At 56.3% G+C, this 104992-nt stretch overlaps 2 protein-coding genes across 7 annotated transcripts; both read left to right on the top strand.

The window, feature by feature from the left end:
* The first annotated feature begins 11194 nt into the window (after nucleotides 1–11194).
* On the top strand, nucleotides 11195–20694 carry KIF3C (kinesin family member 3C). The gene is made up of 8 exons (XM_062489569.1): nucleotides 11195–12607; nucleotides 16662–16763; nucleotides 16883–17005; nucleotides 17106–17224; nucleotides 18337–18453; nucleotides 18993–19101; nucleotides 19555–19730; nucleotides 20569–20694. The coding sequence occupies exons 1-8, from the start codon at nucleotides 11195–11197 to the stop codon at nucleotides 20660–20662; spliced, it is 2253 nt and encodes a 750-aa protein (XP_062345553.1). The 3' UTR covers nucleotides 20663–20694.
* A 13235-nt stretch (nucleotides 20695–33929) lies between these two features.
* On the top strand, nucleotides 33930–104626 carry ASXL2 (ASXL transcriptional regulator 2). 6 transcript variants are annotated; one of them, XM_062489564.1, is made up of 12 exons: nucleotides 33930–34041; nucleotides 53862–53944; nucleotides 68119–68227; nucleotides 69224–69371; nucleotides 80016–80128; nucleotides 85308–85449; nucleotides 87750–87890; nucleotides 90059–90222; nucleotides 93635–93731; nucleotides 94523–94628; nucleotides 95938–96592; nucleotides 98130–104626. In XM_062489564.1, exons 1-12 carry the CDS (start codon nucleotides 33985–33987, stop codon nucleotides 100332–100334), a joined length of 4020 nt encoding a protein of 1339 aa, XP_062345548.1. In that variant the 5' UTR covers nucleotides 33930–33984; the 3' UTR covers nucleotides 100335–104626. The 6 variants fall into 6 exon arrangements, with proteins under 6 accessions (XP_062345548.1, XP_062345547.1, XP_062345549.1 ...); XM_062489563.1 differs by having other exon boundaries at nucleotides 69221–69371; XM_062489565.1 differs by lacking the exon at nucleotides 33930–34041 and adding an exon at nucleotides 52063–52441 and having other exon boundaries at nucleotides 69221–69371.
* Nucleotides 104627–104992: the final 366 nt, after the last annotated feature.

Below are 104992 nucleotides of genomic sequence, written 5' to 3'. Positions count from 1 at the left end.
AAGGCATGGAGGGACAGGACACAGGGAATGGCTTCCACTGCCACAGGGCAGCGCTGGATGGGATACCGGGAACCAATCCTAGGCCTTTCTCCCGCTCTGCCCTGTTCAGGTGCGGTCCCCCGCAGACCCCCGCGTGATGACGTCACCGGGGTGCCGGCCCCGCCCTTGCGCCGGTGAAAGCCACGCCCCGCGCCGCGCTTTCTGCGCTCCCATTGGCTGCGCTCTCCTCCACCCCCAGGCTCGGGTGTGACGTCATTGCGGGGAGAGCCGAGCGCGGCCGCGGGTGGGGCAGGAGGCGCCCCCTGGCGGCGCAGGCGTGAGGGGGGCAGAGGGCCGTGAGGGGATTCCGCCCGGAGCGCCGGGAAAGCAGAGACGGCCGGCATCGTGAAAAGGCCTGGGTGGAAATGGACATCAAAGCCCATCTCATTCCACCCCGTACCACGGCCATGGCACGGACACCTCCCACTGTCCCAGGCAGCTCCAACCCCAATGTCCAACCTGGCCTTGGGCACTGCCAGGGATCCAGGGGCAGCCACAGCTGCTCTGGGAATTCCACCCTGTGGAATTCCAGGGCCTGCCCACCCTGCCAGGGAACAATTCCTAATTCCCAGTATCCCATCCAGCCCTGCCCTGTGGCAGTGGGAGCCATTCCCTGTGTCCTGTCCCTCCATGCCTTGTCCCCAGTCCCTCTCCAGCTCTCCTGGAGCCCCTTCAGGCCCTGCCAGGGGCTCGGAGCTCTCCCTGGATCCTTCTCCTCTCCAGGTGAGCACCCCCAGCTTTCCCAGCCTGGCTCCAGAGCAGAGGGGCTCCAGCCCTGCAGCAGCTCCGGGGCCTCCTCTGGGCTCTCTCCAGCAGCTCCTGCTGCTGTTGGAATCCCCAGGGCTGGGGCAGCTCTGCAGGTGAGGTCTCACCTGAGCATAGGGGCACAATCTCCCCTTTCCTGCTGCCCACACTGGGGGATCAGCCCAGGACTGGGGGATTTCAGGTGTCAGCACACACAGCCAGGCCTTGTCCAGCCTCTCATCCTCCAGCATTCTCACGATGAGCTGGAGGGGATGGCTCTGGTGCTGACCCAAAATGAGGAGCCCAAGGACCTGAACCCGGTGTGTTTGCAGTGGAGCCTGTGGCAACCTGGACATGGGGAATTCCCTCACAGCCCCTGCTCTTCCCACACAGGGGAGCAAATCTTGCTTGAGCCAGGCTGTGGAACCACCACTCAAGGCCCTGGAAGTGCTGGAGATGCCCCATCACAGGTTTTGCACAGACCCAATGCTCTTCTTGCATTCAATCCTGAGATGTTCCATGGTATGATCCACCACACTGCCAACCGCATTTTGCAGTCATAATTAAATATCCTGCTGTCAGTAATTTCCTACCGTTTGTAGGAAGAGTTATCTGAACTCATGTGGGGATAGAGGGCCTGGAAGCCTGGAAAAGGCCCTTGGGGTGTTGGTGCCAGCAGCTGGACTCAAGCCCAGGTGTGCCCAGGTGGGCAAGAAGCCAGTGACCCCTGGGCTGTGCCAGCTCTGGGGTGGCAGCAGGGCCAGGGCAGTGCCTGTCCCCTGTGCTGGCACTGCTGGGACACCTCCAGTGCTGGGGACAGCTCTGGGCCCCTCCTGACAGGAGAGCCCTGGAGGGGCTGGAGCGTGTCCAGGGAAGGGAACGGAGCTGGGGAAGGGGCTGGAGCCCCAGGAGAGGCTGAGGGAGCTGGGAAAGGGGCTGAGCCTGGGGAAAAGGAGGCTCAGGGGGGACCTTGTGGCTCTGCACAACTCCCTGACAGGAGGGGACAGCCAGGAGGGGTCGGGCTCTGCTCCAGGGAACAGGGACAGGACAAGGGGAAATGGCCTCAGGCTGGGCCAGGGCAGGCTCAGCTTGGACAGCAGCAGGAATTTCTCCATGGAAAGAGTGCTCAGGCCTTGGCAGGGGCTGCCCAGGGAGCTTTGCAGTGCCCACCCCTGGAGGTGTGCAAGGAATTCCTAGATGTGGCACTGAGTGCTCTGGGCTGGGGACAAGGAGGCGATCAGCCACAGCTGGGACTGGATGGGCTGGGAGGGATTTCCCAACTTCAGCAATTCTGTGAAATCTTTCCTACAGATTGTGTCTCTCCCGAGGCCCAGCTTTGAGCACAGAGCAGGGTGTATTCAGTGTTTTGGTTTCCCAGCCCTGCCGGGTGTGCTGGCAGTGGTGTCCCAGCTCTGTCCCTGCACCCTGAGCGCTGGCAGTGGCTCTGCTCGGTGCTGACACAGCACACACAGCAGTCTGCAGCCTCCCAGCCTCGCAGCACGGAGTTATTTTTAGCTCTTTGCTGGAGCACTGTAAGGGCGCCGCACAAACACTTCCTCTGTGATGGAGCAGATCGAAGGGGAAAGCTCCAGTGCCCAAGGAGAGCTCCGTGGCACAGGCACTGCCACTGAGACCGCCCGGGAACCACGGCACGGTGGCTCCAGTCACTCCTGGGAGCTTTGTCAGCTCTGCATGTTCACACCTCTGTTTACAAGATCCTTTTGTCCTCGACAGCTTGTTAATGGTCTTCAACACTTCGAGGAAGGTTATCTTTAGGATCCTGGAGAGGAAGTGATACAACACACAATCCCAGAATCCCTGAAGTTGGAAAAGCCCTTCCAGACCTTCCAATCCAAGCTGTGCCTGATCCCCAGCTTGTCCCCAGCCCAGAGCACTCAGCGCCACATCCAGGAATTCCTTGCACACCTCCAGGGATGGGCACTGCAAACATCCCTGGGCAGCTCTTTCCAAGGCCTGAGCACCCTTTCCATGGGGAAATTCCTCCTGAGAATCTCACATATCCCTCTGCAAGTAAGACAAAGTGTTTTCTGTCCATTGTGTAAGGCTGGCCCTTGTGTCAAATTGTTAAATGTTATCCTATGAGGGAAGCAATCCCTCAGGAGAAGCCTGACCAAGGACAAGGACCCCTTTGGTCTTGGTGGCTCAGTCTGGAGACCATTGCTGCAGGACTGGGAGGTTTGGAGATGTCCAGACAGAGGTGGAACAGCTCCCACAGCTCTCCCTCCCACATCCTTCCCAGGATCTTCTGTCCTGATCCCCAGAGGACATCAATCCGTGAGGAGAAGAAATTACCAAATTAGGAGGAATGAGGTGTAAAGGGAGAGCCAGCAGGACCTGGCAGCCTGTTCCTGGGCTTTGCAGGGACAGCTGAGAGAGCAGGAATTACAATCTCCGCCCCCGGAGAGGTGCCCTCGGGCTGTCTGTGGGACAGAGCTGTGAATCAGCAGCCAGTTGTGCAACAGAGCAGTGACACACTGGGCTTGCTGGTTACTCACTCACAGCCTCACAAAGCAGGGTCCAGCCCGTGTGCTGCTGGGATGGAAGAGCCTTTGTCATCCCCGAGCTGCTGGGAACAAGCTGCTCTGTGCTCTCCTGCTCCCCCCCTCCCGCCAAGGCAGGGCTGGGGGCTCTGCTCCCGGGCATGGGCACAGGCCAGGCCATCTGAAGAGGTTCTGGGACCACCATTCCTGGTTGCTCACCTTGAAGGATGAGCTCCCACAGAGCACAGACCCTTCCAGCTCCTGGACACCTCCAGTTCCTTCCACTTCAGGAGTGTCTGGAACCCAAACTTGTGAAAGGGCAGGAGCCCCAAGGGAGCTGTTAAACAGCCCCAGATACTCAGGAGGAACAGAAAAAGTTGAATTTGCTCCACCTGCTGCCATACAACGTTGTCCTCTTAGCAGGAGTGTCCACAGCATGTTCTGTGCTCCAAGCACCCCAGACACCCTGGACACCAGAGCAGGATCAGGGCAGGAGACCTCAAATAAATGCACAGAATCACAGAATCCTTCAGGTTGGAAAAGACCTCCAGAATCTGTGCTTGATCCCCTCCTTGTCCCCAGCCCAGAGCACTCAGTGCCACATGCAGGAATTCCTTGCACACCTCCAGGGATGGGCACTGCAAAGCTCCCTGGGCAGCCCCTGCCAAGGCCTGAGCACCCTTTCCATGGAGAAATTCCTGCTGCTGTCCAAGCTGAGCCTGCCCTGGCCCAGCCTGAGGCCATTTCCCCTTGTCCTGTCCCTGTTCCCTGGAGCAGAGCCCGACCCCCCCTGGCTGTCCCCTCCTGTCAGGGAGTTGTGCAGAGCCACAAGGTCCCCCCTGAGCCTCCTTTTCTCCATGCTCAGCCCCTTTCCCAGCTCTGGTAAATTTTTTGAGATGCCCTAAGAAAGCCCACTGTAAGAAATAAGCTTTGTCAGAATGTTGAATTCCTCAGCAGAGGAAATGACAGCATAGCAAGAAGGGTCCCCCACACAGATTTTCTCCTTTGCAAACATGGTGCTGGGTCTCACCAGGCCTCCAGCCACCTTTCCTGCCTCCAGCTGTCCCACACAGCCACACTGAGTGGCTCCTGCAAAGGCTGTTTAGGCAATGTCAGCACAGGCTGGTGATTGGAGCAGCTCCTAGCACTTCTGCCAGCAGGGTCAGGCTGTCACCACCTTGGATTTCACCTCCTTCCCTCACCCATCTCCCAGGCAGGTGGACAGAGAGCACATGAGGGGACAAGAAAGGCAGCTCTGTGTTCCTGAAATGGGGATTTCCCCCCAGTTTCTGTTCCAGCCAGCCTCTGTTGGGAGGAGGAGGACTCACTCAGCACTTGCAGTGACAGGGAGGACACAAAGGGCACACGGAGGGAGCCCAGTGCCTTTGGCAGCAGCTCTGTGGACCAGGCACATCTCTGATTTCTGCACAGTCACCTCTGCTTGGCCTCGGGTGTGGCAGTGTCAGCACGGGGCACTCAGCCGGGCTCTGCCACTGTGCCTGGACACATCCAGGAGCTCCCTGCCCAGTGCACTCACAGGGGCTCCTTCCCAGCTGCCTGAGGAGCTCGGTCTTCTCGTGCCTCTGCCCCTCCAGGACAGCTTTCCTCTCTCCAGAGCTTCAGCCCTTGTGTCTGCAGCCAAAAATCCCTGCCCTGTGGCCGTGGCATCGCGTGCTGGGTCCTGGTCCCGTGCTGCCCAGCAGGGGAAGAAGCCCAGCATTGTTGTCAGTGCTTTGCAGAGCCAGTCACAGCCTTGTTTCTGCAGTAGGGAATCGGAGAGTGAAGCAGGGGTGGAACAAGGGACTGAGGAGCGGTGACGGATGGATCCCCACTGCTGCTGGGTGAGGCTTTGACCTCCAGCAAGGGCAGCTCTGCTCCCCTCAGTGCCCAGAGACACACCACGAGCCTGGAGTCACGGGATCATGGAATCTTTGATGTTGGAAAAACCCTTGAGACATCAAATCCAACAGCTCGAGGTACAGAGTGAAAAGCTCCCTGGCAGCTCCTTACTGATGAATCAACAGTTACCTACGAAGGAAGATGAAGTTTAGTCCCTGGATCTGTGGAGAATTGTGCCTCCCCACACACCCTGGGATTTACTGTGCTTGCCGGGAGGTTTGGAGGGATCTCTGGAGCATGGGAGTGCCCTGGTGCATCAGCTGAGTGCTGCACAGGCAGAGCTCTGCCTTTTTCAATTACTTCTTGCCAGCAGATTATTAAATCCTTTAATCTCGGCGCAGCGATGCTGAGCTGCTGCCTTACAGACGTTGCTCACTCCACATCTGTTGGAAACCACGATCCAAGATAAAAGCCTGGAGCCTCCCACACGACTGCCAGCTGTCCCTTTTCCCCCTCTCTCAGGTCCCGTGTGAGATGATGGCAGAGGTAGGAACAGGGATGGTGGGGCACAGCCTGGACCTTGGCAAGAGGACACGGAGTTCCCCAGGTCACACAGGAGCCAGGATGCGGCTGGGGACCACAGAGCAGGGGCACCGGGCACGTGTGGGCTGCCAGCCTGCAGAGGCTGAAGCCAGGCAGGGCTGCAGCTCCTTCCAGCCCCTGGAGTGTGGCTGGTGAGTGGGAACGTGGGCCAAGATGCTGCTGAGCCATCCCAGAGGGATTTAATCCCGCTGGGATTATCTTCTCCTCCTTGGGGACAGCCCTGTAGGAGAGGCAGCACTGTGCACAGCTTCCATTCCTAGTGTCCCCGTTGGAAAGGAGACACAGCTCATCCCTCCTATGGCTGTTTACACAGCCAGGGTCATGTGGAATGCCTGTGGATGGGGAGATGTTGGAGCTCTGCGCCCCGAGCTGGCTCCTGTTCCACTGCTGCCATCTAATTATAGAGGAGTCAGCTGCTTGCAAACTGATCCATCCTAAATCCAGGCTTAGTGTGAGCTGTACTGGCCCCTCCAGCTCCCCCACTTTGGATATGGGGTGAATCTTGCACTGGAGTGATTCCCTTCCTGCCTTCCCATGTGGCTGTGGGAGCTCCCCTTTCCCAGCCCTCCTGTGCTGCACCTGGGCAGTCCCCGCTCAGTTCACAGTCTGAAAAACCACAAAACCTCTGATCTCAGCCCAAAAGGGTGGCTGGAGCCTGAGGCCCTGCTGCTTTCCAAGCTTCCCCACCAGCAATCTGGCACATGGAGATGGGGACAGCAGGAGGGAAGCCAGGAGCATGGGGAGGATGAGGAGTGCCACAAGCAAAATGCCTGCTGGACCCTCAGCATCCCTTCCCCTCTGTAGAAGCCAAGAGAGTGAGAGGGTGAAGGGCCATTGGCAGGGGAAAAAGCGAGGATCCACCCTCTGAGCTGCTGCCTGAGCTGGGAACATCACACTGGGATGTGTCCTTTTCCCACCGCGGACAGGGGTGCCTCCTGTGACCGTGGCAACAGAGGCAGCACTCTGACCAGAGGATGATCATGAACTCCAGCACAATTTCCTGGCGACAGCAAAGGTGAGAAGGTTTTGGCAGCCATGGAGTGCTCCTGTAACGACCTTGGTGTAGACAAAGAGAAAATGCTCCAGGGCGAGCTGGGAATGGCACCAGGATCTGGGAATGAGGGACTGCACCTGGCTCTGAGCGGACGCTGCAGTGAGAACAGCTCAGAGACAATCTCAGAGCAGGCTTTGGGAGGGGGTAGCTGGTCACCAGTCCCACAGTCCCACACCAGGTGCAGCCCAAGGGGAACAGGGCTGTCTGTGGCTCAGGGGGAGCTGCTGCACTGGGACATGTGGGGTAGGTCCTGGCATGTCCCTTTCCCCTTGATCAGTGTCCCCTTTATCAGCCTTTCCCCTGGAATGCCGTAGGGATGGTGGTGCTGAAGGAGATGGGAGAGGGTCCCCTGGGTGGGAGAGCATCAGCCCAGCACTGGGCACCCCTTCCCTCCCACATCTGCCTTCCTCTGGCTCATGCTGCTGCCCGGCCCAGGCAGCCAGGGAGTGCCAAGAGGCCGGGGCAGACCCTGGGAAGGAGGTCCCAAGGTCTCATGCCACCCTCACTGCCAGCCAAGGGTGTCGAGTGTCCCAGTAACTATGGGGTACATGGGGCCACAGCCCCCCCAGATTCCCCCAGTCACCCACAGGAGCTGGGAATTGGGGTGGCTGCAGTGTCACAGAGGTGACTGCGCTGTGCAGGGATACCCTTGGTGGCCCAGGTCTGGCAGTAGTGTCTCAAAAGTGGCCATGGTGTCCCAGTGTTGGCTGTGGTGTCCCAGGGATGGCTGCAGTACCCAAAGCTTAGCAAATTTCCAGGGGCTGGATACTCTCAGGGGTATCTGTGTTATCCTGGCAGCAGCCACAATGCTCAAGGGACAGCTGGGATGTCCCAGGATGGCTGTAGGGTGTGGAAACCTGGCATGGGGAGGAACAGGAAAACCAAGGTCACAGGAACTGAGACCCCCAGCACAGATGCAGGCCCTGAATGTCACCCCACCCTGTGTGTGGAACCCAGACCATGTCCCCTGCCCCAGCCATCTCAGTGTCACTCCTGGCTCAGGATCTAGCAATCCATCCCACCAGGACTCAGTTCCCACGCTCCGTCCCATGCCAACAGCTGCACTGGGATGTCACCAGCTGTGCCACCAGCACCCTCCATACACACCTTGTCCCCATACACACCGTGTCACCATACACACCGTGTCACCCCATACACACCATGTCCCCATACACACCATGTCCCCATACACACCATGTCCCCCCATACACACCATGTCCCCATACACACCATGTCACCCCACACACACCATGTCACCCCATACACACCATGTCACCCCATACACACCATAAACACACCATACACACCATGTCACCCCATACACACCGTGTCCCCATACACACCATGTCACCCCATACACACCATGTCCCCATACACACCATGTCACCCCACACACACCATGTCACCCCATACACACCATGTCCCCATACACACCATGTCACCCCATACACACCGTGTCCCCATACACACCATGTCACCCCATACACACCATGTCACCCCATACACACCATGTCCCCATACACACCATGTCCCCCCATACACACCATGTCACCCCATACACCATAAACACACCATACACACCATGCCACCCCATACACACCATGTCCCCATACACACCATGTCACCCCACACACACCATGTCACCCCATACACACCATGTCACCCCATACACACCATGTCCCCATACACACCATGTCATCCCATACACACCATGTCCCCACACACACCATGTCCCCACACACACCATGTCCCCATACACACCATAAACACACCATACCCCTCCCATGCACCGAGGGGCTCAGGGCTCTACCCTGGCTGCTCTGGGGGTGTCTGTGTGGTGGTTGCTCTGTAGTCTCCCTACCCAGGCATGCCAGGCCTGGCCCAGAATGGCCACAACGAGGGTTCACTGTCCCCTCAGCCCCACCACCCCAGGAACAGTCCTGAGGGTCAGCCCCAAAGCCAGAGGCCACTGGCCACCACCAGCACACTCTGGTCCTGTGCTGACACCTGTGGGCAAGGGACTGTCCTTGTGTGTCACCCTGCCCTGTCTGGCACCCTGCCCCACTGGCACTGTCCCTGCGTGTCATCCTGCCCATGCATGTCACCTTACCCTCCCTATGTCACCGTGTCCCAACAGGTTACCCCACCTGACATGTCACTCTGTCCTTACCCATCCTGCTGTCCCTGCATGTCCCTGCCCCTGAATGTCCCCTCTGTCTCTTTGCCATGTCTCATGCCCTGCTAAATACCCTGCTGTTCCTGTGCCACCCACCTGCCTGTCCCCGGAGCCTGGTCCTGTGGGGGATTTGGGGCTGGGCCACCACCCTGGCCACCGGGGGCTGCCAGGGGAGCGGTGCCATGGTGCCCCTGAACTCATCCCTGGGGACACAGGGACTGCCCCTATTGTCCCCCCATGCCATTCTCTACCTCCTCCATCTTCTCATCACTGCCCTCATCCCTCTCCGTAGCACCTTCCACCCTTTCCATTGTCCCTCCATCCCCTCCATTGTCCCTCCATCTCACCTCCATCCTCCTCTATTGCCCTCTCCATTTGTCACCCTCCCCATCACTCCATCTGTCCATTCTCCTGCATCATCCTTGTCATCCTCCCTCCATCCCCCTCCATCCCTCCTGCCATCACTGCTGCATCCCCCCTCCCATCCTACTTCCCCTGAAGCTTCCATCCCCCTTCATCCTCCCCATCATCTTCTCCACCCTCCACTGGCCTCCTCTATTGTTCCTCCATCCCAGTTCCATCTCCCCTCCATCCATGCTGCATCTCCCTCCCACTTTCCTCCCTCACACCGTCCTTTGTGCCCTGGTCCCCCTCCATGGCTGGGGCTGTGCCTTTGGGGAAGGGACTGTCCCTGCCTGCAAGCTCCTCCTGTAGCCGGAGCACTCAGATAACACCAGGCAGGCCTGTATATGGCAGCAAATACTCTAATTAATTGATTACGGGATAATCTGGTTCCAGGAAAGGAGCGGGTGGCTGCTCAGACTTGATTAACCACAAGAATGTTTAATCTGCCCCCACAGCCCCGTAAAGCGCTGGGATCGTTCCCACTGGGCTGTGTGGGGATGCAGCAGCCATGCCTGGCTGCAAGGGGACACAGAGCCTGGGACAGCCCAGAGACCCCCGAACACCACAGGGGACGGGATGGGATGGGATGGGATGGGATGGGATGGGATGGGATGGGATGGGATGGGATGGGATGGGATGGGATGGGATGGGTTGGGTTATCCCTGTGCTGATTGCCAGGTCTGAGGAAAGAGCTCTGTCCCTGTCAGAGTGCTGGGACTGGGCATCCCCTGCTTGTCCTGCCTCTGTCCTGAAGCCTAATCCCACATCCCTGATCCCCCATCACGGACCCTGCACCACCCTGCTTCTCACATCCCACATCCTGCATTCCACAAAAGTACTCTGCATCGCTCACACACATGCTGCATCCTGCATTCTGCAACCCACATCCCATATCCCACATCCCAGACCTGCATCCTTCATCCTCCAGCATTCATCTGGAATCCTTCATCCTGCATTCCACTCCTGCATTCTAATGCAGCATCCCAGCCCAGAATCTCAGTCCTGCATTTCAGTGCTGCATCTTTCATGCCACATCCCAATCCTGCATTCCAGTGCAGCATCCCAGTCCTACATTCCAGTCCTTTGTCCTACATCCCAATCCTGTATCCTTCATGGCATATCCCAGTCCTGCACCCCATATCCCATTCCTGCATTTGTGATCCCGTATCCCAATCCTGCATTCTGTATCCTGTATCCTACTCCTGCGTCCCAGCATTCTGTATGCTGTATCCAAATCCTACACCCCAGCCTTGCCCGGCAGACCTGTATCCTTCATCCTACATCCTAATCCCGCATCCCAGCGCCGCATCCTTCATCCCACGTCCCGATCCCACATGCCGGTTCCGCATTCCAACGCAGCATCCCAGCCCCGCATCCACCCATCCTCCATCGCACACCCCGGATCTCCGCATCCCAATCCCGTGCGCAGCACAAAGGCCGCACTACAGCTCCCGGCGTGCCCGGGGCTTGGGGGCCGGCGGCGCTCCCGCCCGCGGCTGCGGGTGCGCGACCGCGGGAGCGCGCTCGGGGATGGGGGGGGGGGGGAGCGCGGGAGCGCGCACCAATCGCGGCGCGGCCGCGCCCCGGCCCGGCCCGCCCCGCCCGCCCCATCCCCGCACCGGGCGGGGCGCAGCGGCCGCGCTGCCATGAGCGAGCGCCCGGCGGGGCCGCCCCGCCGCGCCCCGGCCGCCCGCGCCCCCCGCCCCGGCCCCGCCCGCTCCGCCCCGGCCCCGGCCCCGGCCCCGGCCTCGGCCCCGGCCCCGGGGATGCCGCGGGGGCGGCGCGGCTGAGCCCCCCAGCCCCGCTGCGCCGCCGGCCCCGCCCGCCGCCGCCATGGCCGGTAAGCCCCGCCGCGGCTGCGAGGCGCTCCGGGTGGTGGCCCGGTGCCGGCCCATGAGCCGGAGGGAGGAGGCGGCGGGATACGAGCGCGTCCTGGAGCTGGACGTGAAGCTGGGCCAGGTGAGCATCCGCAACCCCCGCGCCGCTCCCGGGGAGCTGCCCAAGACCTTCACCTTCGACGCCGTGTACGACGCTAGCTCCAAGCAGGCCGACCTCTACGATGAGACGGTGCGGCCGCTCATCGACTCGGTGCTGCAGGGCTTCAACGGCACCGTCTTCGCCTACGGCCAGACCGGCACCGGCAAGACCTACACCATGCAGGGCGCCTGGGCGGAGCCGGAGAAGCGCGGCATCATCCCCAGCGCCTTCGAACACATCTTCACCCACATCTCCCGCTCGCAGAACCAGCAGTACCTGGTGAGGGCCTCGTACCTGGAGATCTACCAGGAGGAGATCAGGGACCTCCTCGCCAAGGACCAGAGCAAGAAGCTGGAGCTGAAGGAGAACCCCGAGACCGGGGTGTACATCAAGGACCTCTCCTCCTTCGTGACCAAGAACGTCAAGGAGATCGAGCACGTGATGAACCTGGGCAGCCAGACCCGCTCCGTGGGCAGCACCAACATGAACGAGCACAGCTCGCGCTCCCACGCCATCTTCCTGATCACCATCGAGTGCAGCGAGACGGGGCCGGACGGCGAGGAGCACATCCGCGTGGGCAAGCTCAACCTCGTGGACCTGGCCGGCAGCGAGCGCCAGAACAAGATGGGGGCCCACGGAGAGCGCCCCAAAGAAGCCTCCAAGATCAACCTCTCCCTCTCGGCCCTGGGCAACGTCATCTCGGCGCTGGTGGACGGCCGGAGCACGCACATCCCCTACCGGGACTCCAAGCTCACCCGCCTGCTGCAAGACTCCCTCGGGGGCAACGCCAAGACAATCATGGTGGCCACCTTGGGGCCGGCCTCGCACAGCTACGATGAGAGCCTGTCCACCCTCAGGTTCGCCAACAGGGCCAAGAACATCAAGAACAAGCCCCGGGTGAACGAGGACCCCAAGGACACCTTGCTGCGGGAATTTCAGGAGGAGATCATCCGGCTGAAAGCCCAGCTGGAGAGACGTGGGATGCTGGGGAAGAAGAGGAGAAGGAGCAGCCGGAGGAAGAAAGCAGTGGATGGAGAGGGCACCGTGGACAATGAAGGGGAGGACGAGAATGAGGATGGCCTGGAGAAGAACATGGAGTATTACTTGAAGGAGCAGAAGGAGAAGCTGGAAGAGGAGAAAGCCGCTATCCAGGATGACCACAGCCTGGTGAGTGAGGAGAAGCAGAAGCTGCTCCGGGAGAAGGAGAAGATGATCGAGGACCTGCGGAAGGAGCAGGAGGCCACAGAGCTGCTGGCCATCAAGTACAAGGTTCGTGTTGGCACACGTGGTGACAAATGGGGCCGGGGTAGCTGCTGTGCCCACAGCCCCTGCTGTGGAGTGGGAATGGATCCCGAGCAGGGAGCCTCGGAGAGGTGCCCACCGCGGTGCACAGCAAGGGGGCCTCCCAAAAAAGGCAGGGTCCCCGAAGGCAGCCCTTGGCTCCGACGTGGGGCTGGGGTGGCCTGGGGACACGGCACGGGAGCTGCAGGAGTGGGAGGGAAGGGCTATAGGGGAGTGGGTCACTGGTGGCACGAGTGCGCTGTGCTCAGTTCTTGTCCCTGTCAGCACAACAAAGCAGCTCGTGTGGGAAGGAGGAGTGGTGAGAGTGATGCTGCAGATTGCTCCCTGGCGGCCTCGGGAGTGAGCCCAGGGCTGGGGCTGGGGACACGGTGCACCTGCCCCCAATTCTGTCCAGCCCCTGGCTTCCAGTGGGCTCTGTGGGCACGGACAGGGCTGTGAACCCATGGCAGGGACTGGCAGCTCTGCAGGGATCCCCATCCCAATCCCCTTTTCCCACCCCAAATCCTTCCTGGCACCCCAAGCCAGGGCAGGTGGATGGGGGCACCACCGCTGGCTCAGGCATGCTCAGGGATTTGGTGCTGAGGGTGAGAGGGACCACGGCAGCCCCAGCTGTGCCGAGTTCTGGGGCTGCACCTCCCCCTGCCCCAGCCCTGCTCCTGCCCCCACTGAGCTGGGGGGGTCCTGACCCCTCTCCCCTGCCCATGGTGGCCATGGGGCCGGGACCACACGGGTGCCGGGGCTGGGCAGGGGTCCGGACCCTCTTCCGTAGCCAGGGTCGTGTTTGTTGCAGCCCTAGGGACACGTGGCCGTGCCCAGGAATGTGTGATCATGCCCAGGGATGCGTGGCCGTGCCTGGATGCCTGCACAGAGACCACGGGATCCCACTGGGATGTGCCACTGGGGCAGAGCCGGGGGCTGCTGGCTGGCGCAGCGGCTGTCCCGTGATGGGTATCCCGTGATGGGTGTCCTGGCACAGCAGGATGCCTGGCACGGGGGGCCCTGCAGCCATCCCCCCGTGGCAGTGGGGTGCAGGCTGTGGGGTGCAGGCTGGGCTGGCAGCTGCCCAGCACAGTCTCCCTGTCTGGAACAGCAGGGCTGGCTCAGGGCCACTGTGTGTCCTGGAAGTGCTGAGTAACAAGGCAGGGCCGGAGGCGAGATGACACCGTGTCCCTTTTGGTGGCTTTCAGAGCTGCTCCATACGCAGGGCCCCTCTGGTTGTGGGAGTACAGCACAGTGACAGCAGAGAGGTGTCACCTCAGAAAATGCCCCCTGTGCCAGAGGGGCACAGCCTGCTGTGACACTCACCCTGGTGGCACTGCCCGTGGGACACTGCGGGGACACTGGGTGGCCTCACGGTGTTCAGGGGCAGCTTTGTCACACAGCGGGGCCAGGCAAGGAGCCACAGGCTCCACAGTGACCGTGGCAAAGGCAGCCGAGGTGACAGGGGGCTCGGGGTGCCCCCCACACCCGCGGGTGACACGCTGCACCCCGTCCTGCTGTCACACTCGTGGAGTGTGCACCCTGCCCCAGCAGATGTGCATTTGGGCACCCAGATGTGCTCCTGGGGACCCAGATATGTGCCCAGGCAGAGGGGCTGTGCCACAGGGGAGCTGGGTATGGGGTGCGGGTGCTTCCCCATGCCAGGGGCTGAGGCTGAGGTCAGCAGGAGGAGAAGTGCTGGGAAGTTCTCTGGCTGCCGGAAATTCGTTCCTGGGAGAGGCTGAGTGCTAAAGGAGCTTGGGAGTCTCGTCCTTGGAGGGAATAAATGCCCTGGCAGGGAGAAAACAGCACTGAGAAACCTCTTAGTCTGAGGATGGTGTCTGCAGGGGGGGCTCTGTGGGAGGGGTGGCAGCAGGACCATCGTCCCAGCACCCACCCGGTCCCCTCCCTGCACCCCAGTGGGGTCCCCAGGGGACACTCGGCATCAAGGGGAGCAACCGGGACCAAGAACTGGGTTTGGAGGAGAAGGAGTGAGGAGCCTGTGGCACCCCAGTGCCCCCAGCGCTGGCAGGGGATGGCACAGGATCCGGTGGGGGGCTGCCCTTTGGGGGTCTCAGTCCCCAGCAGAACACCCAGCCTGGAACACCCATCCAAAGGGAGGAATCCCCAGGATCAGGGGAGCTGGATGGGGCACCCATGATGGGAGCTGTGTCCCCATAACACTGAGTGGCTGCAGGGGTCTCACTGCGTGGGAGAGGTAGGAAGGCACAGTTGTGGGGTGTCCCCTGGGTGATGGGGGTGCTGGCACAGTTGTGGGGTGTCCCCTGGAGTCCCCCAGGACCCACAGTGTGCGCCCTGCAGCTGAAAGGTGGAGAATCATGGAAGTAGAGCCTTGCCCTCTGAAGCTGTCAGTGGGTATGGGGGCCATGGTTTGCACTTTGCACAGCACCCCCATGGAGACCCCTGCCCAGGGACATGTGACAGCAGCTCCATGTGTGCCCCCACAGTGCTGGCACCACCCTTGGGGTGGCCTGGTGGCCCCCCTGCCCCTCAGGGCCGTGGCCATGGCAGTGGGGTGGGGGGATGGCAGGGCAGGAGCAGGGCCCCTGGATCTGGTGGGGCCAGAGGGACCTCAAGGGCAGATGCCCAGTGGGTGAGGGTGGCCACGTGCTGGTGGCAGAGGGGACATTTCAGAGATGGAGGCCCAGCTGTGTCGGTGTTTGGGAAATTGATTTTTCAAGCTGTGTGTGCTGTTTTGGGGACATACAGGTCTGTCCCTGGGTGGGCACAGGGTGTCCCCCATGGACACCCTGACATGGGAGCAGGGCTGTAGGCCACAAATACACACAGACAGACACACACAGACAGACACACACAGACAGACACACACACAGACAACAGACAGACACACACAGACACCCGGAGCTCCTGCCCATACCCACGTGGGTGTGAACGTGCTCAGCCTGGCACAGGATGTGCTCCCTGTGTGGGTTTGTGTGTGCACACACCCTCCACACCTGTGTGTCTGTGCACAACCTGTGTGTGTTTGTGAGTGTGTGTTTGTGAGTGTATTTGTGTGTTTCTGTATCTCTGCATTTCTTTGTGCAAAGCCTCTGTGTATTTGTGTGTATATTTGTGTAAGTATTTGTGTGTGTATTTGTACATCTCTCTGTGCACAGCCCTGATGTGAGCTGGGCCAGGAAGGCAGGAATGGAGGCTGGGCTGGCAGCTGCTGCCCATCCCATCCCTCCCTGCACATCCCATCCATCCCTCCATCCCTCCCTGCACATCCCATCCCTGCATCCCCTGCTGCTGTGCCTGTGATGCTGACCCTGCCCCGGGCTGCTCTGCTGGGTGTCCATGGAATCTTTGAACTGTGGGAAAAGCCCTTCAAGGGTCACTGAGCCCAACCATCCCCAGCACTGCTATGGCCACCACTGTCCCCTGTCCCCTGTCCCCAAGTGCCACATCCACAGGGCTTTGAAATCCCTCCAGGGATGGGAACTCCACCCCTGCCTGGGCAGCTGTGCCAGGGCTGGATAGCCCTTTCCAGGCAGGAACTGTTCCAATATCCAGCCTAATTGTGCACAGCCTCCTCCCCATCAGCAGGGCTCTGGGCACTGAATGGTCCCACCTCCCTGAGCATAGGGATGGGCACAGGGATTGGGGATGGGCACAGGGATGGGCTCAGGGGTCAGGAATGGGCACAGGGATGGGCACAGGGATCGGGGATGGGCTCAGGGATCAGGAATGGGCACAGGGATGGGCACAGGGATCGGGGATGGGCTCAGGGATCAGGAATGGGCACAGGGATGGGCACAGGGATCGGGGATGGGCTCAGGGATCAGGAATGGGCACAGGGATGGGCACAGGGATCAGGGATGAGCGCTGGGTTTGAGGATGGGCACAGGGATCAAGAATGAGCACAGGGATGGGCACAGGATCTGGGATGGGCACAGGGATCTGGGATTAGGGATCAGAAATGGACTCAGGGATCGGGGATGGGCACAGGGATCAGAGTGCCCACCCAGTGAGGTGCCACGGGGCTGGCAGCCCTGCCCTGACCCCCTGTGCCCTGCAGGCCATGGAGAGCAAGCTGCTCATCGGGGGCAGGACCATCGTGGACCACACCAACGAGCAGCAGAAGATGCTGGAGCTGAAGAGACAGGAGATCGCTGAGCAGGTGGGTGACTCAGGGGGTGACAGGGGAGGTGACACGGGGGGTGACACGAGAGGTGACAGGGGTGTCCCTCTGTCCATCCCTGTGCCCACCCTGGCTCCAACTATGCCCCTGCACTGCAGAAACGCCGGGAGCGAGAGATGCAGCAGGAGATGCTGCTGAGGGACGAGGAGACCATGGAGCTGCGGGACACCTACACCTCCCTGCAGCAGGAGGTGGAGATCAAAACCAAGAAGCTCAAGAAGGTGAGAGCATGACCCGTGGGGACAGGGACAGGGATGGGGACGTCCCTCCCCTGGGTGCCCAGCCCCGGGGCAGGGCTGAGGTGCCGCTCTCCCCTCCCAGCTCTATGCCAAGCTCCAGGCTGTGAAGGCTGAGATCCAGGACCAGCACGACGAGTACATCCGTGTGCGCCAGGACCTGGAGGAGGCCCAGAACGAGCAGACACGGGAGCTGAAGCTCAAGTAGGTGTTTGGAAGGTGCTTGGGGGGCCCCTGGGCCAGGGGGCCCTGAAGAACTGGGTGTGCAGAGCAGAGGTGAGGTGTTAGAGCAGGGCTGGGGCACTCAGCAGGATTGGGGCGCTCAGAGCATGGCTGGGGTGTGGGTGTTAGAGCAGGGTTGGGGGGCTCAGTCTCACAGTGGGTGCTGAACTGGAGGGATTGACCCCACCCAGAGACAGGGAAAGCCGAGCCCTGCCCAGCTGTCAGTGGTGGCACAAGGTGCGGCCACCGGGAGCTGAGCAGCACAGGGGGTGTCCAGGAGCTGCTGAGAAGGGAAAAGCCAGAAACTGTCCCAGCAGAAACCCTGTCTGTGGCTGAACCTGGGGGTGGCAGTGGTAGCTGGGGACACCTGGTGACCTGCTCTGGCCCCCACAGCACCCTCAGAGGACAGCAGCTTGGGGGACTTGGGGTGACCCCAGCTCCCTGGTGCTCCCAGCTCCCCTGGGCAAGGGCAGAGTTTTCTCTCCGGGAGCCTCCCACAGCTGCAGCTGCTGCTCCACCGCCCCCGGGGGTTTGTTCTCACTTCAAACACTCCTCTCTTTCAGTGTCTGTAACCCCCGCAGATATTTACAAGCGCTTCAGCATTTTCAGGGTGAAACGGTTCCGCTACAAACAGAATTCCACCTCCAGCTTTGCCCCTTCTCTCCTCTGACATGATTCTGGCTGGAAGCCACAGCTCACTGATACATCTCCTTGCCTCAAAACAGTTTTTGACAGCTGTTCGACTTGCCCTCAAAACACACAGGAAAAAAGATTCCCTCTGGGATCCACTTGGCATCGTTGAGCTTTCCTTGGTTTTCAGGTCGGGCAGGGGGGAGCAGGCATGGGAGGAGAGCAGGGCAGGGGTCCTGGTCCTGCCTGGAGCCCCAGAGCTGCCAGGCTCCTCTCTGGTGCCTGTCCCCTCCTGCCTGTCCCCTCTCTGTGGCTGCTTCGGCCCCTCCCTTTCCATCAGATTTTCATCCTCTGGATGTCTCCTTCTCTTCCTGCCTTTCCTCTCCCTTTGAGACCTGTTTTCTGTCTCCTGTCACATTAACCCCTTCCTCTCCTGCTCCTTCCCATCCTGCTCCATCCCTCAGGTACTTGATCATTGAGAACTTCATCCCTCCTGAGGAGAAGAACAAGATCATGAATCGCCTGTACTTCGACAGCGACGAGGACCAGTGGAAATTCCAGCCACTGGTTCCCACTGGAGGGTATGTCCCTGTCCCTGCATCCCTGTCCCCAGGGTGTGTCCCCATGTCCCCATCCTTGTCCCTGTGTCCCCATCCCTGTACCCAGGGTACAGTCCCCGTCCCTGTGTCCCCATCCCTGTCCCTGTGTCCCCATCCCTGTCCCTGTGTCCCCATCCCTATCCCCAGCGTGTGTCCCCGTGTCCCCATCCTTGTCCCTGTGTCCCCACCCCTGTCCCCAGGGTACTGTCTCAGTCCCTGTGTCCCCCTTCCTGTCCCTGTGTCCCCACCCCTATCCCCTGTGTCCCCATCCCTGTGTCCCCAGGGTACAGTCCCTGTCCCTGTGTCCCCATGCCTGTCCCCAGGGTACTGTCCCTGTCCCTGCCAATGAGCATGAACGGCCCCAGGGCTGGGGGAACCAGGGACTCTGGGAAGTGCCCATGGGTGGGAATCTCCTCCAAGCCCAGCCCCATGGGGAGAGCCTCCCTTCCCTGGCTGATGCAGCTCCCTCTGTCCCCTCAGTCCCCCATTGTCGGTTCACGTTCCCTCTCCGTGTGCTCCAGGAACAGCCTCCAGATGAAGAGGCGCCCGACCTCTGCCGTGGGCTACAAGAGACCCATCAGTCAATACGCCCGGGTGGCCATGGCCAGGAGATCCCACCCCCGCTTCCGGGTACGCCAGGGGTGTGGGATGAGTGGGATAAATGGGGTGGGTGGGGGATGGATGGATGCATGGATGCATGGATGGATGGATGGAGAGTAGAGGTGGATGGCTGAAGGCAGACAGTGAGTGGATGGGTGGAGGGATGGATAACACTGGGAGAGAAGTTGGAGTAAACAAGCTCACGAGGATCTGGGATACACCAGTTTGAGCTGCCATCTCCAGTCCAGGAGCTCCCGGCTCTGGCCCTGGCAGCCTCTGCCATTGGAAAGGACAGGGCCGCTCAGCCGTGGGAGAGGGTGGAGAGCTGGAGCAGAGCCTTGAGCCCACGGCCCAGTATGGCTGTGCCAGGGGGGAGAATCCCCCTCCCCAGCAGCTCCCCTGGCAGCGTGGGTTGCCAGAGCTGGGGCCGTGCGCTCCCCACGGTGGCTCCCCACGGAGCTGGCTGTCCTGTGCCCCGGGCAGGCTGAGAACATCATGTTCCTGGAGCTGGACCTGTCCCCCCCGGCCATCTTCGAGTTTGAACGCAGCAGGGACCCAGCGGAGCAGGACCCGCGGGCGCTGCACCTGGAGAGGCTGCTGCACCTGGACAGCCTCCTGGAGCGGCCAGCAGCCTCCCGTGTGCGCAAGTCCCGCTCCTGGTGAGTGACAGCAGCCTGGGGACACGGCCGGGACCTTCCGTGGGGGACAACTGGGGCTTTGGGGCAGGCGGAGCTGGAAAGGCCCCGTCCCACCAGGGCTGATCCTGCCCGTGAGTTGCTGGCTGTGGTCAGAGTTTGAAATGTGAAATGCTGCTGAGGTTGTGCTGTGGAACAGCATCATGGGGAGCTCTGTGCAGGAGGGACCTGGAGCTGCTGGAAAGAGCCAAGAGGAGGCCCCGGAGCTGCTGCAGGGCTGGAGCCCCTCTGCTCTGGAGCCAGGCTGGGAAAGCTGGGGGTGCTCACCTGGAGAGGAGAAGGATCCAGGGAGAGCTCCGAGCCCCTGGCAGGGCCTGAAGGGGCTCCAGGAGAGCTGGAGAGGGACTGGGGACAAGGCATGGAGGGACAGGACACAGGGAATGGCTCCCACTGCCACAGGGCAGGGCTGGATGGGATACTGGGAATTAGGAATTGTTCCCTGGCAGGGTGGGCAGGCCCTGGAATTCCACAGGGTGGAATTCCCAGAGCAGCTGTGGCTGCCCCTGCATCCCTGGCAGTGCCCAAGGCCAGGCTGGACATTGGGGCTGGGGCAGCCTGGAACAGTGGGAGGTGTCCCTGCCGTGGCAGGGGTGGCACTGGATGAGTTGTAAGATGTCCCCAGCGCAAACCCTTCCATGACTCCACGATACTCCCAAATCCCAGACCCAAGGTATCCTCCCACCCAGCAAGAGGTGCCCTTTGGTGCTGCCTGCACAGCAAGTGACCTGGAAAAGGGCTGGATTTTGGGGAGGGTGGGAAGGCAGGGCAGAGCAGCAGACCCAGAGTGTCTCTGTGTCCCCAGGTGCCAGACGCCGCGGTCGCTGTCATCCTCCACCACCCACGTGTGTCTCGCCTCCAGCTCCCCGTGTGCCGCCCCACTGCCGGCCCAGGAGTGACGGCCTGGACACCTGGTCCCGGACTGAGCCCCCGAGGGGCCGAGGAGGGGCCCGGCCCAGCGGCCCCAGCTCATGCTCAGCTACTTTGTGTGTGTTTGTGCGAGACACGAACGGCCCCGGGCCAGGGCGGCTGCCCCTCCCTCCCTCCTGCCCTTCCTCCACCCGCTCCCCTGATCCGGATCTGTCACTTTATTTATTTAACCTATTTATTTATGGAGTGAGTGACGCGGGGAGGCAGGATTTGTGCTCGGACTGATGGACGCGCAGGCTGGCAGTGGGCACCGTGCTGACCACCCCAGGTTTGCCCAGCTCCCAGCCCTCCCCGCACGGCCTGGCACAGGGCTGGGCACGGGGACACCACCAGGACGCTGCTCCATCCAGGCAAGAAGAGCGTGGGTCCCTCTCCGGGGGCTTTGGCAGAAGCTGAGGCTGCCCTGGCCCCTGGTGCTGGCTTTGCTTTGCTGGATCCCAGGGAGTTTGGAGATTTCTGCATGGATTGGGAGACTTTGTGGTGTCATAGTCCCCCAGCAGGACTGCCCAGCCTGCAGCAGCAGTGGTGGCAGCAGGGACACCTCACCGGCTGTCACTCCAGGAGCACCAGCTCCGTCTGCAGGGCTTGCAGAGTCACCAGACCAAGTCACCCAAAGCGCAGGGCTTTGTCCCCCTGTGCCACGCTCTGGAGACACTCTGCAGACAGCTCCACCGAGGTTCTCCACGCCCGGCTCGCTCCCATCCCTGACCATGGGTGTGGTGGCAACAGCAAGAGGTGGAAATCTCCCCTGCAGCAACCCTGCAAAGCCTCGGAGCAGCCCTGCCTGTGGAACTCCAGGCTGAGAGAGGCTCCATCCTGCAGCTGCAGGCAACAGAAATATGGGACAAGGAGGGGACACCCAGGGCAGCGGTGGTATCGCTGTCACCTGGACGATGGCACACAGAGGTCACCTCTGTCACCTCCTGGTTGGGACAGACTTCTGGTGGGTTGTGGAGGACTGGGTGTGTAATGGTGATGGGTAAGAGAGGGAAGCCACGAGGACTCTGGGGATTGAATTCTGCCCCAGCAGCTGCAGGCACAGGGACAGCGCTCGGTGTTCCTGCGGGACACGGATTTTTGGATGGAGGGAAGGTGGTGAAGACTCGTCCTGGCAGTGCCAGGCCAGCAGCTGTGGCGTCCCTGGGATGGTGGAGGTGGGATCCCTGTGTCTGACGAGATCCTTGGGGATGAGGGTGTGACCCCTGGCTCCCCTGGCAGGAGCTGGGTCAGCAAAGGGTGGGACAGGGAGGGCAGCTCCTGGGAGGGCAGGGCGGAGAGGTCTACAGGTAGGGAAAGTCCTCTGGCACAGAGAATTCCTTCACAGAACGGGTGGGGTTGGAAGGGACCCTGGAGCTCATGCAGTCCCCTGGAGCACGTTACTCAGGGTTGTGTCCAGAGGGGTCTGGGATGTCCCCAGGGAAGGAGGCTCCAGGCTTGTTCTGGGCTCTTGGACCGGTCCCTGCTCCTCTCGCCAGCTCCTGCACTCAGCACAGGGGTGAGGGAGGCAGGGGAGCAGGGCACAGGCATGGAATGGGAACATCCAGAGGGAAGCAGGAGCTATGCCAAGCTCAGTCCCATCCACAGGTGCCTGTGCTGGGCCATCCCTTGCCAGCTGTCCCCAATACATCCTGCACTGCCACAGGGATCTTCTCCCCTTCCCATCTAACACTGTCCTGCCTCCAGCTCTCCATCACTGTCCTCTGCCCCCCCCCCCCCCCCCTTCCCTTTCCCATCTGTGTCCCCTAACACCCTGGGTCCCTCCAAAATCTCTGTCCCCTTCTCCCCAGCCCGGCCCCTGGCTCGGGGGCACCTTGGGAAGCTGTGGCTGGCTGTGACTGAGCTGCCTCCCTGTGTGCTCAGCCTGGCCAGGAGGGAGCAGAGGAAGGTGTTTGAGGAGTGACAAGGGGTCCCTGCCATGCTGTGGGGTCAGGTGTGTCCACAGGTACCCCCACAGCCAGGGGGGTGTGAGGGCATCTTCCAGAGAGAGCTGGCCCTGCAGAACCATCCCATCCCTGGCCAGGCTGGACACTGGGGCTGGAGCAGCCTCGGACAGTGGGAGGGGTCCCTGCCATGGCAGGGCTGGCACTGGGTGGGCTCTGAGGTCACTTCCAGCCCAAACCACTCTGGGATTCCCTGATTCCATGAAACACAGTGGTTGGGCGAGCCGGTTCTTTATTTAATTTCCATGAAAGCCTCTGGGAGTTGGGGTCAGGAAGCACAGGCTCGCAATCAGGAGAAGCGTGGGGGGCCTGCAGGAATAGAATTCCCTCCTTCCCTTGTTTTCCAGCAGTCCCAGTTCTCCTTCAGTGGATCAGCAGCTCGTGGAGCCCCAGAGTGATGAACCAGTAACCTTCTCTTGCCTCCCTTCTCGCCCAGGGTGTGGGAAACAACTGAGGAGCTCAGGGTGTCCCCAACCCCGCTTGACCAGGGCCACAGAGTGCCCCAGGGAAGGGTGGCCGTGCCCCAGGGTGGCTGTGCCCAGGGAAGGGTGGCTGTGCCCAAGGGTGGCTGTGCCCTGGGAAGGGTGGCTGTCCCCCGGCCCTTTCCCACAATATCCATTGGTTGTCTTTGTGCCATGGCAAGGGCCAGGCCCTGGCACAGCTCCAGCAGGACTCTGGTCAGGGAGGGATCCTCTGTGATCCCTTCCAGCAGAGCACAGGGGATGGGATGAGGCACTTCCAGCATCCGAGGGCCGCCGGTACCACCGGGGTCTGGAGCCTCCCGCGCCCTCCCCGGTCCCGGCGCAGACTGGGAGCGCCGGGAGCTGTCCCGGCACAGACTGGGAGCACTCGGGGTGTCGCTGGTGCCCGCTGTGTGTCGGTGGCGTTCGGTGTCCGTGTGTCCCAGCGGGGCTGTTCCCCGGGGACAGGGGCGGGGCTGGGCTGGGCTGGGCTGGGGTTTCCTTTCGTTGTTGTTGAGCTGTTCTTTTGGGGTTCAGGTTTGGCCGTTTTTCCGCGGGGAGGGGGGTGCGGGTCTGTTCCGGGGTCATGGACAAGGTGAGGGCTTCGATTAGGACCAAATTTTCGTGCCTGTTGCTCTGGTGACTTATTTAGAAATCAAAAGTTTACTGTGTGGTGGCCCATCCTTGTCACTCTATACATAGGAATATACAGGACATATTATAAATATATATATATAATACATAGTGCGTGGGGAGAGGCCGTTCCTGGCGGCACGGACGCTCCTCACTGTGCTGTAATGTAGCTCCGACCCCGCGCTGGGAGCGCCCTCCAGGATGGCAACGACACAATAAAGGAATGAGCATCACTGCCAGGGCCTCCGAACCTCCTTAGCCCGGCCCTGCCAGCGGGGAGCAGCCGGGACAGGGACAGGAATCCCGAGAAAAGCCGGGAATTCTGCCCAGGTTTGTATTCTGTGAGGTGGAGAGCTGGGACAAACCCGGGCACTGCCAGCTCAGAGACACGGACACCGGGAAGGGATACGGCTGTGCTGGGGGGAAAGGGGAATTGGAAACTGGAAAAGGAGAGATGGAAATTGGAAATGGGGAGCTGGAAAAAGGGGGGCTGGAAATGGGGAGCTGGAAAAGGAATTGTAAAAGGGGAACTGGAAAAAGCGAAATTAGAAAACAGGAGCTGGAAAAGGGGAGCTAGAAAAGGAATTGGAAAAGGAAACTGGGAAAGGGGAGCTGGAAAAGGAATTAGAAAAAGGGGAACTGGAAAAGGGAAATTAGAAAACAGGAGCTGGAAAAGGGAACTGGGAAATAGGAGCTGGAAAAGGGGAGCTGGAAACTGGAAAAGGGGGGCTGGAAATGGGGAGCTAGAAAAAGGGGGATTGGAAAAGGGGAGCTGGAAAAGGGGAATTGGAAAAGGGGAGCTGGAAAAGGAATTGGAAAAGGGGATCTGGGAAAAGGGAACTGGGAAATAGGAGCTAGAAAAGGGGAGCTGGAAACTGGAAAAGGGGGTCTGGAAAAGCAGGGCTGGAAGAAGGGAATGGGAAAAGGTGAACTGGAAACTGGAAAGGGAAACTGGAAAAGGGCAACTGGAAACTGGAAATGGGAAACTGGAAAGGGTAACTGGAAACAGGGAAAGGGGAATTGGAAAATGGGAGCTGGAAAAGGGGAACTAGAAAATGGGAGCTGGCCAGGAGCCCCCCGAGTCCCCAGTTGCTGCACAGGAGGAGAGAAGAGCGTGGGGGTAAAAGCAGAAGTGACATTGGACAGGGACGTGTACAGCCCACAGGGACACCCAGGGCCATGCAGGCTGCTCTGGGACAGGAGCTGCACTTTGGGGTGGGGAAGGACCAGCTCATCTCCCAAGGGCTGCTGCACTTTCCCCCTGCCATTGCAAATGGGGACGTTCCCATGACTTGGGCATTAAAGCAGCTCTAAGGAAACATTGGAAGGGCATGGGTTGGGTTGGGTTGGGTTGGGTTGGGAGGGACCCCAAATCCCACCCAGTGCCAGCCCTGCCATGGCAGGGACACCTCCCACTGTCCCAGGCTGCTCCAACCCCAATGTCCAGCCTGGCCTTGGGCACTGCCAGGGATGCAGGGGCAGCCACAGCTGCTCTGGGAATTCCACCCTGTGGAATTCCAGGGCCTGCCCACCCTGCCAGGGAACAATTCCTAATTCCCAGTATCCCATCCAGCCCTGCCCTGTGGCAGTGGAATTCCCATGTCTGTGGTTGCCCACAGCAGAGGGAGTTAAAAGCTGTGTGGATGTGGCACTCGGGGACATGGTGGCCTTGGCAGTGAGTGGTTGGGCTCTGGTCTCCCAGGGCTTTTCCAGGACACAGCACTCAGTGATTCCAGGCACGCAGAGATTTGTTCTGTTTCGGTTGTCATGGAAAAGGTCACCTGTGATCAGGTGAGTCACAATAAATGCCACTGGAAAGGGACTGAGGCTGGAGTAAGAAAAGCGAAGATGAAAGGTCTCTCAAAGGCGCTGGATGTCCCCAAATCAGCCAGGTCAGGTTTAACTCCTGCACAGAGAATTTGGTAGAGTGGCCTCGGAGCTGCCAGTGAGGAATTTGAGATCTCACAGAGAAGAGGAACAGGATAAACATGAGGAATATCTTTAAAATGGGGAAAGGGGAACTTGAGGGGTACTCTGCTCAATTTAACTTCACTTTCTGGAAGGACTGAATGGATCAACAAAATCCACCTGCAAATCCTGGCAGGGGAACATGTGAAGGTAACAACCAACATGGGCTGGTCCAAAGCAATTCCCAGCAAATCCCAGCAAAGCAGCTTCATGCTCTGTTGGAATAGTAGACCCTGCAGGTGTGAGGGGCAGATTCTGGGATGGAATGAGGGATTTTGATGAAACTCTGACACCCTGCCTGAGGAGAGGCCCAAGGGGAGACAACAGTGGGACATTTCCCAAGAGAAACAGGTCCTAGGGAGGCAGAGACAAATGGGATTTGTTCTCCTTCAGCTCAACACCCCTGTGGATTTTCCTGCTGGGGAAAGCTCTGCTCTCCAACCAGGAATGGGACCATTTGGGATGGTTTTGTGAAAATAACAGGAATGGTGTGCATCCATGAAAGAAACAGGGTGATCTCCACCTGGGAAGACTGTGGAGAGCAGTAGTTGTGGCCTGTCAATACCAGAAAGGCAGCTGCAAGAGGAAGGATTATCCCATTGCTGCTACCACAAGACAGGACAAGAACTCCTGAAACATGGCAGGGAAAATTTCAATGAGAATGTGGGACACCAAATTCCCCAAGGCTGGCACTGGAAGAGTTCCCCCTGTAGGACAGCAGGGGAGGTTTTTAAAGGCAGATAGGACTGATGGCACCAAGGCACATCAATGACACCAGAGGGCACAGGATGGTGGGACAACACCTGGGCATCCCTCCCAGTCCTACTGTGCATGGGTCTGTGATTGGAAATGACAGCCTGTGAGCACAGGGTCCCTGAGGGACAGTGACACATCACAAGCGTGGCCACAGGCAGGAGCTCTGTGCAGACAAAGGGCTCCAGAGGTCAGGCATGGAAAGCCAAGAGAGGATTCTTTTTACCACACCAAGCGTAAGTGCCAAAGGAATTCTGAAATGCTGACTTTGGCAAAGATCACGGTATGTCCTGTGGGGATAGAGGGTGAGATTGGGCACGAAAAAGTGCTCCACTCCCCAAAAATGCTCTTGTCGTGCAAATTCTGCAGTGGAGCTGCAGGGCTGGGATCATGGCCAGCAGTGGTTCCTCAGTCCCTGCTCAGATCATGGCCAGCAGTGGTTCCTCAGTCCCTGCTGGGATCATGGCCAGCAGTGGTTCCTCAGTCCCTGCTCAGTTCATGACCAGCAGTGGTTCCTCAGTCCCTGCTCAGATCATGACCAGCAGTGGTTCCTCAGTCCCTGCTGGGATCATGGCCAGCAGTGGTTCCTCAGTCCCTGCTCAGTTCATGACCAGCAGTGGTTCCTCAGTCCCTGCTCAGATCATGGCCAGCAGTGGTTCCTCAGTCCCTGCTCAGATCATGACCAGCAGTGGTTCCTCAGTCCCTGCTGGGATCATGGCCAGCAGTGGTTCCTCAGTCCCTGCTGGGATCATGGCCAGCAGTGGTTCCTCAGTCCCTGCTCAGTTCATGACCAGCAGTGGTTCCTCAGTCCCTGCTCAGATCATGACCAGCAGTGGTTCCTCAGTCCCTGCTGGGATCATGGCCAGCAGTGGTTCCTCAGTCCCTGCTCAGTTCATGACCAGCAGTGGTTCCTCAGTCCCTGCTCAGATCATGGCCAGCAGTGGTTCCTCAGTCCCTGCTCAGATCATGACCAGCAGTGGTTCCTCAGTCCCTGCTGGGATCATGGCCAGCAGTGGTTCCTCAGTCCCTGCTGGGATCATGGCCAGCAGTGGTTCCTCAGTCCCTGCTCAGTTCATGACCAGTAGTGGTTCCTCAGTCCCTGCTGGGATCATGGCCAGCAGTGGTTCCTCAGTCCCTGCTGGGATCATGGCCAGCAGTGGTTCCTCAGTCCCTGCTCAGATCATGACCAGCAGTGGTTCCTCAGTCCCTGCTCAGTTCATGACCAGCAGTGGTTCCTCAGTCCCTGCTGGGATCATGGCCAGCAGTGGTTCCTCAGTCCCTGCTCAGATCATGGCCAGCAGTGGTTCCTCAGTCCCTGCTGGGATCATGGCCAGCAGTGGTTCCTCAGTCCCTGCTCAGATCATGGCCAGCAGTGGTTCCTCAGTCCCTGCTCAGATCATGGCCAGCAGTGGTTCCTCAGTCCCTGCTGGGATCATGGCCAGCAGTGGTTCCTCAGTCCCTGCTCAGTTCATGACCAGCAGTGGTTCCTCAGTCCCTGCTGGGATCATGGCCAGCAGTGGTTCCTCAGTCCCTGCTCAGATCATGACCAGCAGTGGTTCCTCAGTCCCTGCTGGGATCATGGCCAGCAGTGGTTCCTCAGTCCCTGCTGTCCCTCAGCTCCTGGCAGGGCCTCCTGGAGTGTGCCTGCATGGCCGTGGTTCCTGCAGCCATGAATATTGATGGCCCAAACTCACAAAACTTGCAAGGCAGGGAATGCCCAGGGGGATCTGGGCCTGCAGCCCTGTGTGAGTTTGTTTGTGGTATTTGCTCCTTCTTGGGGCCACATTGGCTTATCCCAAACATCTGCTGTGATCCCAATGCTGGGGACGTTCCCTGGGTGCAGCAGGGAGTGGAATCTCACCTCAGATCCAAGAGCTCTTTGTTTCACTGGAAGAACCCCCCTTGTAGTCCTACAGAGCACCACAGTTTTTATGAGAATATTGACCCAGGTTATAGGATTAGGATTTGAAGAGTTATGTCCCATCTACTGACAGTTCAGAAAAAAGTTGTTGTTTTTTATTGAAATCTAGAATGTTCAGGATAAATTCACTACAGCAATTTTTGTTCCTTTCTTAGTACAATTCATAGTACTTTTTCTGTCATGAATCTCAAATTTACACCTTATTTTGCCCAGAAAAGCTGTGCCTGGAAGTGTCCAAGGCCTGCCTGGATGAAGCTTGGTTTAGGTTGGGTATCAGGGAAGGGTTCTTTCCCCACTCAGAGGGTGCTGGGCACTGCCCAGGCTCCCCAGGGAACAGGCACAGCCCCAGAGCTCCAGGGGAGTTTGGATAATGCTGCCAGGGATGCACAGGGTGGAACTGTTGGGGGTCTGTGTGTTGGACTGGATGATCCCTGTGGGTCCCTTCCAGTTCAGGATATTCCATGACTCCTGTTGCTAAAGCAGTGCTAAAGCTTATTATCACCTTTGCAAAGATGGGATTTATTGGTAATAAAGAATTCCTAAAGGAACAAATGTTTTCACTGCTGAGTACATTTCAAGGCACGAAGGGAGCCACAGCCACAGGAATGTTCTGTGTGCATTTCCCAAGAGACAAGTTGTGTGGGAAGCCTTTGGTGAAGAGAGAATTTGGGGAAGATTTTGGGGATTTTTGTTGTTCCCTGATGCTCTAATGACACCCTGTGGGCTTTTTCCTGTACTGCTGTAGCTGCACAAACAGCCAAGAATTCCACTTTTTTCCTCCCCAGTGGCTCTTCACTTCTGTCCCTACGTTTTTCTCAGTGGCTTTTCCTTCAGGGTGTACCTCAGTCTTTAATTCAGCAAGGGAACCCTGTCACTGATGTGGCTGCCCCTGGATCCCTGGCAGTGCCCAAGGCCAGGTTGGACATTGGGGCTGGAGCAGCCTGGGACAGTGGGAGGTGTCCCTGCCATGGCAGGGGTAGGATGGGGTGGGATTTGAGGTCCCTTCCCACCCAAACCATTCCAGGATCCTGTGCTTCTATGAGAACAGCAGTCAGTGCTCTGCCAAGCTGAGATCACACTGAACCTCGGATGAAAACAGGTTGAAATTTATTGGGAATATTTTCCCAAATGACAGCAGCGGCATCAGCAGCAGAGTGAATCCTAGAGATCTGATCATTCCTCCAGCTCAGCAGGGCTGCCAGACCCAGCAGAGCTTCAGGGGAAGGTGAGGCAGTGCAGAAGCACAGCCTGACAGCTCCACTGGGAAACGAGGCTCATGTGCTGCCAGGGAACTGTGTGTGCAATGAGGGGAAGCTTTGAAGGAATAGCAAACTCACAAGGGTGGGAAAAAGAGAGCAGTGTCCTTCCCAGGAACAGCCCCAGGACTGCCAGGGGCTGCTCAAGGCCTCTGAGTGCTCCAGACCCAGCAGTGCTTCAAGTGCTGGGGAAAGAAATTCAACTGAATGGAGGCCTCCAGGGTGGGTATTTCTCAGGGAATCATAGAGACATGGAATGACACAGAACCATGGAATAGTTGGGGTGGGAAGGGACCTTAAATCCCACCCAGTGCCAGCCCTGCCATGGCAGGGACACCTCCCACTGTCCCAGGTTGCTCCAGCCCCAATGTCCAGCCTGGCCTTGGGCACTGCCAGGGATGCAGGGGCAGCCACAGCTGCTCTGGGAATTCCACCCTGTGGAATTCCAGGGCCTGCCCACCCTGCCAGGGAACCATTTCCTCGTATCTGGATTATTTACTACCTGAGTAATTGCAGCCTCTCTGCTTGGGTGTCCACTGGAATGTTTTCTGCTGGGAAGAGCACGTGGCAGCCTCCTGTGAGCTGGCAGGAGAGGGAGCTGGGCCAGAAGCAATGAACTGAGCTGAGCTGGGCTGGGAAGGATGAACTGAGCTGAGCTGATCTGGGTTGGGAGTGATGAACTTAACTGAGCTGAACTGGGAATGATGAACTGAGCTGAACTGAGCCTGGAGTGATGAGCTGAGCTGAACTGAGCTGAGCTGGGAGTGATGAACTGAGCTGAGCTGAACTGAGCTGAGCTGGGCCTGGAGTGATGAGCTGAGCTGAACTGAGCCTGGAGCCATGAACTGAGCTGAACTGAGCTGAGCTGGGAGTGATGAACTGAGCTGAGCTGAACTGAGCTGGGCTGGGAGCGATGAACTGAGCTGAGCTGAACTGAGCTGAGCTGGGCCTGGAGTGATGAGCTGAGCTGAACTGAGCTGGGCTGGGAGCGATGAACTGAGCTGAGCTGAACTGAGCTGAGCTGAGCCTGGAGTGATGAGCTGAGCTGAACTGAGCTGAACTGGGAGCGATGAACTGAGCTGAGCTGAGCTGAACTGAGCTGAGCTGGGCCTGGAGTGATGAGCTGAGCTGAACTGAGCTGAACCGAGCTGGGAGTGATGAACTGAGCTGAGCAGCCTGGCAGCTCTGGTGATCCCAGCCCACCCCAGCCCCAAGGGACTGGGCACAATTTGCAGTGTAGGAAAAGCCATCCATGGACTTCCTGTTCCCCTGGGAAACCCGTGGAGCCTGGCCTTGAATGCTGCCCTTGCTCTCACTGTGCACAGTGAGGGTGGACAGGAAAACTCCTGAAATCCAGCTGCAAGGAATGACCCACCCACCAGCACGTCCTGGTCTCCGGTTGCAGAAATCCCCAGCTGGTGCTCCGTGCATCACTTCCCAGCAAAAGGGAAGTGGAGTCTGCCTTCCTCTGTGGCAGGAGCAGGGTGATCTCACTGTTGTCGTGTCTGCCACCTCAGGGCAGGAGGGAAAGGCCACACCCGATCGCGGGGCTCCGGGAGCTCCAGGGGCTACTGCACTTCCCAGGACAGGTGAGACCAGCAGCTCTGGGATGTGTCACACCTGAGTGCTGGAACCCAGCCAGGCAGTGCGAGCTGTGGGAGCTCACCGGGGCCATCCCATTCCCCTACTGGGATCACCTTTGGGTGCAGTTCTTTCCCTTTCCCTTCCCTTTCCTTTTCCCTTCCCTTCCCGGCATTCCGAGCCATTCTCCCATCCCCCCCGTGCTCCTCCCTGAGCCTTTTCCCATCACTGGGGTGTTTGATTGCTCCCATCCCTGAGTGCACTGAGTCATGATTTCATCGTGGAGCCACGTCTGCAGCAGCACAACCCCAGCGTGAATACAGAACAGCAGCTGGAAAGATTGATTTGAGGGCAGAAATTGGGATTTCTGTGTATGTCACACTGAGGGGGAGTCCCCACACATCTGCTGGGGGAAGGACACTGTGTTCATCTGCTGCCCTTCCCGATGGGAATCATCAATGCCCGACTCTTAATTAGGTCACAGTCAATCCCATGACTTTTGCGAAGACCCTGGACGCTGGGAACAGACAAAAGCACGGGAAGCTGGACCACCCCCACTGAAGGGAAGACAAATCCCCTCGGAGGGAGCAGATGTCCTCGGGTTGTCATTGGCACAACAGCCTGGACTTGGGGAATTTCCCTTTTCCCATTCATTGCTGTTTGTTGTTGTTCCACACTGCCGAATTTATCTTCAATTATTTATGTATGGCTTTATCCCCACAGCACTGACCTGGCAGAGGCACCTCCTTTGGCAGCAAGTGCCACCTTCCAGTGCTCTCCTGCTGTCCCTGGAACTGTGGCCTTCCTTCCCTGTGTTTTCCTGGCTTCACATTCCACTCCTCCTGTGCCCCAGGCTGTGTCACCAGAAAACCTGGAAGCACAGAATTGATCAGGCATTAAATATGTCATTTATTAAATATGTCATTTATGCTTTAACAACACATCTGGCCGGGAGCACGAGCAGATTCTGGGCTGAGTCTGTGCTTGGAGCACCTTGGGACAGTGAAAAGTGTCCCTGGTGCTTGGCAAGCTGTCAGAAGCACACATTTAACTACAACAACTCTCCCTGTATTTTTTAATTGCATTGGTCAAATGCATATTAATGAATATTATATATATTTAAATAATATTTTGCAAAAGCCTAAACTATAATATATATTTTTCACACAAAGATAAATAATTTGTATAGGGCTTAGGGTATTAATTATGAAAGGCTGACAAATTATATCAAAGGTAGTTAAAAAGAGATTATAAACTGTACTGTATCAAAATAATTTACAAAATTATGAAAAAGCCAATAATAGCAAAAGACAGTAACTACATAGTTTTTAATAACAGAAATGAGACATTGAATTGCTCCACACAGGGTGCAACACAGAGGTTTCCACAACCCCAGCAGAGCAAGGAGCAAAAATTGCAACATTTATGCAGTAGTGTTTTCATAATGTTTTCACCTTTGTAATGCAGGGGCGCTGCCTAATGCTTATTTATGTAGCAATACTTATTTCTGTGCCTGCTAGCTTCTTTTGGGGGGCTCTGGGGAGGTGCCCCCGATCCATTTTAAACAAATTTCACCACGGTGGGGTTTATTGCCAAGCAAGACGTGGGTGCTGCCCTGGGCCATAGGTTGTGAACAAGTCATACCCACGTTTATATTTACACCGTGTGGGTCCAGGCAGGTGACAAGAGACACGGCCGGTGACACAGCAGGAGCTCTGATAATTGATCAAAGACTCAAGTTCATTGTAAAAGTATTGGGGTTTGTATAAACCAGAATACTAAGGTCTCAAGTGAAGCATGGACATTAGATAGAGGAAAATCTATGATCTAACAATTCTGTTTTAAATCTCCCCGTTATGAATATTCTGTTTTCTAAATAAATTGTATTTACTACCAGTTTGCAAAAGCAGACTTTCCGATACATTTTGCAAAATCAGATTTCCTGCCTTCCTTTGGTCAATGCTGCCTATCTACAAAGACCAGATTTCCTGACTTTTGCCGGTTTTCTACGGGACTGACTATTGCATAGCGACTTGACAGATGTTTGTTTATTCGAGCACCACCGCTTACCTGGCAAAGTTAAAGATTACAATGAGAGACCACGCTATAAGGGGCTGCAAACCAAGGTTTGATGGAGCGTGGAGTGGGCGGTGACCCCTCACATTCCCCAGCGCTGCTTGCTCCGTCTATATCAAATAAAGCAATCTAAATTTTGCTTAATATCGAGACTTTTTGTTTCTTATTTGTAACACCTTCGGTGTCACCGCGGAGCTGGCGGGCACCGGGCAGTCAGAGGGCGGCTGAGGCTGTGAGGGAGCTGCCGCCATCTTTCCCCCTCCGCCGGCCGAGGCAACCGCCAGCGAACGCGGAGGAGCGAGCGGAGGCTGCCAGCGGGAGAGGGAAGCTGCCGGCAGCGGGACACATCGCCCCCACGGCACTGCGGCATCCGCCGCCCGCACCCGCCCTCGCCGCCATCTTCGCTTCCCCTCAGGCGCCGCCGCCATCTTTGTTTGTCGCTCCGAGAGGCGGGAACGCGGCCTGGGGGAAGGTGGGCGTGGCTCCTCAGACCCCGCCCCCCCGCGCGCGGTGGGCGGGCCCGGCGGGCGGGGTCACATGACCGCGGCCCGTGCGCAGCCGGAGCCAACATGGCGGCGGCGGCGGGCGCAGGGGCCGCCGCTCTCGGCGCTGCCCGCCTTTAGGGGCCGCCGCCCCGGCCCCGCCGCCCCCGCGCCCGCCGGACACTCCCCCCAGAGCGCCCCGAGCCCCGCCGCGTCCGACATGAGGGAGAAGGGCCGCAGGAAGAAGGGCAGGACCTGGGCAGAGGCCGCCCGGACGGTGCGCGGGGGGGCCGCGGGGCGGGTCGGAGGCCGTGGGGCGGGTCGGGTCGGCTCGGGGCGCTCCCGGCCGGGCTCGGCTCAGCTCGGCTCGGCGGGGCGGGGGAACGGGACCTGCGGCGGGGCCCGCGCCCGCACAGCCCGGTGGGGGGGTGTTTTGACCTGTTCTCCCGTTGCTTTAATGCTTCCCGGCAGGAATTTCCCTGGGAAGCGGCGCGGGGGGAGGGACCGCCGTTTGGATTTGCTCTGGCGAGCGAGGGTGGGAGTCACATCCGCGAGCGAGTGACGGGCACGGGGCGGTTTCGGTGTTCGCGGTGCCTTCCGTGCGGCTCAGCTCGTTCGGGTGGGAGCTGCTGAGCTGCCCCCAGGTCAGGGCGAGCTGTAAATCCCAAGAAGTGAATTTTTATCGCTCGCTTTCCCAGCGTGGCGGGGTTTGTTGCCGTCCTGTCTCCCGGCTGGCCTCGGTGCTGTCCCTGCGTGCGGAGGGTGGAGAAAAAGGGAAGTTCGGAAATGGGACGGGAATGAGAGAGGGAGCTCCACAAGTGCGACCTGCGGGAGCTGAAACGCTGAGTTGTGAAAACTCAGCTCGCGCTTCCCAGATCGGGATAAATCCCCCTCACGGAGAGGGGGAGGAGCTGGGGCTCTGAGAGCCCTCCTGGAAGAGGGATCTGTTCGAACAAGACTTGAAAAGTCTGGCTGGGAAGCAAATGTAAATAGAAACCTGCGGCTGAGACTTGCAAGGGGTATTTTAATAAAGAAATTCACTTGGACCTTGTGTTTACAGCTTGGAAGGCATCAGAATAGCTGCTGTGTTCAGGAGATGCAGTGCAGTTGGAGATTTTGCTGGCTTGCAGGCAGACACTTTGGTGTTGCTCTATGTGTGTTTTTGAGTGTGATTTTTAACAGTTTCTTTTGAAAGAGCAGTGGCAGGATCTCCAGTGGAGGGTAGAGGTGGGATCAGCTCTTTTCCAGCCTCTGTGCACTGCTGTCCATCCACTGATCCCTTCCAGAATCCACTTAAGGGCTAAACCATGAATTCAGCAAAGCTGCACTGAGACCTCTCAGCACTGCGGGTTGCACCTTGCCCAGACCAGGGCACAGGCAGGCAGAAGGAGGAGAGGATGAGTAAACCCCTGCCAAAAGCCCAGCTCTGGCAAACCTGTGTGCTCAGCAGGAATGTTGAAGGACTCTGGGCAAACTCCATCTCCAATCTCCCTGAGGTTTCTCTGTGTTTTGGGGTTGAAATCGTGGCTCTGTTTCTTGTCCCAGGTCGTGTGCTGGGCTTGGCTCTCAGCTGCTTCTTGGGAAAATTGTGAAACTGTGCTGAGGAACATAAAAGCTATGAGGTGCCTTGTTCTGCTGCTTTTGGGAGGTGGCATGAAGCTGTCCCCAAGCACAGGAATCTCCCCTTTTGTCTCCAGGTGTCCCCTCCAGGTGTGGAGGTTCCCTCACTGAGCTCTGAGCTGGCCCTGGGGTGACCCCAAGAGTCACTGGGATGCAGGGGATGGGTCTGGGGCTCTGCTTGTCACAGGATCAGACTCCTCCAGCTTGGAAAAGCCCTCCCAGCCCATGGAATCCAAGCTGTGGCTGATCCCAGCTTGTCCCCAGCCCAGAGCACTCAGTGCCACATCCAGGAATTCCTTGCACACCTCCAGGGATGGGCACTGCAAAGCTCCCTGGGCAGCCCCTGCCAAGGCCTGAGCACCCTTTCCATGGAGAAATTCCTGCTGCTGTCCAAGCTGAGCCTGCCCTGGCCCAGCCTGAGGCCATTTCCCCTTGTCCTGTCCCTGTTCCCTGGAGCAGAGCCCGACCCCCCCTGGCTGTCCCCTCCTGTCAGGGAGTTGTGCAGAGCCACAAGATCCCCCCTGAGCCTCCTTTTCCCCAGGCTCAGCCCCTTTCCCAGCTCCCTCAGCCTCTCCTCACAAAACTGACTCTCCAGGCAGGCTTGTCCTGGGAACCTCCTTAGCTCCTAGCAGAGCAGCCTTGGGTCATCCCAGCTGGCTTTTCTGGGGCAAGTCTTTTCCCCCTCTGTCACCTCTGCAGTGGTGCTCACAGGTGGCTGAGGCAGCTAAACCAGAAAAAAAACATTGTTTTTTATAATTGATTTCTGTTGCTCATTTGTTCTTGTTCCACTTTAGTCCCCCTGGCCATGAGTTTGGGTTTGGGATTCCAGTTCTGGGAGGTGGTGGGCATGCAGGGAGGTGATTTATTCTTGACTTAACTGAGTCCGTTGGGGCAGCTCAGAGGTGAGAGATGGGAATGAGGCCATGCTGGCAGGACCTGGGGGAGCTGTAGAGATGAGGGAGTTCCAGCTTGGAGAGGTGTGGGGCTAGCAGCTGGGGCAGCAGAGCAGTGTGAGGTGAGGGAAGGGTCCCTGTGAGGGCAGGAAGTTGCTGTTGATAAACAACCTTTTCTCATTTCCTGTGCAGCTGCACAGAGCTGGGAGCCGCTGCCTGTGCTGGGAACAAGCATTGGGGTCCCTGCAGCTCCAAACCCACCTGCTGCAGGGGGGAAGCTGCTGCTGGGAGTGCAGGGGGTGAGCAGCACACAGGGTGTGTTCAGGCTGGCCCTGGCCTGTGCCACTGCTTGAGCTGCACTGGGAGCTGGTGCCAGGCTGGGGATGTGATCCTGCTTCCAGAGCTGTGCCAGGGGTGTGTGCACAGCCAGGGAGGGTAGCCCAGGGTTATCAGAGATCTGGAGCTGCTGCCTCTTCACCCAGTGCTGGCAGGGAGAGCAGGTCTGGGCTAGGACTGAGTCTGGGCTAGGACTGAGTGCAACAGCACTGTGTTGTGCTGTTGCATCCCACACCCCCAGTGTGGGCATCAGGAAAGGGGGGATTGTGCCCCGTGCTCAGGTGAGACCTCACCTGCAGAGCTGCCATGGATGCAACAGCAGCAGGAGCTGGAGCTGCTGGAGAGAGCCCAGAGGAGGCCCCGGAGCTGCTGCAGGGCTGGAGCCCCTCTGCTCTGGAGCCAGGCTGGGAGAGCTGGGGGTGCTCACCTGGAGAGGAGAAGGATCCAGGGAGAGCTCCGAGCCCCTGGCAGGGCCTGAAGGGGCTCCAGGAGAGCTGGAGAGGGACTGGGGACAAGGCATGGAGGGACAGGACACAGGGAATGGCTCCCACTGCCACAGGGCAGGGCTGGATGGGATACTGGGAATTAGGAATTGTTCCCTGGCAGGGTGGGCAGGCCCTGGAATTCCACAGGGTGGAATTCCCAGAGCGGCTGTGGCTGCCCCTGCATCCCTGGCAGTGCCCAAGGCCAGGCTGGACATTGGGGCTGGAGCAGCCTGGGACAGTGGGAGGTGTCCCTGCCATGGAACTGGAGGAACTGTAATGTTTTCCCCCCAGAGCATTCCATGATTCCTTGGTCACCACTGCAGTTTCCAGTGTCCCTGGTGTCCAGTGTCCAGTCCAGCTCTCCCAGGCCTGTGGTTGAACGTGCCCTGGCTTTCCACTGCTGACAGGAGCCAGAGAAACCAGAACTTCTGTGGGGTGTTCTGACTGCCCAGGTCCTGGTTGCTGCTTTTCCTCTCTCCCTGTTCATCTCAGTCCTCAGGATGCAGCTCAGAGGAGGGTGGGGCAGAGCCGAGTGTCCCTGCTCTGGTCTGGGGGCTCTTTGCTGGTGCCACAGGGTCCTGGCCCCATCCCATTCCTGTCTGGAAGCCCCAGCCAGGCTCTTGTGGAGGGAGGTGTAAGCTGTAATGGGCTGAGGCCGGAGGGATTTGGTGTTGGTTTTTCAGGGGAAGTCCCTGTGGGTGTCCTGAGGAAAGGGTTTCCTGCCGCAGCACCTGGCAGTGCCCAGGAGCTGGGGGTGTATGGGAGCTGGGCTTTGGAATTGCTCCTTGGCTGGGTCACTCAGGGACAAGGACTGAGGTGACCTGTTTGTGAGAGCAGTGTGCTTGGGAATGCCAGGATGGGCTGGGGAAAGGGACCCTAAACCTCACCCAGTGCCAGCCCTGCCATGGCAGGGACACCTCCCACTGTCCCAGGCTGCTCCAACCCCAATGTCCAGCCTGGCCTTGGGCACTGCCAGGGATGCAGGGGCAGCCACAGCTGCTCTGGGAATTCCACCCTGTGGAATTCCAGGGCCTGCCCACCCTGCCAGGGAACAATTCCTAATTCCCAGTATCCCATCCAGCCCTGCCCTGTGGCAGTGGGAGCCATTCCCTGTGTCCTGTCCCTCCATGCCTTGTCCCCAGTCTCTCTCCATCTTTCCTGTCAGCTCCTTCAGGCACTGGGAGGTCACAGTGAGGTCACCCAGAGCCTTCTCCAGGCTGAACAACCCCAATTCTCTCAGCCTTTCCTCACAGCAGAGCTGCTCCATCCCTCTGATCACCTGGTGCCTCCTCTGGGCTCTCTCCAGCACCTCACTCTCCTCCTTTTCCCATGGGCAAAGTCTGGAGGCTGCTGTGGAGCACAGCACGCTCTTCCTGGAGAACCTGGAATGGCTTTTTCGCTTCTCACTGAGGTGTTGAACAAAGTGGTGCTGCAGAAGATTCAGGGATTAATGCCAGCTTGTGGAATGAGGTGGTAGCTGGAGCTGGTAAAGGCTTCCTGGATTTTTTTTTTTTTTTTTTTTTTTTTTTGTGTAGGGGATTATTTGTTGCTCCGTTGGGCTTTTTGGTGGTGCTTTGTTTTGTTTTGAAGGCCCTGGGGATTATCACAGCTCCTTCCCTGATCTCAGGCCAAGACCAGGGACGAATTTCCAGGGCAGATGCAGAGCTGTGGTGAGGGTTGGTGTGTCACAAGTGTAATATGCCTTTGCAGAGGTTTCTGAAGGACAGAGACAGGGCAGGTGGTGGCCACAGCTCTGGGGACTGAGGCACTGTCTGGTGTCCTCCCAGCTCTGTGTCTGCTGGCTGGGAATTACCTTGGCACTGCTTCCAGGGAAACAGAGCAGGGCTTGGCAGAGCCTCTGTCACACAGTCATGGAGAAAGGCACTTTGCTTCACTCCTCACTCACACTGATCCCTGAGCAGCTGCAGCTCTTGGGTGTATTTATTTCTCAGGATATTTTTTTTTTCAAGTTTTTCCACAACAATTTCTGTTCTTGGGCACCTCCAGTGCTGGGGACAGCTCTGGGCCCCTCCTGACAGGAGAGCCCTGGAGGGGCTGGAGCGTGTCCAGGGAAGGGAACGGAGCTGGGGAAGGGGCTGGAGCCCCAGGAGAGGCTGAGGGAGCTGGGAAAGGGGCTGAGCCTGGGGAAAAGGAGGCTCAGGGGGGACCTTGTGGCTCTGCACAACTCCCTGACAGGAGGGGACAACCAGGGGGGGTCGGGCTCTGCTCCAGGGAACAGGGACAGGACAAGGGGAAATGGCCTCAGGCTGGGCCAGGGCAGGCTCAGCTTGGACAGCAGCAGGAATTTCTCCATGGAAAGGGTGCTCAGGCCTTGGCAGGGGCTGCCCAGGGAGCTTTGCAGTGCCCATCCCTGGAGGTGTCCCAGGAATTCCTGGATGTGGCACGGAGTGCTCTGGGCTGGGGACAAGGAGGGGATCAGGCACAGGTAGGGCTCCATGGACTTGGAAGGATTTTCCAGTCTCTGTGATCCTGGGATTCTGTGACTTCCCAGTAAAGCCAGGGGTTGTAGGTGCAAGCTCAGTTTGATCCTCTGGCACCTGCACTTCTGGTCCTTGAAGTCGTAGTGAGCTGAAATGTGCTTTAAGCTCATCCTGGGCATCTCTAACAGACAAATGAAGCCTTAGAAAAGGTTCCTGTGTGGAAGCAGAGCCTGTGAAGAATGAGGTGGAAGTGTAATCCCCTGTAATGGCTGGAGCAAACCAGCAGACTACAAAATCCTCCTTCCAGTCACAATAATCCAATTATTGGTCTGCCCTTTTAAACACTTAATTTCCAAGTTCCTTTGCTCCTGCTGGGAATTTTAACCTTTTGAAGGGCTCTTGAGTTGCTGCAGATGATGTCCCTGCAGCTGTGGGTTGCTCTGGCTGGAAGTCAGTGAAGTTCATTTCCTATCTTTGGGGCTGGCAGTGCAGTGCTGGCTCAGGTGGGGCTCATTTGATTGCCATTACAATTAGAATTACAATTAGCAGTACACCTCCTTTAAAAGGCACCCCGGTGCAGCCCCCATCCCGGAGCGTGGGTGCAGTTGGAAAAGCCTGGAATGTTGTTTGCTGGGCATAGCAGGGTGTGTGGGAGCCCAGGAGGAGGGAGCAGTGGCTGTGCCAGGTGGGCAAGCCCCAGACCTGCCCCCAGTGCCTCTCCCAGCACATCCCAGGTGGGAATGTGGGCACCTCTTCAGCACTGCTGTGTTCCAGGAGAAAATTCAGTGCTGATGGAGGATGCCAGATGCATTCTCTGAATTTCATGGGGTCGCACAACAGTTTGGGTTGGGAAGGACCTTACATCTGATCCCATCCCACCCCTGCCATGGCAGGGACACCTCCCACTGTCCCAGGTGCTCCAACCCCAATGTCCAGCCTGGCCTTGGGCACTGCCAGGGATGCAGGGGCAGCCACAGCTGCTCTGGGAATTCCATCCCAGCCCCTCCTCACCCTTACAGGGAGCAATTTCTGTCCTTGTTTAAAGCCATAAATGTGCTGTAGTGTGGATTTTACCACAGCTCAGCCACCCTTTTGCTTGTTGTGTCTCACTCATTTAATTTTAGCAGGAGGGGTTCCTGCAGACCTGGGGAGCTCCTCCCTGCCCAGGCTGTGCTCTCCTCGCACAGCTCAGAGCTGCACCTCTGCAAGGCTGGCTGAGCAGTTCAGGGCAAGGCTTTTGCAAGTGGGATGTTTGAGACCCAAAGCTGGATGTGAAATCCCTGGGTTGGTTTGGGTTGGGAGGGACTTTGGGATCACCCCCCTGCCCTGGCCTTTGCAGCACCTGGTCACTGCAGTGGCAGCACTTTGGTGTCTGAGAGAAATGGATCAGCTTCTAGGAAATGTCCTTAGATGTGCCCTCAGGAGAGGTTTTTTTTGCTTGGAAAAGAGGTAAATTCCAATTCCAGTGCGGCACAGGCTGAGATGTTGTGGATCACCCAGTGGGATTTGCTTGAGTGCAGATACAATAATGTAGGTGTGAGTTCATGGCCAGGCTCACCAGGACTGGCTGAGCACCATCCTGTGCTTCTGGGGTTCACTCACTGCTCCTCAGCACGTGGCAAACACACCAGAACCAGATGCTTGAGATTTACATTTGCTTTTTCTGTCACTGTCAGGTTTTCTGCTTCTCTGGGTCCGTTTGGGGGAGTAAGAATAGAGGCCCAGGAGCAGCTGGGACATTGAGTCCCATTCCTAAAACATGTCTCTAAAACATCTCTGCTGTCACCAGTGGGATGTTCTTGGGTGTGTGACCCAAATGCACGTCCCTGGGAGCAGCCTCAGTGGGACACAGTGACACATTCATCTCCAGGGGAATGGGAGGCTTGGAAAATTGTGCCCTTTGCTCACATTCTGTGGGTGCTCCAAAACTCTGCTTTGCAGGGGAGCAGAGCAGTGGTGCTGCTGTGGAGCTGAGGAGGGACGAAACTGGGGAGGAATAATAAGATCCCAGAATGGTTTGTGTTGGAAGGGACCTTAAAGCTCATCCTGCCATGGGCAGGGACATTTTCCACCAGACCAGGCTGGTTCAAACCTCTGCTGCAGGGAACAGGGACAGGACAAGGGGAAATGGCCTCAGGCTGGGCCAGGGCAGGCTCAGCTTGGACAGCAGCAGGAATTTCTCCATGGAAAGGGTGCTCAGGCCTTGGCAGGGGCTGCCCAGGGAGCTTTGCAGTGCCCACCCCTGGAGGTGTCCCAGGAATTCCTGGATGTGGCACGGAGTGCTCTGGGCTGGGGACAAGCTGGGGATCAGCCACAGCTGGGACTCATTTTGGAGATCTTTTCCATCCTCAGTGATCCTGGGATTGTCCAGGCACATGGGTTACACACTCTATACGAGTTTTGTTTTAATTACAGTAATTTGGTTTTTAACTGAGGTCGATCAGACAATTAATTGGGTGGCAGCAGAGCTGGGGCTCCTGGCCAGCACTGGGGTGTCCCTGTGCTCTTTGGACAGGTGGATTTAAATCCCCAGGTGGATTTGTCCGGGAGGGCCAGGGAGCAAACCCAGGGCAGCAGCTGGAGCTGTTCCTGCCCCTTTGGGTGAGCAGGAGCTGCATTCACAGGGACACTCTGATGGTTCCTGGCTCTCTGAAAGAACATCCAAAGCTGCCCTGGGTTAAAAGCACTTCTGTTCCTTCTGAGCCAGGTTGCTGTGGCTGCTGCTCACGGCAATCCCTGGTATCATTGTAGGGATCTGACCTTGTGAACTTCTCTCTTTGGGGCACATGAAAACTTTATTTTCAGGAGCACAGCTGTGTGTTCTCCTGAAGCTGTTCTCAGGGGCTTCATGGATATTTGGCATAATATTTATGTTATTGATAGTCTGATAACTGCATGTCCGTGTCAGGAGTGTTCTGGTGATGGTGCTGTCCCTGCAGGAGCCTTGCACTGCATCCTGAATTCCAAATTCATTTCAGAAGATTGCTTGGTAAAAATCATCCTATTCCTTCTTCTGACCAATCCTGCAGTTTGTCTTCTCTGTTTCCTCTTTTCCATGAGGAGAAGTTGGAATTTGCTCTCCAACCTCTTGCAAGAAGCAACAATAAATATTATCCCTCCCAGCTCTTCCTGAGCTCAGTCTGTACTGTCCCAGTGGAGCATCCCCTGGGATAACAGAGCCCAGTTTTATTTTTTCCCTGTGCTTGGTGGCACAGGATGCAGTAACATGGTTTGTGTTGAGTTGTGATCAGTTCTGGGAGCTACTGGAGAGGGTCCAAGGGAAGCCCCTGTGCTCAGGTGAGACTTCACCTGCAGAGCTGCCATTGATCCAACAGCAGCAGAAGCTGGAGCTGCTGGAGAGAGCCCAGAGGAGGCCCCGGAGCTGCTGCAGGGCTGGAGCCCCTCTGCTCTGGAGCCAGGCTGGGAGAGCTGGGGGTGCTCACCTGGAGAGGAGAAGGATCCAGGGAGAGCTCCGAGCCCCTGGCAGGGCCTGAAGGGGCTCCAGGAGAGCTGGAGAGGGACTGGGGACAAGGCATGGAGGGACAGGACACAGGGAATGGCTCCCACTGCCACAGGGCAGGGCTGGATGGGATACTGGGAATTAGAAATTGTTCCCTGGCAGGGTGGGCAGGCCCTGGAATTCCACAGGGTGGAATTCCCAGAGCAGCTGTGGCTGCCCCTGCATCCCTGGCAGTGCCCAAGGCCAGGTTGGACACTGGGGCGTGCAGCCTTTGACCATAAAGCTGATCCCATTCCATGCCCTGCTATGGGACACCTTCCAGAATCTCAGGCTGCTCCAAGGAACTGCCATCAGGACAGGGTGGAGTGAAGGATTCACTGAGGATTAAAAAATTTCAGTTTTATTGCGTGAACTCACCCCATCCCTGACAAAGCCTGCTTCCCTCTCATGTGGAATCTTTCAAGGGCAGGGACAGGAGTTCAGATTCTCTCTGCTCCCCTCCTGCAGCTTTTCCCATCTGAACCTGCACACCCCAGCTCTTGCTGGACCCCAGACTTGTTCAGAATGCAGCCAGGAAAGCTCAGCTCAGCAGTGTTGGGTTCATCCTTCAAGCAGGGACATTTTCCTTCACATGTGACCTGGGATTGTTTTTCCTCTGCTAAATAAACTCTGAAGAGGAGCTGAGGTACCCCTATGGGTGTGTGTGTGTGACCTCCTGCTTTGGGACACTCATTCACATCTCACAGGGGAGGCACAGCAGTGCCCTGGCTATTCCAGTGCCTGGCTCAAGGCTTCAGGTGTTAGTTGTCCTTATTTCCTTGTGCTGGGAGGATTTGAGGGGCTTCCCTTCCCTTGTGCCAATTGCTGCTCTTGCTGTCAAACTGAAGTTCTGCAAGGAAGATTTTTTTTTTCCCACTCAGTTTTGGGTTGTAGATGAGCACTTCAGTAACAAACTGGTTTTATTTACGGTCTCCAAAGCGTACTTCCTTTAATCAGGCAGCACAGTGCTTCAAATGCCATTTATTGTGGCAGTTCAGCTCTGAGGCTGCTGTCCATCTTTGAGCTGTTTTCCTCTAGGCTGTGTGTTTTCCAGCCTTAAAAAGAAGGGATGGGTGCTGAGGTTCTTCCTCTGCCCCAGAGGGGAAGGAACGTGGGAGAGCAGTGTCCTCCAAAAGAGCTGCCCTGGCTCAGGTCGGCTCCTCCGTGGGCACCTGAGCCTGGGAATCTGGTGCTTTATCTTCAGGGAAGGGCTGGGGTGGCACCCAGGGCTGGGGACAAGGTGGGGATCAGGCACAGGCTGATGATCCCAGAGGGCTTTTCCAGCCGTGGTGATCCCGGGATTGTGCCAGCCCGGCCTGGCAGTGCTCACAGGGGTGTGAAGCTGCTTGGCAAACTCCATCAAGAAGCTTTTCTTTCCTTAATTAAATAGGAGGTGATGCTGTTTTTAGCTGGGATCAGGTCCCTGATCCCCTTCCCACTCAGGAGAGGTGTGGGAGCCCCTTCCAGCCCCATCAGGCCGCGTTCAGACATTTGGGACAAACCTTCCTGGCTGGGAGTTAAGGGAAGCAACGTGTCTGAGTTCAGCAGTGCTGGCTCTGCCGTGGCCAAGCTTTCCTGCAGAAATCCTGGAAGCTGCTCCTGGGCCCTGCTGGGCTGGGCTGGCTCTCTGCCCGGGCAGGAGGGATGAGCAGGGCTGCTTTTGGGGATTTCTTGTGGTGCTGCCGTGCAGCTTTGGGACTCTGACCTCTGCCCTGTCTGCTCTCCAGCTGCATTCCCAGGAATTTGTCATTTGGGAAATGGTGATGTGCTCCAGCCCTGTGCTAGCTCCCCTGGATAAAGGCAGGTGCTGCTGCAGGGCTTCAACTCAAACATGAATTTAATTCCAAAAATACCTATTGGGAGCTGAAGGCTTGACAAAAAACATGCTGCCACTTGCTGTGTTCTGTGTGTGGATCCTGAATTCTTACGCTGTGTGGGGGAGCCTGAATGGACAGCCAGGAGTGGTGCAGCAAGTCTGTCTTAGGAATTAATAATTATAATTAATGATTCTCTTGCTGATAACTAGGACCTTTTGGATCTCCTGTACAACCCTCAGGAATAACACAGAGGGGTTTCTTTTGGAAAAGGTCCCCACCTGCAATGTGTCCCTCTCCCATCTCATCCCATTATTCCTGAAGGGATGTTGGACTCAAACCCCAGCTCAGAGCTTCAATCCCACTTTATCTGCTGGTCTAAATTCAGGGATGCACCTCCAAGACCAGAAGTTTGAGTTATTTTGTAGAGGATCACTCCTGATTTTCCCCACAAAATCCATCCTGGACAGCGAAGCTCTCCTGGCCTGTGGGGTTGGTGTAATTCAAACTGAGGAGTTGGGCTGGATTCCTGTGGGTCTCTTCCAGCTCAGGATATCCTGTGATTCTCTGGAACTGTTTATTCTCCACTTAGAGCTGGCCTTGTGGAGTGACTGGCTGGGAGTTCCAAGCTGGGTGTTTGGAGCCTGGGGGGAGCTCAGGGCACTTTCAGAATGGTCATGGTGTCCTTGGGTTGGACAGGTTTTCCACTGAGCCAGAAACTTTCTGTTTGAAGAAGCACCTCAGTGTCCTTCTGGACAGATACTTGAAATGAAACATCACAAATGCAATGTAGAGGGCAGGGATAGATGTGATACAAGGGAAGGAGTTTTATCCTGGGGTGGTGCAGTGGTTTTGGTTTGTTCATTTGAGATTTTTTGCTAGTGCATTAATTTAATGTAGTGGGTCTAGTTTTGGTTGGATCAGTAATGCATCTGCTAGAATTCTTTATTTCTTTCTGTGTTGTGAGATAGGATTAGGAGGAAGGCAAGGTAGGCTTCAATTTTGAAGTGTGTAAAGAAAACTTCCTTAACAGAATTAAAAGAAAACTAATAAGAAAATTAGAATAAACCTTTAAAACACTTCTCCTCCCCCCTACCTTATTTTCTTACAGGGTGCCCGGAGCAGCTGTGGCTGTCCCTGGATCCCTGGCAGTGTCCAAGGCCAGGTTGGGGCACCCTGGGACAGTGAGAGGTGACCCTGCCACAGTAGGGGTGGCACTGGATGAGCTTTAAAGTCCCTTCCCAGCACTGTGCCAGCTCAGTGTGAAGTGTGGCCTTTAGTGGCACCTGGCTTCTGCTGACAGGGGATTGTCCATCCCTCCCTGACCTCGTTTCTCCCTAAATCCTCATTTGGCAGCATTTGGCTGATGGGATGAGTGGAGCAGATCCTGCAATCTGGGTCAGGTCCTTCCTCCCCTCTGGGGCTCCCGTGGTGTTTTCTGGCTGCCCCAGGGTGACTGAGCAGGAATTTCACATCCACTCAGGGCTTTTTATAGCTGACCCACTTCTTTGCCAGGTTGGTGTTGCAGGGGATGATTCCCTGCTGGCAGGAACGTGCAGCTTTTGCTGGTGTCTGGAGCTGCAGCTGGAATTCTGCTCCTGGAAGGAATGGCTGGAGCTGAGGGCTCTGTGCTGGGTGTGAGGCTCAGCTGGAACCAGATGATCAGGTTTTGCTGCCTGTCTCTCCAGAGCATGTGCTGATCCAGGTGGAAACTCCCCAGCTGCTGTGGATTTGTGGATTTAGGAAGTTTAAGTTCTGTTTCCAAGACTGGAAGTGCTGACTGTGTTTATAGCAGGGTCCAGTTTTAAATCCCTCTGTGCATAAGGGAATAACCAATGGGAGGAATTCCAAAGTGCATTTTTGCCAAAGCTTGCTGAAAGCATTCATGGTCTGAGGTGCTCCTTCCTACCCAGTCTTGGAATATCTCTGGATTAAACCTTGATGGGCTGATTGCTGGCAAAAACAGCCCCAACCACTTCAAACACACCTTTTAATTCTGAGCACTGGCATGATCCACTGCCAGGTTGACGTGGGCAGAACTTGGATCACTCAGAGCTTTCCCAGATGCAGTAGTGAGTGGGCAGCTCTTCCTGCTGCTGGGGCAGAGCCTGGAGCTGCCCAGTGCTGCCCAGTACAGGGGTTGGTGCTGGACTGGTCTGGGTGAGGGCAGAGCTGGATGGAAATCCCACACTGAGGGTTTCAGCTCCCATTCCATGACCGAGTCCTTGCCCTGGTGTCACATCCCTGTGGTGTCCTGAGCCTGCCCAGCCATGAACCTCGGTGTGTGTGAGTGGGGAGCTGGATTCCTGCCCTATGGGAAATGCAAAAGATTCCCTGTCCTAACATTGCATCCTCCTAGCCCAGAGCTGAGCCCTGAACGTTGGGGTTTTGTTCAGCTGTTGAGGGATTTCCTGCACTGGAAGTTCCTTCCCTGGACACCCTCCAGCCCCTTCCCCAGCTCCGTTCCCTTCCCTGGACACGCTCCAGCCCCTCCAGGGCTCTCCTGTCAGGAGGGGCCCAGAGCTGCCCCCAGCACTGGAGGTGTCCCAGCAGTGCCAGCACAGGGGACAGGCACTGCCCTGGCCCTGCTGCCACCCCAGAGCTGGCACAGCCCAGGGCTGTCTTGGCCATTTCCCTGTGCCTTGTGCTGAGCAGTGGCTGGGATTGGGAGCAGAACCTGGCAGCTTTGGCAGCTGTGTCCCTTCGGAGCAGGAGTGTTTGTGTCACACTGAGCTGCCACCAGCACGTCACACACCAGTGCTGGCACCAGCTCCATGCAAATCCTGTGTGCAGTGGGACTTGTCATAAGTGCTCTCCCTGATGCCTTAAGTTTTAGCTTTCATATTTTCCAGTTTCTGAACTCCATATCAAGTGTTACAAGCTCTCCTCACAGCTCAGTCACACAAGACAATCCTTTTCCAGCCCCATAACCAAGGACACCACTGAAGCTGCAGCCCCAAAAAGTGCAAAGAGCAGAGAACTGAGGAGAGAATCTGGGAGGATGGGACTGCAGAACCTGGAGCTGGAATTGGACAATTAACCCCAATGTGGAAATGGACCAAAACTTACAAAAGTGTGAAAATTTGTGACCCGGGGTCTGTCTTTGGTGTAACCCTGGCCAGGCTCTTGCACTGCCCAAGGTGAATCCTTAGAAGGCTTTTAATAAATCCTAACTTTATTCCTTTATTCTGCCCAGGCTCTCTTCCGGGGAGCCCCCACAGTGCTGGGGTTTGTCAGTCATTCCAAAGGCATCCCACAGCTTCCAGCACCTTCCTGTCCCGTTCTCCTCCCCACCCCAGTCCTTCCTGCTGCCTGGGACGTGCTTGTCCCCCTCTGCCTCCAGCAGCAAGCTCAGACTCGTGCTGGAAATATTTTCCTTCAAGGCTGAGAGAACACTCACAGTCCTTGTCCCACAGGGAGTTGCTGGAAGTGCAGCTTTTTCCATTGGGAATTCTCGAGTCCTTACGTTCTGTTCCAAAATTTGGGAATGGCAGTGGGCAGCAGGGCCAGAGCAGGAGGCTGCAATAGGTTGATCTGGAAGCAGAAAGTCGACTTTGAGTTGAGTTCAACAAAACCATAATTAAAAGAGGTGGGAAGAATGATTGAGTTTGGGAAAGCTCTCCAAGCCCATTAGCAGGATGTAAAGTGAGGAGATGGATTTTCTCCTGAGGATCCTGGGTTTTTGGAACCAGCAAACAGGGTCAGCAGGGCTTGGAATGAGATGATTTTAAGGTCCCTTCCAGCCCCAGCCATTCTGTGGTTGCTGGATCGGGACAATGTTCAGGATGCACAGTGGTGAGTGCTGTCAAACAGGTAACTCTGGGAGGGAGAGCTCCCCTGGCACAGGTGCTCAGAGCAGCTGTGGCTGCCCCTGCATCCCTGGAAATGTCCCAGGCCAGGCTGGACGTCGGGGTTGGAGCAGCCTGGGACAGTGGGAGGTGTCTCTGCCATGGCAGGGCTGGCACTGGGTGGGATTTGAGGTCCCTTCAACCCAAACCGTTCCAGGATCCTATGATCCCAGAATGCTGCTGCCTGGGATGGCTCCAAGCTGGGGCTCGGATTCTCAGCAGCCAAATCCTGTGGGATGAAGATCCAGGGCATTGAAGGAAAAAAACTGAGCTATGGGGAGAGCTCCGAGCCCCTGGCAGGGCCTGAAGGGGCTCCAGGAGAGCTGGAGAGGGACTGGGGACAAGGCATGGAGGGACAGGACACAGGGAATGGCTCCCACTGCCACAGGGCAGGGCTGGATGGGATACTGGGAATTAGGAATTGTTCCCTGGCAGGGTGGGCAGGCCCTGGAATTCCACAGGGTGGAATTCCCAGAGCAGCTGTGGCTGCCCCTGCATCCCTGGCAGTGCCCAAGGCCAGGCTGGACATTGGGGCTGGAGCAGCCTGGGACAGTGGGAGGTGTCCCTGCCGTGGCAGGGATGGGATTTAGGGTCTCTCCCCACCCAAACCATTCCAGGATTAATGTTGTTGTTTTTTTTTTGTTTTGTTTTGTTTTTTGGTTTGTTTTTTTTTTTTTTTGTTGACCGTTAGCTTGGCTCAGTTGGTCAGGGCTGAGTTACCTCTCAGACTCTGTCCTGTGGCACAGTAGGATTTTATTTATTTACACACGGTGACTAAAACTGACTCAGGTGAAAGATCTGATATGGGATTAAAATGGCAGAGGAGGGGTGAGGAGGTACTTAAGGTGTATCTGTTCTTTAAAGGTCTCTTTCGTTCAGACTCTCTTTAATCATTCCTGGTTCTTCTGGATCAGCTTGTCTGGCAGCAGAATTTCCTGCAGCTGGAGGTGTGAACTGCTTTGTTTATCTAAGAGCTAATAATAAACATTTCCTGAAGAGCTCAGATGAGGCTGTTATCAGGGGAGTGCACACTGATCTGGGCTGCTCCTCTCCTGGGTGTCCCCAGGGCTGGGCCTGCTCAGCACAAGGAGCTTTGATCCTGGCTTAGCAAAGCCCCAGTGAGCCCAGGACACAACAGCCGGGGTCCCACAGGTCTGTTTAGGGTGGGAAAGACCTTCAAGGTCAGGGAGTGCAGCCTAATGCTGGGGTCTGGGCCTTGTTCTTTGAGATTTGGGTGTTTTGGGGATTCTGGGACTTTTGGAAATGTGCCCTGTGTTCCAGCATAGGGGCACTTAGGGCAAGAGAGCCCTGGAGGGGCTGGAGCGTGTCCAGGGAAGGGAACGGAGCTGGGGAAGGGGCTGGAGCCCCAGGAGAGGCTGAGGGAGCTGGGAAAGGGGCTGAGCCTGGGGAAAAGGAGGCTCAGGGGGGACCTTGTGGCTCTGCACAACTCCCTGACAGGAGGGGACAGCCAGGGGGGGATTTGGGATCTGCTCCCAGGGAACAGGGACAGGACAAGGGGAAATGGCCTCAGGCTGGATATTGGGTACAATTCCATCATGGAAAGGGATCTCCAGGGGCACAGCTGCCCAGGGCAGGGGTGGGTTCCCCATCCCTGGAGGGATTTCAAAGCCCTCTGGATGTGGCACTTGGGGACAGGGGACAGTGGTGGCCTGGACAGTGCAGGGGATGGGTTGGACTTTGTGATCTCCAAGGGCTTTTCCAGTCTAAACGATTCTGTGGTTCCTGGAGAACAGACACACCTGGCAGGGCTGGTTGATGTTCCCCAGTGACCCTCCCAGTGCAGTCCAGCAGGGTTTGCAGGAGGCCAGAGCTGTCCAGCCTCACCCTGCTGGGCTCAGGGAGGATGTGGGAAGGGTTACCTGGGACAGGAGGAGATGGGAAAGGTTACCTGGGTCAGGTGGGCATGGGAAGGGTTACCTTGGACAGGAGGAGATGGGGGGGATTACTGGGACAGGGACAGGAGGACATGGGAAAGGTTACTGTGACAGGTGAAGGGACGGGAGGGACAGAAGTGGAGCAGCTTTTCTCTGCTCTGCCCTGCTTGCTGGGGTTCCCCAAAAATAATGACAAATAATGAATTGTGCTGCTGCTGCTCCAGTGTGAGCCACAGGGGGCTGGTCAGGAGCACCTGCAGGGAGGGAAGGTCAGGGGATGACACACGTGACAAAAGGCACAGGTAGAGTTTGGTGTGCTAGCCGTGGCAGTGCCCCGAGTTCCCTGTGAGTGCACTTCTCTCCTCATTTTGACTCCTGCAGTGAGAAGGTTGAAAGAACGGATGGAAATGGAGAATTTCTGAATTTTTGGCCTTCCCTGGGCTCCCAGCTCTGGGGTGCAGCTCCAAGCTGGTGGTACGGAGTGAGCTGTGTCCTGGGCAGAGCTGTGGGAATGAACACAAGTTAGGGAGGGATGGAAACCAAAACCTGCCCTGACCTAGCTGAGATCACTCTGTGAGCACCTCAGCTCTGGATCCTCTGCTGCGGTGTCTGAAGTTCCAGCAGAGCTGGGAGTGAGGTGGGATGAGCCCCTGAGGCTGTAGCAGTGCAAATAAATCCCATTTAGATCTTACAGAGCAGCTGTGGCTGCCCCTGGATCCCTGGGAACGTCCAAGGCCAGATTGGATGGGGCTTGGATTCACATGGGACAGTGGGAGGTGTCCCTGCCATGGCAGGGTGGCACTGGATGGACGTCAGGGCCCCTTCCCACCCAAACCATTCTGGGATTCTGTGGAAGTTAGACTTTAACATCACTTAGCAAGAGATTTTCCAGGATGGGGCCATCAGATGGAGTTTCCAGAGCTGCAGATGGGGCTGAACGTAGGGATTTGTTCTGGGAGCAGGGAGATGCTGCAGCTCAGCAGGGCCTTGCAAATCCAGGATAGCTGTTCTGGGATATTCCTGGTGTTCCTGGAGTGAGGAATGTGGGTTCTGCCCAGAGCTGTTCTGGGATATTCCTGGTGTTCCTGGAGTGAGGAATGTGGGTTCTGCCCAGAGCTGTTCTGGGATATTCCTGGTGTTCCTGGAGTGAGGAATGTGGGTTCTGCCCAGAGCTGTTCTGGGATATTCCTGGTGTTCCTGGAGTGAAGGAATGTGGGTTCTGCCCAGAGCTGTTCTGGGATATTCCTGGTGTTCCTGGAGTGAAGGAATGTGGGTTCTGCCCAGAGCTGTTCTGGGATATTCCTGGTGTTCCTGGAGTGAAGGAATGTGGGTTCTGCCCAGAGCTGTTCTGGGATATTCCTGGTGTTCCTGGAGTGAAGGAATGTGGGTTCTGCCCAGAGCTGTTCTGGGATATTCCTGGTGTTCCTGGAGTGAGGAATGTGGGTTCTGCCCAGAGCTGTTCTGGGATATTCCTGGTGTTCCTGGAGTGAGGAATGTGGGTTCTGCCCAGAGCTGTTCTGGGATATTCCTGGTGTTCCTGGAGTGAGGAATGTGGGTTCTGCCCAGAGCTGTTCTGGGATATTCCTGGTGTTCCTGGAAGGGCTCTGGGTCCTGCCCAGCTGCTCCAGGCAGGGATGGGAGCTGCTGCTCTCCCTGTGCAGTCACCCTGGGCTTTGTGCCCAGCACTCTGGGTGGTTCTGAGCCGAGCCTAAGTCAGGCCTGGCCTTTGATGTGCTGGGCTCGGGTCAAAAGCTGATGATTAAGACAGGAAAGGAGACATTTCCTGCCCATCCCCCCCTCCCCAGCACAAGCATGAACATGGCCTGAAATATCCCAGTGACGTGTGGTGAGTGCCATCTGCACTGCTGCAGCTCCCTGCACTTCTGTGGCTGCACTGCTGCAGCTCCCTGCACTGCTGCAGCTCCCTGCACTGCTGTGGCTGCACTGCTGCAGCTCCCTGCACTGCTGCAGCTCCCTGCACTGCTGTGGCTGCACTGCTGCAGCTCCCTGCACTGCTGTGGCTGCACTGCTGCAGCTCCCTGCACTGCTGTAGCTCCCTGCACTGCTGCAGCTCCCTGCACTGCTGCAGCTCCCTGCACTGCTGTGGCTGCACTGCTGCAGCTCCCTGCACTGCTGCAGCTCCCTGCACTGCTGCAGCTCCCTGTACTGCTGCAGCTCCCTGCACTGCTGTGGCTGCACTGCTGCAGCTCCCTGCACTGCTGTAGCTCCCTGCACTGCTGTAGCTCCCTGCACTGCTGCAGCTCCCTGCACTGCTGCAGCTCCCTGCACTGCTGTGGCTGCACTGCTGCAGCTCCCTGCACTGCTGTAGCTCCCTGCACTGCTGTAGCTCCCTGCACTGCTGCAGCTCCCTGCACTGCTGTGGCTGCACTGCTGCAGCTCCCTGCACTGCTGTAGCTCCCTGCACTGCTGTAGCTCCCTGCACTGCTGCAGCTCCCTGCACTGCTGTGGCTGCACTGCTGCAGCTCCCTGCACTGCTGTAGCTCCCTGCACTGCTGTGGCTGCACTGCTGCAGCTCCCTGCACTGCTGTAGCTCCCTGCACTGCTGCAGCTCCCTGTACTGCTGCAGCTCCCTGCACTGCTGCAGCTCCCTGTACTGCTGTGGCTGCACTGCTGCAGCTCCCTGCACTGCTCTGGCTGCATTGCTGCAGCTGGCTGCACTGCTGCAGCTCCCTGCACTGCTGCAGCTCCCTGCACTGCTGTGGCTGCACTGCTGCCTGTCAGCCCCCCTGGAAAGGAACACAGGCATCCAGGGGGCTGGGAAAGGGCTGGCACTGTGCCACTTGTACAAAAAAAAAATATTTTCACGGGCCAGAGTTAGGGGTTTTGTGTGTGCACAGAGTTTCAGGCAGCTCCAGCAGTGTCAAACCCCATTTCCTTCAGCTTTAATTTGGGCCACACTGCTCAGTAGTTGTGTTAACCTAAAGGATTTGGGGGTTTGGAAATGTGCCTGAGGTACTGGGCAGGTCCTACAGCATTCCCAGTGCAGTTCCTGCCTGGGGAGCATCTCATTTTCCAGGGAATGTCTGGGGGCAGCACACTGGAAATAAAATTGGGAATTGCACTGGGAGAATCCTTTAGCCAGTCTCTCTGTTCCAGAGGTGCTGGGGAGGGGTGGAGGGTCTCTGGTTCTCCCTGGGTCGTGTCCTTGGAGAAGTCCAAGCCATTAAATGGAGGTTTTGGTGCAGCTGAATGTAAATTCAGAATGCAAAGGAGTAACTTCCTCTCCATATGCTCTTGCTTGCCAGGTCCTGGAGAAATATCCCAATACACCCATGAGCCATAAAGAGATCCTTCAAGTTATCCAGAAAGAAGGGCTGAAGGAAATCAGGTGAGTTGAGTAAACCAGGAAAAACCCCCTGAGGCTCTCAGTGGTTTAGTTTGCTATTGGACCCCAGCTCCTGAGGAGTTTTGGGACTGAAATGTTGCAGGTTTGGAGTCTGAGTCCTGTTTGTAAGCAGCTCCCAGTGAGCTGGGGAAGGCTCTTCCCTGATTCCCAGGTGTGCAGGACTTGGCTGCAGCTCTTTTTTAGGCTAACCCAGCCCTGGTCAGGGGTTTCAGGCTCCAGGGATGGAAGAAAACATTAAAAAAAATCATTTTTTCTTAAAAATTGAATGGTCAGTTTGACCTAAGTAAAACTCAGAGTTACCCAGGGAGCAACAGAGCAGGCTCAGTTAAAGATTCTCACATAGAAAATTTGATTCCTGGTGCTGTTCTCCTCTGTGTGATCATTCCTTAGGGACATTCCTGATCCTAGCCAGGGCAGGGCCAGCTCCATGAGATCCATCTGATGTGGGCATGGAACTGCAGTGCAGCTCCTGAGCTGCTCAGCTGAATTGCAGCATTCATCTCTGGAGCTCCTGAATTGCAGAATTCATATATGGGGTTCCTGAATTTCTGGAACTCTCTGAATTCCTGAATTTCTCTCATCCTGGGATAAGAGGTGGGAACCAGTTCTGCCAAGGATGAGTGAGGAGCAATAATCCATGTGAAATACAAAGTATTCTGTTTTCCAAGAGCAAAGGAAAAGAGAGGGGCATGGAGAGCAGGCTGGGCCTGCTTATCTGTTTTGGAATTATCTATTATCTGTTTTGGAATTATGCAGCCATCCTGAATTTGACTTTAGTTGTTAATTTATCCCGTTGGCAGCTGGACCCAGCCCTCCATGTGCTTTGCAGGGAATATCCAGGACCAAGAGCAGGGGTTGTGGTGGCCCAGCAGCACCTCCCAGCTGAGCTGAGGATGGCACAGGGCTGCTTTTTCTGGGAAATGGAGGATTGATCCATAACCTCACAGGGATCCCAGTGAGCTCACCCAGCTTCTGTTCAGCTTTGCCAGCCTGGGGCAGCTGCAGCTCTGTGCTAAATATTGGTAAATTAAATATTCCTAATTCAAAGTTACAAATACTAGCTCAGAGTCAGGACTAGAGGGGCACTGGTCAGTGCAGGCACTCACTGGTCAGTGCTGGCACTCACTGATCAGTGCAGGCACTCACTGGTCAGTGCTGGAGCTCACTGGTCAGTGCTGGAGCTCACTGGTCAGTGCTGGCACCCACTGGTCAGTGCTGGCACACACTGGTCAGTGCTGGAGCTCACTGGTCAGTGCTGGCACTCACTGGTCAGTGCAGGCACTCACTGGTCAGTGCAGGCACTCACTGGTCAGTGCTGGGACACACTGGTCAGTGCAGGCACTCACTGGTCAGTGCTGGAGCTCACTGGTCAGTGCAGGCACTCACAGGTCAGTGCAGGCACTCACTGGTCAGTGCAGGCACTCACTGGTCAGTGCTGGAGCTCACTGGTCAGTGCAGGCACTCACTGGTCAGTGCTGGAGCTCACTGGTCAGTGCTGGAGCTCACTGGTCAGTGCTGGCACTCACTGGTCAGTGCAGGCACTCACTGGTCAGTGCAGGCACTCACTGGTCAGTGCTGGAGCTCACTGGTCAGTGCAGGCACTCACTGGTCAGTGCTGGCACTCACTGGTCAGTGCAGGCACTCACTGGTCAGTGCTGGAGCTCACTGGTCAGTGCTGGAGCTCACTGGTCAGTGCAGGCACTCACTGGTCAGTGCCGGCACTCACTGGTCAGTGCAGGCACTCACTGGTCAGTGCTGGGACACACTGGTCAGTGCAGGCACTCACTGGTCAGTGCTGGCGCTCACTGGTCAGTGCAGGCACTCACTGGTCAGTGCAGGCACACACTGGTCAGTGCAGGCACTCACTGGTCAGTGCTGGAGCTCACTGGTCAGTGCAGGCACTCACAGGTCAGTGCAGGCACTCACTGGTCAGTGCTGGCGCTCACTGGTCAGTGCTGGAGCTCACTGGTCAGTGCAGGCACTCACTGGTCAGTACTGGAGCTCACTGGTCAGTGCAGGCACTCACTGGTCAGTGCTGGAGCTCACTGGTCAGTGCAGGCACTCACTGGTCAGTGCTGACACTCACTGGTCAGTGCTGGAGCTCACTGGTCAGTGCTGGAGCTCACTGGTCAGTGCAGGCACTCACTGGTCAGTGCAGGCACTCACTGGTCAGTGCTGGAGCTCACTGGTCAGTGCAGGCGCTCACTGGTCAGTGCTGGCACTCACTGGTCAGTGCTGGAGCTCACTGGTCAGTGCTGGCACTCACTGGTCAGTGCTGGCGCTCACTGGTCAGTGCAGGCACTCACTGGTCAGTGCTGGAGCTCACTGGTCAGTGCTGGAGCTCACTGGTCAGTGCTGGCACTCACTGGTCAGTGCAGGCACTCACTGGTCAGTGCTGGCACTCACTGGTCAGTGCTGGCACACACTGGTCAGTGCTGGAGCTCACTGGTCAGTGCAGGCACACACTGGTCAGTGCAGGCACACACTGGTCAGTGCAGGCACTCACTGGTCAGTACTGGAGCTCACTGGTCAGTGCAGGCACTCACTGGTCAGTGCTGGAGCTCACTGGTCAGTGCAGGCACTCACTGGTCAGTGCTGACACTCACTGGTCAGTGCTGGAGCTCACTGGTCAGTGCAGGCACTCACTGGTCAGTGCTGGAGCTCACTGGTCAGTGCAGGCACTCACTGGTCAGTACTGGAGCTCACTGGTCAGTGCTGGCGCTCACTGGTCAGTGCAGGCACTCACTGGTCAGTGCTGGCACTCACTGGTCAGTGCAGGCACTCACTGGTCAGTGCTGGAGCTCACTGGTCAGTGCAGGCACTCACTGGTCAGTGCTGGAGCTCACTGGTCAGTGCAGGCACTCACTGGTCAGTGCAGGCACTCACTGGTCAGTGCTGGAGCTCACTGGTCAGTGCAGGCACTCACTGGTCAGTGCTGGCACACACTGGTCAGTCCAGGCACTCACTGGTCAGTGCTGGCACTCACTGGTCAGTGCAGGCACTCACTGGTCAGTGCAGGCACTCACTGGTCAGTGCTGGCACACACTGGTCAGTGCAGGCACTCACTGGTCAGTGCTGGAGCTCACTGGTCAGTGCAGGCACTCACTGGTCAGTGCAGGCACTCACTGGTCAGTGCTGGAGCTCACTGGTCAGTGCTGGCACTCACTGGTCAGTGCTGGCACACACTGGTCAGTGCAGGCACTCACTGGTCAGTACTGGCACTCACTGGTCAGTGCAGGCACTCACTGGTCAGTGCAGGCACTCACTGGTCAGTGCTGGAGCTCACTGGTCAGTGCTGGAGCTCACTGGTCAGTGCTGGAGCTCACTGGTCAGTGCTGGCACTCACTGGTCAGTACAGGCACTCACTGGTCAGTGCTGGCGCTCACTGGTCAGTGCTGGAGCTCACTGGTCAGTGCAGGCACTCACTGGTCAGTGCAGGCACTCACTGGTCAGTGCTGGAGCTCACTGGTCAGTGCTGGAGCTCACTGGTCAGTGCTGGAGCTCACTGGTCAGTGCTGGCACTCACTGGTCACTGCAGGCGCTCACTGGTCAGTGCTGGCACTCACTGGTCAGTGCAGGCACTCACTGGTCAGTACTGGAGCTCACTGGTCAGTGCAGGCACTCACTGGTCAGTGCTGGCACTCACTGGTCAGTGCAGGCACTCACTGGTCAGTGCAAGCACTCACTGGTCAGTGCTGGAGCTCACTGGTCAGTGCTGGAGCTCACTGGTCAGTGCAGGCACTCACTGGTCAGTGCTGGAGCTCACTGGTCAGTGCTGGAGCTCACTGGTCAGTGCTGGCACTCACTGGTCAGTGCTGGTACACACTGGTCAGTGCTGGAGCTCACTGGTCAGTGCTGGCACTCACAGGTCAGTGCAGGCACTCACTGGTCAGTACTGGAGCTCACTGGTCAGTGCTGGAGCTCACTGGTCAGTGCTGGCACTCACTGGTCAGTGCTGGCACACACTGGTCAGTGCTGGCACTCACTGGTCAGTGCTGGAGCTCACTGGTCAGTGCTGGCACTCACTGGTCAGTGCTGGGACACACTGGTCAGTGCTGGTGGCAGAGCACAGGACAGCACACTCCCAGGTCTGACACTGATGAACGTTTTTAACACAATTCTGTGGGTTTTGGGCAGAGCCTCAGGCAGGAGCCCAGCTGGAACCCAGATCTTTGCCTGGTCAGTGCAGATTTTGGACAAAACAGCCAAAAAAAAAGCAGAGCAGAAATGCAGCCCTGCTTTTCATCCTCGTGAAGCTCCTCCTTTTAGAGCTGCTCTGGGCTGAGCCTGAGCTCTGGGACTTGTTTTCTTCTCCAAAGGAGCTGCCTTGCGCTCCAGCATCTCCAGGATGTCCAGTCCCAAAGGTGTTTGTGGGAGCAGTCAGGTGGGTAATTAAAATTTCAGCCCTTCCCCTTGGCCACGCTGGGATACTGGGCAGGGATCTTTGCTTTTAAATATTACTTTAATGTAGTAAAGGTTTATTTAGGTGTAACAAAGCTTTCTTTTGGTGAGAAGCTGAAGGGTTGTCACATTTGAAGCAGTTAAATTGCACTCAGTGCCAGGATTTGGGCTGGGCTGGGCCCGTGACAAGATGGGTTTAACACAAACCAGGCTTTATTAAAGGAAAAATCTTGCCAGGGAGGGAATAAAAGCTGCCAGGTGAGTGTGTGGGGCTCTCCAGGGTTTGAATGCTCCCACTGGGAGTTCTGGGAGAGCCTCTGGCAGTGGCTCAGGGGGTGTGAGCCTGTTCTCATTTGGCTTTTAAATAAACCAAAGTGTCAAAACCAAAGATACCTCTGCTGGTTTTTCCTCTCAATAGCCAATATACTCATTTTTTTCCTTGGATTTTATGGAGAGCACTGTCCTGGGAGCCTCTGGCCAAACACAGGAGCTGGTTTTACCCAAATAATGGTTAAACAAGGAAATATTTTGGGATTATTAAATATTTGGGATAAATAAAGGATTCCCACAAAGCACCTCCTCCTTGAACCCTGCCAGCTGTGGTTTTGGGGTGTGTTTGTTGTGGGTTTTAACTCCCTCAGATGCTGGGAGGTGATGAGTTAAACATCACCTTTCCCATCAGGATTTGGAAATCCTGGATCCAGTGAGCTGGGAACAGGTTTGGAGGGGACAAGAGGCTGGGAATGAGGCTGGGGTGGGGTCACCAGGGATGTGGTGGGGACCCCATCCCTATCCCTGGGATGATCCCTGGGATCAGCTTGGGCAGGAGCAGCTCCAGGCCATGGGGGGAAAGCCCCAAGTCTGGTGTGGAGGGTTTGGAATTACACTGGGATTTCTGATTTTGGGGGATTTCTGCCATGTGCAGAACAATTTGGGGATTTTTGGACAAGAGCTGGGCTTTGATAAGATTGTTTTGTGGCAGTCCAGAACCCAGGGGGATCCTGGCTGTATTTGGGATTTTACTCAAGGGATTGTAGTGGTGATATTTGTCAAGGTGAGCCCAGCACTTGGAGGAGTTGAGCCTGGATTCCTGAGACATCCCAGAAGCTAAAATCCCCTTTCTTGTGTGAGCTGTTCCCTGCTCTGGAATGCCTGGGATTGATGGGACAGTTCAGTCAGCAGCAAGGAATCACTTCTAAATCAAATCAAAATCACTTCACTTTTAGATTAATTTGTTTCCCTTGTTGTTGGATTTCCTTGGTCTCCCTGGGCGTGTTAAGGTCAGTGTAAGAGCATCGAATCAAAATGAGCTTTTTGGAAGATACCTCTGCTGGCTTTTCCTCTCAGTAGCCAATAATATTCAGTTTTTTCCTTGGATTTTTATGGAGAGCACCATCCTGGGAGCCTCTGGCCAAACCAGGAGCTGGTTTTACCCGAATACTGCTTAAAGAAGGAAATAATTAAAGCACTGAGTCCATCTCTGAAATGAGAGCAGACAGGATGCTCTGGATACTGAATTTTAAATATCCACTTCAAATATCCACTTCACATGGCCATGGGATTTCTGACATAAAAAATCAGGCTCTTGAACCATTTTTTGAGGGGGGAAAAAAGGCACAGAAGCTAAATTTCCTTTTTCACTGTCCCAGGTGCTCCAGCCCCAATGTCCAGCCTGGCCTTGGGCACTGCCAGGGATGCAGGGGCAGCCACAGCTGCTCTGGGAATTCCACCCTGTGGAATTCCAGGGCCTGCCCACCCTGCCAGGGAACAATTCCTAATTCCCAGTATCCCATCCAGCCCTGCCCTGTGGCAGTGGGAGCCATTCCCTGTGTCCTGGCACACCCTGGGATCTTGTCCCAGGAGTTGGGTATTGCTTACCTTGAGTGTCTGGGGTAGGACAGGGACACCCAGATGTTCCTTCCTGAGGAATCACCAGCCTGGGTGACCTCAGATCCCCCTGAGGGAGGTTTTTTTGGAGTGTGGGTCTGGTAAAATGTCCATAAAAACACTTCCACCCTCTTGGGGTTGTCCTGTGCAGGATTTCCCACTCCCAGCTGGGATCCTGTGGCTCTTTCACGACGTTTTACCAATGGGAAAGGGGGAATTTGTTGGAAGCATTTTCCTTGTGGGATGGTTCAGTGTTTGGCTCTGGGTTCCTTGGGATTGGGGCTGCAGCAGGGAGGTCCCCAGGGAATCCCTGCAGCTCACAGTGGGGTTTGGCTTTTCTGGAGCACCTGGAGAGAGCCCAGAGGAGGGCACGGAGCTGCTCCAGGGCTGCAGCCACAATCCCAAGGAACCCAGAGCCAAACACTGAAACATCCCACAAGGAAAATACTTCCAACAAATTCCCCTTTCCCTGGAGAGAAGAAGGATGCAGGGAGAGCTCGGAGCCCCTGGCAGGGCCTGAAGGGGCTCCAGGAGAGCTGGAGAGGGACTGGGAACAAGGGCTTGGTGCTGAACCACTCAGGGTCTGTGCAGAGACAGAGATGAGTTGGTAGAATCCATAATAATAAATAAATATAGGGCAAAATGTTGGTTTGAAATTGAATAGTTCAGCAAGACAATTGCTACAGGAAAGTTGGGTGCTGCCCCTGGCAGGGAGGATTAAATACAATTATTGCTGGAGGAGCTCCTCAGGTGACTCTGCACATCCCTGGTACAAAGTGTGAAATCCAGAACTGGCAGAATATTCCTTCCCCTTCTCTCAGCCCAGCCCAGCATGCTTGTAGCACTTTTTGCTGTTTTTCCAGGATAAAACTGCAGAGAAGTTTTCCTGCTGTGCAGGAGGATATGCAGTGTTGCAAGAGGAGTATGTGGTTTTAATTTCTTCTTTAAAAATGAAGTGAATGGTCAGTTTGACTTAAGCAAAACTCAGAGACCAGCTTCAGTTAAAGATTCTCACATGGAAAACTTGATTCTTGGTGCTTCCTCTGCTGGTGAGGAGCCTCAGAGCTTGGCTCTCCCTCCTGGAGAACACCAGAGCTGAAACATAATGAAGAAATAATAAAAAAGAAAAATTTTAAACAATTAAATAATTAATAAAATAAATATAAAATAAAATATGAATAAATATTAAAATAATTATTAAAAATAATAAAAATAAATAATAAAATAATACCTGGATTTGGGGTTTCTCTTCAGTACAGGCTGCCTTGTGTTTTGTAGCAGAAATATAGAGAGGATCCCAAAACCACTTAAATTTTACTTCTGGGCCCCAAAAGCCCGGGAGGAAGGAGCTTCTCTTCTGCTTGCTGGTTCCCATTCCCTGGGGCTGAGGAGGGACCTGGGCAGGACCTGTGGACACCAGAGCTGTGGTCCTGGGGCTGCTCAAAGCCAGCCTGTGCACCTGGAACCCACTGATGGGAAGGCTGGGATGGGATTCTGTTCCTGGCCAGGACTCCCCATATCCCAGTCTCTGATGCTCCTGCAGCTCAGACCTGGTTGTGGTGACAGAGCTTTAATTAAAGCTCTTAATGAGTCCAACTTCAGTGTGTTCTGAGAGCTTTGTGGTGTCCTCCAGACTGATCCCCATCCCAGGTATTTCCTTGGACACTGTGCTCCAAGTGTGGCTCCTGAACTCCCATTCCTGCTCTGGGGGCACCCAGCAGCTCCAGGAACCCCCAAAATCCTGGTGTGCACCCAATCCCCCCCTGGTGCTGCTGTGGCAGGGTGGGTGCAGAGTGTCAGGCACTGCAGCTGCCCTGGGGCTGTGGGGAGCACTCCAGGTGTGCAGTAATGGACATTTTTGGGGAGCCCGTGGGGTAAGGAAACCCCTGGAGTTTGGGGTGCAGGACTGCTGTGTTCCCTGCAGTGGGGGATAAGGAGTGAGTAAATTCCTGCTCCGAGGTGTATCCACATGGGGGGCCACTCCAGGTGTGCAGTAATGGACATTTTTGGGGAGCCCGTGGGGTAAGGAAGCTCCTGCTCCGTGAATCGCTGGAGTTTGGGGTGTGGGGCTGCTGTGTTGCAATGGAGGATAAGGAGTGAGTAAATTCCTACTCCAAGGTGTTTCCACATCCCCAGGGCTCACCTGGCTTTCCCAAAGTTCATTCCCAGGTGAAGATGGCCATGAAGCTTCCACATGGAAGCAGGTTCTCCTCCCTCCCCTGGGTCCCTGCAGCTGCCCCAAACTTTGGGATGTGTTTGTGGTGGAGGGGGGAGGTTTGGGCTGGGCTGCTTACGAGTCCATTGTTTTGCTGAAGTTGTTAAAGGGGTGTTTCTCTCCTTTTTTTGGGCCGCACTCCACCTGCAGAAGGTAAGACCAGACCCAGCTGCTCGTTCCCATAACACCCCTGCCATTCCCTAATCCCGAGCCTGCTCCTGGGAGTAACCCTGGAGTAACCCCCGAGTAACCAACGCTGTGCTCCCCCAGCTGGGAACCCCCTGGGCTTGGGAGCTCCTGGCTGGCTGTGCCCCTGTCCCTGCTGCCTGTTTGGGGTTTGCATGTGGGGTTTGTGCTGCTCCTGTGGGGTGCTGCATGTTGGGAAAATGGAACCTGGCAAAGGAGCTGCTGCTGCTGCTGCTTCCCTAACCCTGCCCCGTGTCCTGCTCCTGGCATTGCCAGCCCTGGGAATGGGGGGTGGCTGCACCCTGGGGGGAGCCCTGACTCACACAACAGGGGAACAGGGGGATGCTCCAAGGGGAACAGTGGGAAATTCTCCCCTGAGTCACAGAACAGGGGGATGCTCCAAGGGGAACAGTGGGAAATTCTCCCGAGTCACAGAACAGGGGGATGCTCCAAGGGGAACAGTGGGAAATTCTCCCGAGTCACAGAACAGGGGGATGCTCCAAGGGGAACAGTGGGAAATTCTCCCCTGAGTCACAGAACAGGGGGATGCTCCAAGGGGAACAGTGGGAAATTCTCCCCCGAGTCACAGAACAGGGGGATGCTCCAAGGGGAACAGTGGGAAATTCTCCCCTGAGTCACAGAACAGGGGGATGCTCCAAGGGGAACAGTGGGAAATTCTCCCCTGAGTCACAGAACAGGGGGATGCTCCAAGGGGAACAGTGGGAAATTCTCCCCTGAGTCACAGAACAGGGGGATGCTCCAAGGGGAACAGTGGGAAATTCTCCCCTGAGTCACAGAACAGGGGGATGCTCCAAGGGGAACAGTGGGAAATTCTGACTCACAGAACAGGTGGAGTGCTTTGAATGAAAAAGTGGGAAATTCTGACTCATAGAACAGGTGGATGCTCCAAAGGGAAAAGTGGGAAATTCTGCCCTGAGCAGAGTCTTGACCGAGGCAGGAAAATGATTCCTGGGGGATTCTTTGTCGGGAGCTTCCCTTGGCACTGCTGAACCTTCCCTGGGGCTGGGTGACCTCTCTGGGGTAAACCAGGGCATTCCCAGGGGCTTGTGCCTGCCCTGCAGGATCTGTGCCTGCAGGATCCCCCAGCAGAGTCACTCCAGGGTCTGCTGGGCTGGGAAAATGGAGCTGGAGAGCAAAGTCACCTTGGGAGAGAGAGAAATCCCTGTGGGATGGACTGGGAGAGGGCTGGGAAATCCAAATACATCCCGAGGGGAAGCAGGAGGGAAGGGTTTGGTCCCACTTCTGTTTGAGAATTGGAGAAGTCACCTCAGTCCTGAGGCTTTGGAGGAGGACTGGTGGGGAAAGGGAATCCAGGGGGATTGGAATGGGTAAAGGGATTCCAGAGGGGTTGGAATAGGAAAAGGAATTGCAGAGGGATTAGAATGGGAAAAGGGATTGCAGGGGGATTGGAATGGGAAAGGGGATTGCAGAGGGATTGCAGGAGGAAAAGCGTTGATCCAGTGAGATTGGAAGGGGGAAGAGATTGCAGTGGGAAAAGGGATTGCATAGGGATTGGAATGGGAAAAGGGATTCCTGGGAGATTGGAATGGGAAAAGGGATTGCATAGGGATTGGAATGGGAAAAGGGATTCCTGGGAGATTGGAATGGGAAAAGGGATGATCCAGAGGGATTCCAGAGGAGAAGGGATGCTCCAGGGGATTACACAGTGGGAAATGGGATCCTGCAGCTCCTTCCTCCCGCTCCCCTGCAGCTCCCAGAGCAGACTCCTCACCACATCCCTCATTTCCCACTCAAACCCCTTTTCCCTGCTTCGGATTTAACATGGAGTTTCACATGTCCTGTAGAAGGAGTGGCTGAAATTTGGGAATTCTCGGGGGGAAGCCACGGTTTATGTGGGTCAGAGGTGTTGGGCAGTTCAGGGACATCGTGGGCAGGGCAGAGCCCAGAACAATTCCTTGTGCCCAACTGCAAACACCTCCAAAGTGTGCTTTAGCCCTTCCAGCAGGCACAGGAAAGCAGGAATGTGCCTGTGCTGCTGGCACGGGGACTGTCACCTGCTGGAGCTGCCCTTGGGAGCACTGTGCCCTCTCACCAGGCAAAGGATGTGGGAAAGGGTCCTTTCCAGAAGAGAATAAATATTCACAGCTTATCAAAACCCCTTGGTCAGGCAAAAATGTAAAAAATATTACAATTGACGTGGAATTCACCGGTCTGTAAATTCCAGAGATCTCTTAAATTGGGGATTTTTAGCTGCATGACAGGGAAATCTTCACTGATCCAACACTCTCTGTGGCAGGCAGCAGCAGATGATCCAAACCCAATGGCCAGCCTGGCCTTGGGCACTGCCAGGGCTCCAGGGGCAGATTCCTGTGCCCACTTTGGGGTTCTTGTGCCCACTTTGGGGTTCCTGTTCCCAGTCTGAGGTTCCTGTTCCCAGTTTGGAGGTTCCTGTGCCCAGTTTGGAGGTTCCTGTGCCCAGTTTGGGGTTCCTGTGCCCAGTCTGAGGTTCCTGTTCCCAGTTTGGAGGTTCCTGTTCCCAGTCTGAGGTTCCTGTGCCCAGTTTGGGGTTCCTGGTTCTGTTTTGGAGGTTCCTGTTCCCAGTTTGGAGGTTCCTGTTCCCAGTTTGGGGTTCCTGATTCTATTTTGGAGGTTCCTGTGCCCAGTCTGAGGTTCCTGTTCCCAGTCTGAGGTTCCTGTGCCCAGTTTGGGGTTCCTGATTCTATTTTGGAGGTTCCTGTGCCCAGTCTGAGGTTCCTGTTCCCAGTTTGGAGGTTCCTGTGCCCAGTTTGGGGTTCCTGATTCTGTTTTGGAGGTTCCTGTGCCCAGTCTGAGGTTCCTGTTCCCAGTTTGGAGGTCTCTAAGTGCTGGATGTCATGAGAACAGGATGGTTGCTCCTGGAATGGTTCCATGGGATGCAGAGGTCTCACCAGGCAGGAGGATGAGCTGTGACAGTACAAGTTCTCCCCCATCAGCCCAGTTCCATTTCTGACTTCCCTGGGATTTGTTGCCTAGTTTTAACCACAGAGATTTCCTGCCAGGCTCTGCCAGGCTGGAGCAGTGCCAGCCTTGGGGCAGCTTTCAGGGGACAGAGACAGGCACAGGACATGGGCAAACCTGGGCAAACAAAATAAAAAACTGGGAGAAGCTGTTAAACAGGGAATCAGTGGGGTAGGAGCAGTGCAGATGGCAGGGGAGGAAAGCTTTAGCAAAGCTTGAGTAAAGCTGTTCCTGCCAAGGCTTCATCCTGGGGGAGCTCCCAAATTGGCTCTGGGCTCCTTGAGGTGCTTGGATTGCTGCTGCCACCCTGCCCTGGGAATGGGAATGGGAAGGATTCCTGGGATCCACAGGCTGGGAGGGGTTGGGAGCAGCAGCAGATCATCAAATCATTAAATCATCAAATCAGTCATCCAAACATCAAATCCCAGACAGGTTTGGGTGGGAAGGGACCTCAAATCCCACCCAGAGCCACCCCTGCCATGGCAGGGACACCTCCCACTGTCCCAGGCTGCTCCAGCCCCAATGTCCAACCTGGCCTTGGGCACTGCCAGGGATGCAGGGGCAGCCACAGCTGCTCTGGGAATTCCACCCTGTGGAATTCCAGGGCCTGCCCACCCTGCCAGGGAACAATTCCTAATTCCCAGTATCCCATCCAGCCCTGCCCTGTGGCAGTGGAAGCCATTCCCTGTGTCCTGTCCCTCCATGCCTTGTCCCCAGTCCCTCTCCAGCTCTCCTGGAGCCCCTTCAGGCCCTGCCAGGGGCTCTGAGGTCCCCCCTGAGCCTCCTTTTGTCCAGGCTCAGCCCCTTTCCCAGCTCCCTCAGCCTCTCCTGGGGCTCCAGCCCCTTCCCCAGCTCCGTTCCCTTCCCTGGACACGCTCCAGCCCCTCCAGGGCTCTCCTGTCAGGAGGGGCCCAGAGCTGCCCCCAGCACTGGAGGTGTCCCAGCAGTGCCAGCACATGGGACAGGCACTGCCCTGGCCCTGCTGCCACCCCAGAGCTGGCACAGCCCAGGGGTCACTGGCCTCTTGCCCACCTGGGCTTTGGGAGGTGAGGAATTCCCCGAGCTCTGTGCAGGGTCCCCATGTGGTTGCCAGCAGGGCCCCCAGGCTGGCAGAGGCTGTGACCCTCCTGTCCCTGCTCATGTCCCTGCCTTGGGGACACAGCTGGGCCTGCTCCTGTCTGCAGCAGGATGGCTTCAAACCCCAACAAAAACCAAACAAAACCCCCTCGAACCTGGTGAGAAGATGGATCTGTCTCCTCTCTCCTGTCTGGGACTGCAGAGCTGCCCCTTCCCAGGGGGAATTGCACAATTGGTTCCCATCTGTTGCCCCACAACCCTTGTTCCAGTACAGAACGGGTTCTTTTGGGGAAAAAACACCCTCAACACAGCCTGGAATCCTTCTGGAGCCCATCCCCAGCTCAACCCAGAGCTTGGAAGGTTCCTGTGCCCAGTTTTGATGTTTGGCAGAGAAGTCTTGGAGAGCCTGAACATGGAGGGAGTTTTTGTTTGCTTTTTCCTGGGATTGCAGCATCCATGGGCTGATTTCCCTGGTGCTTCTTGTGGCAGCTTCAGCTTTATTGCCCTTAGGGATGGGATGTGGATGTGGGGTCCCTGTGGCTCTGTATTCCCTTTAGGAATGGGATGTGGGGTCCCTGTGGGCTCTGTGGCTCTGTGGCTCTCTATTCCCTTTAGGAATGGGATGTGGGGTCCCTTTGGGCTCTGTGGCTCTGTGGCTCTGTATTCCCTTTAGGAATGGGATGTGGGGTCCCTGTGGCTCTGTATTCCCTTTAGGAATGGGATGTGAGGTCCCTGGGGTCCCTGTGGCTCTGTATTCCCTTTAGGAATGGGATGTGGAGTCCCTGTGGGCTCTGTGGCTCTGTATTCCCTTTAGGAATGGGATGTGAGGTCCCTGGGGGCTCTGTGGCTCTGTATTCCCTTTAGGAATGGGATGTGGGGTCCCTGGGGGCTCTGTGGCTCTGTATTCCCTTTAGGAATGGGATGTGGAGTCCCTGTGGGCTCTGTGGCTCTGTATTCCCTTTAGGAATGGGATGTGAGGTCCCTGGGGGCTCTGTGGCTCTGTATTCCCTTTAGGAATGGGATGTGGAGTCCCTGTGGGCTCTGTGGCTCTGTATTCCCTTTAGGAATGGGATGTGGGGTCCCTGTGGGCTCTGTGGCTCTGTATTCCCTTTAGGAATGGGATGTGGGGTCCCTGTGGCTCTGTGGCTCTGTATTCCCTTTAGGAATGGGATGTGGGGTCCCTGTGGCTCTGTATTCCCTTTAGGAATGGGATGTGGGGTCCCTGTGGCTCTGTGGCTCTGTATTCCCTTTAGGAATGGGATGTGGGGTCCCTGTGGCTCTGTATTCCTTTTAGGAATGGGATGTGGAGACCCTGGGGGCTCTGTGGCTCTGTATTCCCTTTAGGAATGGGATGTAGGGGGGCTGGGGGGCTCCCCAGCAGCACGGGGACACTCCTGGGGTCTCTCTGCAGTGGGACATCCCCCCTGGCCTGCCTGAATGCCATGCTGCACACCAACTCCCGGGGTGAGGAGGGCATCTTCTACAAGGTCCCGGGACGTATGGGAGTCTACACCCTCAAGGTGAGTGCCAGGGCTCAGGGCATTGCTGGAAAAAAGGTTTGGGTCGGGATCCCAGAGTCCCTGAGGTTGGGAAGACCCAAAGGGATCGTGGAGTCCAAGCTTGTCCTCAGCCTCCACATCCAGGAATTCCTTGGGCACCTCCAGGGATGGGCACTGCAAAGCTCCCTGGGCAGCCCCTGCCCACCCTTTCCCTGGGGAAATTCCTGCTGATGTCCAAATTATCCAGGGTAATCCCAAAAGGGAACTGATCCCTCCCTTCTCAGTTGCAGATGCTCCTCTTTATCCACAGTGCAGTTTGCTGATGGTAATTAACTGTCCCAGAAGTGAAAGAGTAATTAAAATGTTAATGAAGTTTGTATCTAGAGATGAAAAATCACCTTGTCCTCGGAGCCAGTCAGAGAGGGAATAATGGGGAATTGTCTGGATGGCATCTTTAAAAATGAGCTGTATTTTAAATGCTAGAAGGAAGCTGGCTCACACCATTCCTGATTTGGTCTCTGCAGGCCACCCAGTGCCAGCCCTGCCATGGCAGGGACACCTGCCACTGTCCCAGGCTGCTCCAGCCCCAGTGTCCAACCTGGCCTTGGGCACTGCCAGGGATGCAGGGGCAGCCACAGCTGCTCTGGGAATTCCACCCTGTGCCAGGAAACAATTCCTAATTCCCAGTATCCCATTCTCTGGCAGTGGAAGCCATTCCCTGTGTCCTGTCCCTCCATTTTTGAGGGAGGTGTTTGAGTCGGTGATCAGGGAATTCGGGAAGGGCAGCTGAGGAATCACCTGGGAGGTGACAGTGGGGACAGAGCTCAGGACGTGTCACCTTCATTCAGCATTCCCAGGGACTCCCAGGAGGGTTTGGGGCCAGCACTGAAGCAGCTGTGGGGCATTAAAGGGTCCCAGCTGGTGCTTGGTGAACAAAAGCCGTGTGGTTTTAGGGGATTTGTTGTCCCTGTGCCCTGCCTGACGGCGCTGTGGCTCTGTCGTGTCCCCTGGCAGAAGGACATCCCCGATGGGCTGAAGGAGCTGTCAGAGGGCTCTGAGGAGAGCAGTGATGGCCACTCAGACTCGCAGAGCTCGGAGCACAGCAGCTCCAGCAGCGACGGCTGCGCCACCAAGGACGGCAAGAGGAGCAGGTGGAAAAGGAAAGGTGAGTTCCTGTCCTGGGAGGGCAGCTTCGACCTGCTCCAGGTGGGGGAAAAGCCTGCAGGGGTGTGTCCAGCACACCTCTGGTCTCAGAACAGCCCCAGCTGCTGCTGCTGCAGGTTTGGATGCCCCAAGGCGGGCAGGGAAGGGATGGGTACCTGTGCCAGGTGTGCTGCAGGCTCTGACGCATCCCAGGCTGCTCCTGCCAGGCTTTCCCTGCCATCTCTGCATCCCTGGGGGATCCCTGCTGCCGGGTCCTGGAGGGTTTGAGTGTGACTCCTGGCCTGCTTCAGGCTGCTCTCCCTCAATAGTTGGATATTTAGTTTACTGTGATTAGTGTTCACCCTTAATTCACTCTTTTCCTTCTTCCTGCTCCCCTCGCTCATGCACAGAGGTCCTTGCCTGAGGCAGGACATTATTTAAAAGGAGTTTCCAGTGCCCTGGCACTGCTGGGTGAGGCTGAGGGGTCCCAGAGCTGTCCCAGAGCTGCCAAACCCTTCCCAGGGAGGTCACCCCACCCAGCCCTGCCCTTCAGGCCAACACCAAAACCAAACTGTGCTGGCTGGAGTTGTGAGCATTGAAATCACCAGGAAAATGTTACAAGAACCTTAGAAATTCAACTTGACTCCAAATCCATCCTTTGACAGGAAAGCTGTAGGTAGTCTGGTTGAAACATTTTCATTTTTAACAAATCCTCTCCTAGTATATGGTCAGTAAGGTAGAAATATTTTCATTTTTAACAAATCCTCTCAAAATACTTGGTCAATAAGGGGTATTCTGGCTACTTTTCCTCTATTTCCAATGTTACAATATTAGGTAAAAGCCTGTGAGGAAACTTATGTATACTTTAAAGAGATCTTTATGTAGAGATTTGAGATAAAAGTTGTATACATCACATTACCAAAGGACTGAAAAGGCAGGAGGAACCCAGGTGAGAAGGAATGGAATTCTTAGCCTGAAACAGCTGCCAGAAGTACCCAAAACAAGACAATGTGAAAGTAAAAAAAAAAAAAAAAAAAAAAAAAAAAAAAAAAAAAAAGGGTTGCTCCTCTCTGAGGTCTGGTACTGATGGTTTTTCCTGGAATGGCACTTTTGGCTTTTCCTTAAAGTCCTGATTTGTGGGTGCTGATGCTCTGAAGGTGGTGAGCACCCAGAGCTGAGGGAATTAGAAATGATGAAGGAATCAGAAGAGCAGCTGTGGCCAGCGTGGCTCCTGAACGTGTCCCTGTGTGAGCAGCTCTGAAGGGTGAGTGAACTTCCCATGTTCACTCCCTCCAAGGAATTCCCTGCTGGTCCTTCACATCCCTTTCAGAATTCCATGCAGAACAAAGCAGGATTGGCTGCTCTGGGCCCAGGGATTTCTGGAGCTGCACCTCCCCCCCTGGGAGTTTGTTGTGTCTCTGTTTCCTCTCCCAGTTCCTGAGCAGGGCCTGTGATGGTCCTTCCTGAACCAACATTCCATATGGATTCATCCTCCCAGGCACTGAACTCTGCCATCCCCCGCTGGGGGGATTCAGAGCAGCCCAGATGTTCCAGCAGAGGTTGGGAGTGAACATCTGGGTCCAGTTCTTGTGACAGGAGAGCCCTGGAGGGGCTGGAGCGTGTCCTGGGAAGGCAATGGAGCTGGGGAAGGGGCTGGAGCCCCAGGAGAGGCTGAGGGAGCTGGGAAAGGGGCTGAGCCTGGGGAAAAGGAGGCTCAGGGGGGATCTTGTGGCTCTGCACAACTCCCTGACAGGAGGGGACAGCCAGGGGGGGTCGGGCTCTGCTCCAGGGAACAGGGACAGGACAAGGGGAAATGGCCTCAGGCTGGGCCAGGGCAGGCTCAGCTTGGACAGCACCAGGAATTTCTCCATGGAAAGGGTGCTCAGGCCTTGGCAGGGGCTGCCCAGGGAGCTTTGCAGTGCCCACCCCTGGAGGTGTCCCAGGAATTCCTGGATGTGGCACTGAGTGCTCTGGGCTGGGGACAAGGAGGGGATCAGCCACAGCTGGGACTGGATGGACTGGGAGGGATTTTCCACCCTCAAGGGTTTTGGGATTCTGTAAAGCTCAGGCAATCTCTGCCTGAAGCTTTTCTAAATTCAGATCTCTGTGAATCACCTTCCTGAGGCACTCAGTGACATTTTGGGGTAATTTTCGGCAAGTGGAGCCACCAGTTCTCTGTCCTGGAGCAGCTGCAGTCCTGGCATGGATGTAAAGAGTTGTGGTGGCCATGCTGAGGGCCAGGTTGGACATTGGGGTTGGAGCAGCCTGGGACAGTGGAAGGTGTCCCTGCCATGGCAGGGGTGGCACTGGGTGGGATTTAAGGTCCCTCCATCTCAAACCAGTCTGGGATTCTGTAAATTCTGCAAATTCTGCAGGAAGGGCTCTCTTTCATTTTCAGTATTTCATTTCCTTCACGCATTGGAAGGGTTCTTTCCATTTCCTCCAGCCAACACTGCAGCTTCATGGTCTTGCTCCACACAAAGGTAACATTTAATAGCCAGCAAGTTGCCACGAATAGCAGAAGTGAAGCAGAAAATGGGCTCAGCTCCACCCCAGCCATGGTTCATCCCCTGCCCTGCAGTCACGGAGGAGTGGAAGTGGAAATGAGGGAATTCCAACTCCCATCCTCACCCTGGGACACCAGGAGAGGCAGGGCAGAGATCAAGGTTCCCCCAAGCCTTTTCCTGCTGGTTTTATTTTCTCTTGTTCCATCTGTTTGTTCTTTTCAACCACTGAGGCACCACATTCCAGTGATGAGGATTCCTCTGGAGCTGTGGAGCACCAGCCCTGGAATGCAGGGACATGCAGCATACAAACACCTCTTGTCTCATTAACAGAATCTGCATGGAGAATATCCCAAACACATCCCTTGGCTCCCTCAGCTGTGAGGGTGAGCTGGGGCAGCATTCCCAACCCTTTGGGATCCAGCCCACGCCCGGGGTTTTGGTGGCACAGCTGGTTCTTTCTGCAAGGTTTGGCTGTGCCAGGAGGGAGTGGAGGTAAAAGCCAGAGCCCTCCGTGACAGGGCTGTGCTCATCCCAGTGAAACAGGAAATGTGTCCGGATACTGTCGGCAGCCACTTCCTTATATGTGCAAAAACAAAATGTGCTGGCTGCACAAAGCACCTCTTTGATTTTGGGAGGGAGGACAGAGCCCTCGGTGCCTCTGCGGAGCCCCATGGGCCCCAGCAGGGGCTGGGAGCAGCAGGAATGTCATGGAGCAGCTCCAGGCACTGCCCCGTGCAGGTAAGGGAGGGACTTGGGGCACAGCTGCCCTGGCAGGGCCTTTTGGGGCCTCTTTGTCACCTCAGGGTGGCACAGACCCCGTGTCCTGTCTCACCTGGAGGTGGAGCAGCTGCTTCCCTCGTGGCTGGAGTTTGGTGATAAAAACAGCTTTTTTTGGGGATAATAAGAAGGTGTTTTGGGTGGAAATGTCTCAGCTCACCACGGGGAGGGAAGGTTGGATATTGGGGGCAATTCCTTCGTGGAAAAGGTGCTCAGAAGGTGTTTCATAGAGTGCCCATCCCTGCAGGGATTTCCAGATGTGGCACTTGGGGACAGGGCTCAGTGGTGGCCTGGGCAGGGCTGGGACTCCCTGCTCTCCAAAGCCTTTTCCAACCCAAACAATTCCATGATTCTCAAGGGATGCTGGTGGGATCCTGGGATTCTGTGGTGTTTTTGAACCATCCTGGAAGCTGAAGTGTGAAAAAGCCACATCCAGGTGCTTTTGGTGTTGTCTCACCAGTGTTGTGCAGGACAAGCTGCAGGAGGTTGTGGTGGTCATGAAGCACAGCTGCAGTCCTGCAGCAAAAACCAGAGTTTCTGTGTTAAAAAGGAAAAATATGGGGGGAAAAAAAATGAGATTCTAAAAGCCAGTCTTAAGGGAAAAGGGGAAAATGAGCTAGGCCAGATTGTGGCTAATCCTTCTCCATCAGCCAGGCATCAGCTTGGTCTGAACCTTTGTACATCTGAGGGTCCCTCCTGGCTCCCAGAGTTTTGTCTGACCAGTTCAGTGCTCAAAGTCTCTACATTGGGTGTCTATAAACTCAATAAACTCTGTAAAGAGTCAGGTACCGAAAACAGGTTGGTAGATTTGGGGTGAGCTTAAAATAGGTGAGAGCAAGAGCCCTTGTTGAGTGGGGCAGTGAAGAGAAGCACCTGCAGCAGTTAAAGGCTGCTCTGTGCTCCCTGCAGTGCCCTGTGCTTGGGAAAATGGGAATTGGGGCTAAAACACTGCTCTGATCTGGAGATTTCTGCATTGTCTCTTGGCACAGAGCAAACCCTGGGAGCCAGGGAGGTGCCAGGTCACAGCTGCAGGGTGGCACCTGCTCTGCTGGGGCAGCTTGGTGTCCTCCAAGGGCCAGGAATAAGAGGAAAAAAAAAGGGATTGTTTGGGTTCTGACACTTTGCTTCTTCTCTCTGAAGACTGGGTGGAAATATCAGCTTTTCTAAATACAGCAATTGCTGCATGTGACTGGGGGGAAGCTGCTTTCTGAGGATCCCCTTGTGCAATTCAGCAGGGATCTCCGCACACAGGAATGTCCTTTCCCCCTTTTTTAGTTAATTTAGCTTATTTTCAGCCCATCCAGTCCCAGCTGTGGCTGATCCCCTCCTTGTCCCCAGCCCAGAGCACTCAGTGCCACATCCAGGAATTCCTGGGACACCTCCAGGGATGGGCACTGCAAAGCTCCCTGGGCAGCCCCTGCCAAGGCCTGAGCACCCTTTCCATGGAGAAATTCCTGCTGCTGTCCAAGCTGAGCCTGCCCTGGCCCAGCCTGAGGCCATTTCCCCTTGTCCTGTCCCTGTTCCCTGGAGCAGAGCCCGACCCCTCCTGGCTGTCCCCTCCTGTCAGGGAGTTGTGCAGAGCCACAAGGTCCCCCCTGAGCCTCCTTTTCCCCAGGCTCAGCCCCTTTCCCAGCTCCCTCAGCCTCTCCTGGGGCTCCAGCCCCTTCCCCAGCTCCGTTCCCTTCCCTGGACACGCTCCAGCCCCTCCAGGGCTCTCCTGTCAGGACGGGCCCAGAGCTGTCCCCAGCACTGGAGGTGTCCCAGCAGTGCCAGCACAGGGGACAGACACTGCCCTGGCCCTGCTGCCACCCCAGAGCTGGCACAGCCCAGGGCTGTCTTGGCCATTTCCCTGTGCCTTGTGCTGAGCAGTGGCTGGGATTGGGAGCAGAACCTGGCAGCTTTGGCAGCTGTGTCCCTTCGGAGCAGGAGTGTTTGTGTCACACTGAGCTGCCACCAGCACGTCACACACCAGTGCTGGCACCAGCTCCATGCAAATCCTGTGTGCAGTGGGACTTGTCATAAATGCTCTGAGTTTGATTGAATTTCTTGTGCAACTGTTATGAAAAGTAAAAGATTGATGTATAAACTGCATTAAATACATCTACAGAGTAATGCAGAATGCTGAGTGAGGGGACATCAGAACCATTGGTGGGGGTTGCAGGATTTTCCCCGAGTGACCCAAAACATCTGGGTGGGATCAGGCTCTGCTCCAGGGAACAGGGACAGGACAAGGGGAACTGGCCTCAGGCTGGGCCAGGGCAGGCTCAGCTTGGACAGCAGCAGGAATTTCTCCATGGAAAGGGTGCTCAGGCCTTGGCAGGGGCTGCCCAGGGAGCTTTGCAGTGCCCATCCCTGGAGGTGTCCCAGGAATTCCTGGATGTGGCACTGAGTGCTCTGGGCTGGGGACAAGGAGGGGATCAGCCACAGCTGGGACTGGATGGGCTTGGAGGGCTTTTCCAGCCTCAGGGATTCTGGGATTTCTCTCATTTCTCCTACACTTGGTTGCTCACTTTCCCCTCTGAAGGACTCTGAGCAATTCATAACCCAGTTTTTATTGTAACTGCTTCATTTGGTTCTCCTCCCGTTCCACGTTTCCAGCTCTGTCCTTCCCTGTGATTCCTGATGCTCTGAGGAGCTCTCCTAAGGAGCTGCACTTTGCAGTTGGGCTTCTTGGTGAGGTTTCCCTTCCAGTCAGATTTGGCTGTTTTCACCATTTGTGGGAATGAAATCTTGGGAGGTGAAGAACAGGAATTAATGCTCCAGACATCTTTGCCCTTTCTGACAAACTGGGAACACTCCCTGTGCCCTCTGGATTTGTCATCTTCCAGGACAGGAGTTCAGGGAGTTATTGAATGGTTTGGGTTGGAAAGGACCTCAAAATCAATCCAGTGCCACTCTTGCCATGGCAGGGACACCTCCCACTGTCCCAGGCTGCTCCAACCCCAATGTCCAGCCTGGCCTTGGGCACTGCCAGGGATGCAGGGGCAGCCACAGCTGCTCTGGGAATTCCACCCTGTGGAATTCCAGGGCCTGCCCACCCTGCCAGGGGGCAATGAGTCTGTGTCCAATGAATTATTCAGTATTTGAAGAATTAGTTAAAGATTAGCTAATAGTTAAATCTTCCCCTCTCAGGACACGGCCCACAGCAGTTTCCTGACTTCCACAATCATCCCAGCTCCTGCAGAAGCTGATGGCTCTGGGCCTGTCCCACTCATCCCTGACATTCCCACAGCCAGGTGACATTTGTGCTGCTGTCCCCACCTGGGCTGGGACTGCTGCTGGCTCTGAGCAGAGGGATCCCAGGCAAGGAGAGGCAGGGCTGTGAGGGGAGGGGGCTATCCCTGCCTGTCCCTGCATATCCCTGTCTGTCCCTGTGTGTCCCTCTGCCCTGTCCCTGCCTGTCCCTCGTCCCTGTCCCAGCAGTGCTCATGCCAGCCCAAGGGCACAGGGAGACTTTCCCTTCCTTCCCAAGCAGCACATTCCTGTGGGGAAGTGGGAGTGCCTGGAGCCCAGGCTGGCCAGCAGTGTGCTCTGGGATCCTCTGAGAGCCTCTGGGATCTTCTGGGAGCCTTTTGATCCTCTGAGAGCCTCTGAGAGCCTTTGGGAGCCACTGGGAGCCTTTGGGCTTGCCAAGGGTTTTTAATGCACCTTTGCAAATCCATGGAAGTCAGTGTGGGTGTGAGTGGAAGTGCTGCTGGCTGGGAGTTCCACGTGCAGGCCTTGCTGTTCCTTAGCAAATAGGAAGAGCTGGAGCAGCTCCACTGGATGGGCTCTGATAGTGGCAGATCCAAACTGCTCCCTCAGTGGCAAAGAAGGAACTGAATTTAGTCTTAGCTCATCCCTGGCAGTGCCCAAGGACAGGTAGGATGGGGCTGGGAGCAGCCTGGGACAGTGGGAGGTGTCCCTGCCATGGCAGGAGTGGCACTGGATTGATTTTGAGGTCCCTTCCCACCCAAACCTGTCTGGGAGTTGATGATTTGGGATTTGCTGAGCTTTGAGGGACTCGCTGTGCTCAGCTGTAGCTCAGGGACAGACGTGACTTCAGCACATGTGGTGTCCCAGGCAGCCACGGTGGCACTGAAAAAGAGAAGAGGTTGTTCTGAAGAACTGTGAGAAGAAGCAGAAGGCTCTGCACTGTCACACCCGGGGGTTTCACACTTGGGGCATCCCCAAGGCACACTCCAGCCTGTGCTGGTTCCAGGGGTTCCTTCTCCAGAGCAATCACAGGACAATTAATTCCCTTTGCTGTCTCGTTACTCCAAGGGCAGTGGTGCAGTCACTGCAGCCCAGGCTCGCTGTAGCAGCTGCCCAGCATCCAGCAGTGCCCTGGGAGTGTGCTGGGGTTCCTGCTGTGTTTTTTACACCTGAGGATTCCCAGCAGTGTGCTGACCAAGGCCCAGGTGCAGTGCAGTGTCAGCACAGGGGGTTCTCTCTTTTCTCTCCCTGGTAATTTGGTGTTGCTGTTGCTGAACCGTGGCCAGGGGGAGCCTCCCAAAAGTCCTTGTGCTGGTTTGTGCTGCTTCCCAGTGGATCCTCCTCTGTTCTGCTTCCACAAAGCCTTATTGATCTTTAAATTCATAGAACCAGAGATCCCACACTGCTTTGGGTGGGAAGGGACCTTAAAGATCATTTAATTCCAACCCAAACACCTCCCACTGTCCCAGGCTGCTCCAGCCCCAGTGTCCAGCCTGGCCTTGGGCACTGCCAGGGATGCAGGGGCAGCCACAGCTGCTCTGGGAATTCCACCCTGTGGAATTCCAGGGCCTGCCCACCCTGCCAGGGAACAATTCCCAATTCCCAGTATCCCATCCAGCCCTGCCCTGTGGCAGTGGAAGCCATTCCCTGTATCCTGTCCTTCTGTCCCTTTGCTGGGAGCAGCCTGGAACAGTGGGAGGTGTCTCTGCCGTGGCAGGGCTGGCACTGGGTGGGCTCTGAGGTCCCTTCCGTCCCAAACCATTCCAGGATTCTGTGATTAACCTCATGCTCCTCAAAGTGTGTTTTAATGACTTCCCTCCAAGTTTTTCATGTCACACATCTGGATCCCATTAGCTGTTTAAAATTAGGATATTTTAAGCTCATGACTGCACAGTTGAGGGGGGATTTCATATTTTTAGCTCAGCTTGACTTTACCCAAATGAGTGAAGTGCAGCTTTTCCATCTGGAGCTGCAGAGGTGGAGCAGATGAACCCATGGACACAACCCCTGGATCCCTGGCAGTGCCCAAGGCCAGGTTGGACATTGGGGTTGGAGCAGCCTGGGACAGTGGGAGGTGTCCCTGCCATGGCAGGGCTGGCACTGGGTGGGATTTAAGGTCATCCCACCCAAACCATTCCAGTCCTCTGTGCGGGTCCAATGATTTGATGATTTGCAGTAAGGCTGGTCCAAGATCCGTGTCTCAGAACAGGAATCATCCAGGAGATGAGCAGTGAGTGAGGAGCTGGCTCTGTCTGCAGGAGGTGCCTGATGAGCTGTCAGAGCAGAGTGGGACCAGTTCAGATCCCTCAGGGTGTGCTGGGATCCACAGACCCAGTGTGGAGACAGCTCTGCTCTTCCTCCACCCCTGCCTTTGGAGATTTTTCTTTTCCCCAGTGTCCAACTTGGCCCTGTCCTGGCACAGCCAGGGGCCATCCCTGTCATCCTCTTCCATGAATTCCTGAAATCCGTGCCCAGATTCTTTATCTCTGTGTTGAACAACTGTCTGACCAGTGGGTTTGCACCTCTGTCCTGGAGCCCCTTGAGACCCTGGAGGTCTCTCCTCTGTGCCAGCATCACTTCTGCCAATTCTTTGTTTTTATACAATAACCAAACTGCTTTTTAAAAGCCATTTCTTGAAATTCTTGGGAACTCTGAGGTAACTCTTTTAACAGAAGATTTTCCTTGATTCCCGTTCTCTGTATTCAATGTTCAGAGAATCCCAGGGAGCTTGGGAACTGATTGCTCAGGAAGTGGTAATTAATTACCTGATGGGTGACTCTTGATTATCCCCCATGGCAGGGCTCCCCCACCACCAAACCTTCCTTGTTTGGTTGCCCTGATCCCTCGGGGGTTTTGTCACCTCCTAAATTCATGGCCTGAGACTTTCAGGAATTTGCTGACTCTGTGTTTTTTCTTTTTGAGAGAAGGATCCAGGGAGAGCTCCGAGCCCCTGGCAGGGCCTGAAGGGGCTCCAGGAGAGCTGGAGAGGGACTGGGGACAAGGCATGGAGGGACAGGACACAGGGAATGGCTCCCACTGCCACAGGGCAGGGCTGGATGGGGTACTGGGAATTAGGAATTGTTCCCTGGCAGGGTGGGCAGGCCCTGGAATTCCACAGGGTGGAATTCCCAGAGCAGCTGTGGCTGCCCCTGCATCCCTGGCAGTGCCCAAGGCCAGGCTGGACATTGGGGCTGGAGCAGCCTGGGACAGTGGGAGGTGTCCCCAGATCCTGGGATTTAGGCTTTCCTGTCCCAGACTGGTTCATTCACATCACTCGAGCAGCTGTTGTTTAATTCCTGTCCCCAATTCGCTGTTTGTAACGAGGCTCTTTAAAGGTTCCATCTCCTGGAACTAGAAGCTTCACTCCAGAGACTCTGTGTAGTTTAGACTGGACTTCTTCCCATGTCTCACCCACTGGGACTCTACCTTCCTTTCCTGGGATATCCTGAATATTCCCATATTTCCTGTTAAAGAGTGATGCTCTCTCCTCTTCCTCTGCACCTTGTGCAGGTTCCCAGCCTGGACTGGGGCTCAGATTTACCCTGGACAGGAGCTGGTGCCAGCCAGGGAATTCCTGGGTGGGCAGGGAATGGCAGGAATTGCTCTGCCCACAGCCACAGGGGCTGGGGGCTGCTGCTCCCAGGAGACTCCTGGGCTGCTCTGACACAGAGATGGGAAGGTGGGAAGAGTGAGATCCTGTGTCTGTAGATATTTATATTTACATTTATATCTATATGTTTATACTGTTATATTGATATCTTTATATTGATATTTGTATATTCATATTTTATTAATATATATTTATATATACCATTTATGTGTTTATACTTGTATATTTATACTTGTATTTCTATCTATATATATATTGCTATATAGATTTTGTATTTATCTCTACATTTATATTTATAGTCAGATTTTATTAATATATATTTTTACATTTCCATTCACAATTATATTAATATGTTTATATGTTTATATATCTATATTGCTTTATATTTATATTTGTATTAATTTATATTTATGTTTTAATTTATATATTTCTATATGGATATCTATGTTTCTATATGGATATCTATATTTCTACTCTTACATTAGTATTTTATATGTATTTTTACTTTTATATTAATATGTATTTATAGTTTTTGATATTTACATTTACATTTACCTTTCCATTTCTTTCCTGGCAGTGTCGTCCCGCCTGGCCCCCACGGCCTCCCCCCAGTCTGGCTGCCCCTCCCCGTCCATCCCAGGCAAGGGCCTCTCGTGCTCCCAGAAGCACAGCAAGAAGGCTCTCAAGCAGGTGAGAGTCCCTGGGACATCACCCAGGGCAGGGATGGGATCTCAGAGCCCCTGCCTGCAGCTTCCCTCCCTCCTGCAGGGGATGGAAATATTGTGCTCTTCAGTTCCTTGCTTTTTCCCTAAAAAAAAACAAAACCCAAAACACATCTGGGCTTTAAAAATTGTGATTTTAGTGGAAGGCTGTAAAATGTAATTTCTTACTCCCAGTCCTTTGATGAGATCCTGTAACCTGCTGCTGTTGGAGGAAATGGGTTTAGTAAATTCAGACACTGGGGAAAAAAGCACTGAACTTCCCTGGGTGGGCAGCAATTCCCTGCCAAAGAATTCCATGGGCTGCATGTCCATGAGCAGGGAAAGGGAGAGGAAGAGCAGGAATTCCATGGGCAGAGGAGAAGGAGGAAAGAGGGCAGGAATTGCAAGGACAAATTGAGGAGAAGGAAGGAGGGCAGGAATTCCTTGGGCAGAGGAAAAGGAAAGAGGGCAGGAATTCCATGGGCAGAGGAAAAGGAAGGAGGGCAGGAATTCCATGGGCAGAGGAAAAGGATTCAGGATACTCTGTCCTCTTCTGGTGCTGTGAGCAGCAGTGACTTTTCCATTTCCATGCCTGGGAATGCTGTGGATCCTGTTCCCTGTGTGCAGAGCAGGGACTGAGAGCTATTTGTGTTCCGGATTTGCTCCTCCTGGTGAGAAATTCCTGAATCATTCCCGAGTGTGCGGCTCACAGGTGTCCCCCAGGTTCACTGCTCAGCTTCCCAGGATCCTTAGGAAGGAAATGCTTTATCCAGGCTGGATTTTTCCCTGGGGAGAGAGAGGAAATGTGTGTGAGGAGCCATGGCTCAGTGCAGGTGGAATCACCAGGTGTCCCTGCAGGAATTTGCTCTCCCAGCCCAGCCTGTTTCCCTCTGTCCTGGTTTGAAAGACAGGTGTTTGTTAAGAAAGGCAGGAGGCTGTCTTGGAAAGGACAGCAGGACCCTCACCTCCCTCCAAATTATTATAATCTTGAAATTAAGGGGCACTCAGGCAAAGATATGGGAATAGGAATAGGAATAGGAATTTCCTTATTAGGAAAATTAAAATAAAAATACAGAAATACAAAAAGACCCCAAACAAACCCAAAACACTGACAGAGTCAGAATCCAAGCTGACCCCCTGTCAGTCAGTCTGGGTGTTGGAGCAGTCCCATGAAATGGTGGATGCAGTCCTGCAGTGACAGATGTGGTTCTGTTGGAGCAGTGCTCCTGGAGAAGGTGCAGTTTTCCTCTGAAGGTCCAGTGATGATGTAGAAGGGTCTGGTTTTCCTCTGGAATCCAGTGGGAAAAGGCTGCTCTGATGTTCCAAATCTCAGATTTTATCTGGGTAGGGAATGCTTGGCTCCTGCCCCTGGGTGGAGCATCTCCCAATGGGATGATGGAATTTTATCAGCCATGCAGTGGGACTCAATGGCCCATTAACAGGAGATATCTCCTGGAGGGAGGATGGGATGTGGGAAAGAGAAAGAACAGTGCCCCAGCTGGTTTAACAGCTGTCCATGAACAGGAGATATCTCCACAGAGATAAGGATCACTGCTCCAGCTGGTTTAACAGCTGTCCATGAACAGGAGATATCTCCACAGAGATAAGGATCACTGCTCCAGCTGGTTTAACAGCTGTCCATGAACAGGAGATACCTCCCCAGAGATAAGGATCACTGCCCCAGCTGGTTTCACAGCTGTCCATGAACAGGAGATATCTCCTCAGAGATAAGGATCACTGCCCCAGCTGGTTTAACAGCTGTCCATGAACAGGAGATATCTCCAGAGAGATAAGGATCACTGCCCCAGCTGGTTTAACAGCTGTTCATGAACAGGAGATATCTCCAGAGAGATAAGGATCACTGCCCCAGCTGGTTTAACAGCTGGTCCATGAACAGGAGATATCTCCCCAGAGATAAGGATCACTGCCCCAGCTGGTGATAGAATACACATCCCTGGTCACATCCTGCCCTTCTGTGCCAGGACACCCTGACACTCAGGCTGGCATTCCAGAGGTTCCCCAGCCTTGGGCAGGGATCTGCAGGGACCGAGGAGTCCCTGATCAGAGGCTGTTCCTGAGGAGAGCAGGAAGGGAAGGGGAGGATGAACAGGAGCTGTGGTTCCAGCCCTGGGGAGCTGAGCTGGTGCCAAAGGAGATTCCAGCTTTGGGAATTCTCTATTCCCCTGGGGCTGATTCTGCACCTCATTGTGTGCAGGGGAGTTTTTACTGCACTCAGCTTTTCCTCTGAGCTTCCCAGCCCAGCTTCCACTTCTATCTGAATCCCCAGAAAATTGCTTCCCTCTAATTAAGCAAGATATTAATTAAGAGTCTCTGCCTTCCCCAGCCCTCATTAATCCTGGCTGGCAGACATCCCCTCAGCATCCACACAGGCTCTTCCCTTCACAGGGGGATCAGGCTGGCACAGGTGCCCAGAGGCTGCCCCTGGATCTCTGGCAGTGCCCAAGGCCAGGCTGGATGGGGCTGGGAGCAGCCTGGGACAGTGGGAGGTGTTCCTGCCACGGCAAAGGTGCAACAGGAACTTACAAAAAGTGACTAAAAAGAGGGAATTGGGATGGTGGGAAGGAAGGACGGGGCTGGAAAACACCACGCTGTGAGTGAAAGAGAATGAAAGGAACTCCCATGACCTTAATCCTGTCTGTGCCCTGGATTCTTGCTGGGGGCTGCTTGGGATCAGCCCTCCCCTCTTCAGGAATTCCAACACACCTAGAGGGAAGGGGGAGTGCATTTCTGATGAAGAATGTTTAACCTAGGGACTGGGAATGTGGATGGAGCTGTTCCAGAAACCAGGGTTTGGTTCATCCCCACACCAGAGCTCAGCCTGGACAATGCAGCTGAGCAGAGCCTGTACCACCCTCACATCCTGGGAGAGGGGACCAGGCTGCATTCCTTCAAATCCTCTGGAAAAATCCTGACTTGGAGGTGTGCAGGGTCAGAATTGAAATTGGCTCATCCTGCTGGAGATTGCTTGACTCCCAAATGGTCTGGGTTGGAAAAGCCCTGAGAGCTCAGGGTGTCCAGCCCTTCCCAGCACTGCCAAATCCCATTGACCACGTCCCCAAGTGCCATATCCACAGGTCCAGGAGGATTTCAGGTTCATTCAGTGCTGAGGAAGGACACAAGGAAGAGCTGTCCCCCATGGGAACAGCCCAGCAGTGGATCAGGACACAAAGGAGTTGTGTCCTCTCCATCCCTGGAGCTTTCCCAACCCAAAGGAGGTTCCTGAGCAAGAGTTGGAGACTCCTGAGGTCTTTTCCCACCAGAATTGTTCTGGGATTGTCACAGAGTCATGGAATGATTTGGGTGGGAAGGGATCTTAAATCCCACCCAGTGCCAGCCCTGCCACGGCAGGGACACCTCCCACTGTCCCAGGCTGCTCCAGCCCCAATGTCCAACCTGGCCTTGGGCACTGCCAGGGATGCAGGGGCAGCCACAGCTGCTCTGGGAATTCCACCCTGTGGAATTCCAGGGCCTGCCCACCCTGCCAGGGAACAATTCCTAATTCCCAGTATCCCATCCAGCCCTGCCCTGTGGCAGTGGGAGCCATTCCCTGTGTCCTGTCCCTCCATGCCTTGTCCCCAGTCCCTCTCCAGCTCTCCTTTTGGCTCCTTCAGGTCCTGGAAGGGCTGAAGCACCCCAGAGCTTTCACTTCAGGCTGAACAATCCCAATTTTCTCAGCCTTTCCCTAGAGGAGAGCTGCTCCATCCCCCTGTTATGACAGGACTCAATACAATTTAGATTTAAAGAAGCCCCCAAATGTTTATAACAGAGGTCAGAAGAATGTCACTGACGGAATTTAGAGGCATCCAAGGAGGCTCCTCCTGTTCTCACCTCTAGCACTGCAGGACCAAGAGCTGAGGGGACACAGGGAGCAAACTGGAATTGTGTTACCTCAGGCAGGAACAGCACTGGCAATGTACAGGGCCTGAAAGGTGGGAGTGTGGCCTCCAGCCCACTCTGTCAGTGCTTCCCTGGAGCTCACTGCTCCCTGGCTTCACCCAGGCACACTCTGAAAACCTTTCTTGAGCTTGCTTGTGGATTTTGGTGATTCCTGGGAATGCCAGGGCTCTTCTCTCTGTTCTAAAGCTTTCAACCTCAATGATGTGCGGTCAGTTCAGTTTGCTGTGTTTGCATCTCACTGAACTCTTCTCCATGCTCTGGGGGAAGGGGCTGCATAGGAACTATTTAATATTGAACTATTTAATATTGAACTATTTAATAAAGGGAGAACGGGATCCAGGGTGTCCCTTGGTTATCCCAGTCTGCCTCGTGTGTGTCCTTGCACTCTGACAGTCAGGGCTGTGCCTTCCCCAGGAGCAGCTCCTGCACATTCTTCCATGGTTTCTTTCACTCTCCCAGTTCTAACTGCATTGTTATTGCTGTCTTTGTTGTTCTTATCATTATCATTATTATTATTACTACTATTATTATTATTTAAGGTTTTGATGGTCCCTAGTTAACAGTGCCCCTCATTTGTGTCCATGCAGCACAACACATCCTGTTACTCGTGTTCTGAAATTCCATGGAATCCTTGATCTGTTGGCATTTTTCTGCTGTCGAGGTCAGCTGGGTTTGGATTTTGGTTTTTTGCAAACACAAACTTTGGTTTGCAGTTCAACCAAACCCCTCCTGTCAGAGCCCTGGGTGCCCTGGGGCCCTGTCCTGGTGTTCCTTCAAGTCTTTCCAGAAACAAAGTTTTTTGTTTTGTTCTCTTCAGCGTTTGGATCTTTGTTACTCTGCTAATTAAAACCCTTCCCTAACGGGCAGTGGGGGAAACTGCTCTCTCCAGGAGATGGGATGAGCTCCAGGGTGCTGCTTTACTTTGAAATTTTTTGTGTAATCACTTCTTGAGCCAGCTCCAGGCCTGGAATTGTTTCCCTATGCTTCTCCTTTTATCCATGAGGCAGCACAAGAGGAGATGTCCAGTGACAGTGACAGTGACAGTGACAGTGTCCTGTGGCTGCAGAGGTGGGAGGTGTCTGGTGTTAGTGTCAGCAGGGTGTTAGTGTTTAATCACTGTTCAATCACTGTGTAATCACACTGAGCAGGTGTGGGGGCGTCCCAGGCTGGATTTAGGGTTCCCAATCCCAATCCCAGGGCTGTGTACCCAGGCTGGGAGTGGCTGATCCCAGTGCTCTGTGTCCTTGCAGGCCCTGAAGCAGCAGCAGCAGAAGCAGCAGCAGCAGCAGCAGTGCCGGGCAGGAATGGCCCCTGGAATGGGGCCAGCAATGGCTCTGCCCTCCAGCCAGCACGTCCTGCTCAAAGCCAAGGCCAGCACAGCTGGCAAGTCAGGTATGGGACAGGGAGAGACCCCTGGGATGGGATCATGGCATCATGGGATGGGAAACTGCCCCTTCCTGCAGCGTCCTTTGGGCTCTGAAATCAGCAGCTCGTGTCTCATGGTGTGTTTGGGATGCACCAGGTAAGGACAGCCCTTGGGAGGATCCTGGCTGGATCTCACTGTGCCTTTGGCTGCTTAAAAGCTGCTCCCAGTGCTCTGTGGCTTTCCCAGCCACCTGTACCCCATGCAGGGGCCTTCTCCTGCTGTTTATGTTTGTGTGTTCCTCCTGCTGTTCATGTTTGGGAGTTTCTCCTTGTTTTTATCTTTGGGGGTTTCTCCTGGTATTTCTGTTTGGGAGTTCTCCTGCTATTTATGTTTGGGGAATTCTCTTGGTGTTTGTATTTGGGATTTTCTCCTGGTTTTTATGTTTGGGGATTTCTCCTGGTATCTGTGTTTGGAGATTTTTCCTGGTATTTATGATTTCCAAAGTGGCTTCTCATCCTGCAGGGTGGGTTCCATGTCCTGTTCTCACCTGGAAGATCCCTGAGGGGTTTCCAGAATTTCTGGTGTCAGAAATCAGTGAGGTCACTGCCCTGCTCTGGCTGGTCTAGCAGGGCAGGAGCTCCCCTGCCAGCACCAGATTTTCCATGGTATCCCAAATTCTTGGTAGTTACTTCCAGCCAGTTTTCCCTGATTTATTTCCAGAGTAACTGAGTGCCTTGATAAGGTCCAGGTTCTGAGCCACAGACTCATCAAATCCCAAAGTGCCTGGGTGGGAAGGGACCTCAGAGCCCACCCAGTGCCACCCCTGCCATGGCAGGGGCACCTCCCACTGTCCCAGCCCTGATCCAGATCCCAACAAAACTGCATCTCCAGTCCCAAATCCCGAGTTTTTTTCAGCTATCAAACTCTCCAGTAAAGCCTGGCGCTGTGGGTAATTCATTAATATTAATTATTGACCCCATCCCAGTCCCAGAACTCCTTCCCTCCCAAGCTGTTGGTCCTTCAGCCAGGGAGCTGTGCTGGAAGAAGGGACAGCTGCCTGTGCAGAGAAGGAATTCTGCATCTGCCTCTGGGTTATTTATTCCCTGCAAAGCACAGGAGCTGGGACTCAGCAGTCCCTGGCACCTCCCCAGTTCCCTGCCTTGGGACGGGCTCATTCCCCCAGACCATCCCATGCAGGGCTCACATTCCAGCCTCATTCCCTGCAGGGATGTGGCACACAGCCAGCTTGTGCCAGGGGAAATCCCAGGGTCCCCATTCCATGCCCAGTGTGGGAGCAGCCAGAGAAGGTTCTGGAACAGCAGTCCCAGTGTTAGCATTGCACACGTCTGGATTTGCACATCCTGGGAGCTGTGCTGGGGATGTCTCCCTGAAATTCACTGGGCAGGGCAGGATTTTCCAGGAGTTTTGAGAAGCTGGGAGTGCCTGGGAGCTCCCCTGAGCCTCAGCCTGTCCTGGGGCAGGATCTGGGGTTCAGAGCCTGCAAAGGCCAGCGAGTCCTGCCCTTCCTGCTGTGCCACTGCAGCCTGAGGGTGCTTTCCTTAGGCTCAGCTCAGGATCTTTTCCTGCTTCCAGGCTTTTCCTTGAGCTCTTCCTCAGCTGTTTCCAGGTGGGATTGGTGTGTTCAGGAGCCCCCTCAGGCTGTAAATCCCTCCCTGTTAAGGCCTGGAAAGTTCCTCCTGGGTGTTTTTCTCCATGAAGTCCTTTTTCCCCCATGCTTGTGCAGCAGCAGTGGGAGGTGTGGAGAGAGAGCAGGAACTAAATGCACAGTGGGGAGGGAACAACACTCTAGTGGAAAGCAAGGCACTGATTCCACAATTTCAGGGATTTATTCAGAGCTGGAACAGCTTGTGTGAGGAAGGGAAGGGAGGGAGAGGGACCAGGATGGGAAACCGAGCACTGGGAAGAGGAGGAGGAAGAATTCTCTGGGTGCAATAGTGGGATGAAGTCTAGCAAGGACATGGGAGGTATGGGGAGATTTCCCTGCCAGTGAGCTCTGCCAGGAGCTCTGTTAGCCCTGGAAGTGTTAATGGGACCATGCCTGGGTCGGACTGGGTGGGAAATAAATTGGGATTAACTGGGAAATGGGATGTGCCTGTCCATGCCTTTGCTTTAGGATATTCTGGTGGCTCCAAGGGATCTCCTACATTCAGCTGCTGGGCAGGAGCCACTCCAAGAGCACAGGAATGTCTGTCCTGGAATTGCTGGGGTGGCTCTGGGAGTTGGAGAACCTCCATTCCATGCAGGAACATCCATGTGCAGGATCCCTCTGTGCATGCCTGTGTTCCAGTGTCTCCCTTTCTGGCAGGTTGGGAAGGGAAGCAGGCAGATGGACATTCCAGCAGCCCCCCAAACTCCACATCCAGCTCCTCACCCTCGGTGAAGCTTGAGAACTCCCTGCCAGGGCTGGGCAAGAAGCCATTCCCGAGATCTGACAGGCTCCATGCACGTAAGAGATGATTTCCCTGCTTTTCCTGGCCTTTGGCTGCTCCAATTCCATTGCTGAGGGACCCTGGAAGGTGATGCCGGGCTGCTGGGAATTGGGATAAATTATTCATAATGCCATCTTCAGATCAGCCTTTCCCAGTCCTCATCAGCTGGGCCTCCCCTCCTGGGAATTCCCAGATATTGGAGAGCACTAAAGGACCTGCATTATTTATGGTTTTATAGTGTACTTACACACTCTAATACCATGACAAAGGAAAAGAAATTCCTCCCTGGATCTCCATCCTTCAGACCCTGATGGATTTGGCTCCCAGCCCTTTCCTGGAGCTGGGGCTTCCTCAGCCTTCCTGCCCTTCCTGGTCCCTTTTACATTCTCCAAGGGTGGGAGTGACCATGGTGAATTTAAGGATATTCTTACAAAGTCATGGAATGTCCTGAGGGGGAAGAAACCCACAAGGATCTTGGAATCCAGCTCCTGGTGCTGGCCAGGACACCCCAACAATCCCACCCTGTGCATCCCTGGGAGTGTTATCCAAACTCCCCTGGAGCTCTGGGGCTGTGCCCGCTCCCTGGGGAGCGTGGGCAGTGCCAGGGGGAAGAACCTTTCCCTGAGATCCACCCCGAATCCCCTGACACAGCTCCAGCAGTTCCCTCATTCTCAGGTCTCTGTCCCAGTGTCACTGTGGACACCAGGCACTTCCACAGAGCAGGGAAAGAAATCCCCAGGGACAAACTGACCTTAACTGGAGACTTAAAGCAGAAAATGGCTGTGGCCAGAAGGAGTTGTAGGAAGAGAACCCTCCTTGCCAAGCCCAAGTGAGGGATGGGTGGGGATGGAATGGGGATGGAATGTCCCATTCCTGGCTGCCCCAGGCTCTGTTGGTGGCAGAGGTTTAATTCTGGTGTGTGCAGAGGTAACACGAGCCATGGGCCAGCTCCCCGTGGTGCCACCGTGACATTCCCTGGTCAGGGACCCTCGAAGGGGGCAGCTCAGGGGTGACCAGGTGATAACTGCATTTAATTATTCTTTTTCTCCTCTGCTATGGCATTAAATGCACGAGAGACAGAATTTCAGCTGTTTATTAATTCCTGTCTATGTTACAGTGAGTGCTTCAGCCCTTGTAGCTAACAAGGTAAAAATGGCAAAATGGTGCTCTACCTCTCTTCTTACAAGGTCTTTTAAAGCTTTATTGTCCAATTAAGAACTGACACCTAAATTATTTTTATTTTTGACCCAATGACCAAACACCCATGACTTGCAGTAGGGCATTTTCCACCCAGTTTAAAAAGTGCCCCCCAGACCCATGAAGAAGAAGGCGAAAAAGAAAGAAACCTCTGCCCTAAAAGCTCCATCTTGCCCTCCATACATTGCTATATTCCAAAACCCCAAATTCCAAACCCTTCACCATGAGATACTACACATTTCTATTCAAACTACACACCAGTGATTCCAGTTCTGTTGCTCAATTTTGGAAGCTTTCTGTTGGACCCCAGGAACCTGGGATTTTTGGGCTTTTTGTGCTGACACTGACCCCCAGGAGAACACTGCTTTTGAACTGAGGCCTTGGAGAAGGCTTCCAAATTTGAGTGATGGAGTTAAAATCACTGGTGTGTAGTGAGAATAGAAATGTGTGATATCAGATGGTGCAGGGCTTGGACTTGGAGGTTTTAGAATATAGTGATAGGTAAGGGACAAGATGGAGCATTTTGGGTGTTGTCTTTTTTCTTCCCTCTCCTTCATGATTTCAGGCAGTAGTTTCTGGTTGAACAGTCAGTGTTGCACTGGGGGTGACAAGAGTTTGATTTTTGGGTCAAAAGTATAAATAATAGAAGTGTTAATTCTCTATTGGACTGTTTAGCTTTCAAAGACCTTGTAACTAGCTAAATTCACTTCCATTTTGCTCACTTTTACTTGGTAACTAGAAGTGTTGCAGAGCTCCCTGTACTTGAGATAAGATTTAATAAACAACCAAATCCAAATGAGAAATTCGTCTCCTTTGTGTTTTGAATCCTAACTCTGAGTAAAGACAGAAGAAAACGAAGACAAGCCACTAAATAAGTGGTGCAGTTAAAGCACTGCAGCCTCCTGCACGCTCAGGTCAGAAGCAGGGCTCTCTGGGGGTGGGGCAGCAAGGTGCACTGCAGCTCCGAGCAGGTGTGTGCTCCTGGCAGGGCAGCTGAAGAGAGCGCGCTGCGCCGACATCGACGTGGAGACGCCGGACTCGATCCTGGTGAACACCAACCTGAGGGCGCTGATCAACAAACACACCTTCAGCGTGCTGCCCCCCGAGTGCCAGCAGCGCCTGCTGCTGCTGCTGCCCGACGTCGACAGGCAGGTACGGCCATCGCCCACCTGGGCACGCACTCACCTGGGCACTCACTCACCTGGGCACTCACTCACCTGGGCACTCACCTGGGCACTCACTCACCTGGGCACTCACCTGGGCACACACTCACCTGGGCACTCACTCACCTGGGCACTCACCTGGGCACTCACTCGCCTGGGCACTCACTCGCCTGGGCACTCACTCACCTGGGCACTCACCTGGGCACTCACTCACCTGGGCACTCACCTGGGCACACACCTGGGCACGCACTCACCTGGGCACTCACTCACCTGGGCACACACTCACCTGGGCACTCACTCACCTGGGCACTCACTCACCTGGGCACACACTCACCTGGGCACTCACTCACCTGGGCACACACTCACCTGGGCACGCACACACCTGGGCACTCACCTGGGCACACACTCACCTGGACACTCACACACCTGGGCACTCACCTGGGCACGCACACACCTGGGCACTCACTCGCCTGGGCACTCACTCACCTGGGCACTCACTCGCCTGGGCACTCACTCGCCTGGGCACTCACTCACCTGGGCACTCACTCGCCTGGGCACTCACCTGGGCACTCACTCACCTGGGCACTCACTTACCTGGGCACTCACTCACCTGGGCACTCACCTGGGCACTCACTCACCTGGGCACTCACACACCTGGGCACTCACCTGGGCACGCACACACCTGGGCACTCACTCACCTGGGCACTCACACACCTGGGCACTCACTCGCCTGGGCACTCACCTGGGCACTCACTCACCTGGGCACTCACTCACCTGGGCACTCACCTGGGCACACACTCACCTGGGCACTCACTCACCTGGGCACTCACACACCTGGGCACTCACACACCTGGGCACTCACTCACCTGGGCACACACTCACCTGGGCACTCACACACCTGGGCACTCACCTGGGCACGCACACACCTGGGCACTCACACACCTGGGCACTCACCTGGGCACTCACACACCTGGGCACTCACTCACCTGGGCACTCACCTGGGCACACACTCACCTGGGCACTCACACACCTGGGCACTCACCTGGGCACGCACACACCTGGGCACTCACTCACCTGGGCACTCACCTGGGCACACACTCACCTGGGCACGCACACACCTGGGCACTCACCTGGGCACGCACACACCTGGGCACTCACTCACCTGGGCACTCACCTGGGCACACACTCACCTGGGCACGCACACACCTGGGCACTCACCTGGGCACGCACACACCTGGGCACTCACTCACCTGGGCACTCACCTGGGCACTCACACACCTGGGCACTCACTCGCCTGGGCACTCACCTGGGCACTCACTCACCTGGGCACTCACCTGGGCACACACTCACCTGGGCACTCACACACCTGGGCACTCACTCACCTGGGCACTCACCCACCTGGGCACACACTCACCTGGGCACTCACACACCTGGGCACTCACTCACCTGGGCACTCACCTGGGCACACACTCACCTGGACACTCACACACCTGGGCACACACTTACCTGGGCACTCACCTGGGCACTCACTCACCTGGGCACACACCTGGGCACTCACCTGGGACAGACAAGTATGGGCACACACCTGGGGCTGCCAGGCACTGGGACCTGCAGGGAGCAGCTCCAGGTGACAGTCACCTTCCCCTTGTGGTACCCTGAGCAAAATCCAGCTTAGGGAAAGCTCCGAGCCCCTGGCAGGGCCTGAAGGGGCTCCAGGAGAGCTGGAGAGGGACTGGGGACAAGGCATGGAGGGACAGGACACAGGGAATGGCTCCCACTGCCACAGGGCAGGGCTGGATGGGATACTGGGAATTAGGAATTGTTCCCTGGCAGGGTGGGCAGGCCCTGGAATTCCACAGGGTGGAATTCCCAGAGCAGCTGTGGCTGCCCCTGCATCCCTGGCAGTGCCCAAGGCCAGGTTGGATGGGCTGGGAATAACCTGGGATTGGGGGAGCGTTCCCAAATCCTCCAGAATTGCTGGGAGAAATAAACCCCCCCAGTACCCCGTTTTCAGTGTCACTCACTGAGGCATTGCTTTATTCTGGCCAGGGCAGTTGTGTGACCAAATCCAGAGCTGGACACAAAACCTGCTCCCCTCAGCCTTGGCCCCTTGGCTGGGGCTGGTGGCCTTGTCCTGAGTGACCCCGGGCAGGTTCCCCAGGGATGTGGGCAGTGCTGCACTCAGTCTGTGCCCAGGGACACCTGCACTGCCAGCAGGTGACACGGGGCTGTGGCCAGCAGGTGACATGGGCTGTGACCAGCAGGTGACAGGGGGCAGTGACCAGCAGGTGACACGGGGCTGTGACCAGCAGGTGACAGGGGGCAGTGACCAGCAGGTGACACGGGGCTGTGACCAGCAGGTGACAGGGAGCAGTGACCAGCAGGTGACAGGGAGCAGTGACCAGCAGGTGACACAGGGCTGTGACCAGCAGGTGACATGGGCTGTGGCCAGCAGGTGAACAGGGGGCTGTGGCCAGCAGGTGACACAGGGCTGTGACCAGCAGGTGACAGGGGGCTGTAGCCAGCAGGTGACACAGGGCTGTGACCAGCAGGTGACAGGGGGCTGTGGCCAGCAGGTGACACAGGGCTGTGACCAGCAGGTGACAGGGGGCTGTGGCCAGCAGGTGACACAGGGCTGTGACCAGCAGGTGAACGGGGCTGTGACCAGCAGGTGACAGGGGGCTGTGACCAGCAGGTGACATGGGCTGTGACCAGCAGGTGACATGGGCTGTGGCCAACAGGTGACATGGGCTGTGACCAGCAGGTGACATGGGCTGTAGCCAGCAGGTGACACAGGGCTGTGACCAGCAGGTGACAGGGGGCTGTAGCCAGCAGGTGACACAGGGCTGTGACCAGCAGGTGACAGGGGGCTGTGGCCAGCAGGTGACACAGGGCTGTGACCAGCAGGTGAACGGGGCTGTGACCAGCAGGTGACATGGGCTGTGGCCAACAGGTGACATGGGCTGTGACCAGCAGGTGACATGGGCTGTGACCAGCAGGTGACAGGGGGCTGTGACCAGCAGGTGACATGGGCTGTGGCCAACAGGTGACATGGGCTGTGGCCAGCAGGTGAACGGAGCTGTGGCCAGCAGGTGACATGGGCTGTGACCAGCAGGTGACATGGGCTGTGGCCAACAGGTGACATGGGCTGTGACCAGCAGGTGACATGGGCTGTAGCCAGCAGGTGACACAGGGCTGTGACCAGCAGGTGACAGGGGGCTGTAGCCAGCAGGTGACACAGGGCTGTGACCAGCAGGTGAACGGGGCTGTGACCAGCAGGTGACACAGGGCTGTGACCAGCAGGTGAACGGGGCTGTGACCAGCAGGTGACATGGGCTGTGGCCAGCAGGTGACATGGGCTGTGACCAGCAGGTGACATGGGCTGTGTCTCTCTCTCCCAGGTTGGGGCTGATGGGCTGATGAAGCTCAGCAGCTCCGCTCTCAACAATGAGTTCTTCACCTCGGCTGCACAGGGCTGGAAGGAGAGGCTGTCAGAAGGTAAAACCTCCCCACACGTCCCCACAGCTGGGGAGTAGCTGGGGAAGGCACAGGGGAAATTCCTGGAAGGCACAGAGGAGATTCCTGGAAAGCACAGAGGAAATTCTGGAGCTCTGCCAGGCTCTCACTGCAGGCTGAGGGGGACAAGGCAAGCCCAGAGCTGGGGGCTCACAGTCAGAGGGAGCTGCAGAAGGAGTTCCATGAGAACTGACAAAGCAAATCTCTGGAAGAGATGAGAAAAGGATGGAAAATGTGTTCAAAATACTCTGAACTGGCAGCAGAGCTGGGGCATTCTGGAGTTGTAGCACCTAAACACAGACACTGCTGAGGGGGCAGAGAAGGGAAATTCTGTTCCAGAGCAGAGCACGGGGTACTCAGTCATCCTTTGAGCCATCCCTTTGGATGTATAGGTGGGATACTGGGGGAAAATTCTTCCCTGTCAGGGTGGTGAGGCCCTTACAAGTCTGACCAGGCCGTTCCCTCTCTTCCTGTCCCTGTTCCCTGGGAGCAGATCCCAAATCCCCCCCTGGCTGTCCCCTCCTGTCAGGGAGTTGTGCAGAGCCACAAGGTCCCCCCTGAGCCTCCTTTTCTCCAGGCTCAGCCCCTTTCCCAGCTCCCTCAGCCTCTCCTGGGGCTCCAGCCCCTTCCCCAGCTCTGTTCCCTGGACTGCCCCATTCCTGCAGCCAGCCCCTGGGGCTCAGGTTGGGGCTGAGGGCAGGTGCAGAATCCAGGGCTCCTGTTCCCCATCACCCCCCCTTTCCTGTCTCAGAAATCCCTTGTGTATCCCACAGGAGAGTTCACCCCAGAAATGCAGCTCCGGATCCGGCAGGAGCTGGAGAAGGAGAAGAAGGTGGAGCTGTGGAAGGAGCACTTCTTTGAGAGCTACTATGGAGAGAGGTGAGAGCTCAGCTCTGTTCTGGGGTCCCCCCCATCCATGAACACTGGGTTTCATCAGCCCTGAGCCTGAGGGAGGCTTCTGGCTTCAGCTGGTTCCAGGGAAGCAGGAGATGCCAGCAGGATCCAGGTCAGGTGTGAGGTGTTTGCCTCAGCTTTTATCCAGTGCAGAGTGTCCTGACTCTCCACACCTCTTCCCCTCCTTGCTGGGAGCTCTCCCCACGGCTCTCCTGGATCCACCTCAGGGTCAGCACCTGCATTTCTACATCTCCAATCCCACCCCACAGGGGTAAACCCCCAAAGCTGCAAAGCTTTTATTCTGTGCCTCCTCTTGCTTCAGGACTTTCCCATCCTGTGGGGCTACAAGGGAGGATCTGGGGTTTCTGAGAGGCCTGGAAAGGAGCACACACATGGAAATAGCTGATCAGGAGTTTCTAATCCTGCACTGGGCCAGGTTTTTGTTTGTCCTCATCCTGGCAGCCACTGTGCCTCCCATCCATTCAGGGTGATTTAACCCTGCAGAGCATCCAGGTTATTCCTGGCATTCCAGGGGATGCTGTGGGTGAGCCAGGGGCTGGGGGGTGTCCATGCAGGCTGTAGGAGCAACTACAGGGAGACATCAGCCTGGGAGTGCAGCTCATAAAGGGCTTCACCAGCCACCTGTCCCAGGTCTGTGCTCATGGGAAGGTGTCAGCAGCCCCAGTCCTGGAGCATTAGGGGACAGCAGGACAGTGTGGAGGGGACGTGTGCAGGAGCAGGACCTCAGCTCCCTCCAGCTCCTAAGAACTTGTCTGGTGGAAACCAACCCATGGATTCACCAGACCTTCACAGTGTTATGTTTGGGGAATAAAGGGTTGGGAGGGATGCATGAAGTTAATCCAAAAGGAGTCTGGAATCACTCTGGAATTAGTTCCATGTTCCTGTTGAAGAGCTGGTGGGACCCTTCTCAGTGTCCCCTTCCTGCCAGTGTCACCGTGGGAGCCAGGGCTGCTCCCATGCTGCAGAGGAGGCTCTGGGGGCTCATGCAGGAAAATAGTCACTGTTGGACAAACTCTTTGGATTTGCAGCCTGGAAAATTGGTGTCTGGAGCTACCCAGTGTTCCATGTATTGCTTTCAGCTGCTTTTAATCCTTGATGCTGATCTCTGCTTCCTGTGGAAGGATTATCAGTAGGAAAGTGATCGTGGCATAGAATCAGTTGTGTGAGACATTTATTTAGGGAGTTTATTTAGGGAATCCCGTCCCCATTTCCCAAAGGATGGGATGGTTTGCAGGGATGTTTTCCAAAGCAAAGCCTGTGTTTCCCTTGGCAGCTCTGGGCTGAGCCCCGAGGAGTCGGAGCGACTGACGGCACAGCCCGAGGCAGAGCCCGCCCGGCCCCGCAGCCCCCCGGCCCCGCCCCGGGAGCAGGGCACGGCCCCATCGGAGCCCAGGCCACAGCCAGCCCCGGGGCCAGCAGCCAGCAGGAGAGCAGCAGAGGAGGCCAGAGAGGACCAGCAGCCCAAGGCGGCCAAGGCCACCGAGGCGTCCCCGGAGCGGCGCGCGGCGAGAGCCGGCGACCGAGAGAGAGCCCGCGGGGAAAGCCTGCCCCAAAAACCCCTCAGTGCCACCAGCCAGAAGCCAGAGGAGCAGAGGAAGGCTGGACCAGGGAAGGAGACTCCGGGTGCCCCCAGCAAACCAAAGAGCCCCGAGGCAGCTGAAGGAGCAGCGAAGGCGCCGAGCCCCGCGGCAGCCACGGACACGGCGGAGAAGAAACTCCCCGGGAGCGAGGCCATGGAGGTGGGTGTGGAGGCCCTCAAGAGGAAGGTGGAGAGCAGGGAGGAAGCTCCAGGCACCCCTGAGAAGAAGCCCCGAGTGGCTGAGCCCTGCCAGCAGCAGCAGCAGCAGCAGCAGCAGCAGCAGCAGGCCTTTCGGAAGCAGCCCTTTCCCGGCGCGGGGCCGGCGGTGCCGCGGGTGCCCCCGCTCAAGGTGAGCCCAGCAGGGACAGAGCCACGGCTGGGGCTCCCCAGGGGCACCGAACCCCAAAGAGATGGGGTTGGAAGGGATCTCAGAGCCCATCTCACCCCACGCGTGCCATGGGCGGGGACAGTCCTGCCGTGCCAGGCTGCAGGGCTTTGCAAGGCTGTGGGGACAGAGGAGACCAGGAGCTGCCAGGGGGGGACAGGCAGGGCCAGAGGGGGGTGAAGGCTCCGGGCTCCCCTGCAGCCACCCCAGACACTGGGATTCCATCCAGAGCCCCTGGTTTGTAGTGCTGCAGTGCCAGGGCAGGAGCATTTTCGGGAACACCTCAGGACCAGAGGCCCTTTGGCTGCTGAGCCTTTGTAAGAACCTAGCTGGGAAAGGAAAGAGGGAATTGGTCCCTGCTGGGATGGGCAGGGGGAGGCAGCAGCACAAAATCATCCCAGCCTTTGAGACCAGGTCAGGACCAGGCAGCTGCTGCTGAACCTGCTGCTCTGGGCCCTTAGGCAGAAGTTTAATTCCTGTATTCCTCAGGAATCCTACTCCCCTGATCATGTCCTTTTGTACTAAAAGGCTGCAAACTCGAAACTTTAAAAGCACCTCATGATTCTCACATGTTAATAAGAACATCACAAAGGCAGGAAAGCATCAATGAAATGGTCAGTGACACAGAATTGTGGAAACTGTCCATGAAGGAGGTCTGGAATACCATGCAGGAGGGAGGGTTGGCCTGCCAGGGCAATAAAGGTGGGATTTAATATAACAGCAGAGTGAGTTGAAAGTGATTGTGAATAGTTTCCTCTGTAAAGCAGGGGAAAATGGGGACAGGCATGTCCCCAAGATGTGTCATTTCCCAAAAATGAAGTGGTTGATCAGAGCTCAGTGGGAACCAGTGAAGATTTTATGGATACAGAAAATAAATGTAAGCTCAAATCAACTCCCTGAGATCTCTGCAGGGGAACAGGGCAGCACCAGGCTCAGTGCGGGGCTCAGCACATGTGTTGGGAAGAGCAAACATGGGGAAAGTCAGCTGGAGCACTGAGGGAAATGTTTTAGAAGGAAAGAGTAAAATTATTGACGTTTTTCTTTTGGCTCGGGATTATTACGGCTTTGTACAAAGGCACTGAGGAGACAAATGATGGGTGAGCAGGGGGGAGAGCAAGGCTGAGTGCAGTGGGATGGTGACACCTTTCAAAGGACAGAAATTGCATCTGAATAATGTGAAACAGAGGAACGGGGGCTGGATCAGCCCTGCAGGGACAGCTCCTGGGAGCTCTGGGGCGTCGGTGTCCGACGGTTCTCGCCAGGAGGGGCGAGCTCCACTCAGGGCCACAAACCCATCCTAGGGTTTGTTCCACCCTAAAACTGCTTGGGAGGCCTGCGAGGGTGGGACACCTCTGTTGTCTCAGGCAGGGACAGGAGGGGTTTCTCCAGAGGGATTTCTCCACAACCACAGCCAGTCCTGTCAGACAAAACCACAAACCCTTAACCCGCGTGCGGAGTGTTCCCCGTGTCTCAGCCGTGCTTTTCTCCTGCTCTGTTGCAGATTCCCGTGTCCAGAATCTCCCCGATGCCATTTCCTGCGAGCCAGGTCTCTCCCAGGGCAGGCTTCCCCCTGTCCCTCAGCAGTCCTGGCAGGACAGGGGCCAGGACCTTGGCCGACATCAAGGCCAGAGCGCAGCAGGCCAAGGCTCAGAGGGCAGCGGCCGCCGCCGCCGCCGCCTCGGCCGGGGGAGCAGTGCCGGGACCCGGCCCGGGCGGGGGGAGACCCCCGGGCAGGGGGACAGATCCCGGAGGAGCCCCCCACGCCCCAGCCGGAGCCAACGCGCTGGAACTGGCAGGAACTGGAAGCGGGGGAGGTTCGAGAAGGTTCCTTCCCCACGGCCCGGGGCCCCGTTCCCAGGTGGAGAGCCAGGCGGAGCCGGGAGCTGCTCGCCGTCCTGCTGGAGCACAACTACAGCCAGGGCCCCCCGCGGCGGCCCCGGCGCTAGGGAACGGCACGGGGGCTGCGCCGAGCCCCCCGCGGGCCACGGCCGTCCCGGGGTCCCCGGGTGCCAGCAGTGGGGAGCGGGCAGGGACGGCCCCTCCTGCCCCGGCCCGGGCGGCTCCAGCGGCCGGGAGCGGGCACGGCTGCGGCACCGTGACCCTGGGAGCGCCCCCAGCCTCAGGAGGGACCGGCTGTGACCTTTCCAAAAGCAAATCTCCCTCTCCTCCGGGCTCCTCCCTGCCACCCGCAGGCCCCGGAGCCCAGGCTGGAGCTGTGGCTGTGCCTGTCCCAGCCTCCAGCGGCTCCTCAGTAGCGCCCGGCCTTAAATCTCCTCCCGGGGGAGGCCTGCCCAGAGCGAGCTCCAGCATTCCTGCCAACAACCCTTTGGTCACCCAGCTGCTCCAAGGCAAGAGCGTCCCTCTGGAGCAGATCCTGCCCAAGGCGCTCACCAAAGCAGAAATGAAAACTGTCCCCGTGGCTCAGGAGGAGAAGGGGGCAGCGGGGAACGGCGCCGAGGCGGGGGACAGAGCAGCGAGTCTGCCCCCGCCGCATCTCGGGAAGATCTTCTGCCAGAACAGGCCTGTGCCTCACATTCCAAGGACCTTCCCGCTGCCCTCGGGAAAGGAGTCCGGTGCTGAGCAGCAGCAGCAGTGCCACGAGGCGCTGAGCAAATCCACCCAGGAGCAGATCCTGCAGACACTCATCAAGAGGGTGCAGAGGCAGAATCTGCTGCCCGTCCTTCAGCCCTCGCAGCTGAACCTCCCACACTCAGGTTTCCCGGTGGAAAACAGCTCCACCAGCCAGAGATTCATGCTGGGCTTCACGGGCAGGAGGACATCCAAGCCTGCCATGTCCGGGCACTACCTGCTCAACATCTCCACCTACGGCCGCGGCTCGGAGAGTTTGAGGAGAGGCTTCTCCCTGAACCCCGAGCCGCGCCTGGGGCTGAGCGGCCCCGCTGACGGCGCCGGGGCAGAGCTGACGGGGGAGCGCGAGGAGACGGGCGGCCAGGGCAGCGGCAGCGAGGAGGACACGGATGAGGAGAGCTCCGGGGATGAGCGGGAGCACGTCGGCCTCAAAGAGGAGCCGCGGGCAGGCCGGGGCTCCGGGCAGGGCGAGAAGGAGCAGGGCTCACGTGCCGCCGGCCCCGCGGAGCCCGGCTCCCCGGGGACCAAGGCTGGGAAGGCCGAGGCGGCCGCGGTGCCCAAGGAGAAGGCGCCGGCGCTGGACGGCTCCACGCTGGCCCGGGACCTGCTGCAGGCGGCGCGGGAGCAGATGGCCCACGCCGTGAGGGGCAAGGGCCAGGGCGGCGCGGAGCTCTTGGGGTCCCCCAGCCCGTCCCCGGACTCGGCGCGGCCTCCCCTGCTCCCCGCCCCGCTGCCCCCGAAGCTGCCCGGCTCCGCCGGGGCGCAGCTGCTGGGGCCCAGCTACAGCGGCACCATCAACGTCTCCACCTCGCCCGACGTGGGCCAGGGCTCGCTCGTGACCGAGTGCGGCCAGCTGGGGAGCAGCTCCGTGGGCAACGTCATGTCCTTCTCGGTGACCGTGGCCACCATTCCCGCCGGGCAGGCCGTGAACTCCGGCGGCCACGGGCAGAGCCTGCCTGTGCCGGCGTTCGCGGAGGACGGCGGCATGGAGGATCCCCCTTCCAAATGCTACTGCAGGTTGAAAGCCATGATCATGTGCAAGGGCTGCGGTGCCTTCTGCCATGACGACTGCATCGGCCCCTCTAAGCTCTGCGTCTCCTGCCTCGTGGTGCGGTAACGGGGGCGGCACGCGGGGAGCGGCACGGCTCCCTTCGGGGGCTGCTTTGGGAAGTACCTTGGGGAGAAACAGGAATTTTACTGCCTTGCACAAGAGACACGTTACTGAATCAGGAATACAGAGTTAGAGTCCTTCTTTCATTAACGAAAGAGCACCTTCTTGTACAGGGAGTCGAAATCGCGCTCAACGACGTGAATTGTGACAAGAGTTTGCACTTAAGGAATTATGTAAATATGCCACGTTATTTTGTTTAAAGATATTTTTTCAATCTTTTAGGAGATAGCGTTTGACTTGTACTGCAGTTCCAGTGACCCCAGCCTGCTCTGAGCACGTTTGCGGAGCTCTGCTCTCCCCGGGGAGGTCCAGCTCTTCTCCTGGCAAAGGGAACGGGATAATCCAGGTCCAGCCGTGTGCGGTGGTGGAGCAGCGAGGCAGGAGCCCTGTGTGGGCTCCCTTGGCTGCTCCCAGTTCAGCTCCCTGGGAGCTGGGAGGCAGCACGGATGCCGTGCCAGCCTTTCCCTGCATTGCCTGTGCCCGTGGCCTGCCTGTTGAGGAGGCTCCTGGGCTGGGCTGGGGTTCCTGGTGCGCAGATCTCCTCTCCCGGTGTCCCAGCTGAAGGGAGGAGCTGGGCGTGCTGCTGGTGGAACTGCAAGGGGCTGTGCTGACCGTGGGGTGGGATCACCAGAGCTCAGCCCTGGGGGCTGCCCAGGGCTCCTGTAAGACCCGGGGGTCACACAGCTGTGCTTGGCCGGGCAGGGCTGGCAGGAATCTGCTCTCCTGGCGTTCCCCAGGAGCTGGAGCTGCCATCCCACAGCCCTGAGCCAGCTGCTCTTGAGCCACGGGGGCAGGCGAAGGGCCCCGAGCGTCACCCTGGGTCCTGCCGTGCTCTGGGAAGCGTTTTGTGCTCATCCAAACGCCCGTGGTCAGACATCTCCAGTTTCTATCCAAGATTTTATATTTCCTGGGTGTAGGGAAAGTCAAATGAGTGTCTGCCTGGGCCTTGCTGGGTGGCTCTTTGTGTTTGAAATAGCAAACTGGGCTGAGCTCAGCACAGCTTGGGCCCAGCTGAGGGAGGGGTGCTGGAGCAGCCCCTCAGACCCAGATGGGGACAGGGCTGGTGGTACCTGTGCTCCACCCTGTCAGTTCCTGGAATCCTTCACCTGGGCTGAAGGAAATCAAAGCACAGTAGCCCCGTGTTCCTGGGAGCTGAGAATGGAGCACGAGTCACTCGAGGGCTGTTCCCCTCCCGGGGCGAGTGGGGGCCTTGCTGCATCCCGGTCAGGGAACAGAGCTATGTATGTTTTTGATGGAAAAGCACTGAATTCACTTTTAATCCAAAGGCCTTTTTAAGCTGAAGCAATATTCCCACAGCAGTGGGGCAGCTGAGTGGTGCACGGGGCCCTCAGCCTTCCCTTCCCCTCTCCTTTGTACTACTGCTCCCCTCCCCTCCTCCCCAGGATCCCAGCAGTGGTGGTGAGCAGCAGAAACAATTCCCTGGGTGACTTCCCAAGGAACGTGTGGTGCCCGAGGCTGCCAGAGCTCCAGGAGCCTTTGGACACTGCTCTCAGGCACAGGGTGGGATTGTTGGCTCAAGAGTTGGACTGGAGGATCCCTGTGGATCCTTTCCAGCACAGGATATTCCCCAGCTCTGTGATTTAGTTGGTGATGACAAGGAAAAGGGAGTTGCAGACTTGATCCCGTGGTAGCAGGAGCGTTTCCTTCCCTGCCCAGGGAGTGTGGGTGCCTCGGGAGCAGCAGGAGCTGCAGCATCACCTGCTCTGGGTTCTGCCAGCTGAAATTTATTGCAGAGCAGTGACCCCCACTGTCGTGATTCCACATCACTGCTCGAGCATCCCGTGGGGAGGAGGATTTAGGGATTAGAAATCAACTCGATTTTTTAAAATCTAAAAAAATTGCACAAAACCGTCCCATCTCACACGAGCATCTCACACCGTGGCGGGGGTGGTGGTAGCCCAAGAACCCCCGGCCCGTGCCTGTTCCTGCCACTTCCCACTTCCAGCTCCTGTTGGGGAAGAGGAAATCCTGCATTTTTGTAAAGCTGGGGAGGCAGAGTGGGCTGGTTTGGAGCTGAGAGCAGGATCTGTCCATTCCCATCTAGACTGGAGGGAAGTTGCTTCCCCCAGTCCTGGACAGACACTTCATTCATTCCTGGCTGGGACAGCCCGGGGGAGGCGGCCGTGCAGCTTGGTGCTGGTTACACAACAAACTGCCAGAGCCCTCCTCCAGGGCAGCGAGAGCTTTGCTGCGCTCTCGGGGCAGTTCTGCCTCTCCTTGGCTCCTCTCAGGGTGCTTTTCCAGGCTTCTGGAGAGGGGGAAGCAGAGGGTGAGGAGGGAGCTGTGACCCTGAGCTCTCACAGGGCCGCAGCTGCCGCTGGAAAGGCTCTTCCAGAGCTCCCCGGCACTTCCCAAAGCATCAGTGCCCGGCTGTGGCTCCAGCTGGTTCCTCCTGTTGGATTTGTCCTTGCTGAGCGCGGATTGGGCTTGCTGTGCCCGTTCCCAGAGCCATGCCACGGGAACGTGCCCGGCCCAGGAGGGGCTGCCTGGTGACCCTGGACATGGAGGTGGCCCCGGGCTGGCGTTGGCCGGGGCAGGACGGTGCTGGTGGCTCGGGAGTTTACACCTGTCAGTGCCTTAGTTCCATTTCATGGATCAACACTTGGCCTGGGCTACTTTCCTTCCGTTCCTTTTGAAGGAAACCGATTCTCTCAGTGCCCGTCTTGAGGTTTGAGCGTCTCCGCGGGTGAGCAGAGGGCACCGAGTGTGAGGAAATCGCTCGGGATAACGGGCTCGCTGTAGGAATCCCTGGAAGAAGGGAAAATCCCTATCCTGGAAGAGGGATAAAGCCCTGGAAGTTCTGCATGTGCTGCAGCTGGGTGTGGGATGATGGGGTTCAGAGGGGGGAATCCTGTGGAGTTCTTGGGGTGGGATCGGCCTGTCCCACGGCTGAGGCTCCTTCCCACAGACAGTGAATCCAGCTCCACACGGGATTTGTAATGAAGGGAACCATCAGACTTTGGTCCCCCGGGGACGAATTTAACGGCACTGCAGGGAATGGCAGCATCAAAAATCCAGGATTTCCACAGCTTGATGTCAGAGTGTTAGTGGCAGGGAAAGGAACCTGATGAGGGAGGAGGTTTCAGTTTCCCTTTTCAGGACACAGAACTGGAATTAGAGCCTGAGCTACGCCTCGCTTCCCATCCCCAAACCCCACGGACTGCCTGTGGCACAGGAGGTGCCAGCACTGCTCTGGGGGTTCAGGTTTTGAGCCAGGTGGGCAGCAAGGGAAGGAATTCGGTGTGGGATTTCATTTTCCCTCCAGGAATTTACAGGAAAGAGGAGGTTCCAAGCAGTTGCACTGGCTGGGGAGTTGGATTTTTTTTTTTTTTTTTTTTTTTTTTTTTAATTTTTTGGTTGCACAAAACAGCTGCTGGAGCAGCGGTTCCTGGTCAGGTCCTTACTGGGAGGGACCCTCGGGAGGGACCCTCGGGAGGAGGCAGCAAGGAGCACCCCGGGCACGGGAGGGTGGACTGGGAGTGGTTTTGGGGCTCCTCTTTCCAGGGGCGCTCCGTCCCATGGTGAGCCACCCATGGGAAGGTCTGGAGAGCAGGAGCGGGCTGGGGTTTCCCACAGCAGGAATGTGGGAGGCTGCGGGATGTGGCAGGATCATTTTGATCAGCGCAGGTAATTAATCACAGGGGTGGGCAGAGACCTGGGTCCCGGGTTGTTTTTAATGCTAACGTTTGCTGCACGTGCGGGGCGAGCGGGAGAGCTTACAGTAATATATTTGAAGTAATATATATTTTAGTATGAAAAGAGACGACAAAGGAGGGGTTCTGAGGTGGTGACAGGGTACCGGGGAAGTTCCTCGGCCGGGCCAGCGGGGGTTACTGCAGCACAGCTGAAGAGGTTCAGTTCCTGCCATTAATGCAATAAAAATGGGAATTCTCACAAAGAAGCAATCCAATACTGTTTCCCAGAGGCTTTTCCTGTGTGGACAACAGGCCTGTAAACACAGTTCCAAAAATCCTAAACCTTTGTCTTTTGCCTTTTTAAAAGGGACTTCGATCGGGCTTGAGGGTCTGTACAGCAAAATCGAGGTGACACCATTTGAAAATGTATTTTTACACAAATAATATAGAAAAAAAATCATATTTTACATAAGAATTTTAAGTATTTGAGATATGTGTATATATATATACTGTATGTACTTCGTATATGCTTTATTTTACATTTTCAATGTATTAAAAAGTATTTGAGCTGGTTGGATCTGAGATGTAATAATGTTTAAAAACACAAAAACAAGGGAAAGGAGCCGCGGGGGGGGACAGCGGGTGGGAGCTCTGCAGGGCAGCACAAGCCCAGGGGAAAGGGTTTGGGCAAGGCTTGAGCAGTTTGAGAGCCATAAATCGTTGTGTTTTCCTCATGACCAGCTGGGATGATCCAGGAGCTGGGATGGATCCTCCCCGCAGGGATGACCCCACACAGCCCCTGCTCTGCCAAAGCAAAGCCAGAGCGACCGGGTGTGCTCCAGGCCTGGAGTGGGAAGGAATGGGTGGGTTCTGCACTCAGTCCTTTGGGTTGGAAAGAACTCCCAGCTCATGGAATCCGGGGCTGACACCACCCTGCAGGAGCCTCTC

This window comes from Cinclus cinclus, chromosome 3 (assembly GCF_963662255.1).
Source record: "Cinclus cinclus chromosome 3, bCinCin1.1, whole genome shotgun sequence".
NCBI lineage: Eukaryota > Metazoa > Chordata > Aves > Passeriformes > Cinclidae > Cinclus > Cinclus cinclus.
The sequence above is the reverse complement of the archived record's forward strand: the minus strand, read 5'-3'. Positions and strand labels throughout refer to the sequence as shown.

Bases quoted from the DNA above. Each gene is read 5' to 3' on its own strand.
- KIF3C (XM_062489569.1), top strand. From the start codon at position 11,195: ATGGCCGGTAAGCCCCGCCGCGGCTGCGAGGCGCTCCGGGTGGTGGCC. The intron at 16,764-16,882 runs GTGGGTGACTCA...CCTGCACTGCAG, and splicing joins GACAGGAGATCGCTGAGCAG to AAACGCCGGGAGCGAGAGAT. The intron at 17,225-18,336 runs GTAGGTGTTTGG...TCCATCCCTCAG, and splicing joins ACACGGGAGCTGAAGCTCAA to GTACTTGATCATTGAGAACT.
- ASXL2 (XM_062489563.1), top strand. From the start codon at position 33,985: ATGAGGGAGAAGGGCCGCAGGAAGAAGGGCAGGACCTGGGCAGAGGCC. The intron at 69,372-80,015 runs GTGAGTTCCTGT...CTTTCCTGGCAG, and splicing joins GAGCAGGTGGAAAAGGAAAG to TGTCGTCCCGCCTGGCCCCC. The intron at 80,129-85,307 runs GTGAGAGTCCCT...GTGTCCTTGCAG, and splicing joins GCAAGAAGGCTCTCAAGCAG to GCCCTGAAGCAGCAGCAGCA.